At 36.4% G+C, this 107563-nt stretch overlaps 3 protein-coding genes across 10 annotated transcripts; 1 reads left to right on the top strand and 2 right to left on the bottom strand.

Moving 5' to 3' along the window:
* Positions 1-10048: 10048 nt before the first annotated feature.
* On the bottom strand, positions 10049-83998 carry LOC136040692 (tRNA 2'-phosphotransferase 1-like). Of its 8 annotated transcripts, none has more exons than XM_065725023.1 (5): positions 75426-75578; positions 63792-64142; positions 54480-54708; positions 35391-35498; positions 10049-10415 (listed from the first exon to the last, which is right to left on the bottom strand). In XM_065725023.1, exons 2-5 carry the CDS (start codon positions 64044-64046, stop codon positions 10390-10392), a joined length of 618 nt encoding a protein of 205 aa, XP_065581095.1. In that variant the 5' UTR covers positions 64047-64142; positions 75426-75578; the 3' UTR covers positions 10049-10389. The 8 variants fall into 8 exon arrangements, with proteins under 8 accessions (XP_065581095.1, XP_065581098.1, XP_065581075.1 ...); XM_065725003.1 differs by lacking the exons at positions 10049-10415; positions 75426-75578 and adding exons at positions 28460-28718; positions 83720-83998; XM_065725018.1 differs by lacking the exons at positions 10049-10415; positions 75426-75578 and adding exons at positions 28460-28718; positions 75657-75676.
* Positions 68150-68809, top strand: LOC136034857 (uncharacterized). The gene has a single exon (XM_065716330.1). It carries the CDS (start codon positions 68150-68152, stop codon positions 68807-68809), a length of 660 nt encoding a protein of 219 aa, XP_065572402.1.
* Positions 83999-86504: 2506 nt separating the features above from the next.
* On the bottom strand, positions 86505-101947 carry LOC136040684 (carboxypeptidase N subunit 2-like). The gene is made up of 3 exons (XM_065724986.1): positions 101154-101947; positions 89978-90097; positions 86505-86698 (listed from the first exon to the last, which is right to left on the bottom strand). Exons 1-3 carry the CDS (start codon positions 101902-101904, stop codon positions 86559-86561), a joined length of 1011 nt encoding a protein of 336 aa, XP_065581058.1. The 5' UTR covers positions 101905-101947; the 3' UTR covers positions 86505-86558.
* Between the last annotated feature and the right edge of the window lie 5616 nt (positions 101948-107563).

Raw genomic sequence — 107563 nt, 5'->3', positions numbered from 1 at the left:
CTTGAACGGTAAGTTTCTGGGGGATGAATATTCCAAGGGAAACGTAGTACATTTTGATTTGACAGAACTACTATACGAAATTCTTTTTAATTCTATTACATTCTTACATTCAGTTTGCCAAATCTTTCATGTCAAAATGCTCCGGGGGAATTATCTGAATGCTATTTTTTGTGTGTTTTGATTTCCGAGAAATAATTTCCACGGAAGGAGGCATTTCTGATTGAAGTCTTATTCAAAAGAAAGACGGAAGAAAAAATACGCGGTCAGATCAGGGTCAAATATTGGCAAAGCCTATTGTTAGGTCAGCAGTCAAGACAATCCACTCTATTGCTGACTGTATTTAGTCTAAGGTATTGTGATTGGTGTTTTTTTAATATTTATTTGTTTTCTGGTCACTCTTAGGTTAATAATTGAGAAGTGCTTTAGGTGTCAAACAACTTTGGTCCTCACTTTTATAGATTATGAACAAGCGTTCGATTTTGTTGATAGAAAAGCTTAAGCAAAGGTCTTATCCTTGTATGATATACTAGACAAAAATATTAGGGTGATTAGTGGTATGTGTGAGAATAAAACTACTGCGGTTAAGATAGGAAATTAGGTTAGCAGGTGGATAGGAATAAGTGAAGATGAAAAGGTGACGTTGGGTAACGAAGATTGATAGGTGCAGGTGATTTTCACAGTAAAAAAAAATGGGAAGAATAGGAAGATAGGTCTGCAAACAAATTAAAACATTGGAAGGTACTGTGATGACAGCGGTCGAATATGTCTCTGAAGCATGGGCGCTCCGGAAAGCGGATGAGGATTTAATTGAAGTTTTCGAGAGAAATTGCCTACGGATTCATCTGGGTACCCGGCTGACTGACCGTATGTCAAACAGTAGCCTGTACAAAAAATATTGTGCAATCCCGCTTTCTAGGGCTATGAATGAAAGGGCTATGACCGTATGTCCGTAAGGACCGTATGTCAAACAGTAGCCTGTACAAAAAAATATGGTGCAATCCCGCTTTCTAGGGCTATGAAAGAAAGGTTGAGATACTACGGCACGTTCTGTGAATGAAGGATGATAGATTGCCAAAGACTGTTATTTTCGCCCAACTGTCTAGGGCTAAACAGAAAGCAGGTTGTCCTCGTCTAGGGTGGGAGGATACCACAAAGAAAGTTTTATACTGGTAAAAGATGGCTGGGTCTGAAGTTGAAAAATTTAGTTTTGAGGATTATTTATCAAGAGGAATTGCCCGTGATATTGGGTTACACCGGAACTTATTGAGATGATTAAGAGCAGGAATCTTCTGTATCCGTCTTTTCTAGATAGCCAAAGTGCTGATATTTTTGAAGAGTTCAAAAAAGTAAGAAATCAAGTAAATACCTTACGAAGATCTTGTGGTAATACCTATTATGAATTAAAACTTGAAGCAAAAAAAGGGGACTCAAAAGGAACATGGAAGGTTTTGAGAGAAGTGCTAGGTAGTGACAAACAGAAAATGCGCCAACTTCACTAATTGTGGATGGAAAACTCTACGAAGGCAAACACAGCATTGTGAATCACTTCGGTGCCTACTTCTCGATGGTTGGTGAAGTGGTTCAAAAGAAAGATCAGCCACTGAGTCAATAAACAAGTGAGGAAGCTTTCATTGATGATAGAGGTCTGGAACTAAAAAAGTAGACCGAAGAAATGAATATACAGGAGTTGAAAGAAATTGTAAATAGTATTAAGTCAAACTCTTTAGGTAGTGACGGTTTAAACCTTAAGAACTTCAAGCTTATTATCGTTTACCTCTTACCTTGCCTTGTTTACATGATTAATTTATCACTCAAATTGGGAGAATTCCCGCAAAAACATAAAGAGGTACGAGTAACTCCTTTACACAAAAGTGGCTAACTGGAGACCAATTTCTCTTCTGTCGGTTTTCTCGAACTGTACAAAAAGTTATGGATAAAAGGCTTTACACATATTTAAAAACACATGTTTTTTTTAGTGATAATCAGTCCGGATTCAGGAAAGGCTACTCTACTGTTCAAGCTATGCAGTATTTTCTTGATTTTCTGAACGTATAAATAGTAAATGGTAAAATGAATTTATCGGTTTTTATAGATTTTAAAAAGTGTTTTACACGGTTGATTTTGAAATTTTGATTGATAGGCTAAGTGCACTTGGAAAGTGGTTTGAATCTTATTTGACAGGGAGGTCGATACATAAATGTTTTGATGATGCCATATCTAATAAATTTTTTATTAGTTGTGGTGTTCCGCAAGTTTCTGTTTTGGTTCTTTTGTTCTATTTTGTATATGTAGATACTATGTTGTTTTTTGTTCCGGGTGCTATTAATACTTCTTTCGCTGATTACACGGTATTGTCAGCTGTTAAAAGAAATGCTTACGATCTTTTGGAGAAAATTCATCAAGCTTTAACTCGTCTTTTGATTTTTACAATAATTAGCCGTTTGTCAGCGAATGTTATAAAAACTCATTTTATGTTATTTAGTCGGAAAGGAAGTCCAGTTGATTTAAGTAGAAAAATTTGTCTTTGTAATAGGCCATTGAAACAATTAGCTGTGATGAGATACATTGGTTTCCAGCTTGATCAAAATCTGAGCTGGGAAGCACATAGTGATCAGATGGCAGCTAAAGTATCTAGAGGTTTCGTCGTGATTCGGCGTTTGAGAAATCAGTTACCTCGCTCTGCCCTTTTAACTAGTTATCATTCTATTGTCATGGCTTATATTTCTTATGGTTGTGTGATATGGACTAGTGGATTTTATACAAATTTTAAACGTGTTCAGGTTTTATAAAATAAAATTATTAGACTATTAGGAAATTATGTCGATGGTGAAAATGATGCAGTAAATTGTTTTAGGAAACTCAGGATTCTTAATTTTAGCCAACTTCATGATTATCAACTGGCTTTTTTGTATTTAAGAGTATTTATGGTCTGTTCCCTAAAACTTTTCGTCAAATGTTTAAAAGGAATTCTTCCCACCACAGTTATGAGACTAGAAATATGTGCGATTTGGTATATGAGTGTCGCAGCTCTTAGATGGCAAGTTTTAGTCCGAGGTTTGCTTCAACAGTAGTTTGGAATTCGACGAGTATAAAATTATCAGAAAATGTTAGCCAGTTTAAAAGTAGACTGAAGAAACACCTTTTGGGTAGAGATTAAGTGAATAATTTAAACGGGATAGCTTATTGTCTTGTTTTTTTGCCGAATTTTTCTCTGTCTCTCTTCTTCTGTATTTTCCTTTTTTTCTTTTCCCAATTTTTTGTCTCATTTAATTTTTTTTCAATTGAATGTTTATCAGCCACTACTAACAGGTCTTTGACTTTTTAAAGTGGCTGATGTGGTTATTCTGTGTATTATGATATGCATAATAAAAGTGTCTCTGTCTCTCTCTTTAAAGATTGCCAAGGAGTTAAAGGTGGCTTGGGGGCATAGAGGGCCAGGGTCAGTTTCTTTATGTTTGAAGTAAAGTATTGATAATAAGTTTCTTAGGGGGGCAAGGGATGCTTCGGTTTTATGATGAAATACGAGGGGCTGGAGTGGCACAGGCTGTCGGGAGTCTCCTGTGGCATGATCACCCATGGGGTACGAAGTGCCATTGACCAGGAAGTGTCGAGGGGCACAGAGTTTCACGGGTCACAAAGTGTCACAGGCAAAGAACTGCCACGGGCCATGGATGGTCATTAATTTTCCGTAATAACCTCAAAAAGCTTCATTATTTGCTGTAAGTGGTTAGTCCCACAGAAAAATTCTCACCAGGTTTTACATTCGTAATAAAATAAAAATTACGATTTAAATTTTTGTGCTACGTCATCACTGTTAAGAAATAATCACAGATTACTGTTGAAAAAAAATCAAAGTACTTTTGCAAGAAAATGGGTAAAGACTGCGCCAATTCAACAACAACAATAGACTTTAAATTTCCTTATCTATTTTATTACTTCAAGACACTTTCACCTGTTAACAACTTCTCCCGAATTCCCATACTAACATCTGCCCAGTTGCAATACAAGAGAATTTGGAATGAACTAGTAAAACACCTGCTGGAAATTGTCATTAAACCTTCTTCTTGATACTAAATCAGTAAATAAGAGAGAAATAGAGAGCAAACAAACAAACAAACACACACACAAACACACAGAGACAGACACAGATACATGCAAAAAGACAGTCAAACACACGAACACAGAGAGAAAGAGAGAGAGAGAGAGAGAGAGAGAGAGAGAGAGAGAGAGAGAGAGAGAGAGAGAGAGAGAGAGAGAGAGAGAGAGAGAGAGAGAGAGAGAGAGAGAGAGAGAGAAATACACACAAAAACACAGAGAGAGGCAAACAGATGGTTAGACACACAGGCACAGGGATAGAGAGAGAGAAAGAGAGATAGAGAGAAAGAAAATGAGAAAGAGAGAGAGACAGAAAGGGAGAAAGGGAGAGAGAGAAAGAGAGAGAGAGAGAGAGAGAGCAAGAGAGAGAGAGAGAGAGAGAGAGAGAGAGAGAGAAGCAAACGCACAGAGTCAGAAACACAAAGACAGACACAAAGACAGGCAAACAGACGGTCATACACACAGGTACAAGCACCTGGGTACCTACAGCCAACCTACAACCGCACCGAACTGCATTCAAGTTAGATTCATCTAGCTTCACTTATTATAGCCTGCCACGCTATGTGAACTTAAAGTAACCTAACTTGACTGCAGTTATTTAATAACACTGCGGTCGTAGGTTGGCTACAGGTAGCCGGGAGCTTTTGCCTCTGTGCGTGTGACCATCTGTTTGCCTTTCTCTGTGTTTGTCTTTGTTTGTTTGTGCGTATGCTACTGTCTCTCTTTTTCTTGGTTTCACTCTCTCTCTCTCTTCCCCTCTCTCTCTCTGTTTCGTGTGTCCAACCGTCTGTTTGCATGTCTCTGTGTGCTTGTCTGCGTGGTTCTGTCTCTCTATCTCTCTCTCTGTGCCTTTGTGTCGGACCGTTGTCCGTCTGTGTGTGTTTAGGTTTTCTGACTCTGTACGTTTGTATGTAATTTTGTTTCTCTTTCTCTCTCTCTGTGCCTGTGTGTCTGAGCGGTTGTTTGCTTATCTATGCCTCTGTCTTCGCATGCTTGTATGTCTGACATTGTGTACTTGAATGTGTTTTTGTCTCTTTCCCTCTGTGTCTAAGCGGATTTTTGCTTGTCTTTATGTGTTCGAATACGTTTTTTCTCTCTCTCTCTCTCTCTCTCTCTGTGGCTGTGTGTCTGAGTGGATGTTTGCTTGTCTAAGTGCGTTTGTATATCTGACTGTGTGTCTGTATGTGTTTTTTCGTCCCTCTCCCTCTCTATGGCTGTTAGTCTGAGCAGGTATTTGCTTGTCTTTGTGCAAGTCTTTGTGTATATGTGTGTCTGAGTCTTTACCTTTTATGGGTTTTGTCTCTCTCTCTCTCTCTCTCTCTCTCTCCCTGTGCCCGTGTGTCTAAGCGGCTGTATGCTATCTTTGTTTGTTTGTCTGACTCTATGTGTTTTTAGGTGTTTTTATATATCTCTCTGTATGCCTATTTGTCTGAGCGGCTGTTTTTATCACTGTGTCTGTGTATATTTTTCTGTCTCTCTCTATGCCTGTTAGTCTGACCGTCTGTTTGCCTATCTTTGCGTTTGTTTTTCTGTCAAGAAAAACACTATGACCACAACGTTCCTCTTCTATATTCGGATTTTCAGTCCATTTACACAAGCCACTCGCCTCTATAAGAAAGTCTATTACGGTCGACTTAACACCATTTCGAAGCACCAACGTAGAATCCCTGAGTTCAAAAACTGAAGGAGCATATGAGACGAGTTCAAAGCTCAGAATATTTTCAAGCTGTTTCAGTCAACTGTTAGTGCTGGAATCTATCGCACACAGGATTCCTTTCACTGTCATAAGTTTTGAAAAACTGCGCTTTGTCCAACGGCATTCGTTTTTGATCCCAGTTTTCTTGAAGCAACGTCCATTGGGGTTACTGTAACTTTTGAACATTCACAACTAAGCCCTTGGCCTGAAAAAGCTAGCTAGATGTGATGCACTTATCAGGAAAAATTTCAATATATACTCAAATGATATAGATGACATTTCAAATTAATTCTTTGCACTCCTTCAGTAATAATAAATATTTGAATAACCCTGATTTAACTAGGCAGCCTTTATTAAAACATTTTTAGGAAGAAATTGAGGACATACAATAATAAGCACTAAAATTTTGTGTACCATATAATTATTTCAGTTGGACGTCTGTATTACACACTTTTTGTTTCTGACTGTTGGACAGTTCTTTGTTGGCTCCAAATATTCGATTATCAACAAAGTGATTACATTGACGTACGTGCAATAAGATCGCATTGCTAGGTAGCGATCCCGTACAATTTCCGCTAGGTGCATAAGTGTAGCACAAAGAGGGTGTACAAGTGTGGAAAGATCTAGGTGACATTGAGGGAGTTAGAGTGCGGAGAAAATTCACAGGAATACTTAGTATTGCACCGAATACTTAGTATTGCACCGACTATAGCTTTTTCATGCTAATGTCGATTAGTTGCAGAAATCGTAAATTTTTAATGCTTGCAAGTGCAAATTAAGGCAAGGTAAATGTGAAAAGTAAATTGGAAAGGTATTACTCCCCCTCAACTCTTGAAATCCCCGACTAGTGGAATTGGATCTGAAATTGCCCTCATGGATAAATATTCTACTGAGAGAAAAGGCTCAAAAAAGCTCCCCAGAATAAAAATATACCCAATCTTTGTTTTTTCCTAATTCTGCAGATACGCCCTTTTCCCCATTGGCGTAAGAATTTTGAAAGCGCCACCATATATCCGTTTACAGCACTTGTTTCTGCCCTAGATTTCATATTCAAAACTTCTTTAGCTCGTTGAATCCTAGTAAATATTTTCTAGCGATCTTACTTTATCGTGGGTCCTTGACTAAGTGTAACATATTATCCTGGAATATTCAGCCCCTCCCCCGATATTTCTCTCCCCAACGAAGATTCTCCCTATGGAAATCCTACCCAGGCACACCCCCCCCCCCCCAAAAAAAAATGTTTGTCTACTTCCCAATAACAAATACGATACGTAAACAATGGGCGAATTTCATAACTTACAGGCCTTGCCTCACGGACTGTGGTGGGTCATTGTATACCTAAAGACATGATCCTTCTGAAACACAATCTCAGAATTTATCAGATAGTTTTGGGGAGACATGAGCGTGGGAGGGGGCCCGGTTGCCCTCAAATTTTTTGGTCACTTGCAAATGACACTAGAACTTCTAATTTCTGTTCAAAGGAGCCCCCTCCCAATATTCTAGGACCACTGGGTCAATACGATCACACCTAGAAAAAAAAAATAAATAAACACGCATCCGGGACCTTTCTTGTGGCAATATATACAAAATTCCACATTTTTGAATATAGGAGCTGGAAATCTTTTCAGAGCGGTTCTTCAATACGCTGAATCTGATGGTGTGATTTTCATTAAGATTCTATGATTCTTCGGGATGTCCCCCCCCATTTTTTCGAAAATAAGGCATAGTTTCGGAGGCTCGTAACCTTTGATGGGTAAAACTAAACTTAATGAAACTAATGTTTGAAATCAGTAAAAAAATCCAATTCTTTTGATGCATCTCCGTTTTTTTAGTTTCGGCTATTATTGAGCTTGGTTGCTCTTTGCTTACAGTTCATTTCCACGAATTGTTTGATTTGGATAAATGAGGAAAATTATAAGTTGCTTTCCTGCAACAAAATTAGTCTAAAACTTATTAGGCTGTGGGATAGGCAAAGTTACTTGTACGATATAGCCCCTACATAGCCCTTCTTCTAATATGTTTCTCTGACCCTCAATCCTAATGGAATATTCCTAAGTATGATAAAAATATAATACTTTAAAGACAAATTTCGGCTCTATATTTGCACATTAGGGGGTTGGGTGTAATGTTTAGGGTCTAATATGTTAGGTACAATTATTCTCAATATTATAGAGTAAGAATCGTTTCTAACTTCACACTGTCCAAACACCTAACAATCCCTCCCCCTAATGTACAAATATATAGCCCAAATTACATATTTTCATCTGTATAATTTCTATTTGTCTTGTCTAACGCTAAGCTGAAAGAAACTAACGAGAAAAAAAAACGGTTTTACAATGTGTCAACGAATGAACAACTTGAGCGGTAGGGGCTATATCATACAAGTATCTAGGAAAATTTTGCTGAGACAGCTTTCAAATACTTCTTCTATAAACGTTCTCGACAATCCTTAGACCTTGTGACTTGGCTCATTGCTAAGCCAGCTAGAGTTAGCACCTGAGTTCAGTTTATTTTGAATATATTTTGAAAGCTAACCAATCAGTTAGTCTGTAATTATACAGTTTAGTTAACTTAGTTTTAAAAACTATTTTCAAATTTAAATAATATTTTTGAAAAAAAATACAAAAAGATTACCTATATAACGCATAGCTATAATTCCCCCAAAAATACAAAGTACAAATGGTCATATTTTTTAAATCCAATTTAAACATCAAGGAAAAGTGAAGTAATGAACTACAAAAAGAAGAGACCAAAATAAAACAACAATCAACTAGAACAAAAACTTAAGATAAGGCCATGAAATGCCAAAAACTTTGAAATAACAGACTCGAATAGTTGTGGGCGTCAAGCCATGGCTAATGGTAGAAAAAGCCAAGGCAGATAGTCTGAATAGGGCAAATTTGGCATTAGACCCCTTATTAGGATTGTATAAAAAACGATGTTAGTTCATTTGTTAATAGAATAAGTCTATTTATTATCTGTCCATGCGTTATTCCTAGGGCAGAAGAACTAAGGTAGATAGTCACAGAAATAAGATAGTAATAGTATCTATAGTTTTCCGAGTGTTTGGTTAAATGGCACGGGTAAAGGGCGGAAGTAAGTATGCCTCTCTTATTGGACCAATGCTTGTTTGTTATCTTTTAGCAAGCCACGCCCGTCGGGAGTCTCAGGCAGGTTAACCAAGAATTTAAAATTGACTAGGACCATTAGATTGCCTGGAATGAGAGGTAAACAAGACACGCCTACCTACGGTCTTAGGCAGGTTGAACCAAGAATTTAGAATTGACACAGAACGGTTAATTTGCGTGGAATGACAGGCAAAGAAGCGTCTAAGGTCAAAATTGGGCCATTCTGCAAGGAGTGTCTGGCTAGGCGATTTATTCACTAAGACATTTGCGCTAATAAAAAGTTAATTTAGTGTTAGTTGTCTGGAATTGCAAGGGGAATCAGCGTCCAAAGCCTAGAAGGGCCTGAAAGTTGAACCTGAAAGAACCCGAAAATTCAACTTTCAGCCATTCAAATTCAAGATTCCGACCAACCAGATTCAAGTTAAAATAGTTTGAGACTTGTTCTAAGACTGATTCAAGTGTCTAAACACCACCTTACAGACACAGCAGAATATAATCAGTCCCGCCAATGAAAATACGAAAAATCTATTCTTTAAACACATCCTAGCAATACAGACTTCCAACTGGATTTTTTATTTGGCGTTTTGTCTGTGAAGCCGTAAAAACAGGTACTTAAACGGGGATTTGCTTATCTTACTATTAAGGAGAACAAGTGAATTAGTTACCTCGAAGTATGTAGCTTTATGATTTGACTAAACACATCATCAAAGCTTGAAAGAAGAATGCAATGTTGAGCTTTGTTCCTTGTTCTTTTTGACTGCACCTTAAAATTTGTGCGCAACGCCGGGGCAGGTCCTGATGACATCGTGTTTTTTTTGTCATCCTTTAAGGGCAAGTGATCCACCTGACGGAAGACTTGGTAAGTCTTCAGAAGGGTGTATTGACCCTGAATATAGAGAAATAAAGGATCGTGCATAGTTGGACTTCGTAGTTGGGTGAATTAAATTGGGAATAAAAGAATGGATCTAATTTCAAAGAAGACAAAGGCTATGCGAAGCACGGCCATCCCAAGGATGAAGAAGGAACTTTTATCATTCCTGAGATTGGCTGGCTCGTTCTGGCAGTCCATTCTGAAGTTCGCAAGATAAATCACACAACTCTTACAATTCATAAAAAAGCGAAAAAAAACTAAAAAGAACAGCTGTATTTATTTAAAAAAGATCACTATGAAAACGAAGAAAAAACAAGTTACTAGAATATAATTTCCCAGTGCTTTTCCAGGTACAATTATACAAGCTTCACAACAGGGAATGAAAAACCCCAAAGGACCTCTTGAGATATGATGATATGTAAAATTGAAAATCGAAAAATTGGACTCTATTCGCACTATAAAAACGAAAAAAAAACCACACATCATTGTAAAAAGTTCTTTTTCAGGTACAATAAATCAAGCTTCAGAACAGGAAATGAAAAACATCATAGAACTTCTTGAGGATTGATGTTTAGAATCGGAATTGGAAAAATTCGACTTTATTCACTCTGGTAAATTACTTGTCCTGGAAGAAAGAAGAGCATTACGTCCACTTTTTCTTTCAAATTATGTTAGCTGATAAACATAAACAGTAAAAAACAATTACAGCAGCTCTAAAAGTAAAATGTACCTAACATATTTTGTAAGTTAAACATACTTTGTTCACGACAGGCTTAAATATAAAATACACTGAAAATGGAAGATGCATTTGCTCCGAGGTATTTTGACGCCAAAATTTTAGAAAAATACACTAGACCCCAACAAGTATATATTTGTGCTATCTTTATAAACACCAAATGATTGTGTATCTATGTATTTATTTTTTCTCGACTCCATATTTTTTCTGGAGAATTGGCGTCCTGGTATATTCTGGCCTAAAAAACGATTTAGATGGCAGCAGTTTGAGAAAATACTTAAGAGCCTGAATCTTTGAAAAAATAGTATTTATGTGGGTGACGTCGTTTTTATATAAATCAGTATTGCAATGATGTTGTCACATTTGTCACACTTATGTGGAAAAATTAAAAATTAAAAATAAGCTGTAATAATCGGATATCTTTGAATAGTCTGCATTATGAAAAGACATCTGCAAAGATATTTACAGTGCCTGAGCAATAATTTTAATGTTTTAATTCAAACTAGAAATATATCTAAAAGTTAAAAAAATTAGTTTATTTTTTTGTAAGATAAAATCAACTCACTATGTGATTAAGCTTACAGGTTTGAACGCAACCAGTTATATAATGTCAGTAGGAAGCACCCCCCCCCCAAAAAAAAAAACAACACAATATAAATTGTAATTATTTTTCAGATGCTTTTCTACACATTGTTTCATTCGTTGTGGAAGGTTGACTGACCAAGCTGTCACCAGGCTTCCCATGGTCAGGTCACTTGGTCGAAAAGTTAAGGCTGTTAGGCAGTACGTTATCACTCCAATTTCTCTACCAACTTCTAACACCATCTCTGAAAACTAGACAACGGGAAGAGTTTACTGCTTTTTGAAATTGATGTTAGAGATTCTTGACGGTTCCTCATTTTCGGAGCCCGAGGAAACTTGGATACACTCCAAAGGTCCAATAAATGGTTTTTAGATGGGACTTTTAAACTTACCCCACTGCTGTTTTATCAGCTCTACACCATAATAGTAACACGGTTCTTAATAGTAACATCGTTCCTTGCCTTTTCGACCTTCTTCCCAATAAATCTTAGGCCATATATACCCGATTCCTGGAACAAATCAAAGCCATAAAGCCTATCCTTCCAGGTACATTTGATCTCCACGAACAGAGTAGTTTTGTGTAGGTGAAATTACTCCTGATAATGTGAATATTGATTCAGCATGTGAATATTTCTCCTCTGTGGGATTTAAAATTAGATCGAACGTTAGACCTGGACAAGACGATGGTAGTTTACCCAGTTCCACCCCAAAGAAAGTAATGTTTCTGCTTACAAAACGTGAAACGTGTCAATGATAATTAATATCCCAAAAATATGAATAATGTCAATAGAAGCAACTGTCAAGAGTTCGTGTTCAGTGAGAATGACAATAAGCACTAAAAGTATTAAGTGGGCCTTGGGGGAGGGGGGAGGTGAGAGATTTTATATTAAAAAAACCTTTGCGAGAACGTACTCAATAGCGTCTTAAAGTTTCTTAGTAGTCGGTTAAACAGTGTAGCAATATATACTTGAGACATACACAGACATGCATTCGATTTTACGCTTATGGATACGTCAAACTGAGGCTTGAAAGTTGTTTCAGTGTTACTAGACCTTAAAAAATCTTGTGACTGTGTTGGTTATGAAACATTGGTGAAAAGTGAACAAACTGCGGTACCCGCGGTAATTTATTACAGTTGTTAAGATCTTTTCTGAATTTCAGAAAAGGCTGGCTCAATTCCAGCCGGGTTTATGATTCAGTCACGCTCGAGTTTAATCTAAAGTTTGCAAAAATTGAGCAGGCTCTAAGAAGTCTGATAACTCAAAATAAGAATTTAGAGGAGAGAATTGGTCGAATAGAAAAAAGCTTGATGATTACGATCAAGAGTCCTTGCTTGATAGTCTCGTTTTTAATGGGGTCAAGCAATTACTTGGCGTAGACACTCCTACGACAATATTTCAAATTATAAATAGCAAAATGTCTGTGACTGACCTCTCGTCTTCTGATTTGATTAATGTATACCGTGTCCGCTTGAATAATCCGACTACTGAGCATGAAGAAAGTTCTACTAGGGTTGCTCCGATCGTCGTTAAATTTTCTAGCGAAGATGTAGCCCGAGAAGTGTTCAAAGCAAAAGCTAGACTTGCTTCAACTGGTGTTTTTGTATCGGAGTCTCTAAAAAAACGTCGCTGTGACATTTTGAACGTAGCGAAAGATAATTATGGTTAGCGAAATACGCGGTCAGATCAGGGTCAGATATTGACAAAGCCTATTGTTGGGTCAGCAGTCAAGAAAATTCGCTCTATTACTGACTGTATTTAGTCTCAGGTGTTATGATTGGTGTTTTTTGTTGTATTTGTTAATTTTCTGCTCACTCTTAGGTTAATAATTGAGAAGTGCCTTAGCTGTCAAACAACTTTGGTCCTCAGTTTTATAGATTATGGGCAAGCGTTCGATTCTGTTGATAGAAGAGCTTTAGCAAAGGTCTTATCCTTGTATGGCATACCAGACAAATACATTAAAGTGATTAGTACTGTGTTCTATCCTCCTTTATTTGGATCATTTTGATGGACTTTGTCTTAAGGAGCACAGGAAGGAAAATGGGAGACTACGGAATCAAACGAGGAGGAAAAACTCTCCCGGACTTAGATTATTCTGACGATTTAAGAATCCTAGATGCAAGTGTGAGCAGAATGAACGAACTTTTAGAAGTTTTGCGAGTTCAGGGTTCTAGAATAGGTTTGACAATTAATGTTAAGAAGACGAAGTCACTAAGGATAGGAATAAGTGAAGATGAAAAGGTGACGTTAGGTAACGAAAAGATTGTTAGGCTCAGGGCTTTTTTTACAGCTGAAAAAAGTTTGGAAGAATAGGAAGATAAGTCTGCAAACAAAAATTAGGCTCTTGGAAGGTACAGTGATGACAGTGGTCAAATATGGTTCTGAAGCATGGGCACTCCGGAAAGCGGATGAAGATTTACTTTATGTTTTCCAGAGAAATTGCCTACGGATTGATCTGGGTACTCGGCTGACTAACCGTATTTCAAACAGTAGTCTGTACAAAGAATATGGTGCAGTCCCGCTTTCTAGGGCTATAATGAAAGAAAGGTTGAGATGCAACGGCACGTTCTGCGGATGAAGGATGACAAATTACCAAAGATTGTCCTTTTCAGCCAACTGTCTAGGGTTATACGGAAAGCAGACTGTCATCGTCTGGGGCTTGGAGGATGCCATAAAGAAAGATTTAAAGGAACAAGAAACTTTCTGGGAGGGTGTAAAGAGGGAGGCTTTGAAAAGACTGGGGTGGAGGAGGAGCATGCGCAGCTGTGTTGGCCTCAGGCGGCTTGGTGCTGCGGTGAGTTGTTAGTTAGTAGTTTATTTTCTGTTTTTTTTTTTGTGTATTTTTTCTTTTTTGCTGGTAAGAGATGGCCGGGTCTGAAGTAGGAAAATCTAGCCGTGAGGATTGTTTATCAAGAGGAATTGCCTGTGACAATAATTCTCATAAAACCCAGTTAAAGCTAAAAAAAAGTGTTTATGTACGTGCGCCATATAAGTGTTCCTCAATTCAGGTAGACTAATGTTTGTATTTATATTCATATAATGTCCACGTGACCGCAAGCAACCTAGGTACACTCCATTTACTAGATGATCTTTCTTCCCAGTTTGATGTCGTAGGGCTATGTTAAAAGTTTTATTGTGGGTAAATCAGTCTCTTTCGCTTTATTCGTTTCCAGAGTAAAACCTACATGTCAAAAATCGTACTTCACTAGGCCGAGTTGGTATTGCACTTCTGGCGAAAGAAGGGATCAGGAGTGGTACAAGGGATGATCTTACTATATGGAGAGAAGGTAAGGTGGAAATTTTTTCGGTAGATATTAAATTTAATAACAACAACAAAATTCATTAGTATGGTGCATAACCCTCCTGGCACACACTTAGATGAGTTTATTGATGGATTCAATGAGCTCCTTAAGAAAGTTCGGAATGGTGTTAGTCATATAGCAATGAAAGATTTTAATTTTAATTTATTGGATGTATCTAATCAAAATGATGATTTCCTAAATTTATGATAGCAAATGACTAATATGCACCTGTGAATGTTCCAACGATAACCACGATTCAATCTGCAACGATTATTGACAGGTCAATTGCTTTAAATCGAAGGTTTTCCGATTTGATCATGATTACTCGGTCTGATCACCTCTCACTGTCAGCTGCTATATGTTGTAGGGTTAAACGCGTCCAGAAAAAAAAAAACAACAAAAATTTCGACTGATGAAAAAAGAAAACCTTTTGAAATTTTCAGAGGATATGAGTGTAATAGACTGGAGTGAATTGTTTGAAGAAAAAGAATGTCCTATTAGAGCCCTGTATTGCCTGATGGAAGTAATTATCCCTATTTATGAAAGAACGTGTACAGTAAAAGTTTTTAAATCAAAGAAGCTGGTTCCCCGTAGACCATGGATAACAGAGGAGACAATTGATCAAATAGAATTAAGAAATCGGCTTTATAAAACATATTTGAATTCCAAAAAGTGGTGAGTTTTTATTTTATTTACAAAGCAAAGAAATCTGGTGAATAAACTGAGGAGAAAAGCAATGTTTGATTACTATGGAAATAAGTTGGAGGGAAGTAAAGGTAGCATGAAAGAAACGTGGAAATTTTTAAATGAGCTCATGGATGATAAGGGAAAAGAGACCAAGAAAGACATTAATTTGCAACGATATAACCGTGGTGATTCAACTGAAATTGTAAATCAATTACTACTTTTTTCTCGAATATTTGCTCCGAGGTGCAATCTAGTGTTAGCAATAAATATAATGAAATGAACTGCAATATTATTAATGACGTCCGTTGTGAAACAATAAATATGGAGTTTCAGCAGTGCCATAGGGAAGAAGTGCGTTAAATTGTGCAGTTACTTAAGTTTGATCTGCAGATGTAGATGGTTTGTCCCTTCGAGCTCTTAAAGTGATTTTAGGAAATATTATTTCTTGTCTAGCTTTTATCATTAATCTTTCCCTAGAAAAGAGAAGTTTTCCAGTGCAATTTGAGGTGCCGAAAATCATTCACCTTCAAAACGGTGGTCGCAAGGCAGATATAGAAAACTGGAGATCCATACCAATCCCACCTATCTTTTCAAGATACTGGAGAAAGTGGTACATCAACGATCTATAATTTCTTTCAGATGAATAGGCTTTTGAGTCAGACACAGTTTGGGTTTTGTAAGGGTCATTCCGCGATACACGCCTTACAGCACCTGATTCAAAGTGTTAACTGCGAATTAAACTCACGTAAAGTACCTATGTTTATTTTGCTTATTTTTTCGAAAAAGATTTTCGAAAAGAGTTTGACATGATTGACTACCTAGTGTCGCTTCATCGAATGACAAGTCTTGAATAAATGGAGTTTGTCTAAAATAATTTAAGAACTATCTTTACGATAGGTCCCTTAAAGTCGTTCTAAGTGATGTGGTCTCATCATCTTTGCCTGTGAGAGTGTGGTGTACCTCAGGGTTCTGCGCTGGGCTCTTTAATTTGTCTAGTTTAAGTGGACATGATGCGCTTTTATCTGCAGGATATATGTATTACTTCTTTCGCGAATGACACTGCGCTAACGCTATTTGCAAAAACAGTCAAAGATTTAATAGCAAAAGCTAATAATGCTCTCAAAAGACTGGAGGTGTTTACGAGTTTAAGTTTGCTGAGCGTGAATGTAAAGAAGATGTTTTTACTGACATTGTGTAGAGTGGTTGACTCAATTGATGCAGGTGGTAAAGTCCTATTGTGTAAAAAGCCTGTTGTAAAAGCTAAGTCACTACGGTACCTTGGCTTCCATATTGATTCTAATCATTCGTGGAAGCATCATAGCGACATTATTTCCGCCAAAATTGCAAATGGAGTTGGCATTCTCAGAACACTGAAGCATGTTCTGCGGGCACGTTCCGTTCGCGCGATATATTTTGAAATAGTCTACCCGTATATATCATATGGATGCGTAGTTTGGAGCAACAATTTTTATGTTAATTACAAGCGTGTGCAAATTCTACAAAATAAAGCAGCAAGAATAATTGGGAAGTACGTAAAAAATAAGAAAAAAACATCTGTGCATGTTTTAAGCCTCTAAGTCTACTAAATGTTGGACAGATAAGGGACTATCAAGCGGCGATGTTTGTGTTAATTTGTGTGTATAATCTAGTCCCACGAATTTTCAATAAGTTTTACTTTTTCATAAGTTCTGTTCGTGAGCATTATTGAAGATGTGATAATTTGTTTGTGGAGGTGGAAAATAGTGTGAAATTTAGTTTTACTTCGAAGAATTTTGGCCCTTCTGTGTGGAATTTGCTTCCTGTGAGTGTTAGGTTGGCTGAGCACCTCCCACAGTTTAGAATAGATTAAAAGAGTATATCTTGGGGAATTAGTTTTTTTTTTGGGGAGGGGGGATGTGAGTGGGCTATAGGGCTGGAGGGAGGAGTGGATTGGTGAGGTGAGGGTGGATGGAGTTGTATTTGGATGATGGTTGTTACCCTGGGGGTGTTTCAGAGAGGGTGATTGTATTTTATTATTATTATTGTTTAGTCTAGGATTCTAAAGGAATAATTATGTAGTTTTTTTTTATTTTTTTATTATTAATTTAGGATACATTTAGGAATGTTTATGTAGTTAATCTCTACGCTTTAATTTAAATTTTTCCCTAGCGTAGTGATTTATATCTGTTAAAACTTATATTTTTGTTTATTATGTTAATGAAGTCAAAAAGTTAAAGTCAAGAATGGACAGACCCTGCGTGTGAAAACAGAGAAGTTTAAATCAATTCACAAATCCATTAGATATGACAATCTCAAAGGGTCGGTTTCAGGGCCTTTCTGTTTGTAATATACATTGCCTGTGAAGTTTCGACCCATTAGCTAGGGACATTTCTGTACTTAAAGCTATTCTACCGTGTTTTGAAGAAGATATAGTTCTTCAAGACAACATTCGGTATATTGATCCTTGGATTTGGTAACATAAAGACCCCGCAGAATGCGAAGGACCTTAAGAGTGGAATAGTTCATACGGTATCAGCTCGATCACAGGATAGTTAACAGGACAGTATCATCTCGATCGAGGAAATCGAAAACTTCTTTACCGTGATCTTCCAGATTCAAGAATTGGACAAAAGCCTTGGCAAGAGCTTCAGTCTTTGGCTGTAGGTCCTGAAGGATGGTCCCGTCATTAATTTTTAGGGAAGGAATTGGACGTTATTTATATGCCGGTAAGGCCTCTTTGGCAATTCTCCACTAGCTCTTAGCAGACGCATTTTGGATCTTGGTTGTGGATTTCTGTTTGTACTAAACCTGTGATCGCCGAATCATACAAACTGTGTATTTACAGGGTTTTATGAATCAAGTCTATCCTTTTCATTCTTGGAGATCAGCCATCGCTTGTGCACCTTTTGTTTTCCTCGCATAGCCTTTTTACAAAGGATGTTGAACCACGGTTTATCCTTGCTGGATACCTGGAACCGCTTCCATGAGATGCAGCTTGCAATTCAGTCAACGATGGCCGACTAGTACTTTTCTGCAGCTTTCTCGGGCCCTACTAAAGGATGGATCTCCATTATTGAGAAGCAAATGCGTTTCTTGAGCTACCCAATCTCCTCCTTGGTATTGCCAGATTTGTCACTCGTGTTTTATGGGGGGAGGAATACGAAGCTTTCTATGTGCCATAACAGCAACATGGTCACTTGTGAAGGCACGAGCGTCAACTTTAAAGGCACTTGTGATCCGGTGACTTTTGGGAAAAATGAGCTTGGGAGGGGGCCTAGGTGCCCTCCAATTTTTTGGTCAGTTAAAAAGGGCACTAGAACTTTTAATTTCCGTTAAAATAAGCCCTCTCGCGACATTCTAGGACCAATCAGTCGATACGATCACCCCTGGGAAAAAACAACAACAAAAAAACAAACAAATAAACACGCATCCGTGATCTGTCTTCTGGCAAAAAATGCGAAATTCCACATTTTTGTAGATAGGAGCTTGAAAGTTCTACAATAAGGTTCTCTGATTCTCTTAATAAGGTTCTCTGAAGCGAAATTTGCATATTAATTAATTGCAATTAATCGGAAGATTTTGGGAAAAAAGGAGCAAGGGAGGAGGTCTAGCTGCCCTCCAATCTTTTCATTGCTTAAAAAGGCAACTAGAACTTTTAATTTTTACGAACGTTTTCATTGTAAAAAAATATACGTAACTTACGTAACGAACTTCAATATCCGTATCTTTTTACTGCATATATGAGGGGGTTCACCCCTCGTCGATACCTCGCTCTTTACTTAAAGCTTAAATTTTGTCCCAATTCCTTAAGAATCTCTGAATCACAAAGGCCGTAGAATAAATAGTTGAAATTACTAAAAATACTTTAGCGTGAAGAGTGAGGTATTACGAGAAGGTAAACCCCTCATATGCGTAATAGTTTTTGTTCGTATTAAGTTTTAATGCTGCTCCTTACTTTCAGTAGAAAAAAACTTTTCATATTTATTTTTTCATTGTTTTTTCAAATAATGCTAGAAAATCCTGCGCCCCTTCATTGAAATTCTCTTCCCCCATGAGAATTTCCTCCATGGAAGTATCCTCCCACGTAGTCCCCCTCAAATATCCGCTCTAAACAAATAAATCCCCCGGAAAATGTCTATACACTTCCCAGTAACCATTACTATATGTAAACACAGGTCAAAGTTTGCAACTTACAGCCCCTCCCACGGGGACTGCCGGGGAGTAAGTCGTCCGGTGACTTTAGGGAAATAATGAGCGTGGGAGGGGGCCTAGGTACCCTCCATTTTTTGGTCACTTAAAAAGTGCACTAGAACTTTTAATTTCCGTTAGAATGAGCCCTCTCGCGACATTCTACAACTACTCAGTCGATAAATCACCCCTGGAAAAAAAGAACAAACAAAAAAAAAACAAATAAACACGCATCCGTGATCTATCTCCTGGCAAAAAATCCGAAATTTCACATTTTTGTAGATAGGCGCTTGAAACTTCTTTAATAAGGTTCTCTGATACGCTGAATCTGGTGGTGTGATTTTCGTCAAGATTGTATGACTTTTAGGGGGTGTTTCCCCCTATTTTCTAAAACGTGGCAAATTTTCTCAGAATCGTAGCTTTTGATGGGTAAGACAGTTCGTTACCACGAACTGTTTGATATCGAGATAAGATGATCCATTTGTGCCATGGTAGGTGCCAAATTCAGCCAGTTTCTCAAGCCCATACGAAAGAGAAAGATAAGACAAAGCTGACCCCTCCTTATTAGTATATTTATCTAGGAAGCCATAGGCAATGACGGACATTGAAGTCTTCATGGAGAATAACTGACAGACATAGTGTTTTTGCCCCGAGTTCATCGAGGGAGGTTTCAGGGTAGCTAGTGTTTTTGCAAGTTGATAGGGAAGGGAGGAGATTATATATAGTCCCAATAATCACAGTTTATTTGGGGGAGTCACCCTAACCAACAGGGCTTTGTCCTCTGCTCAGTTTGAGAGATTCAACATGAGTATTGTATACGGCTCTGTACATAAACGGAAACACCTCCTCCTCCATAGTTTGCACTGTCAGTGCATACTCGGTCTCACATGAGGAGCGTGTACCCCTGTATGGCAAATTCACTGCTCGGTATCCCGTAATTGAGATTGGTATCAGTAATGCGCATAAAGGATGGTCTGACAGAGTTCACCACATATATGAACTGGTAAATTTTAGTTCCGAGGCATCGTTCGTTAAAGTGGGCTACGCGAATAATTTCAAATTGATTGTCCATGTGCATGCCAGAAGTCACTGAAGAGCTATCAGTTTAGCCCAAGGCTTATTTTAATAAATTCTAACCAGATAAAGGACAAATTGTCGGGTGCTTAGCCCAATAAAGGCCGATAGATCCAAAAGCCAGTGCATTCTTTGGATGGTGAACAGATTCATAGCACCTTTTACCTATCCTCAGCATTGGAGGTGGTGCCCCGGCATAGGTTGAACCTATGACAGGTTCTGAGGAATGCATTTGCATGATACCTCTCGTCGTTCAAGTTTTGCCAGGGATGCCAATTAGGGGGTGGATTAACCTCTACAGTTTGAAAAATACCTTCCCCTTTGTATTTACTGTTTTAAAAATGAGGAAATTCTCTTGTCCCCTCCCCCGCTATATTTTAGTCAATTGGCACCATGGACACTCGGTGGGTTTTATTGATAGAGGCACATACTTCTCTATTTAAATTTACTAATTGAGCTGTTACAATTTGTTGACTAGGCAAAAAAGAAAAAACAAGAGCTAAGAGCTCATATGGCACTTGTGACGAGGCAAGAAGAGCTAAGAGCCAAGAGCTCATATGGTATGAGCTCTAACAAAATTCTAAGAACCAATAGATTGATTTAAAAGGAAAATCAGAGGCTTAACGGCGGTCAGGATTTAAAATAAGAGCTCTGAGTCACGATATCCTTCTAAATATCAAAATTCATTAAGATCCGACCACCCACTCGTAAGTTATAAATACCTAATTTTTTCTAATTCTTCCTCTCCCTTTAGGCCCCTAGATGGTCGAATCTGGGAAAACGACTTTTGAAAGTCAATTTGTGCAGCTCCCTGACACGCCTACCAATTTTCATCGTCCTAGCACGTCCAGAAGCACCAAACTCACCAAATCACTGAACCCCTCCCCCCAACTCCCCCAAAGAGAGCGATTACGGTTACGTCAATCACGTATCAAGGACATTTGCTTATTCTATCCACCAAGCTTCATCCCGACTCCTCCACTCCAAGTGTTTTCCAAGATTTCCCCCTCCAAATCCCCCCAATGTCAAAAGATCTGGTCGGGATTTGAAACAAGAGCTCTGGGACATGAATTCCTTCTAAATATCCGGGTCCCAGGTCGCCGGGTCGCTTCCTAACTATGTACATTTTTAATACCTTTTTGTTGCCCGGGGGCTTTGACCCCTTGGCGTTCATGGGAGACATATATATATATATATATATCTATCTATCTATCTATCTATATATATATATATATATATATATATATATATATATATATATATATATATATATATATATATATATATATATATATATATATATATATAAAATAAAAGAAAGATTGTTAGAAGAACCCATCTTAAAAACTGTGAAAATGATAACCCTGTGATTGTTTTTGATGTTTCACACTCTCACTTCTCTGAATAAATATCTGGATACGGTGTACTTTTTCAAGGATGATTATCAATACGGAAGCAATTTTGTGGGATTTTTTTTAGTGATAATGAGAGGGGTTTATTCATAAGCAGTAAGCATTAAAAAAAACTGAAGCTAAGTTTGTTAAGGGAAATAAGCACCTTTCTAGGTGTAAATATGTATTAACTTATTTGAGGTGGCAACAATCAGCCACCGAAAAAAAACCTTGGGAAATTCCATTTTTAATCTTCGAACCGAAAAACTATACAAATTATTTATTTTTATCAAGTGAAGAAACCAGAGTGCTCTTCACCTACTTTTCCCATAAACCCTAAAGTAATGGTCTTTTAACAGCTTACAGAACTCACTCGGATATGGATACTGAACAATGTTCCAATGCACTAGAGCAAACATGATGCATAGAAAACTTTGATTAAGTAGTAGCCACTCTGGGATTTCTAAACTAACTTGAACTCCTTGTATTAGACTCGCGAACACTTAAAATGACACTTGAGCTGGATATTATTTTGGTACTTAAGCAAGAAGTATCATGGGACCGAACTTCTCTCGGTGAAGTAAATTTGATACATAAAAACGGTGTCTGGCATATTTCCATGGTGGAAAATTCTCTTCGCAGAAATGTAATCCCGCAATACCCTGATTCACTCAAGAACAAACTTTTTATGCAGTTTTTCTAGATTTAGTTGTATTGACATTCATATAATTTTTATGGCATTTGGTATTAACCAAGTGACATATAGCAATCGCAAATTCTGTCGGTCTGTCTGTCGGTCCCGGTTTTGCTACTTTAGGCACTTCCAGGTAAGCTAGGACGATGAAATTTCGCAGATGTATTAGGGACCGGACCAGATTAAATTAGAAATAGTCTTTTTCGAGGATTTTTCGAGGATTTTTCGAGGATAGTTTTTTTCGACCATCTGGGGAGAGTGGGGGGCCCGTTAATTTGGAAAAAATAGAAAAATTGAAGTATTTTAACTTACGAACGGGTGATCGGATCTCAATGAAATTTGATATTTAGAAGGATATCGTGTTTCAAAGCTCTTGTTTTAAATCCCGAATAGATCTGGTGACATTGGGGGGAGTTGGGAGGGGAAAACCTAAAATCTTGGCAAACACGTAGAGTGGAGGGATTGGGATGAAACTTGATGGGAAAAATAAGTACAAGTCCTAGATACATGATTGACATAACCGGAACGGATCCACTCTCTTTGGGGTAATTGGGGGGGGGGGGTAATTCTGAAAAATTAGAAAAATGAGGTATTTTTAACTTACGAACGGGTGATCGGATCTCAATGAAATTTGATATTTAGAAGGATATCGTGTCTCAAAGTTCTTATTTTAAATCCCGACCGGATCTGGTGACAAAAGGGGGGGGGGGAGTTTGGGGTGGGGAAACCTAAAATCATGGAAAACGCTTAGTTTGGAGGGATCGGGATGAAACTTGGTGGGGAAAATAAGCAGAAGTCTTAGATACGTGATTTACATAATTGGAACGGATCCGCTCTATTGGAAGAGAGGGGGGGGGGGGTTAATTCTGAAACATTAGAAAAAATGACGTATTTTTAACTTACGAAGGAGTGATCGGATCTTCATGAAGCTTCATATTTAGAAGGACCTCGTAACTCAAATCTCTTATTTTAAATCTTAATCGGATCCAGCGTCATGGGGGGGGGGACCGGAAATCTCAGAAAATACTTAAAGCGGAGAGATCAGAACGAAACTGGATGAGAAGAATAAAAACCTATCTAAGATACGTGACTGATATAACCGAACTGGATCTGCTCTCTTTGGTGGAGTTGGGGGGGGGGTAATTTTGAAAATTGGGGTATTTGTAACTTACGAAAGGGTGACCAGGTCTTGATGAAATTTGATATTTAGGAGAATCTTGTGCTTTAAAGCTCTAATTTTAAATTCCGACCATATCCTGTGACATTGGGGGGAGTTGGAGGGGGAAACCGGAATTCTTGGAAAACGTGAAAATTGGTGTATTTTTATCTTACGAATAAGTGATCGGATCTTAATGAAATTTTCTATTTAGAATGAATTCAAGTCTCAGAGCTCTTGTTTCATATCCCGACCAGATCTTTTGAAATTGGGGGGATTTGGAGGGGGAAATCTTGGAAAACACTTGGAGTGGAGGAGTCGGGATGAAGCTTGGTGGATAGAATAAGCAAATGTTCGTGATACGTGATTGACGTAACCGTACTGGATTCGCTCTTTTTGGGGGAGTTGGAGGGAGGGGTTCATTGATTTGGTGAGTTTGGTGCTTCTGGACGTGCTAGGACGATGAAAATTGGTAGGCGTGTCGGGGACCTGTACCAATTGACTTGCAAACTCGTTTTCCCAGATTCGACCATCTAGGGGGCTAAAGGAAGAGGAAGAATTAGAAAAAAATAGGTATTTACAACTTACGAGTGGGTGGTCGGATCTTAATGAATTTTGATATTTAGAAGGACATTGTGACTCAGCAAATCTATCAACTAGCAAAAACACTAGCTACCCTGAAACCTCCCTCGATGAACTCGGGGCAAATACGCTATATCTGTCAGTTATCCTCCATGGAGACTTCAATGTCCATCATAGCCTATGGCTTCATAGAAAAATATACTAATAAGGAGGGATCAGCTTTGTCTTATCTTTCTCTTTCGTATGGGCTTGAACAACTGGCAGAATTTGGCACCTACCATGGCACAAATGGATCATCTTATCTCGATATCAAACAGTTCGTGGCAACGAACTGTAGTAAGGAGCGACCCGGCTCAATAGTAACCGAAACTCTAACAAATGGAATTTTGATACCAATAGTTACATCAAAATAATTGCATTTAAATGCTGATTTTAAATATTTAAGTTTCATCAAGATTTGTCTTACCCATCAAAAGCTACGAGCCTGAGAAAATTTGCCTAGTTTTAGAAAATAGGGGGAAAACCCCCTAAAAGCCATACAATCCTGACGAAAATCACAACATGAGATTCAGCGTATCAGAGAACCTTATAGTAGAAGTTTCAAGCGCCTATCTACAAAAATGTGGAATTTCGCATTTTTTGCCAGGAGATAGATCACGGATGCGTGTTTATTTATTTATTTTTTTTTTTTTATCTTTTTTCCAGGGGTGATTTATCGAATGAGTAGTTGTAGAATGTCGCGAGAGGGCTCATTCTAACGGAAATTAAAAGTTCTAGTGCCCTTTTTAAGTGACCAAAAAATGGAGGGTACCTAGGCCCCCTCCCACGCTCATTATTTCCCTAAAGTCACCGGATCAAAATTCTGAGATAGCCATTTTATTCACCATAGTTGAAAAACCTAATAACTATGTCTTAGGGGACGACTTACTCCCCGGCAGTCCCCGTGGGAGGGGCTACAAGTTACAAACTTTGACCTTTGTTTACATATAGTAATGGTTGCTGGGAAGAGATTCTTAAGGAATTGGGACAAAATTTAAGCTTTAAGTAAAGAGCGAGGTATCGACGAGGGGTGAACCCCCTCATATACGCAATAAAAACATACGGATATTGAAGTTCGTTACGTAAGTTAATTCGTAAGTTACGTATATTTTTTACCAATGAAAACGTTCGTAAAAAATTAAAAGTTCTAGTTGCCTTTTTAAGTAATGAAAAAACTGGAGGGCAACTAGACCTCCTCCCTTGCTCCTTTTTTCCCAAAATCTTCCGATTAATTGCAATTAATTAATATGCAAATTTCGCTTCAGAAAACCTTATAAAGAGAATCAGAGAACCTTATTGTAGAACTTTCAAGCTCCTATCTGCAAAAATGTGGAATTTCGCATTTTTTGCCAGAAGACAGATCACGGATGCGTGTTTATTTGTTTGTTTTTTTGTTGTTGTTTTTTCCCCAGGGGTGATCGTATCGACTAATTGGTCCTAGAATGTCGCGAGAGGGCTCATTCTAACGGAAATTAAAAGTTCTAGAGCCCTTTTTAAGTGACCAAAAAATTGGAGGGCACCTATGCCTCCTCCCAAGCTCATTTTTTCCCAAAAGTCACCGGAACAAAATTCCGAGATAGCCATTTTATTCACCATAGCCGAAAAAGTTTATTCACCATAGTCGAAAAGTTTCTTACTGTTTTAAAAATAGAGTTAAGAGAAAGAGTCAAACTTTAGCTTAAAGAGCGGGCCGTTGAGGAGGAAAAGCCCCTTTCATATACGGAGTAATTTCTGTTCGTTTTAAGTTTTAATGTTACTCCTTACTTTCACTTAAAAAAAAAAACTTGTTTGTTTTATTTAATCTTCAATACGGATCCCCTAGGTTCCTATAAAGTTGACGCCCATGCCTTCACAAATGACCATGTTGCTGTTATGGCACATAGAAATCTTCGTATTCCTCCCCCCATAAAACACGAGTGACAAATCTGGCAATACCAAGGAGGAGATTGGGTAGCTCAAGAAGCGCATTTGCTTCTCAATAATGGAGATCCATACTTTAGTAGGGCCCGAGAAAGCTGCAGAAAAGTACTAGTCGGCCATCGTTGACTGAATTGCAAACTATATCTCATGGAAGCGGGTCCAGGTATCCAGCAAGGATAAACCGTGGTTCAACATCCTTTGTAAAAAGGCTATGCGAGGAAAACAGAAGGCGCACAAGCGATGGCTGATCTCGAAGAATGAAAAGGACAGACTTGATTCATAAAACCCTGTAAATACATAGTTTGTACGATTCGGCGATCACAGGTTTAGTACAAACAGAAATCCACAACCAAGATCCAAAATGCCTCTGCTAAGAGCTAGTGGAGAATTGCCAAAGAGGCCTTACCGTCATATAAATAACGTCCAATTCCTTCCCTAAAAATTAATGACGGGACCATCCTTCAGGACCTACAGCCAAAGACTGAAGTTCTTGCCGAGGCGTTTGTAAAATTCTTGAATCTGGGATCACGGTAAAGAAGTTTTCGATTTCCTCGATCGAGATGATACTGTCCTGTGAACTATCCTGTGATCGAGCTGATACCGTATGAACTATTCCACTCTTAAGGTCCTTCGCATTCTGCAGGGTCTTTATGTTTTCCAAATCCAAGGGTCAATATACCGAATGTTGTCTTGAAGAACTATATCTTCTTCAAAACACGGTAGAATAGCTTTAAGTAAAGAAATGTCCCTAGCTAATGGGTCGAAACTTCACAGGCAATGTATATTAAAAACAGAAAGGCCCTGAAACAGACCCTTGGAGATTGTCATATCTAATGGATTTGTCAATTGATTTAAACTTCTCTGTTTTCACACACAGGGTTTGTCCATTCTTGACTTTAACTTTTTGACTTTATTAACATAATCAACAAAAATATAAGTTTTAACAGATGTACATCACTACGCTAGGGAAAAATTTAAATTAACGCGTAGAGATTAACTACATAAACATTCCTAAAGGCATCCTAAATTAATGATAAAAAAATAAAAAAAAAACCTACATAATTATTCCTTTAGTATCCTAGACTAAACAATAATAATAATAAATACAATCACCCTCTCTGAAACACCCCCAGGGTAACAACCATCATCCAAATACAACTCCATCCACCCTCACCTCACCAATCCACTCCTCCCTCCAGCCCTATAGCCCACTCACATCCCCCCTCCCAAAAAAAACTAATTCCCCAAGATATACTCTTTTAATCTATTCTAAACTGTGGGAGGTGCTCAGCCAACCTAACACTCACAGGAAGCGAATTCCATACAGAAGGGCCAAAATTCTTCAAAGTAAAACTAAATTTTACACTATTTTCCACCTCGACAAACAAATAATCACATCTTCTATAATGCTCACGAACAGAACTTTTGAAAAGGTAAAACTTATTGAAAATTTGTGGGACTAGATTATACACACAAATTAACACAAACATATTTAGTAGACTTAGAGGCTTAAAACATGCACAGATGTTTTTTCACATTTTTTACGTACTTCCCAATTATTCTTGCTGCTTTATTTTGTAGAATTTGCACACGCTTGTAATTAACATAACAATTGTTGCTCCAAACTACGCATCCATATGATATATACGGGTAGACTATTTCAAAATATATCACGCGAACGGAAGGTGCCCGCAGAACATGCTTCACTGTTCTGAGAATGCCAACTCCACGTGCAATTTTGGCGGAAATAATGTCACTATGCTGCTTCCACGAATGATTAGAATCAATATGGAAGCCAAGGTACCGTAGTGACTTAGCTTTTACAACAGGCTTTTTACACAATAGGACTTTACCACCTGCATCAATTGAGTCACCCACTCTACACAATGTCAGTAAAAACATCTTCTTTACATTCACGCTCAGCATACTTAAACTTGTAAACACCTCCAGTCTTTTGAGAGCATTATTAGCTTTTGCTATTAAATCTTTGACTGTTTTTGCAAATAGCGTTAGCGCAGTGTCATTCGCGAAAGAAGTAATACATATATCCTGCAGATAAAAGCGCATCATGTCCACTTAAACTAGACAAATTAAAGAGCCCAGCGCAGAACCCTGAGGTACACCACACTCACAGGCAAAGATGATGAGACTACATCACTTAGAACGACTTTAAGGGACCTATCGTAAAGATAGTTCTTAAATTATTTTAGACAAATTCCATTTATTCAAGACTTGTCATTCGATGAAGCGACACTAGGTAGTCAATCATGTCAAACTCTTTTCGAAAATCTTTTTCGAAAAAATTAGCAAAATAGACATAGGTACTTTACGTGAGTTTAATTCGCAGTTAACACTTTGAATCAGGTGCTGTAAGGCGTGTATCGCGGAATGACCCTTACAAAACCCAAACTGTGTCTGACTCAAAAGCCTATTCATCTGAAGGAAATTATAGAGCCGTTGATGTACCACTTTCTCCAGTATTTTGAAAAGATACGTGGGATTGGTATGGATCTCCAGTTTTCTATATCTGCCTTGCGACCACCGTTTTGAAGGTGAATGATTTTCGGCACCTCAAATTGCACTGGAAAACTTTTCTTTTCTAGGGAAAGATTAATGATAAAAGCTAGACAAGAAATAATATTTCCTAAAATCACTTTAAGAGCTCGAAGGGACAAACCATCTACACCTGCAGATCAAACTTAAGTAACTGCACAATTTAACGCACTTCCTTCCTATGCACTGCTGAAACTCCATATTTATTGTTTCACAACGGACGTCATTAATAATATTGCAGTTCATTTCTTTATATTTTTTGCTAACACTAGATTACACCTCGGAGCAAATATTTAAGAAAAAAGTAGTAATTGATTTACAATTTCAGTTGAATCACCACGGTTATATCCTTGCAAATTAATGTCTTTCTTGGTCTCTTTTCCCTTATCATCCATGAGCTCATTTAAAATATTCCACGTTTCTTTCATGCTACCTTTACTTTCCTCCAACTTATTTCCATAGTAATCAAACATTGCTTTTCTTCTCAGTTTATACACCAGATTTCTTTGCTTTGTAAATAAAATAAAAACTCACCACTTTTTGGAATCCAAATCAAACAGTTCGTGGTAACGAACTGTAGTAAGGAGCGACCCGGCTCAATAGCAACCAAAACTCTAAAAAATTGAATTTTGTTGTCAATAGCTACATCAAAAGAATCGCATTTTAATGCTGATTTTAAATATATGAGTTTCATCAAGTTTAGTCTTACCCATCAAAAGTTACGAGCCTGAGAAAATTTGCATTATTTAAGAAAATAGGGGGAAACACCCCCTAAAAGTCGTAGAATCTTAACGAAAATGACATCATCAGATTCAGCGTATCAGAGAGCCCTACTGTAGAAGTTTCAAGCTCCTATCTACAAAAATGTGGAATTTTGTATTTTTTGCCAGAAGACAAATCACGGGTGCGTGTTTATTTATTTATTTTTTTTTCCCCAGGGGTCATCGTATCGACCAAGTGGTCCTAGAATGTCGCAAGAGGGCTCATTCTAACGGAAATGAAAAGTTCTAGTGGCCTTTTTAGGTGACCAAAAAATTGGAGGGCATCTAGGCCCCCTCCCACGCTCATTTTTTCCCAAAGTCAACGGATCATAATTTTGAGACAGGCATTTTGTTCAGCATAGTCGAAAAACATAATAACTATGTCTTTGGGGATGACTTAATCCCCCACAATCCCTGGGGGAGGGGCTGCAAGTTACAAACTTTGACCAGTGTTTACATATAGTAATGGTTATTGGGAAGTGTACAGACGTTTTCAGAGGGGATTTTATTTTGTTTGGGGGTGGGGCCGAGGGGAGGGGGATATATTGGAGGATCTTTCCTTGGAGGAATCTGTCATGGGGGAAGAAAAATTCAATGAAAAGGGCGCAGGATTTTCTAGCATTACTATAAGAAAACAATGAAAAATAAACATGAAAACTTTTTTTCAAATGAAAGGAAGGAGTAGCATTGAAACTTAAAACGAACAGAGATTATTACGCATATGAGGGGCTCTAAAAATACTTTAGCATAAAGAGCGATGTATTTAGGAGGAGATAAATACATCGCTCTTTATGCTAAAGTATTTTTAGTAATTTCAACTATTTATTCTACGGCCTTTCTGATTCAGGGGTCATTCTTAAAGAATTGGGACAAAACTTACGATTTAGTGTAAAGAGCAAGGTATTAACGAGGGTACAAACCCCCTCGTATACATAACAAAAATATAAGATTATGAAAGTTTGTTACGTAAGTTAATTCTTAAGTTACGTATATTTTTTACTAATAAAACATTCGTTAAAAATTAAAAGTTCTAGTTGCCTTTTTAAGTAACCGAAAAATTAGAGGGCAACTAGACCTCCTTCTCCACCCCTTATTTCTCAAAATCGTCTGATCAAAACTGAGAGAAAGCCATTTAGCCAAAAAAAGAATTCATATACAAATTTGATTTTAATAATTTATGTGCGGAAAGCCAAAACCAAACATGCATTAATTCAAAAACGCTCAGAAATTAAATAAAAAAAAAACTTATTTGTTTAGCTGAAAGTAAGGAGCGACATTAAAACTTAAAACGAACAGAAATTACTCCGTATATGAAACGGGTTGTCCCCTCCGCAATCCCTCACTCTTTACGCTAAAGTTTGACTCTTTGCCACAATTCTACTTTTTAAAACAATTAAAAGCTTTAGCGTCAAGAGCGAGGGATTGCGGAGGGGACAACCCATTTCATACACGGAGTAATTTCTGTTCGTTTTAAGTTTTAATGTCGCTCCTTACTTTCAGCTAAAAAAATTAGTTTTTTTTATTTAATATGTTTTATAAAGCCGATTTCTTAATTTTATTCGATCAATTGTCTCCTCTGTTATCCATGGTCTACGGGGAATCAGCTTCTTTGATTTAAAAACTTTTACTGTACACGTTCTTTCATAAATAGGGATAATTACTTCCATCAGGCAATACAGGGCTCTAATAGGACATTCTTTTTCTTCAAACAATTCACTCCAGTCTATTACGCTCATATCCTCTGAAAATTTCAGAAGGTTTTCTTTTTTCATCAGCCGAAATTTTAGTTGTTTTTTTCCTGGACTCGTTTAACCCTACAACATATAGCAGCTGACAGTGGGAGGTGATCAGACCGAGTAAACATGATCAAATCGGAAAACCTTCGATTCAAAGCAATTGAACTGTCAATAATCGTTGCAGATTGAATCGTGGTTATCGTTGGAATCGAGCCAGCCTTTTCTGAAATTCAGAAAAGATCTTAACAACTGTAATAAATTACCGCGGGTACCGCAGTTTTTTCACTTTTCACCAATGTTTCATAACCAACACAGTCACAAGATTTCTTAAGGTCTAGTAACACTGAAGCAACTTTCAAGCCTCAGTTTAACGTATCCATAAGCGTAAAATCGAATGCATGTCTGTGTATGTCTCAAGTATGTATTGCTACAATGTTTAACCGACTACTAAGAAACTTTAAGACGCTATTGAGTACGTTCTCGCAAAGGTTTTTTAGTATAAAATCTTTCAACTCCCCCAAGGCCCTCTTAATACTTTTAGTGCTGATTGCCATTCTCACTGAACACGAACACTTGACAGTTGCTTCTATTGACATTATTCATATTTTTGGGATATTAATTATCATTGACACGTTTCACGTTTTGTAAGCAGAAACACTACTTTCTTTGGGGTGGAACTGTGTAAACTACCATCGTCTTGTCCAGGTCTAACGTTCGATCTAATTTTAAATCCCACAGAGGAGAAATATGCACATGCTGAGTCAATATTCACATTATCAGGAGTAATTCCACCTACACAAAACTACTATGTTCGTGGAGATCCACCTACGCTCGCCCTGGACATACTGGAAAAAATCTCTTTTCTTGCGAAAGAAAGGAAAAAATGCCAGAGATGGTTTCATCCAAAACTGTAGTGGAAACGCAGGATAGCTTCTGAACTGCTTCTAAATCCCAAGCGCCTAAACTTTCCTGTATACATTCTGTAACAGGTGAAAAAACAACCTTTCGTCCCCGCGGTAGGAAATGGGAAATCTAAGACGTTAATTGACGCAGCTTAAAAATGTACCTGGAATGATAGGCTTTATGGCTTTGATTTGTTGCAGGAATCGGCTATATATGGCCTAAGATTTATTGGGGAGAAGGCCGAAAAGGTACCCATGTTTTTAGGCTCCACAACGCCCCGCTCTTTACGCTAAAGAGCGTAAAGAGTGTAATTTCTGTTCGTTTTAACTTTTCTCTTACTCTTCCGTTCTGATTTCTTTCTGACGTTTGACTCTTTCTCTTAACTCTACTTTTTAAAACGGTAAAAAACTTTAGCGTAAAGAGCGGGGCGTTGAGGAGGAAAAGCCCCTTTCATATACGGAGTAATTTCTGTTCATTTTAAGTTTTAATGTCGCTCCTTACTTTCATTTAAAAAAAAAAATTGTTAAATTTCCGCACGTTTTTGAATTTGGCTCTCAGCACTTAAATAATTAAAACGAAATTTGCATATTAATTTTTTTGGCTAAATGGCTTTTAATCGGATGATTTTAATCAGTTTTAAGTTAGTTTTAATCGGAAGATTTTGAGAAAAAAGGAGCGAGGGAGGAGGCCTAGCTGCCCTCCAATTGTTTGATTACTTAAAAAGGTAATTATAACTTTTAATTTTTTACGAACATTTTCATAAGTAAAAAATATACGTAATTTACGAATTAACTTACGTAGCGAACTTCTGTATTCGTATGCTTTTATTGCGTATATGAGGGGGCTCACCCCTCGTCGATACCTCGCTCTTTACACTAAAGCTTAAATTTTGTTCCAATTCCCTAAAAATGACCCCTGAATCACAAAGGCCGTAGAATAAGTAGTTGTAATTACTAAAAATACTTTAGCGTAAAGAGCGAGGTATTACGAGGAGGTAAACCCCTCATATGCGTTATAATGTCTGTTTGTTTTCAGTTTCAATGCTGCTGCTCACTTTCAGTAAAAAAAACCTTTTTATATTTAGTTTTTCATTGTTTTTTTTTAAATAACGCTAGAAAATCCTGTGCCCCCTCCATTGAAAGTCTCTTCCCCCATGAGAAGTTCCTCCATGGAAAGATCCTCCCACGTAACCCCTCCCCTCAACCCCCCCCCCAAACGAAAAATCCCCCTGAAAACGTCTGTACACTTCCCAGTAACCATTACTATATGTAAACACAGGTCAAAGTTTGTAACTTGCAGCCCCTCCCACGGGGACTGCGGGGGAGTAAGTCGTCCCCAAAGACATAGTTATTAGGTTTTTCGACTACGGTGAATAAAATGACTGTCTCAGAATTTTGATCCGGTGACTTTGGGGAAAAAATGAGCGTGGGAGGGGGCCTAGGTGCCCTTCAATTTTTTGGGTCACTTAAAAAGGGCACTAGAACTTTTAATTTCTGTTAGAATGAGCCCTTTTGCGACATTCTAGGACCACTGAGTCGATACGATCACCCCTGAAAAAAAAAACAACAAATAAACACGCATCCGTGATTTGTCTTCTGGCAAAAAGGCGAAATTCCACATTCTTGTAGATAGGGGCTTGAAACTTCTAAAATAGGGTTCTCTGATACGCTGAATCCGATGGTGTGATTTTGATTAAGATCGTACGACTTTTAGTGGGTGTTTTCCCCTATTTTCTAAACTGGGGCAAATTTTCTCAGGCTCGTAACTTTTAATGGGTAGGACTAATCTTGATGAAACTTATATATTTAAAATCAGTATTAAAATGCAATTCTTTTGATGTAACTATTGGTATCAAAAGTCCATTTTTTAGAGATTCGGTTACTACTGAGCAGGGTCGTTCCTTACACTCTTTACGCTCTTTACACTCTTTACGCTCTTAAGCGTAAAGAGCGGGGCGTTGAGGAGAAAAAGCCTCTTTCATATATGGAGTAATTTCTGTTCGTTTTAAGTTTCAAAGTCGCTCCTTACTTTCATTTAAAAAAACTTGTTTTTTTTTTGCTGTTTAATAACAATAAGAAACATTCCCATTTAAACTTTGACAAAAACAAATTGCTTCTGCAACAAGAGGGGAGCTACAGATCCGCAGTACCCATGTTTTAGGCTCAATCCAAAAATATTCCCACGAAGGAAGGGAGATTAAAGATTAATTTTGATCCCCCACCCCCAACTAAAAAAACTTCTTTTATGTTCTTAGGTCACTGATTGACATACGATTGGGCAAACAGGTACCCAAAAAACAACCCGTAAACAATTCTTCTGGAAAGCATGCAACAATCACTCCTCAATCTTCCCAAGCTCTTGCGCTTCAGAACTATACTTGACCACTATTATTACTGTGGCTTACAATAGCCTATTCTTGATTGACAAACTTATTTTCCTGTTCTTCCAAACTTTTCTCAAATGAAACAACACCCGGGGTCTTGGCTAATCTACTTTGTATATCTTCACTGCATCCACTATCATTTCTAATAATCCTACCCAGGTATATGAAGCTATCCACTTGATTGATCTTCTCGTTGCCCAACATCACCTTTTCAACTTCATTTATTCCTAGTCTAAGGGACTGAGTATTCTTAATATTAACTTTCAAGTTTATTCTTGCACCCTGGAATCTCAAAACCTAAAAAAAATTCATACATTTTACTAACGTTTTCATCAAGCCTTTGCAGTGTTCCTTAGGACAGTCAATCAGAATCATCCATATTAATGCGGAGAAATGCAAACTTACTTAGCTCCTGATTCGATACGAAACCAATTATTAACTTCATTTCGTACCTTAACTGCAGTAATGTTGTTCTTCTACATAGCACTAATAATTTTAATCTGATAACCTGGTATAAAGTAAAGGGAGAGGACCTACACTAAAGCATTCCTGTCGGGTGAATCAAATGTTTGTTCATAATCAATAAAACTGAATACTAAAGGGGTTTGATGGGGGGTTATTAGTCCCTATTCTATTGAAACTTTATCTACAATGTCTTTAAGTCTAATAAATATGTCGTGCCGCACTGAATTAAGTACAATGGACCATATTCCACAACTATTAGATTCCTCCTAGTTGTACCTATCCTTTAAAATTTGTTTGCTAAAAGTCTGGCAAAAGAAGAAGAAAAAGAGAAAAATATTTTTATTAAAAGTAAGCTTAGTATGCGAGGATACCCTAGGATTGAACCAGCGTTAAAGAACAAAGTAAGAATAGCCTGAAAGTTAAAATGCAGAATAAAAAGAAAAGAAATGAATGCAAAAAAAAGTACCAACCAGCTTTTACATCCACAGCCTTTTCAAAAAACTCCGGTTTTATGTAGCCAGTTTGATCTCCGGGGCTCAAAATAACATTATTTGGTGATCTATAAAACTTGAGTCCAGCTAGAAAAAAAAAATTTTGGATAGAACAAATACCATTTATCATACATTTTATCATACTGCTACTACTTTTCATTAAATAAAAAAAACAAGCTCTTTTTTTAACTGAAAGCAAGGAGCGACATAAAAACTTAAAACACACAGAAATTATTCCGTATAAGAAAGGAGCAGTCCCCTCCTCAACACCCCGCTCTTTACGCTAAAGTATGACTCTTTCTCCCAACTTTACTTTTTAAAACAATAGTAAAACAAAAATACTTTGGCGTAAAGAGTGAGATATTGAGAAGCTGACGAACCCCCACATATACGGAATAATTTCTGTTCGTTTCATGTTTAATGTCGCTCCTAATTTTCAGTTTAAAAAAAACTTAAAAAAAAAATTTAATTTCTGAACGTTTTTGAATTATTTTAGCTTTTGATTTTGGCTCACGGTATATGAATAACTAAAAAAAATTATATTAATTTTACTTTATTTTAGCTAAATGACTTTCTCACAGTTTTGATTGGACGATCTTGAGAAAAAGAATGGGGGAGGGGGCCTAGTTGCCCTCCAACTTTTTGGTTACTTAAAAATGCCACTAACTTTTAATTTTATTTACGAAGGTTTTTGTTAGTCATAAATATACGTAACTTACAAATTAACTTACGTAACAAACTTCTATATTCATATATTTTTATTACTTAAAGTTTTTTTTGTTAATTAAAAGGCCATCAGAACTTTTAATTTTCTTTATAGAAGTTTTTATTAGTAATAAATATACGCAACTTACAAATTAACTTACGCAACGAACTTCTATATTCGTATATTTTTATTACGTATATGAGGGGGTTCACCCCCTCGTTAATACCTCACTCTTTACATTAAACTTCGAATTTTGTCCCGATGCTTTAAGAATGACCCCTGAATCACAAAGGCCATTTAATTAGAATAAACAGCTCTCTTGAAATTACTAAAAAATGCTTTAGCCTAAAGAGCGAGGTATTGAGGTGGGGCGAACCCCCTAATATACGTAATAATTTCAGTTCGTTTTAACTTTTAATGTTACTCCTTACTTTCAGCTGAAAAAAACTTGTTTTTTTTTATTTAATTTCTGAGCGTTTTTGAATTAATGCAAGTTTTGATTTTGGCTCACCGTGTATGAGTGAATAAATAAACTTTATTATCCGTAAAAGTATAAAAAACACAAAGTACGGAGTATTAGTATAAATAAACAAAAACAAATACGATAAACAGCGAAGAAAAAAAAATCAAACTAGCGAAAGACAACATGGACTAATTAACCAGCATCAATATGGAAAAAAGGGTGCAGAGGGTCATAAAAGTGAATAAAGTTGATAGTCTTTTTATATAAATCATCACTGGAAGACCGAATCCGAGAAGGCACATCTATTAAACCAAACTGAGCAATTATTTTTTTGTTTTGGTGCCATCTAGGAAGCCGGAGGAGGAATTTGCAATATCTGAAATAAGCCGCACGTAGAGTTTTGCGATCTTTCTTACGAAACAGATGAGCCACACCTGATAAAAACAAAAGCACAGGGGCGCAATAAGCGTTGTAAATTATGCACAAACCGTTGCGGTTGTAACGGCTTTTGTTTGGGGATATTTTTCCGCAAGCGACGCGTAGGTTTTTCACGGCTTGATTCACTAGGGATGAACAGGTAGTAGAAAGGGTTAAGGCGAAACACAAACCAAGCCAACTAACTAAAGAAGAACATGGTAGAACTGCAGTCCCAGCAACGAATGGAACGACCGCATAAGGGCTATTAAAACAAATAAACTCGCATTTAGACGCATTAACTGACAGTCCAATCTTAGATAGTTCATTGGTTAAAATAGAAAAATTGGAAAGCAATCCACGGCGAGTCCGGGCAACAAGAAGAACGTCGTCTTCATATGCAACAGAAGACAAACCAATATTACTGTAAAAAACAGAACTTTTAAGGGGATGCAGGCACGATGCAAACACACATCTAAATATACTAGGAGACAACACGGGACCTTGCCGAACTCCGTTATTAATATTTACCGGGTCAGATATTTGGCCATTCCAGGTAATTTGAATTTTAGACTTTGAATACCAAGAAGACAATAAACATAGTACAGAAGGATTAACACCTGAAGACGAAAGGAAAAACAGAGCCTGAGAGTGCAATATATTGTTGAAAGCCCCAGAAACGTCAACAGTAAGACATTTTAGTTTTTACGGCATCTTTCGTGAGTCGGCTTAAAACATAATGTGCATGGGAGCAACCGAAACCTTTCCGAAAACCAAACTGAAAAGGCGTAAAATCACAATTCGACTCAATTTCTGATAGTAATAAATGTTCAAGGAACTTACTTAAAACACAAGATACTGTAATGGGACAATAATTTACACATGACGTGGGGTCCTTGCGTCGCTTTTGAATTGACGTTACACGGCCACAAAGGAAACTATCAGGAACAAGCGACTATGTACAGGACACAGTTGCGGAGCAACAGTCTCCATTATGTCCTTCAGAGGACATTTTTCTAATGCGGCTTCGATTGTTATCTTGAAGCATCTTTGATATGGTTTTATTTCGAGCTCCTACTAAACTGAGTTTGCTAAAATGTTTAGCTGGTCCAGAAATAAACGAGAAAAACTTCGGAAATTATTTCTAAGAGAACGAAGCAACTTGGTATAAAGAACACTTCACTTCTTCTTGCATAACTTTCATAGCACTACTCAATAAAAATAAAATAGACATCAAAATCGAAAATTTAAGAAAATTTCAAAAAATCGGAACGAGATTGACTTTTCCGGAATTATTTCCGGGAAATCTGTAAGAGCTACGGAATTTCATGCTTCAGTTCTCGAAAACATCAATAAAAGTTCTATATGAGTTCATAATTATTTTATCTCTAAAACGTTTACTTCCGAAACTAGGGCCGTCTTAACTTGACGCCAATTCGAAGTATTATGTTTCGAGACGCACATTTCGGGAATTATTTCCGGGAAATCTGAAAGAGATACGGAAATAACGTCTTATAGTTTTCTGCTTAACTTTTGATGGTCTAAGCTAGGAAAATATAAAACAAACCAAATTCACCAAAAAATTTAAATTGCCCCGAGGGCATGACAAAACTTCCAAATAGAAAAACCCAAAGAAGGAATTTTATTTCGGAGAAACTATTGTAAGCTCCAGTTGTTAGGAGATCGAGACCTGTCGAACCGCGTTGGAAAAAAAATTCTAGCTGGTCCAGAACAGAAGTTACCTCTAGAACGTCGAAACTTCGGAAATTATTTCTTAGAGAACGAAGCAACTTGGTATATAGAACACTTCACTTCTTCTTGCATACTTTTCATAGCACTACTCGATAAAAATATAAGAAACATCAAAATCGAAAATTTGAGAAAATTCCAAAAAAAATCGGAACGAGATGGACTTTTCCGGAATTATTTCCGGGAAATCTGTAAGAGCTACGGAATTTTGTGCTCCGGTTCTCGAAGAGAAAAATGAAAGTTCTACATGAGTTCAGCATAACTGTATTTCTAACAAGTTTATTTCCGAAGCTAGGGTCGTCTTAACTTGACGCCAAACATCGAACGCAGAGTTTCTAAGAAAAAAACGGTTTATTTTTTTTTATGGAAAACTGTTAGAAATTTAGGAACTTCTCTGGAACTTTCTTACTCTGTTTCACGTTTCCCTTCCCTCTGAAAAATATCAAATTTTTAACTCTTACCACTTCGGAGCTACAGGTCGCTGATCACGGTGAAAAAAAAAAAAAACTACGAAAGCAGTAGTGTTGCTCCGCAACACAATTACTAAATGACTTTAGATTTATTAGAAGTAATAAAAGACTTTCAGAATTTATTTAAAGATACAGGCAGTCACAAAAATGCATAATACACTGGATTCTTATTCGTCTATATTCAAGTCTATAACAGGATGATGGTTAGGATGGCTTTACCCTATAGAGTACCAAAAATTCTCCCGATTTTCAAGCAATTTGAATAATACTAGCCCCCTCCTAAGAATCCTACGGTAAAAATAGTATAGCTTGTTTCAAAATATTTTCAAAATTGAACTAGCAAGCCAAAATCTTAATTTTTGTGGAGAAAAAAAAAAAAACTTGACAGATATTCATTTTATTAATCAACAAAAATGTAAATAAGAAATGGATACTATTTAGGCAAAACACACTTTTTCCAAAATTAAAGTTTTAAAAGGAAAAGTAAAGAACTACATTCAACCAAAGCAAAGCCAAAATGAAGTCATATAATAGTTCAAACCTAAAACGAAACGAAATTACTAACAATGAACACATGAAACTCAAAAAGACGAGAAATCGCAATGAATAACCAAGTTAAGCTTTAATCAAACAGAAATTACCACAAACAGCAGCAAGGGTATTGCCCCTTAGATCATGTAAAGGCTAGAATGTCATCTGTACTTGACTTAAAACAAAATACACTGTAAACATTTTCTCTTTTATAACGTTAATAAATCAAAAACTGCAGAGACTTCTAAGAATGAAAATTCCTATATATCAAACAATCAGTCTACTTTCACTAGTCATTTTCAGCAGACTTGGTTATTGCAGTGATTTTCTTTTTATTCTTTTTTTTGTTATTGATGAAATTTGACAAACAAAAAACAGACTATTAAAAATGCATATTGTACCAGTGAAATTCAAATAAAATTCAAGCTGCTTAGAGGTTTTGGGTTTTTTGTTATTGTTGAAATTTGACAAATAGAAACAGAGTATTCAAAAATGCACATTGTTCCAGTGAAATTCAAATAATATTCAAGCTGCTTAGAGGTTTTGGATTTTTTGTTATTGTCAACCGGAAATTTGACAAATAAAACAACCTACTCAGAATGTATATTATCCCTATAAAACTCAAATGATATTCAAGCCGCTTAGATGTTTTGGGATTTTTGTTATTGTTGAAATTTGACAAATAAGAACAGAATATTCGAAATGCATAGTCTATTGTTCTAATAAATTGTCAATGATATTCAAGCCACTCAAAGGTTTTGAGTGGAGAGGGGGAGAGGCAGCGTCGTTTTCATTAAAAAGGAAATGAGCTTCCGGCCTTTAGAAGGCCTAGGAAACATCAGCCCTACTCCTTTTTATGATACTTTCTGTTCATTTCAAATTCAACTTGCTTATTCGTTGATGTGTCTGTTCCTTTAGGGTCTTATTTATTCATTGACAAATTTCTATTCATTTTAAGCTTAAATTAGTCTTCTACTTTATTTCTGCTGATCTTATACCTCTTTACTTTTCTTTACAATACTTCATTTTTGATAGAAGTTATTCAATTACTCACTATTAACAGCAACAGAAAGTACTAAGAATAAACAATGAAATCTAAAACAAATAAAAAATCCAATGAACAACATAGTCATATTTAAAGCAAACAAAAATCACCCGAAAGAGGCAGTGTTGCCACTGCTTTTGAACCACACAAAAGGCTTGAGTGTTGTATGTATGTAAATGGAAGGAAACTAAATACTTACAATAGAATAAAAGTTTTGCATAGGCAATGGATTTTTCTAAACATGTGAAAGCAACGGTCTTAAAAGAAAGAAAACAATGACAGAAACAAGTGTATTTTTAAATAGTAAATTTAAATTAAATATCACAAATATTTATATGGAGGAACAATGTTTTTTTCTGAAAAACTGATTAATATTTATGGTACTTGCCCGTCGTCCAAGTGCCATATAGCGATCACAATTTCTGTCGGTCCGTCGGTCTGTCGGTCCCAGTTTTGCTATTTCGGGCCCTTCTAGATACGCTAGGACGATGACAGTTGACAGGCGTATCAGGGACAAGACAAGATTAAATTAGAAATAGTCACTTCCCCGATTCGACCATCTAGAGTGGAGTGGATGGACGGTTAATTTAGAAAAATTAGAAAAAATGAGGTATTTTTAACTTGCGGACGGGTGATCGGATCTTTATGAACTTTTGATATCCAGAAGGACCTCGTGTCTCAGAGCTTTTATTTTAAACCCCGACTGGATCCGGTGACACTGGGGGGAGTTGGATGGGGAAACCGGAAATCTTGAAAAACACTTAGAGCAGAGAGATCGGGATGAAACTTGGTGGGAAGAATCAGCACGAGTCCTAGATACCTGATTTACATAATCAGACCGGATCCGGCTTCTTTGGGGGAGTTGGGGGGATTTCCATTGCTTTGGCGACTTCGCTGCTTCTGGACGTGCTAGGACGGTGAAAATTGGTAGGCGTGTCAGGGACCTGCACAAATTGACTTGGTAACAACCGTTTTCCCGATTCGAACATCTGGGGGGGGGGGGTTAGGGAAGGGAAGTCATAAAAATTGAGGTATGTTTATCTTACGAATGGGTTATCGGATCTTAATAAAACGTGATATATAGAAAGATCCCATGTCTCAGATGCTCCACTTTCAATTCAGATCGGATATGGAGATATTAGGGGATGGAGGGGGGAAACGGAAATCTTGGAAACCGGGAATCTTGGAAAACACTTAGAGTGGAGAGATCAAGATAAAACTTGATGAGAAGAATAAACACAAGTTCTTGATACGTGATTGACATAACCAGACCGGACCGAGTCTAATTTTAGGTCCTGACCTCGTCACAAGAGCCATATGAGCTCTTGGCTCATGTTTTATGTATCAATTTTCAATGATTTGATTTCATTCAAAAACAAATAGCACTTTAGCCCTAGGGATGGTTTGGGGAAGCCACAAAACTAATCTGGTGAGTAACACTTCTGTCTCTTACAAGTTTGACTTTGTCCATTGACTAATTCGAAAAATTGCTTTGAATATTACCAACAGATATTTCTGAAACTTTGTTTAAACCAAAACTTGAAAAGAACTAATATTTGAAACGAATTTTTTTCCACAAACTCAAATCGGTGTTTCTGAAGTATGAAAGTTATTACACGTTTGGAAATGATAAAATAGTTAAACTACAACCACTATCAAACAGTTCGTGGTAACGAACTGTAGTAAGGAGCGACCCGGCTCAATAGTAAACGAAACTCTAAAAAACGGAGTTTCTGATGCTAAAAGATATATCAAAAGAATCGGATTTTTATGCTGATTTCAAATATATACGTTTCATCAAATTTAGTCTTTGTCATCACAAGTTACGAGCCTGAGAAAATTTGCCTTATTTTGGAAAATAGGGGGAAACACCCCCTAAAAGTCATAGGATCGTAACGAAAATCACACCATCGCATTCAGCGTAGACCCTGTAGAAAAAATTTCAAGGTCCAATCTACAAAAATGTGGGATTTCGTATTTTTTGCCAGAAGACAAATCACGGGTGCGTGTTTATTTGTTTGTTTTTTTCCCAGGGGTCATCGTATCGACCAAGTGGTCCTAGAGTGTTGCAAGAGGGCTCATTCTAACGGAACTGAAAAATTCTAGTGCCCTTTTTAAGTAACCGAAAAAATTGGAGGGCACCTAGGTCCCCTCCCACACTTATTTTTTTCCCCAAAGTCAACGGATCAAAATTTGAGATAGCCATTTTGTTCCGCATAGTCGAAAACCATAATAACCATGTCTTTGAGGATGACTTAACCCCCACAGTCCCTGGGGGAGGGACTGCAAGATACTAACTTTGACCAACGTTTACATACAATAATGGTTATTGGGAAGTGTAAGGACGTTTTCAGGGGGATTTTTTTGTTTGGGTGTGGGGTTCAGGGGACGGGGCTATATGGGAGGATCTTTCCTTGGAAGAATATTTCATGGGGGAAGAGAAATTCAATGAAAAGGGCGCAGGATTTTCTAGCATTACTATTAAAAAAAAAACTATGAAAATATAAACATGAAAAAGTTTTTTCAATTGAAAGTAAGGAGAAGCATTAAAACTTAAAACGAACAGAGATTATTACGCATATAAGGGGTTCTAAAAAATACTTTAGCATAAGGAGCGAGGTATTTAGAAGGAGATAAATACTTCGCTCTTTATGCTAAATTATTTTTAGTAATTTCAACTATTTATTCTACGGCCTTTCTGATTCAGGGGTCATTCTTAAAGAATTGGGACAAAACTTAAGATTTAGTGTGAAGAGCGAGATATTAACGAGGGGACAAACCCCCTCATATATATAATCATAAATACAAGAATATAAAAGTTTGTTACGTAAGTTAGTTCTTAAGTTACGTATAGTTTTTACTAATAAAAACGTTCGTTAAAAATTAAAAGTTCCAGTTGCCTTTTTAATTAACCGAAAAATTGGAGGGCAACTAGGCCTCCTTCCCCACCCCTTATTTCTCAAAATCGTCTGATCAAAACTAAGAGAAAGCCATTTAGCCAAAAAAAGCATTAATATGCAAATTTCATTTTAATAATTTATGTACGGAGAGCAAAAATCAGACATGCATTAATTCAAAAACTTTAGGAAATTAAATAAAAAAAACAAAGTTTTTTGAAATGAAAGTAAGGAGCGACATTAAAACTTAAAACGAACACAAATTACTCCGTATATGAAAGGGGCTTTTCCTCCTCGACACCCCGCTCCTTGCGCTAAAGTTTGATTCTTTCTCGCAACTCTACTTTTTAAAACAATAAAAAACTTTAGCGTAAAGAGCGGGGTGTCGAGGAGGAAAAGCCCCTTTCATATACAGAGTAATTTCTGTCCGTTTTATGTTTTAATGTCGCTCCTTACTTTCATTTCAAAAAACTTGTTTTTTTTTATTTAATATTTATTTGTGGTAATCTCTGCAGGTTTGCCTTCATTGTGATTTTTGTTCCTTCTATTGCCTACATCTATTTCGTTTATATTGATTTTTATTTATTCAAGTTTAAAAGCTTATACAAGGTGATTTATGTTTCTTTGAGGTTTTCAATTCGCTTATCGCTTTGTGTGGAAAAACTATGTTATTTAATCTAAAGTCTTTGCGTTTTTTAATTGATTTAGTATTTGTATACACTAAAGGTACAATCTTTAGCTAATACGCTTTGTAATTAAAAGCAATCGATATAAATTAATAGTAGAAACAAAGTAGAGGTGGTCATGGTAAATTTAGATGCACTAAAATTATTTGTGGTAGAAGCAGTAGCAGCTTTCAAGCTAGCAATAGTCCTGTTGGGAACACTGTCGACAGAATAAGTTGTGACGTGAGTAGCAATGTAGTTAGTACAGTTGTGGCAGGAGCAGTCAGAATAGAAGCACTAGCTAGATATGGTAGTGGTACTTGGATTGTTTTTGTTAGGATGCATTGTCTTCATGTAGGTATTTATTTTCTAGGAATCACCTCAATTTTTATGAGTCAAGACGAAGAGCCGTCAAAGGGAAAGTTTGTGCAGCCTTTCTTTAGAAAGTGAAGATAGGTACACTCGTTGTAAGAACTTCCATTTTTACCATTGTTTTTTCGAGCTGTGTGGTTTTATTTGCAATAACATCAACAACCAAGAAATAAAAGAAATTACTACCATAATAACCAAAATCACTGAACAGAACTAAAGAAATGTAGCTTGATAGTTTGATATACATTGAAATTCATTCCTTAAAATTTGAGTAACTTTGGATTTATTAACGTTATTAAATAAATAAAAAACAAGTTTTTTTTTAACTGAAAGTAAGGAGCGACATTAAAACTTAAAACGAACAGAAATTACCCCGTATATGAAAGGGTCTGTTCCCTCCACAACGGCCCGATCCTTACGCTAAAGTTCGACTCTTTCTCTCAGCTCTACTTTTTAAAACAGCAAAAGAATTTAGCGTAAAGAGCGGGTCGTTGAGGAGGGAACAGCCCCTTTCACATACGGAGTAATTTCTGTTCGTTTTAAGTTTTAACGTCGCTCCTTACTTTCAGCTGAAAAAACTTTTCATGTTTTTTTTTCAAATAATGCTAAAAAATCCTGCGCCCCTTCCATGGAAATTCTCTCCCCCCATGACAAATTCCTCCATGGAATTTGCAGCCTCTCCCACGGGGATTGTGGGGGAGAAGCCGTGCCCAAAGACTGTTATTAAGTTTTTTGACTATGCTGAATAAAATTACTATCTCAGAATTTTGATTCGGTGACTTTGGGAAAAAATGAGCGTGGGAGGGGGCCTAGGTGCCCTCCAAAGTTTTGGTCACTAAAAAGGGCACTAGAACTTTTAATTTCCGTTATAATGAGCCCTGTCGAGATATTCCAGGACCACTGGGTCGATATGATCACCCCTGGGAAAAACAACAACAAAAAAACAAACAAATAAACACGCATCCGTGATCTGTCTTGTGGCAAAAAATACAAAATTCCACATTTTTGTAGATAGGAGCTTGAAACTGCTATTGTAGGGTTCTCTGAATCTGAATACCCTGAATCTGATGGTGTTATTTTCGTTAAGATTCTATGACTTGTTAAGGCAAATTTTCTCAGGCTCGTAACTTTTGATGGGTAAGACTAAACTTGATGAAAATAATATGTTTAAAATAAACATTAAAATATTCTTTTGATGTAACTATTGGTATCAAATTCCGGTTTTTAGAGTTTCGGTTACTATTGAGCCGGGTCGCTCCTTACTACAGTTCGTTACCACGAACTGTTTGATAAAAGAGAAAAAGGTTGATAATAAATTTTGCTTTTAGTAAAGGGCAAATGACGTTCTAGCCTTTAGAAAGTATAGAGCTCGTTAGTCCTACTCCTGTTTTTGGCAATTTATGCTTATATTTAGTTTGAATTGATTATTTATTGTAGAATCTGTTCGTTTTACTCTTGAATTACTCTTTCACTTTATTTCTGCTCTTCTTGGGTTTAATTCAGCTCTTTACTTTCTTTTAAAAACATTTTTTTTTGTAGAAAAAGCTGCATTAGATTAATTTATAGTTCGCTTTGGATTGACATAGTTTTTTAATTAGTGTTGGTCGGGGTACTTGTGGTAGTAGTAGCAGTGATTGCTGAATAAGTAGTACAAATAGTGGTGATAGTTGGAATAGTAGTGGTGGTGGCAGCAGCAGCAGCAGTAATAAATAGTAGTAGTAGTAGTTAAAATATTAGTAGTAATAGCAGCCGAAGTAGTAATAGTCGCATTAGTAGTACTAGTCGTAGCAATAGTAGTGGTAGTAGTAGTAGTCGTCGCAGCAAAGGTTATCATAGTAGTAGTAGTGGCAGCAGTCGTAGTGTCCTGATAGTAGTGGTAGTAGTAGCAGTAACAATAATATTAGTCATAGTAGTACCAAGCGTAGTTGCAGATGTGGTAGTAGTCGTCAGAACTGTATCAGTAGTGGTAGTAGTTTTAGCAGTAGTAATCCTAGTAGCAGTAGCAGCCGTAGCAGTAGTTGTTGTAGTAACAGCATCCCTACTAGTTGCCGTAGCGCAGCCGTAACCATAATAATCATATTGGTAGTAGTTGTAACAGTAGTACTCTTAACAATAGCTGTTACTATATTAGTTATCGTAGTAGTAGTCGTCAAACATTGGTAATCATAAAAGCAGTAGCCGCAGAATTAGTAAGCTAATAATAATGGTATTAGTGGTAGTCTTAGTAACAATCGTCGTAGTAGTAGTCTCAATAGTCATTAGAGTAGTCCTACTAGCAGAGGTAGTATGGACGCAGTGTCTTTTGGTTGGTTCAACATCCCCCTCAACATGCCCTGAAAGGCGAGTAGTATTGGGTATATCTGTACAAGCAGAGCCCTATCCCGGCGTGCTATTGGAGTTGTTAGTCCCTCGTATCCACCTAAAACTTCTAAAGAGTCTTAGAATTTTCTTAAAACAATATATTTTCGTTGAAACCATTCAATTAATACAGCAAGAGCCAATAGAGTTATCTTAATTTCCGGTTGATAAGGAAAATTCCTGAAAATGCATGCCAGTAGTTTTTCTCGATGAAATGGGTCTTTGGATACAAGCAACCAGCAGCAAAGTACCCATCACGTGATCACTGATATAAAAGTTTGACGGTGAGTTACTTAGTATTACAGTTCCACATAGACACTTGATTAGTTTACATTGTTTCAAGTTTGAAAAAACGTTCTAGTATTTAAAAAAAAAATGAGTCATTTTAAACTATTACAGCCTGGAAGAGTTGACAGTGACGATGTGAAGACAAGAGCTCCCATTGTAGCAGTTGAAATTGGAAACGACTGTCGACTAACATTTGAGGGGGATGATATGTTTAGCAGATATGGTGTATCTCTAAATAAATTTAAGTCGGAAATTATGTTTCACAGCAAAAGTATATAAATATAATGCTTATATACAGACTACAACATGGATTGAATGCAATCACGAAGCACATTAAGGACAACGGATTGACTCACCTCATAAAAAAGAGTGAAAATGTATATTATTCTTTTATTACATTTCTGACAATAATTTTTTTTATAATGATTTGTTTTTTGGTTAGATATTTCAGTTGATCGTTTCCTCCTCTCTTTCTAGGGGGAAAATAGGTGTTGTGAGACTGAACAAAGTAGAAACTTGCGATTGTTAATTTAGTCTATTATCATCAATGGGAGTGTCAAGAACGAAAATGGATGGATTTGAGAAACAGAAAATCTTACGAAATCAACATTGGAAAATGGTTTGGACCTAAACAATTTCGGATGTTAACCGTACAAAAGAAATTATTCTCTAAAAAATGAAAAGTGATGCTCCAGCTTTGAATTATTGTATGAGGCTTTTAAGTTGTGAGGAAAATGCATTTACTCAAATTATTGAGGTTCTAATTCAAACAAGAGAAAATAATATCGTGGATTTCCTTTTCAACACTACCTAAAAACATTCAAGTTTCCATGATGATTTTTCAGTCTCTGTTTTTCGTTGAAAAATCGACAATTAAAGCTGGTCGTCATGTGAGAACTGCACTATAATTGATAACTATAACAAAAAGTGTAGATTGTGTAATCCATGTAAATTGCATAGAGGATATACTGTAAAAATTAAGGATTGTAATTCCTGTTTTGAACAGGCTTATGACTCTTACCCTAAAGGATAACTATGCTCCCATTGGCACAATGATAAGTGCGACCAATAGGAAAATACTTACTCTGACATGATTCAAAAACCCTAAATGGGATTTCAGTTTATTTCTAAGGGATTGGTATCGTCTTGGATATAATTATTTTGGGAAGAAGAACTTGGAGCGTGTTTCAATTGTAAAAACATCAAGAGAATATGGTTTCTACATCATCGTTGCGAGGACAATGGTAGTTATGATTATAAACCAGCTGATTTTTATTTGACCCCTACAGAAAGTGATTCTTCATACGAAAATACCGTGTATGACATTATTTCCGAAGCAGACAGAAATATGTGAACTTTACAATATGAATCACAAGAGTATGATTGACTTCACAGAGGAATATAATAAAAATAAAGTTACATTATATTGTGGAAAATGTGACCCTGACTTTGCAAGCCAGGGTCAGCATAAGTTGAATCCCAATGATCTGGCACCACTAATCGTTGTCGACGACGACCATCTAAATGACGAAGAAGGAGAAAAAGTCTAAAAGATGAAGACGAAAGACTTTTTTTGTACATGTATGTTTTTATTGAAAAAACAAATTTACAAACCTTATTCTTAGAGCACTGAAATCAATATTATACCCGTAGGACAGGATATTTTCTACAATGAAGTCATTCAATCGACGACTGTCTACATAAATGTTGTGAAACTCACTCTAAGCATAGTCAGGACATCGAAAAATAAAATATAGCAACGGAAGAAAACCACAGCTTTTGGTTGATAAATCTTCTACTCGCTTCCTATATTGAATAATTGATTTCCCACTTCTTTCAAGGAAGTTTTTGATGTGAGGTGTGTAGAATGCATATGGTAGACCAAGGGGGTCAAAAACTTCTATATTTTTCGCTGTTTGAAAGATGCATAGCCAATGCCCCGTCTGCATAGTCAATGGACAACTATGAGCAATGATAATGGTGTTCTTAGCACTAAGAATATGTTCAAGGAAATCCAAAAGTATGCAACAGGAATTGCATTTGGACATATATGGATCCAAGTAAAATACATCGATTACTTGAATGGTGTTCACGGTGCAACGTCTAACAGAACACTACCGCTTGGGGTAATTTCCCAATGGGATGCAAATTGATTTAGCCAGATTAATGCTACACTCTACGTCAACGGTTTGGAAAAGCTAAAATCTAAACGTACAATGGCCGTTCGGACAATACTCATATCTTGAGTGCCAAACAAGTCCAGAACAATGACACCGTGAATTTTTGCGAACATTGTACCAACTATACCATTTTCAAATAGTTATGGATCTCAATCTAGGGATTACATTGTCAATTCATAAATGGTCCTAAAGGATTTGTCAAAAGATAAAATGTCGAGAGGAATACCATTTACTTTACATACAAGAGTATAAAGTCCAAACATTTCAAATTTGCGTGGAGGACTTGTCCATAATCCTATGGCACTGGCTCGTTTTACAAAAGCCAAAGTAAGTTTTGAGGGAAATTCACCATTGATAAATGAAGAGTCGGTGTAGGTACTTGAACCGGTGGCAATATGTCGTCGATTGGCGATTGTGCGGGGAGCCAGTAGTTTGTTATTATTTACAGAGACTCTTAATTTTTCAATTGCCAAAGCAACAAAACTCATAACCTGTTTTCATAAATGAAGTATTGCCGAGGTAAGATTGACATTTGCGTCGGTGACACATCAAGTGTTTTTCTCAAGATGAGATTGGACGGAGTGAGTTCCAGCTTTATGTCAATTTTAGCATTAGAAGGCATACATTGAGATATATTAAATATTTCATCATTTAGTTTACCAACTAAATCATACTCCTAGCTCAACGCCCAAATGAGTTCACCATCAGTATTAACATCGATCTATAATCAAAGCCCATCGCCAGACCTCTCAATTAGGACTTTGGAGTTAAAAACACAAATTGTATGTAGCTTGAATAGTTTGATATATTGTTGCCACTGCTCACCAATATTCCATGCATGTTGACACATATTTGCCTTAACAAATTGAGTAGTACGCAATTTTCACAGGAAAACCCATCGGTAGCCGTGGGAGTTTGATTGTCAGACTTTTTCCTCACCACAATTTTTGAATTAATAAATGTGGACGATAAATCTATGAAGTAGCCTTCATTAGAATAAATTTGAAAATTATCTTTTCTTAGAGTGGTTGATGATGATAGAGTTGTTCATAGTAACCATGTTTTACACTGACATCTACACTTTCTGCATTACAAAGATTTAGAGATGAGGTGACTGTAGGATGAGATTCCTTTTGGGGTAAATATGTCATTTCAGTCTAGGAAAAGAAATAATTTTTTGATCTTGACAATTTTTTCTTCGTTTTTTTTTCTTCTTTGACAAGAGTGATGTCTTTCGTTTCTAACCTGGGTAGAAACCAATGAGTGATGGGGTGTTTCTCAACCTCTCTAAACCTTTTCTACTTTTTCGTGATTTCAATCGCTCACCAGGGGATTGTACGCAGGACCTAAGATTTTGTGAGGCGCTTTCTTTAAAATCCTCACCAGCCCCTTAATCGTGTATTGTAGATGATGCAAAATCTGCGGCAACCGGAGCAATATATTTTTAGCCAGGGGTAATGAGAAACAGCTCAGCAAACCAACTATTAAGACCATACCCTGATACTGACGAAAGATCTTTGTAATAGCCAATTCCGTTACCAATCGTCGTGGTCTGAAAGCAGTAACAGAGCAATCAATATCAGGCCGAACAAATGTATTTTTTGAATTAGACATCTCATTGTTGTTGAATGGGTCAAAAATGACAGGTAATCACAGCCAAACTTATTGTAATTGCTAAAGGATCCCCTAATTCACATCTTAATGTTAGCTGATGTAGTTCCAAATACGAAGTGTTTACAGGAAGATACTGAAGATGCTTTATGTTATAGGGATCAGCATGTTCATGGATTGTTTTTTGTTCAAGAAAACATAGGAGGGGTACATTACTATTGCCAACTCTTGATGTTTCAGCAAAGGACGCATAAAGAAATCTACAACTGTCCGAGGAGAAACCGGGTGGATAGTCTGCAAAAATAACACGATCCATCCCACTGACAGTTCCAACATTTTTACCAAGGATTGTATTCTGTTTAAAGCCTAGAACATCTCTCAGAGTATCGTGGAGATGGATAATTCAATTGAGCTAATGTAAATCAGACATCTAAACTAATGTTGGGGGTAGGGCTATAGTGTCACCATCTCCAAAACAGTCATTCAATAGGTTATCGATGTAGCTGTCTGCTTCATTGATACTGACAGACTCCTCATAATTGATATTACCAAGTTCAAGAAAAATTCTATGTTTTATTTATGTTTGAAACAAAAATCCAAGTTCCATGAAAAAAACACTACAAACATTATTTTTCTAATAAAAAAAATCATGCATAACATATTTATTTATTTCTTAATTTTGTACTTCTAACATATCACAGGTGATTTTTTTTTGCATTAAATTTATTTCATGTGATTTTAAGACATGAAAAGAAGAATTTAGTTAAAAAAAGTTACCCTTTTAAAAATTTAAACCCCCTCCTCCCTTCAAGGGGTATGGAGCCCTGTCATGTCCATTACGATACTGTGTCTCGTTCACTACCAGAAAAATTATTGTAATGGGGACAAAGACCCTGTCGAGTTCTAGTAATATTCATGTTAAGGCTTGGGTTCAACACTAATTCATGCACTGAATACAAAGGTTTAAGAGTAACTAGTAGGATTCTAGTTCACAATCAGAAAAAAAATTAAATAGGGATATGGAAACTCTCATACTCATAATACATATTCTGCTAATATTAATGTTAAGGCTTGGGTTAAATAATAATCCATGGACCGGATACAAAAGTTTCAAAAAAGATAAAAAACACAAAAAATTCAGTAAATACTTTTTTTAGATTTGATATTGCTCTTTACCGTCTCCTGAAGTTCAAAATATTACACGGACTGAATTCAATAGCTCAAGAATAGCTAGTACGGTGTGGTCATTGTAAAACTATAGCTGATACACATACAATTCGGTAAATAAAGGGGACTGTAAATGTCATTTGATAAACCAAAACTGTATAAAAAACAGTATCCATCCACTAAGCATACAACAAAAACATATAGATCGCAAACCTCTTGTATATTAAGAGTCCTTGTTAAGATTCCATTTATTAAACATCCTGTTTGATTAAGTTCACTTCATCTAATGAAAATAACTTTCATAGTCATTCTTTTATATCAAAATACTTGGCTGAGATAATGGGAGTAGTGGCCGCACGTATCCGTGACACTGTTTCAGAAAGAATATCTAGGGCGTACATTTCCAAGAATTTTCCTTAGCAACCAGAAATTGAGATGAAACTATGGGCCCGCTAGTACAGCTAGAATGGTGTCACCGAAAATATATTGTTTCCGAAAAAAATGTTAAATCTTGTAGAAGTTTTTAGCTAGATACGAAGGATTAGCCGCTCCAATAGTACACTGGAATAGGGCTCTACTTGCACAGATATACGCGATACAAGGGACTGGTAACTCCAATAGCACACCAGGATAGGGCTCTGCTTCTATAGATAGACCCCATACTACAAAGGCCTAAGCCATTCCTGGAATATTGGTGGTACGCTCTTTTGACACCCTGAAAGCAAATAGTGTGTTTACATTTAGTTTAATATCCCCATCAAAATATCCTGAAAGTTTCACCTTAATACCTTTAGCCTTTTTAGAAGTACACAATGAAACAGGCCCCCTTTTCCTGATAACAAAACTTATATTTAGACAAAGGGCAACTTGTAGAGCTTACCACGCATGCTCCAGGGGCTGTGGGGGGATATTCCATACGCATACTCCTGGAGGCAAAGTTATTGAACCTTTCGACTGTTTTGAACAAAATGCCTATCTCAAAATGTGGATCTGATGTCTTTGGGGGAGGGCAGATAAAAAAGGCAAGGAGAATGGTTGCCCTCCAATCACATTTGGCTCTTAAAACTGGCACTAAAACCTTAAATATCCAATTAAATGAATCCCATCTGAAGTTTCTGCGATAACAACTTCTTCCTCAAAAAGTGCCCAGGTGAAAAAAAGAAAAATAAATAAATACTACATTGAAGCCACAGCTCCCTTTACTAAGGCAGCGCCATGCTGCCTATGATACTAATTGGATAGAAAAGTAAGATAAATTAAGCTATTAAGCAATTAGGGCTCTACCATAGCTTTTATGACCCTCAAGTTATTCAGTATGGATCGTATATCCTTGCACAACTCAGATTTTAACAAGGTGTAAGAAGGCCATCTTTCTATTAAAATGTACATATGACACTTCGTTTAAATCTTTGAATAGCTGTGATTTGAACAGGGTCCAAAATATCCGCCTTTCTAGAAAACTATATATTTGACACTAGAATTTTAAATGAGCTATTTCATTTCAACCTTCAAAAAAGACACTAAACTTTTGATTTCGGGCCGAATGAGCCCTCCTCAGCTTTCTACGATCATCGTCCTATATGACGAAGCTAAGGGGGAAAAACATGAGAGGCCCAAGAGCTACTACTCTTTACTAAGTCTACACTAGGGCGTTGACCCTGAAACAGAATCGACGGGTAGCATGAAGATAATGTTAAAAGTATAATAATGAGTTAACATACATGTTCAACATAATATGGTAACCTATCGTCCATGCCTTTAAAATATCCAATTGGATCTATTTTTATTAACTGTATAACTGTATTTTATTAACTATAGTCCATGCCTTTAAAATATCCAATTGGATCTATTTTTATTAACTGTAAGACATTTTTGTTATAGACTTAGTTACCATAACTCCCTGTCTATGTAGTAGGACGATATGTTCGGATATTTATTTCAGATGATGGAGTTAATCCTTTTTTACCTGCATAGTTCTCTTGGTTATTAGGTCAAGCTTGAAAACATGGCAAAAAATACAGAAAACTATCATAATTATGAAAGCAAAGCAATAAACATTAAGGAAGAGGGTACAAGAGGAAAAACTAGAATAAAGAGACAAAAAATGCATCAAATACTGATCTTATAATCCAAACTTAATACTAAGTGATACCTTTCATTGCTTTAGCCAAGTTAACGTAGATAAATAGAGTACAATCACTCCTGGCTCCAGAGACAACGCCTTCTTTCCCAGGCTCTCCAGGAGCAAAATGGATATGCTGACGACTCATTCGATGGATACCATTTTTCCTTAAATTTGGCCACAGTTTCATATATGTACCGTGAATACATACAGGCACAGATGATGGGTCTGTAATTGGTTCTAACTCCAAATTTGGAACCTAAAATATTAATTACGGTCGTAATGGGTATTACATTGACAAACATGACTATATAACAAAACAGAAACTCAACCTATGTTGATATTAGCTTTAATTATTAAAAAAAACTTTTCCTGAAAAGGTTTTTAAAAAAGAAGCAAAGAACCATACCAACCCTTAACTGGCAGGGTGGAGTTTCTCAGACCCCAGCACTAAATGGTTTGTCCATTTCTTACTACTGGATTACTTTAAGAAGGTGATATCTCGTGTATTCTTTGGACCTGTTGAGTTTTAAGCCTCGGCAAAAGAAAATCTCGAAAACACATACAAGTGCACAGGTACAGGGGTCTGGGGTCTGACAAATCCCACCCTGCAGCGTGTCTAACTATTTCGTGGCTTAGCAGAGAAATCAACTTTAGTTTTTACGAGCTTTTTAGAGAACAATTACTTTCATTTCAACTCATTTAAGTGTCCTACTTTCGAGAGGAAAATATTTTCGTTTTTATCGGACCTTTTTAGTTGATTTTTTTGGATAATTACAATTTTGTTTAGTTTTTAGAACTGGAAAAGCTCATTTATAGCTAGAAACTGGTCTCCTATTAAAAAACAACCGGAACAACGCTACAAACAAGACGAATACTTCTTACAGAGGAGGCATTAGAGCATGTAATCTTGTTATACACTTTTCAGGTCTCAAAGGACACGTTCGGGAACAAAGAACTAAAAACCCTGAAACTAAGTTTGACTCTTTGTCAAAGTTTTACTTTTTAAACAATAAAAAACTTTAGCGTAAAGAGCGGGACGTTCAAGAGGGGACAGCCCCTATCATATACGGATTAATTTCTGTTCGTTTTAAGTTTTAAATGTCGCTCCTTACTTTCGGTTGAAAAAAACTTTTCTTTGCTTAATTTCTGAATGTTTTTGAATTAATGTATGTTTGATTTTGGCTCAGCGCACATGAAAAATTAAAACGAAATTTGCATATTATTTTTTGTTGGCTAAATGACTTTCTCATAGTTTTGATCGGATGATTTTGATAAAAAAAGAGATGGGGGACGAGGCCTAGCTGCCCTCCAATTTTCGGTTACTTAAAAATGCAACTAGGACTTTAAATTTTTTATGAACATTTTTATTAGTAATAAATATACGTAACTTACGAATTAACCTACGTAACGAACTTCTGTATTTGTATATTTCATTACGTATATGAAAGGGTTCGCCCCCGCGTCAATACCTCGCTCTTTACACTAAAGCTTGAATCTTGTCCCAATTCTTTAAGAATGACCCCTGAATCCCATAGGGCGTAGAATAAATAGTTGAAATCACTAATATTAATTTAGCGTAAAGAGCGAGGTATTGAGAAGGAGACGAACGCCCTTCTATATGTAATAATTTCTGTTCGTTTAAAATTTTTAATGCTGCTCCTTACTTCCAGTTGAAAAAACTTTTTTATGTACTTTTCATTGTTCCCTCCTCAACGCCCCGCTCTTTACGCTAAACTCTGACCCTTTCTCACACCTCTACTTTAAAAAAAAATTAGGGTAAAGAGCGGAGCGTTTAGGAGGGAACAACCACTTTTATATACGGTGTAATTTCTGCTCTTTTTAAGTTTTAATGTCGCTTCTTACTTTCAGTTGAAAAAATTTGTTTTTTTAATTAATTTTCGAAAGGTTTTGAATTAATACATGTTTTGATTTTGGCTCTCCGCACATGAATAAGTACAACGAAATTTGAATATCATTTTTTTTTTTTTTTTTTTTTTTGGCTAAATAGTTTTCTCATAGTTTTGATCAAAAGATTTTGAAAACAAGAGCTAAGAGCTCATATGGCACTTTTGACGAGGCAAGAAGAGCTAAGAGCCAATAGATCATATGATATGAGCTCCAGTAAAATTCTATGAATCAATAGATTGATTTAAAAGGAAAATAAGAGGCTTAATGCCGGTCAGGATTTAAAATAAGAAATCGAGTCACGATGTCCTTCCAAATATAAAAATTCATTAAGATCCGACCACCCACTCGTATGTTATAAATACCTAATTTTTTCTAATTTTTCCACTCCCTTTAGCCCCCCAGATGGTCGAATCTGGGAAAACGACTGTATCAAGTCAATTTGTACAGCTCCCTGACACGCCTACAGATTTTCATCGTCCTATCATGTCCAGAAGCACCAAACTCGCCAAATCACTGAACCCCTCCCCCCAACTCCCCCAAAGAGAGCGAATCCAGTACGATTCTGTCAATCACGTATCAAAGACATTTGCTTATTCTATCCATCAAGCTTCATCTCGATTCCTCCACTCCAAGTGTTTTCCAATATTTCCCCCTCCAACTCCCCCCAATGTCAAAAGATCTGGTCGGGATTTGAATAAGAGCTCTGAGACATGAATTCCTTCTAAATATCAAACGTCATTAAGATCCGATCACCTTTTCGTAAAATAAAAATACCCCAATTTTCACGTTTTCCAAGAATTCCGGTTTCCCCCTCCAACTCCCCCCAATGTCACAGGATCTGGTCGGAATTTAAAATTAGAGCTTTAAAGCGCAAGACCCTTCTAAATATCAAATTTAATTAAGATCTGGTCACCCTTTCGTAAGTTAAAAATACCTCAATTTTCAAAATTACCCCTCCCCCCAACTCCACCAAAGAGAGCAGAACCAGTCCGATTATGTCAGTCACGTGTCTTAGACAGGTTCTTATTCTTCCCATCCAGTTTCATCCTGATCTCACCGCTTTAAGTATTTTCTAAGATTTCCGGTTCCCCTCAATTCCCCCCCCCCCAATTACGCTGGATCCGATTGAGATTTAAAATAAGAGATCTGAATCACGAGGTCCTTCTAAATATCAAATAACATTGAGATTCGATCACATGTTCGTAAGTTAAAAATACCTCATTTTTTCTAATTTTTCAGAATTAACCTCCCCCCCAACTACCCCAAATAGAGCGGATCCGTTCCGGCTATGTCAATCATGTATCTAGGACTTGTGCTTATTTTTCCCACCAAGTTTCATCCCGATCCTTCCACTCTAAGTGTTTTCCAAGATTTTAGGTTTCCCCCTCCCAACCCCCCCCCCAATGTCACCAGGTCCGTTCGGGATTTAAATAACAGCTCTGAGACACGATATCCTTCCAAACATCAAATTTCATTAAGATCTGATCAACCGTTCGTAAGTTAAAAATACTTCAATTTTTCTATTTGTCCGAATTAGTGTCTTTTTTTTAGTTTGTATTTGCCATCAATCTCCCCTCATATTTTAACTTTATAAATTTAGCCTTAACAGTACTAGTACCATAGTAGTTGCGGTGGTAGTAGAAGAAATAGTAGCAGCGTTAGTGTTACATTTGTAGAAGTAGTACCAGTAGTAGCAGCAGTATTGGTGGCGGTAGTAGCATGTACATCTAGTCTTTTGGTCAGTTGAACATCCCTAAGAATGATGCCCCGGAAGTTTCACCTAAACCGTTAAGCCGTTCCAAAGATATAGCTGATATGCGCTTTTGACCTCCTTTTAACACACATATTAATACTATAAGGCTTAAGTTGTTGCAATTCAAGTAGTTTAGTAGCGGTAGTAGTATTAGTAAAAGCAGCAGTGGTAGTAGTGTTAGTAACTACATGCATCTATTACCTTTTTGTCAATTGATCTTCCCGTTTAAGCATTCTCTAAAAGTTCCAACTTAATATCCAAATCCATTCTTCAGATAAGCCCTTTTAACTATCTGCATGCACGTAGTGCGTTTTGATTTAGTTCAAATTCCCCCTCAACGTTTCCTCAGATGTTTATCTCAATATCCTCAGCTTTAGAAGTACTCGCTACATAAGAAATAGTTTTAGTGATAGCAGTGGTAGTAGTAGTAGTCGTGGTATCAATAGAAGCAGTGGATGTTATAGTAGTAGCGTGCCAATATTGCCCTTTTGGTCAAATGATATTCTTCCTGATCATTTCCTGAAAGTTACAAATTAATATACTTAGTCAATTCTGAGTTACACTGTTTTGACAGCCCACATATAGATAAAATGTTTTGATTTATTTCAACACTGCCCTCAACATCCCTTGAAAGACTCTTAATGCCCTTCGTATTTTGGGAAAGTGGAAGTCAAACATGCACATCTTGTCTCAGTAACGTATACTATATGTAAACAATGAACAAATTGCGTAACTAGAGCCCTGGCCCTGTAGCCTAGGGGGCATCCCCAAAAACATAATTACTGAACCTTTCAACCATGCTAAAAAATATATGTATCAGAGGTTTGTTTGGATGTTTGTTTTGGAAAATAATGGGCGTGGAGGGGTGCTGGTTGCTCTCAAATCACTTTTGACTCTTAAAAATGGCACTATAACTTCCAATTTCAAATCAAATGAGCCCAATCTAAAGCTTATACGAACATTCATTCCATAAGAACACTATATAGCCTATCCCCAGGGTATTACTTACAGCCCTTGCCCAAAGGCTCTGGGGGTATTGTCAAACCTGGAGGCATTTATATATATATTTTTTTGACTATTTCGAACAAAATGGCTATCTCACAATTTTGGTGAAGAGTAGTTAGGGGGGGGGGTCCAGTTGCTCTCCATCATTTTTGACTCTAAAAAGGGAACTAGGGAAAAAGGGAAAAGGAATTTCCAATTTTCAACCAAATGAGCCAGCTCTAAAGTTTATACAACCATCCTTTCCATAAAAACCTTAAATACTCCTAGGACATACATAACTTACAACCCTTGTCCCAGGCTCTGGTGGTTGTACAAACCCCAAAAGCCTTGTTAAATGATCTTTGGACTATTTTGAATAAAACGGCTATCTGAAAAATTTCTATTGGATGCATTTCGGGAAAACACAACGTGTGTGGGGGGGAGAGGGGTTAACTGCCCTCACTGATCACTTTTACTGTCAAAAATGGCATTAGAACTTCTGACAACAATCCTTTGAGCCCCCTCCGGCGTATACATGACCACCCTTTCACTAAAAACCTTATTTGCCCCCAGGGTATAACTTATAACCCTTGCCCTGAGGGCTTTGGAGAGGAGGGGTTGCTATCGTCAGAGGCATGATTTCTGGACTTTTCAACTATAATGAAAAAAATTTATATCTTAAAATTTTGATTGGGTGTGTTTGGGGAAATTATGGGCGTAGGGAGGGAGGCTGGTTGCTCCCAGATTACTTTTGACTCTTAAAAAGGGCGCTACAACTTCCAATTTCAAATCAAACCGCCCCAACTGTAGTTTACACAACCACCAATTTATTCCCTCCAATCATTTTCAGTCTTAAAACTTGCACTAGAACTTCTGATTACCAATCCATAGAGCCTCTTCCGAAGTTTATTACAGCACCCTTTCTATAAAAAAGAAACGTTATATGCCCACAGGGCATTGCTTGAACTCTTGCCCCGAGGGTTTTGGGGAGGATTGCCATCCCCAAAGAAATAAAATCCGGGCCTTTCCACTACACTGAACAAAGTGGTTATTTCAGAATTTTGATTGGATGTGTTTGGGGAAAGGATGGGCGTGAATGGGGCTATTTGCCCTCCAATCACCTTCAACTGTTAATAAAGGCAATAGCCCTCTCAATTTCCAATCAAATGAGCCCCATTCAAAGTTTCTACGGCAACTCCTTCTATATGAAGTGCCCTGGTCTAAAACAAACTCAAAGATATATAATATATTGTACCAACATTGTTCTTTACTTAGGCAGCGCTATCGCGCTGCCTATGATACCAGACAAATACATTAAAGTGAATAATGGAATGTACGAGAAAAACACTGCTGCGGTTAAGATAGGAAATGATGTTCGTATTGAATTATGAGTTATGGAGTGTTGTGTTCTATCCCCCTTTACATGGATCACTTTGAAGGACTTTTCCTTAAGGAGCACAAAAAAGGCAATGGGAGAACACAGAATCAAATGGTGAGGAAAAACTTTCTTTTACTTAGATTAAGCTGATGATTTAAACATCCAAGTGGAAAGTATGAGCAAAATGAATGAACTTGTAGAGGTTTTGCGAGTCCAGGGTGCTAGAATAGGTTTGAAAATTAATGTTAAGAAGACTAAGTCACTATGGCTAAGAATAAGTGAAGATAAAAATTTAATGTTGGGTAACGAAAAGAATGATCAGGTGGACGGCTTCCCTTACCTTTGTAGTATTATTAGTAAAGACGGTGGGAGCAGTTAAAATGTTAAAAGTTGAAAAGCCAAGGCTCATGGCTTTTTTTCACAGTTAAAAAAAAAAATGTTTAGAAGAATAAGAACGCAAGTCTACAAACCAAGATTAGAATATTGGAAGTTAAAGTGATTGCAGTGGTCAAATATGGTCCTGAAGCATGGGCGCTACGAAAAACAAATGAGGATTTGCTAGACGTTTTCCAGAGAAATTGCCTACAAATTGCTCTGGGTACCCGGCTGACTGACCATATTTTAAATAGTAAGCTGTAAAAAAAGTGTAGTTCAATCCCACTTTCTAGGGTTTATAATGAGAGAAAGGTTGAGATAGCTAGAGCACAATCTGCAGATGAACAATGACAGATTGCCAAAGATTGTCCTTTTCGACCAATCATCAAGGGCTAAACAGAAAGCAGGTCATCTGCGGTTGGTGTGGGAGGATGTCATAAAGAAAGATTTAAGAAAAATAGGAACTTCCTGAGAGGGTGTATGGAGGGAGGGTTGGAATAGGTTGGGATAGAGGAGGAGCGTGTGTTGCTGTATTGGCCTCAGGCGGCTTGGTGTTGTCTTGAGTTTTTAGTAATAGTAGTAGTAATGTCTTTTTCTACATTGGAAAGGAAACACCCATGGTTCAAGTCCCTGTTGCTTGAGGTCCAACACGAACATTACCCCTGTCAATCACTTGAAGGACTCATAACCCAACACCACAGCTGGCAACCAGATCACGTCCATTACGCTCATTGAAATACAAAGACTCTTGGGAATGACCAACACAGGCACGGTAACAAAGAACGAAAGACAAATCCACCCTCTTTCCTTGCTCGTCCATCTTCACTCGTCCATCTTCAGATTTAGAGACCATCTGAACCTGGGGTAAGTGGTGTTGATGTTCCCGGAGAAAAAAAGGAGCAGTGATTGAACATGAGAGTAGTAGACCAGAGATCAACATGATGTACAACACAACAAAAAATTGAGAACGAAACTTCTGGCTAGCAGAAATAAAGTCCTATAATAATTAAAACTCAAAACAACAAGAGTTACAATTACAGCATAAATGAAATCCAAAACAAACAGAAATTAAAACAAATGATTGTTTCAAACTATAGGTGGACTCAAACGTAAAGACTAAAGATACTAATATAGATGAATAAATACATCTGGAATCAAGTAAAAATTAAGTACAATATTCAAGTGACACTTAGAACAAACAAAACTACACAAAAATAAATTCGCTTTTTTCCTTCTCCCCTAACCGCAAAGGTTTCTGAAACATATTGTGTAATTTGCTGTAAGTTGAAAATTATATGAATTTTAATCAATTCAATTCAATCATATATATTGAAACAAAAACACATAATTACATGTACATAATCTGCCAGGAAAGCACAAAAGTGCTTGACTAGGGCAGAAACTTAACTAAAGAATAATTAAACAATCAACTACCAGAAACAACGAATCAATTGGATTTATTAAAAAAAAAAGAGAAAAAAGGGGGGTGACGAAGAGAAAGAAAAGAAAAAACTGAAAAGAGAAGAAAAAGACCGAAAAGAGGAGGACCGCACGATATTCAAATCTAAACAGTATTTCTGTAATGACCCTTCACTGCTCGCTTGACGGTAATAAGGTTATTTGAGTTCCGGATTTCCAAGGGGATTGAATTCCAGGTAGCTGGTGCAAAAAATCTAATTAAAAAAGAAGCTGTTTTTGTTGACGGTGTCTCGTGGACAATGTCACATGAATTTCGCCTTTCATAAGTATGCAAATCTTGATTTAAAATAAATTTTTAAATGACGATGGAAGGAGGTTGTTAAAATATTTAAAACAAAAAGTTGCAATCTGAAAATCCCTAGTCTTTGACACATCAAATATTTTAGTAAGTTTGAAATGGAGGTTAATGTTATCTGAATGCTGAAGAGGTGATATAATTTCAATGGCCTTATTTTGGATGATTTGGATTCTCTTATAACATGAGATGAAGTTGCTTTCCCATATAGAACATCCATAAGACAAATGGGGATGAAAAATAGAGCGATAAATCATTTTCAGGATTTTTTTAGGGAAACGGAATGTTTCTTAAAACATTGACGACAAATAAAAAACAAGTCACTACAATAAGTAAGATAACTAGAGGAATTACTGAAAACAAACTGGTAATTAAATAGATAATGCCATTAGTTCCTAAAAATCTCAGCAATTCCATTTTTCAATTCTGTAAATGTAAAAAAAAAAAAAAATCATAATATATCTTGCTTTAAGTAGAGCACAAATGATGTAATAAGCTTTTGAAATTTTATAGTTAGAAGAGAGGAAAGCGGGACAGTAGCCAAACTCCTGTGTGTAGTATTTTGTGCTTGATTCTTTTAGATAAACAAATCTTAAGCCTTTTATCACTTTGACCAAGTTGATTCAAAACCACTTTTGATCTAAAATTAATGAGTTCTGTACATTTAGGATCAGTATAAAAATCTTTTGATCCATACATAGTCATCAAACTTTTTTTTAGTTTCTGTTTCACTGACTAGGATTATTCTATATTTACAGTTCATTACCATGAGCTATTGCATTTTGCTTTAAAATGAACAACTTTTATTTTTAACTGAAAGAGCACTATGGATAAAGATACTAACTAATTACTATACAATATTCTTGTTAAACTCATATATGGTTTAATATGGTTGATGATGAAATCTAAGCAGTAAAAAATAGCTTCAACGTGTTCTTTTTTTTAGTTGCCTACTTAAAACTGAAATTGCCTACTTAGTGCTGAAGTTGTTTCTTATACGTGTGTTTTAACATGCCTTTTCCTTCAATTTTATCCCAATCTTAAAATGCACATTGTATAGTTGCTTGTCAGCTTATTTGAAATATAGCATTATAAGGACACTAGAAAGTTTTGACCAGGGATTCATCAGAAAAATAACTAGATAATAAACCCTGTATTCTGACTCACCTCAATTGTATGTCCTTGATTTGCTTTAATTTTAAATCCCACATCATCAATTTCAAACATAAACCTTTTCTTGCTATTAACACCAACAACACGTCTAACATCGTCCACAGAAAAATGCTTAAACTCATTTCTTGATAGAATATCTGATACTTTGACATATCCACGGCTATCCATAGGAATTCCTTCTTTACAAGCACCATGTCTTAAAACATAAGCTAGCTTTTTACTTAATTCTATATCCCTTGGTGATTCCATCTGTTAAGACTGGGATGTTTTTTCTTTATGTTTAGGATTAATAACTAATCTTTATTCTCGCAATACTTCAACAACATAGACAAGATGAAACTGCAACTGAAAAAAGAGGGTATAGAGATTAGGCGGTTAACCTGGAATTGATTTAGAGCACAAAAATCTGAAATATATAGCTGCCAGAAACAGAAGGGTGATTGGGTAGACAATTGTACTTTCCCCATAATAGATAAACAATACCTAGATTAGACAATATTAAAATTACCTACAGAACAATTTATATTTGAAGTACATTAAATTATTTCACCAAAAAAATCTGATTTCGATACATATACTAATTCCCTTCCCTAGCCCTGATTTTAATTCTTGGCTAACTTTAAATGTGCCATTTTTTATATATTGTATTTACAAAATCACGTACATGGAAATTGTGGAGACAACCAAAGCCTAACCTCAATCCTTCTTGCCATACAACTGTACCAGTAGAACTTCATTATTCAAGTGGGTCTCTAGTTGTACCTGTGGGGGAGGGGGGTATGGTTCTCCTTTAGATTTTGAAAACTACCTTGTTATTTCAATTTCATGGCTATTTTCTATTTTAGCTATGCACTATTTCAAACCAGCAAGTTTTTGTTAACTGGCTGTTTGTATTTGTCACCCGAGAGCTTTGTCCTTTCATAGCTATTGCTTTCCATAACCTTTAGATATTGCTTTCCTATTTCATAACTTTTCCATTAGCTTGAATTGAAATGTCCCATCCACCCTACTCTTGGAAAAGCCTTGTTTTGAAATATCGAAAACAGCTCCTTGACACTGTTTTATTGTGCCATTCTTGACCAGAAACGTGATCTCTGAGTAGAATTCAGTCACAAATTAAGTGTTGGATAGTCAGTTTATCTTTAATGCCCTTGTTGACTCACAAGCAAACTATGAGTAAAAAACGACAACAAACTTTGGATTTTTCTGCAGTAAAAATGCAGATGAAAGTGTAGAAATTTTAGTTGAAGAAACTGACAATAATTTCAATGCTCAAAGTGTGACCACAACAGCAATGCTTTAAGAACTTATAAACAATTTTGTGTATAGATGACTTGATTTACCAGCAGTCAACCCAACCAATCGTTCACCAAACCATTTTCTGGACCACACTGTGGTAGTTTTTTGTGAACAGTGAAGTCCTCCCTTCACAAGAGTGTAGACAGTCTGGTATTATAATTTCCTTTTGTTATTATTAAAACTTATTCCAACAGGCAATGCATAGAACACCCCCCAAAAAATTCCCACCAGCCCTTACCCCAAATACTACCACTACCAAACATGTTCCACAGACATCCCATCTTGGCTGGTCAAGCTCACTCTCATTGCTCAAATAATGGATCAGATTCAATGGATAAGACAATAGTGGAGGTGAAGGCGTTTGTCACTGTCCATGATGAAAATGACAAGGATTTTCAAAAGGTCCTTTCTAGAAGCTCTAAAAAAAACAAAAATCTCCACAATCAAAAATAATTCCCCTCCCTATGCACCAGCTCCTCCTTTACAAAACCTTGGAAAATACTTACAAATATCTCCTGATACCCCCTTTGAGATAAATAAGATAACTCTAATAAGGGTTGCAATTTTCAAGTTCTTAAAATCAATGTTTTCTTTAAACATTAACCATGATGAATCTTTGCTTATAGCTCTCCAAGATTCTAAATCAGCGGAGATACTACTTAACTTAAAAACTCTTCTCAACATCCACATAAAGTCTGCTCTATGGACCCCAAACCCCCTACCCAACTAAAATAGTTCTGTATAACAACCCTCCAGAAATGCCTATCCAGGAGCTAAAAGAAGGTCTCTATGACATAACTGGTAACCCAATCCTGGTTGAACATGTCACCCAACTGGGCAAACAGGCTCCTAATGGCCAAAAGTCAAGCATGTCTTCTTTATTTGCAACTAGAGAAAAAAATATCCCAGGCCAGATATTACTCTTTGGAAAAATGAAACCACACAAGCCCTACAAGCCAAAACCAATCCAGTGCCAGAAATGTCTAAAACTAGGACACACAGCAAACAAATGAAGTGAAATCTTACAAAACTGCAGTAAATGTAAGAGTTCCCATCCCAAAGGAATGCTAAATTGTAAAAATAATCAGCCAACATGTATAAACTGCAAAGGCCTCCATTATTCTCCCAATAAAACACAATGCCCTGCACATAAAGAACAAGCACTAACACTCCAAATAGCAACAGAGAAAGCTATAACTTACCCATTTATAGCTCTGGAGGCAAATGCAGCCCAATCAATCCAAACTAAACCATTTTCGAAACCATCCAATACCTACACTCACACAACACACAATCAAACAGTTTGTGGTAACAAACTGTAGTAAGGAGCAACCTGGCTCAATAGTAACCAAAACTCTAAAAAACGGAATTTTTATAACAATAGTTACATCAAAAGAATTGCATTTTGATGCTGATTTTAAATATATAAGTTTTGTTAAGTCTAGACTTACCCATCAAAAGTTACAAGCTTGAGAAAATGTGCCTTATTTTAGAAAATAGGGGGAAAACCCCTTAAAAGTCATAGAATCTTAACAAAAATTGCACCATCAGATTCAGCATATCAGAGAACCCTACAATAGAAGTTTCAAGCATCTATCTACAAAAGCGTGGAATTTTGCATTTTTTGCCACAAGACAGATCACAGATGCGTGTTTATTTGTTTGTTTTTTTGCAGGGGTGATTGTATTGACCCATTGGTCCTAGAATGTCATGTGAGGGCTCATTCTAACGGAAATTAGAAGTTCTAGTGCCCTTTTAAATGACCAAAAAATCTTTCCATGGAGAAATTTGTCATGGGGGAAGAATATTTCCATGAAGGGGGCGCAGGATTGTTAAACATTTTTTAAAGAGCAATGAAAAAATATGAAAAAGTATTTTGAATGAAAGTAAGAAGCAGAATTAAAGCTTAAATTGAACAGAAATTATTACGTATATGAGGGGTTCACCTCCTCATAATACTCTGCTCTTTACACTAAAGTAACTATTAATTTCAACTATTTATTCTATGGCCTTTGTGATCCAGGGGTCATTCTTAAGGAATTGGGACAAAATTTAGGCTTTGGTGTAAAGAGCGAGGTATTGACAGCGTGGTGAACCCTGAAGAGTTCTTCACTTAAAGTGATCAGACATTGATTTTTCTTACTGATTTTTATATTTATTTTGCAGGTGCTTGGGTCACAATATAAGCTCACTTACTTACGTGATTGATGTTTGCCTGTTTGCCGCTTACCTGCTTGATTCATAATAGAACACTCCACATGGTGTCAGAAGTCTGAGGAATACAACATGGAATTCAGAGCTTGCCCATCAATAAATTGGGATGCAACAGCCTTAAAAGTCGCCTGGTCACACTTCAAACAGCATGCAGAACTTATGTTTACAGGACCTCTAAGTGAAAAAACAAGTGCAGTGAAATGCTCATGCTTGCTGATATGGGCTGGTGAAAAGGGCAGAGACATTTTCAATACATGGACATTAACTGCCGATGAAACAAACAATGTCGAAATATATCTAAGGAAGTTTAGTGAAGATGTTGAACCACTTGCGAACCCTATATTTGCAAGATATCAGTTCCACAAACGTAACCAGAGAGACGGTGAATCCATAGAGCAGTACCTCACTGAGTTGAACATCACAGCAAAAGAATGTGCATTTGGAACGACCAGTGATGAAATGATCAGAGATCGACTAGTTTTTGGAGTTAAGCAAGACAAGATTCGGGAACGACTACTTAGTGAAGGAGCAGGACTAACTCTAGCTCATGCAGTAGCTACATGCAGAGCTGCAGAGGCGACCCAAGCACAGTTGATGATAATGTCCAACCAGGAACATTCAAAAGTGCATGTAAAACAAGAGATAGATGTGGTAACAAGGCAGGGACGAAAATGCTACAAATGTGTTGGAAGCTTCACACCTGGTCATGTATGTTCCCCAAAGGACTCAGGTGAAGGGCCAAAGTGTTACAATTGTGGTGGAGTGTTCAGCAAAAGCCATCAGTGCCCTGCCAAAGAAAAAGCTGCATAAAATGCAAGAACATGAATCACTTTGCAAAAATGTGCAGAAGCAGTCAAAGGAACATTCATAGCGTTGAAACAGAAGAAAGTAGTACAGATACATCTTCACAGTATTTCATTGAAAGCATCCAAACCAAGGAGGAAAAGAACAATGAACCAGTGGCCAAACTGTATCTAACAAAAGAAGGAATCAACATGGAATTCAAAATTGATACAGGTGCAGAAGCAAACGTCATACCAATGAAGACCCTTAACAAGATGCATACACAACCAAAACTCAGGCCAAAATCCAACATACTTACAAGCTATACTGGTGAATCCTTGAAAGTAGCTGGTACCTGCCAGCTAGAGGTTCAGTACAAGAACAGAGAGCCGCAAACACATAAGTTCTATGTGGTGGATATGGACAAGAGACCTATACTTAGTAGGCAGACCAGTGTATCGCTGAACTTAATCAGGTTCATATACAACATAGAACAGACACCAGTAACTAGTAATACGGATGAGATTCTAGCAGAATACAAAGACGTGTTCGAAGGCATTGGTAAAATGCCTGGAAAATGCAAGATACACCTGAAGCCCGGAGTGATACCATCAGTACAACCACCAAGAAAAGTACCCTTGGCAATCCAGGACAAACTGAAAAACGAACTGGAACGACTGGTATCCCTCGGGATAATCGAAACTCTATGGTCGTAGTGCAGAAGCCCAACGGCTATATCCAGATATGCCTAGATCCTGTAGAATTGAACAAATGGATACAGAGACCACATTATCCGATACCAACGTTTGACGACATTGCAAACGAATGTCTTTGTCTGGACGAAGAACTACAGCAACGCATGTCGAAATATCCGCAAATCATTGTGCGAACACCTCTCATATTTCAATACTCACTGACAGGAAGTCTAGATAATCGTCGACGCATCATAACATGGGTTGGGAGTCCAGCTACTAGTGAAAGACGAAACCGTAGCATGGGGTTCAAGATCATTGAGTGACACAGAACAAAGATACTCTCAAATTGAGAAAGAACTACTCGGCATAGTGTTTGTATGCAAACATTTTCACCAATATATATTTGGAAGAAAGGTCTCAGTCATTACAGATCACAAACCGTAGGAAAACATTTTGAGAAAACCGATCAGCAAGGCTTCACCCAGATTGCAGCGGATGATGCTAGCCATCCAGCAATACGACCTCAGGTTCACACACAGACCTGGACAAGAAATTCCTGTGGCTGATACCCTATCATATTTATACATGGAAAACACAGACCTAGAAGAAGATCTACAGGCTGAACTGCACATGCATAAGGTTATGGAACACATCCCAATCAAAGACCAAATGGTGCAAAGCATCGCAGACAGTACCAAACATGACCCAAAAATGCAAGTTCTAGCCGACACCATTAAAAAAGGATGGCCAGAGCACAAAAAACAGTGCCCAGCTGAAATTCAGGAGTACTGGAATTACAGAAACGAACTGGCAACATACCAAGGAATCCTCTTAAAGGGTGATCGAATCATAATAACGGGGTGTATGCACCAAGAAATCATTACCCGTCTTCACACAGCCCACTTAGGCATTGTCAAAACGAAACAACGTGCGCGCTCATGTGTTTTCTGGCCAAACATCACTGCCGACATCACCAAGTATATCTCTGGATGTGAAATATGTCAACAATCCAGCAATTGCTAGCCAAAGGAACCTCTCATGAATTATGAAATTCCTGAGTACCCATGGGAACATGTGGGTACCAATTTACTTTTCTGGGAAGGAAGAAATTACTTGGTAACCACTGACTACTATAGTAGATACATCAAACTTGACAAGCTAGACAGTACAAGCTCGGGAGCCATCATAACCAAGCTGAAAAGCCAATTCGCACGACATGGGATCCCACGAATACTTACCTCTGACAACGACCCCCAGTTCACAGCAGACGAATTCAAAAAATTCGCCGAACAGTGGAGAATCACACACCGCACGTCCAGCCCCAGATACCCTCAGAGCAACGGCCTCAGCAAACAAGCGGTCCAAACCATAAAAAGGCTTATGTCGAAAGCACTGACTGACAGATTAGACCCATACCTAGCTTTACTTGAGTATCAGAACACTCCCGTAGACAATTTAGCATCACCAGTGCAACTGTTGATCAGTCACCAGTTAAGATCGGTTATGCCGTCAGTAGAGCATAACTTCGTGTCAAAAATCATGCCCAAAGAGGAATAAAATGCAGCATGACAAAAGCAGCAAGACGCCAAGAAGGAGGCTTACAACAGAGTTACACGCATGATCAAACCTTTTGCACCAGGCCAGCAAGTATGGCTCAATAAAACTGGGCAGGCAAATGAAAGATGGATTAAGACCACAGTAACTGGTATATACAATGAATCAAGCAACTGCTCAGTGACTGTAAAGACAGAAGATGGAACTGTATATAGATGCAACAGGAAGTTTATATGCGCCAGACCCACTACCAACAAGTGCACCAACCTGCAAAACAACGTGATGCCGTTAACGAACATGGAGGTGCCCATGGAACCTGAACCATCACGCGAATCTCCCCAAATCACGAGCCCATCAAGCGATATTAGTCGGAGGTTTAGCCCGCCTGAAGAATCCTTTCAGACACCAAGAGCAAACTGACAACCAGACCCTAAGGAACCACAAAGCACACTTCCTGGTTCCAAAGCCGCAACTACAGCGCACCCAGTACAACCAAATCTGACGACAACAAGGTCAGGAAGGGTAATAAAGGAGCCAGCTAGATTAAACCTTTAACCATGAAACCCCTGTTGGATCAATTGAAGAAGAACAAATCCAAAAGAAGGAAGATGTAGAGTTCTCCATTTAAAGTGATCAGACATTGATTTTCCTTACTGATTTTTATATTTATTTTGTAGTTGCTTGGGTCACAATATAAGCTTACTTACTTACGTGATTGATGTTTGCCTGCTTGCCCCTTACCTGCTTGATGCATAATAGAAAACTCCACAAACCCCCTCATATATGTAATAAAAACATACAAATATAGAAGTTTGTTATGTAAGCTAATTTGTAAGTTACGTATATTTTTATTAATAAAAACGTTCGTAAAAAATTAAAAGTTCTAGTTGCTTTTTTAAATAATAAAAAAATTGGAGGGTAACTATGCCTTTTCCCCTGCTCCTTTTTTCTCAAAATTCTCTGATTGAAACTATGAGAAAGCCATTTAGCCATAAAAATAAATTAAAATGCAAAACAAAAAAAAACAAGTTTTTTTTAACTGATAGTAAGGAGCAATATTAAAACTTAAAACAAACAGAAATCACTTTGTATATAAAGGGGCTGTTCCCTCCTCAACACCCCACTCTTTACGCTAAAGTTTTTTACTGTTTTAAAAAGTAGAGTTGAGAGAAAGAGTCAAACTGTAGCGTAAAGAGTGGGGCATTGAGGAGGGAACAGCCCCTTTTATATATGGAGTGATTTCTGTTTGTTTTAAAATTTAATATTGCTCCTTACTATCAGCTAAAAAAAACTTGTTTTTTTTTTAATCTAATCTATTCAAAGAGACAAGCACCCTTACAAGACTGCTTCCTCAAAACACCCCAGCTCACATTCCTCTTGGAGAGAGTTGCCAAGGCTGAACCAACTAGCCTCCTCATCCAATGAAAAGAGGTTTGCTTGGCCACCCTTCCAAAGCAGAAATGAATTAGAACGGTTACCAAGAATTAGTCACCTAATACTTGACAAGCCAGATGAACAACTAAATAAGCTAACATCTAAGATATACCTCCTCATACTAAATGCTATTGTAGTTCAGTCTATGAGCCTAGAACAGCAACAGAAAGCAACAATCATAAATGAATTGGCAAACATCTACCTATGCAATTACATCCTTATTCAAGGAAAAAAGGATCTTGCTTTGCTCTAGCTAAACATTGACGCACAGTCATATGAAAACTAAAGCAACAAAGCAGCATATCTCAATACTTCAGTGGAATGTAAAATCACTTTCAGAAAATAAGTGAAATGAACTAATATCTTTCATAAATAATAATTCTATTGATATTGCTTGCCTTTGGGAAACCCATTTGACCAAAAACCATCAAATAAAGTCTTCAGGATATACTATCCTGAGAAAAGATTGGTCATCAGAGAGAGAAGGAGGTGGTGTAGCTTTAACAATAAATAATAATGTCAAATTTTGTGGCATTAACTTTCGAGATTCTTTAAATGATGTTGATACAATTGGAATTAATGTTTGGCTGAATAATACCAAAACTTACATAATAAGCTTTAATAACACTAATGGCCAAACTACAGATGCCATGGAGTTATAAGTAATATAAGTAATTCTAATAAGCTAAAATACATAATTCTTTGTGGAGATTTTAATGCCCACAGCCTTTTGTGGGGGGATAAGCCAGCAAATAAAGCTGTTAAGTTTATTGAAAGTTTGATCTCAAATAATAATGAATTAGCAGGTGCTACCCCCCCCCCCCCAAACCTAAATACATATTTTAACCCCAAAAGTGGTAAATTTTCTATACATGACCCACAAAATGTGTTAATAAATATTTTGAAAAAAAAAATTATACAAAGAAAATTGATAACCTCTGCACAGACTACTTTGTCATAGTTTCTTCATTAAATGAGGATGCTAAAATTCAACCACATATCCCCAAATATATTAACATTAAAACAAACTGGACTACATTCAAAAATAAGCTTAATGAAGAAATTATAAGTTTCACCCAGAGATCATATATTTCCATTGTAACAGCTGGTAGACATGCTGAAGTTTTGGCATCTATTCTAACAAATACAGCTATTCATACAATCCCCAAGACAACACCCAGGAAAATAATCCCTAAACTCACCCCTAAAGCATGGTGGTCAAATGAGTGCTAAAATAAATGGAGAACAAAAAAGACAGCTAGGAGAACATATCTAAAAAAAAACCTCTCCGTTACATATTTAAATGAACATCAAGCTGAGGCTAGTCTCAAGAGGGCTATAATTAATGGAATAATTTTGCAAATAGTCTTTCCAGAGAAACACATGGGCCAATCATGCATAAACTCAAGAGCAACATCTATGGGGAAAAAACATCACCCAACCCCCTCAAGTATGAGCTATTATATAATACTTCCCATTATGATAATGAAATGGCAAACTTATTTGCAACCCTTTTCTCCAATAAGCTAACATCAAATAATAATAGCATTACCACCCCAATCTCCATAAATCCCATATACCAGCCTCAGAGTATATGACCTGCCCATTCACAATTAATGAACTGAATAATGCAATACAACACATTAGGGCTAAGGCTACTTGTAGCTACAATAACATTCACCCTCCCTTCTTATAAACAAGAACTCCTAAATTGCAATAATCATGCATGGGCTATGTCCACATTCCCCAATGTTTGTTCCTCCTACCAATCTTAAAGAAAAAGAAACCCAAATGCAACTATGAGTCTTACAGAGCTATAATGATTACTCATGTGCTGGGAAAAGTAATGGAGAAAATGATTTACCATTGACCCTTTCATTTGTTGAGATGAATAATATACAAACTGGTTTCAGGGAACACCACTCCTTAACAGATGCTTTTATCTTGTTAACAAATGCTATAAATGAATCTCTATTTAAAAATAATGTCCTAGTTGCTGTATTCCTAGACTTTGAAAGGGCATATGACAATGTGAACCACAAGATCCTTTTAGCTTAACTTACAAGTCTTGGATTATCTCCAAAGCTAGCAGGCTATCCTTAATAGATCTTTCATAGAAAATCAAAGTTCTATTGTTTGCACAGGCTCAGCCTCCTCACCCAAAACTACAATAACCAAAGGTATTCCACAAGATGCCATCCTGAGTTGCCTCCACTTCACCCTATTTTTCTAGGACATGAGCTTCCCACACAGCAATTTGCAATACACTGATGATCTGGTGTTATGGGCAACAGGCAATACCTTTGAGATGGCACATTAAAAGCTGCAAAATTCACTTTTCCAATTCAAAAAATGTCCTCAAAAATCTGGTTTACCCATTGCACCCATGAAGTCAAAAATCATCTATTTACACCATAAGCAAAAAAATGTTCAGGCAAATCTAATTGTAAATAGCAAAATCATTCCAGAGGATAACCCAAATAAATTACCTAGGTCTTACACTTGACCAAAAACTTAATTTCCACATTCACATCATGAAAACAATAAAAGTTGCTAGATAAAAATAAGAATAATAAAAAGAGTACTATCCACACCTTGGGGTTGTAATGAGAAAACTTTACTCCAATTTTATAAATCACATAGCCTATAAAACACCATATTGATTATGGGCCCATTGTTTATGGTGCTTGTGCAAAACCCTGACACAAAAATTTAAATTACACAAAAAGATATAATCTGTCATATATTTGGTCTTAGAAAACCAGCAAGTACTAAGTTTCTGTATACTGAGAGTGGCTTATCCACAATAGGCCTAAATGAAAGACAAAGATTAAGCGGAATGGTTTTGCCATGGTGAATTACCCTGGTTCATACTGCTTGTAATGATTGGAGATAGCTGAGTTTGGGTCCTATTCATTTATGATGGAGCAGTAATGTACACAGGTCACTCATCTTGATGAAAGCCATAAATAAGCAGGTTAGAATTAGTGAACATCTTTCTATCAGGTGGTTCTGACCCCATCCCTTCACTTTATAATAGAAACAATAGTAAAATTCTAGTTACTTGACTTCTTGCTATCTTGGAAAGGGTTTAGGTTAGGAAAATGAAACTTTCAGGGATGGATCTACAGGCTAAAGTATGTCTCAGGAAGGTATTTTAAAGTACCCAACTCTGTCCTTCTCCCTCTAGAGGAACCTGAAATTTGTCTACATGACAGGTCTATACCTATTGAAATTTCGACAAAACAACATTTTACCTTAATTTTCAGTTACTAGTTGCTTTTTCTCTGCCTTTATTTCTGAAAATGCAATTCCTGTTATTTGAGTAGAATTTTGAGCCATATCAATGGTTTTTTTTCAAAATTTAGGAAATGTATTTGTGTATCTTTAAAGCCTTATAAAATGGAATTGAGCAAAGTTATGAAGCTGAAAACAATTTAGTTGTACTTCAATTAAGCAGAAGATCTATTCTGCAAGGTTTCACTTTTATAACACACATATTTTTAAAGGTCAGGGCCCTCTAGAGGGGGAAAGAGTGGAGGTAGTTACTTCAAAATACTTCCCAGGGACATACTTTAGTCTGTAGATTCATCCCTGAAAGTTTTATTTTCCTAACCTAAACCCTTTCTGAGATAGGAACTCTGCTTACCGTGTCTCTATAATTTGAAAATACTGCTATTACCACAGTTTCCATTGATGAAAAAAATCACTAGATTCTTGAAAAAAAATCACTAAATCAGCACGTAAATCCCTAGATTATTAACAAGCAATCACAAGGATTATAAACCGCTTTATCATTGTAATTAATGATTTTTTTTTCTTTAACATGTTCTACACAAGTGTACCGGTAGATATTTCGCTGTTCATATAATTGACTTACAAATAAAGTGAACATACTACTCGATGCCTTTTACATGTTCTTTCCAAATATAATAATCATTTTTGCCGTAAATAACGGATGTAGGGTAAAGTTCTCTGATACAAATGAGAGGTAAGTTTAAACTTTACCCCTACCCCTAATGTGCAAATATATACCCTGAATTGATATATATCTGGTGGTAAAATTCATTTGCAGCAAAAGTGATTATTATTTTTGGAAAGAGCATAAAAAAGGCATCAAGTGGTATGTTCACTTTATTTGTGAGTCAATTATATGAACAGCGAAATATTTACCAGTGCGCCTACAGAAAGGGGTAAACTAACCTCTGAAATGTGGAAAAATACCTTTAGATTTATGGTTTGTTTTTTCTCAAGCAAAAATTACCTTTGAAATTTTATAAATGCCTTTTTAAATCTATTTACAGAGAATAGAACAAAATCCTTGCTTCCTCCCTGTATTTTTCAGAATTGATACCCTTGGCTTATACCCCAATCACTGAAAATGGGTTATCAGAGATCTAACCGAAATATTTACTTTATCTTTTTAATTTTTGTTCCTTGTCAATCCAAAACCCTCGTTTTTTCCCAAAAAAACGTAGAAACTATTTTCTTTTTCTCAAGTTGAGCTAGTATCCTTACTAAGACCCTAGCGACACTCTTAAAAATGGCCTCTTTATATCTTGGTAGAAAAAATGTGTCCTACCCTTCACTAATTATGATAAGCATCGGTCTTAAGTCTAATGCATTCTGTCACTTGTTATTTGTCTTTATGGCTCTGAAAATGGTTTCAAAAGATCGTACATTATTTTTATTATCCTTAGCATACTTTCATCTCCGCGTGTATCTTTAGGGGCTGCGTGAGTCATGCTAAATCTAAAGGTATAGTTTTGGAACCTTTCAATTATACTAAACAAAATGGCTATGTCTAACTTTTGATCAAACAATTTTTCGGGAAAAGGGAAGTAGGAGAGGGGTAGTAGCCTTCCAATCTTTTTGATCAAATAAAAGGTCATATATTTTATTTCCGTCCAAATCAGCTCTCTCTCGATATTCCCGGACCGTTGGTTTGATTCAATCACAACTGGGAAGAAAAAAACAACAAATCAATACGCATCCGTGATTTTTCTTCTGGGGAATAAAACAAATTCAACACATTTGCAGAAAGGGGAATGAAACCCTACAGTAAGATTCTCTAATACACCGAAACTAATGGTTTGATTTTAATTAGAATTAATTGAATTTTATTGGGTGTTTCTTCCCTCTTCCAAAAATTTGGCAAATTTTCCCAGTTTCTTAGCTTTTTATGGGTAAAACTAAGCTTAATGAATTTTATATATTTGGAATCAACATCAAAAGCTGATGATATATCGATTGATATCAAAATTCTGTTTCTAGATTTTCAGTTGCATTGATCCTTGTAGATCACTTCTTACAGTTCGTCACTACAAACTGTTTGATATGTTAGCATATAAATCCTACAATGTGAACAATAAGATATTATCTGTGCGTATTAGGCGTTTCAATCACAAATAAGAAAATTTGGAGAATTATTGGAGTTTCAATTAGATACTAGAAGTAAAGATTAAAATCATTAGACAATTCCCAAATTAGATCCCCCCCCTTAATCACAACTGACTTCAATCATCAAACTACTATCAATTTGGTCATACTATAAATCCTATTGTAAAAAGCAGTGAGTCTATCTTCTTTTTCAATGATCTCTTTTTCAATTTAGAAAATTATGCTTAGTGTATACCTAACTTTTTATTTTTAATGACTCCAATTCTGTTCTATTTGCAAATGTAGAGGACGTATTCATATCCACCATTCTCCCCACTTCCAAATGTTTTAACAGAAAAAAAGATCTAATTTAGGACTGATAGGTTTGAAAAAGAAAACAAATATAATTAAAAAATTCAACCTGAGCGAATGTTGTGAAATAGGAAGCATAGAACATTTTTGCAATTTTACAATTAAATAAGTTTGCCTATTGTCTTGATGATAGCTCTCTGGGGTCTATATTTGATATTCACATATGGTAGGAAACCGAAACTTTCAAAGACGGCATATTCGTATAAATGCAAATCTGGAACTTAGTAGGAACTGCAGTGAATCACTGTTTTTCGTTTTTTTTATTAATTAGCTTGTTGTATGATTTATTCATTGGAATCATGAATCTACGCTCTGTATCGATATTAAATAAAAAAAAAAAAGTTTTTTGAAGTGAAAGTAAGGAGCGACATTAAAACTTAAAATGAACAGAAATTACTACGTATATGAAAGGGTCTTTTCCTCCTCGACACCCCGCTCTTTACGCTAAAGTTTTTTTTATTGTTTTAAAAAGTAGATTTGCGAGAAAGAATCAAACTTTAGCGCAAGGAGCGGGGTGTCGAGGAGAAAAAGCCCCTTTCTTATACGGAGTAATTTCTGTTCGTTTTAAGTTTTAACATCGCTCCTTACTTTCATTTCAAAAAACTTGTTTTTTTATTTAATTTCTGAAAGTTTTTGAATTAATGCATATCTGATTTTGGCTCTCCGTACATAAATTATTAAAATGAAATTTGCATATTAATTCTTTTTTTTGGCTAAATGGCTTTCTCTTAGTTTTGATCAGACGATTTTGAGAAATAAGGGGTGGGGAAGGAGGCCTTGTTGCCCTCCAATTTTTCGGTTACTTAAAAAGGCAACTGGAACTTTTAATTTTTAACGAACGTTTTTATTAGTAAAAAATATACGTAACTTAAGAATTAACTTACGTAACAAACTTTTATATTATTATATTTTTGATTATATATATGAGGGGGTTGGTCCCCTCGTTAATACCTCACTCTTCACACCAACTCTTGTTTTGTCCCAATTCTTTAAGAATGACCCCTGAATCAGAAAGGCCGTAGAATAAATAGTTGGAATTACTTAAAAAAAATTTAGCATAAAGAGCGAAGTATTTATCTCCTCCTAAATACCTCGCTCTTTATGCTAAAGTATTTTTAGAACCCCTCATATGCGTAATAATCTCTTTTCGTTTTAATGCTTCTCCTTACTTTCAATTGAAAAAACTTTTTCATGTTTATATTTTCATTGTTTTTTTTAATAGTAATGCTAGAAAATCCTGCGCCCTTTTCATTGAATTTCTCTTCCCCCATGAAATATTCCTCCAAGGAAAGATCCTCCTATATAGCCCCCTCCCCTGGACCCCACACCCAAACCAAAAAAATCCCCCTGATAACGTCGGTACACTTCCCAGTAACCATTACTGTATGTAAACATTGGTCAAAGTTTGTAACTTGCAGCCCCTCCCCCAGGGACTGTGGGGGGTAAGTCATCCCCAAAGACATAGTTATTATGGTTTTCGACTATGCGAAACAAAATTGCTATCTCAAATTTTGATCCATTGACTTTGGGAAAAAAATGAGCGCAGGAGGGGGCCTAGTTGCTCTCCAATTTTTTGGTCACTTAAAAAGGGAACTAGAACTTTTCATTTCCGTTAGAACGAGCCCTCTTGCAACACTCTAGGACCAACTGGTCGATACGATTACCCCTGGGAAAAAAAACAAACAAACAAACAAATAAACACGCACACGAGATTTGTCTTATGGCAAAAAGATCCTATGACTTTTATGGGGTATTACCCCTTATTTTCCAAAATAAGGCAAATTTTCTCAGGCTCGTAGCTTTTGATGACAAAGACTAAATTCGATAAAACTTATATATTTAAAATCAGCATAAAAATCCGATTCTTTTTATATATCTTTTAGCATCGAAATTCCGATTTTAGAGTTTCGTTTACTATGTAGCCAGGTCGCTCCTTAATACTACAGTTCGTTACAACGAACTGTTTGAAAAGTCACTAGAATTAGGACAAAATCGCTAGTTTAAGAACGAAAATCAATACAAATCACTAGCTAGAAGAGAATCACTAGAAATATTGATAAATCACCAGGGTGGCAATGATTCTCATCGCAACCTCACAAGGTTACCAACTGCCGATATATAAAATGAGAATAAATCAAGGCCAAAAAAGAGTGTAAGTTGTTAAAAAAAAGTCAAGTTTAAAAATTGATGCAGCGTGCAGCCACTTTCATTGTGTTACTCACTCTTACGTCGTTTACAAATAATTATCAGTTATCCTTCAATCAAAAACATGTGATAAGCATTTTCCAAAAACAAAGCTTGGTAAAGATAAAGCTATTTTACATTCAGGCCTACTTAAAATTTAGCAAGAGGAAGGAATCGCAAGGATGATTTTAAAACTTTGCCATAATTTGCCCCCCCCCCCCTACACTAGCTGAAATTTAGAATTTTAGAGTTTTTGCTTTTTTGGCGCATCATTCACATGGGGCTTAGTCGTAGTCATTGTCACGACTAAGACTGTGACTTGGCAAAAACTTGCCGTTTACAAGGGTCTCAGAGTCTCAGTCTCAAACGCAATAATAGTTAAATTTTCATCACTTCACCACCAACTAAGACTAGGTTACAACCAATGACATCTTAAACTAGTGGCAAGAAATTTTAATTATTAGAAGTATTAGGGTGGAACTTTCAGGGAATGTTTAGGGGGACGTTGAACTGAATCAAAACACACTCTATGTAGGCAGGTTGTCAAAAGAGCATATAAGCAATATTTTTGGGGCAGCTTAGAGCATTAAGTTAGAAATTTCATAGCATGTTGAGGGGGGTGTTGGGCTAACCTAAAGGGATTATTTGCACGCTATCAGTATGCTACTACTACTACTTCTACCACAGGTAAAGTTAGGTTTTTTCTCGGGGAGGTGGCAAATATAGACTTTCCTATTACCTGCTGCACCATTAATACTGTAAAACCTACATTTTTTCCATAAATATTACAGTTTAGCTTTTTTTGCCACACTCAAGTTGTGCCACCCAAGTTGCCCTCCCCCTCTAGATCCGACCCTGACTGCTACGAATACTAATACTAATGACACTTAGGGTATTCATATGAAACTTTCAGGTTGGGATGATGCTGAACAAAGTCATTACACACTTAGTCCATATAGGTTGTCAAAAGTACGTATCGGCATTGTCTCAGAAAAAGCTTAGTACCAAGTTAGTACTTTTGACTTACTTAAGTTCCTTCAAAAGCTCATAGTTTATAGAACTTTTCTTTTTTATTACGATCTCCTATAATTTCTTTCAGCTTTTCTAGTCCATTCCAATTTCTAGAAAGAGAATTCTTTAAAACTTTTCTTTTTCAATGTGACCTCATCTAGTTTTGTCCAACTTTTCTAGTCCCTTCTAACTTCCTCTAATTCCTTTGAACTTCTTTAAGTTCTTTTTGACCTCCAACTTTGTTTGGTCTCTTGGAGCATCCCTTAACCTCTTTTAGCCTTTATAGTCCCATCTAACTTTCTTTAGTGGATTTGGACCTTTTATTCGTTTCTGACTTTTTTCTTTTAGCTTCATTCAACTCTCCTTAGTCCCTTTTAACTTTGTTTTTTTACTCCAATTACTCTCCATTTATTATTTTTTGACCTTCTCAACTTTATTTTGGTCCCTTTGAGCTCTTCTTAATCCCCTCTTACTTTCTTAATTCTTTCCCAGTTCGTTAGTTCTTTTTAGGCGTATTTTAGGGCTTCTGATTTTTTTTTATCTCATTTGGCTTCTTTTAGTCCCTTCCAACCTCTATTAAGTTGTTCCTAATTTACTTTAGTCAGCCAACTTCTTTTTGCCAATTTTGCCCATACAACTTACTTCAGCCGCTTCAGACAATCTTTACCAATTTGATGTAGTCTCTTCCGACATCCTTTAGCTCTTTAATTTTTCTAGTCCCTTGTGACTTTAATCCTTTTTAACCCTCCAAACTTTGATAACTTCTGTCTTCCTTATTCCTTTGCGACTTTCTTTAGTTGTCTTCATTTCCTTTCGTCACTTCCAACTTAATTTAGTCCTTTTACAAGATTTAGCTCATTCTAACTTCCTCTAGTACCCTCTGACGTTATTAATCCTTGCAATTAGTTGCAGTCGCAGTCGTAGGTAGAAGCAGTCACAAGTCGTCACAGTCACAGCTGTAAGCAGTCGAAGTCAGAACATGTTTCAGCCAAAAATAATCTCGAGTTATCACAGTAGCAAGCAGACGTAGTCGCTGTCAAAAGCAGTCACAGTGTCAAGTAGCCTCACGCATAATCAAATTTGTCCCTTCACAAGTGCTTGCTGTCATCGTCACAAGTATTTGCATTTGCAAATAGTCGCTGTCAAAAGTAGTCACAGTTACAGTTAGTAACAGTTGAGAGTGGTCGCATTTGCAACTGAAAAATGTCGTAGTCACTTTTCGGAGTATTTGCTGTCATAAATAGCAGCAAGTAGTTTCAGTCTCAGTCAAATTTTTTTGTAATTGCCAAAGCTAATTAAAAGTTTTATTTAAAATCTAGGGATTGATGGATCTGCTGAGATACATACTAGGATTGGTTGAAGATATACCTAACCTTTTTGGTTCTATAGGACTAGCGATATTCTAACCTAATCATATCAAAACCTTCAATATAGACACATATCTGGGTTGCAGAGGTAGCTTGCAACCTGGTAAGATACGATGACATCCCGTAATAAAAAAATAGAATAACTTACAGCTCCTAAAAGTAGAGTCAGATCAAACATCGAAGCACGCTATTAGAATCGCCTTATCCGATATCCTATATTGAAGAAATTACCGTTCCTTGGCTTGAACAACAAGGGAAATATGTTGGCTTGAAAATCAAGAAATGTGACTGCCATCATAATATTCTGCATAAACGACATCTTATTTTTTTCTTGTTTTTCTTTTCTTCAGATTGCTTAGTACCGGAAAATCGTACAGAGTTATTTAATGGCTTATTTAAAGGAAATTGATGTGGTTAATAACCTTTTGTAATTTAAAAATAATTCTTAAAATAAAATTATTTTTTGCAAAAAATATATTTTGTATATCACTGTAGTAGCTTATGTTATTATAACATCAGGATATACACAAAACATCGATACAGTTCATTATAAATGGGGCATATGCTAGTATCATCGGATATAGCTGAAAGCTAAAAAAGCTAACCACTGCATATAGTAAATAGAATTGATGATTTACGGATTACTCATTAAAAATCATCTATGTAGTTATAAAAGCTGTGCCTGTCCGGGATTTGAACCTGGGACATCTTACAACAAAAGCACGGATCAACGGATCATACCCCAAGACCATCATGCTAATATTAATGACAAATTAAAAAAACGGTCATTAGAAAAACTAACCATTGGATATATTGGACTTAGTTAGGTGCCTTATTCTCTTAGGCTCGTCTCTTACTATCCCAAAGAAGGAAAATCCCGTAGGCTTTTTCCTTTTTCATATTCAAAGACGATCATTAAAAGAACTAACCATTGCATATATTGGGGAGGTACCTATGTACTATGCGAGAAACAAATCGTTGTTAGGTCAGAAATATTGGTTAGGTTAGGTTTTAAACTTTCAAAGATGTTGCTTCTTGTATGAGTACAAAGTCATGGTGTGTCAATTAACGCACTCTTTTGTTTTGGGCAGCAGCCCCTTATCCTGAAAAATATAATTGCCTGTTCTTTGGTCCAAGTCTTAATTTGAACATCAATTAAGAGACACTATATTCTATCACTATGCATTGCAAACTACCAATTATTGTCCTACAAGATCATCGCGATCCGAATTTTCAAGTGTTTCTCGTACAATACAAAAGTACCCATCTGTTTTTAGTCAGGTTTCTTTATAAGTGAGCAATAATTGTTCTAATTTAAGGTCATTTAAAATATAGAAGGGGTTGATTGATGTTTTTATCAATGATAATTCATTATAAATCCGGGTTGCAGCGGTAGCTGCCAAAATAGTGAGTCGATCATGTCCCAAACTAAGAAATAAAATAGCCCATAACATTTAAAATAGGGTCAGATCGAAACTAGGTTGCAGTGGTAGCTAGCAACCTAATAAGAGAGGATCACACCTCATAGTAAAAGATGAAACAGCATATAACTCCTAAACCTAGAATCAGATCAAACACCGAAGTACACTACTAGATCCGCCTTGTTCAAAACCCTATATAAGAAACTTACCGTCCCACGGCTTGAACAACAAGGGAAATATATTGGCTTAAAAGTCAAGAAAAGTAGCTGCAACCACGATATTCTGCATAAATGGGGTCTTTTTTCTTCTTTTTTTCTTTTCTTCCTCAGATAACTTGGCACTAGAACATCGTATAGAGTTGTTCAATGGCTCATTGTAAAGGAAACTGATGGGCTTAAAAATCTTCTGTAATTTAAAAAAAATGATTTTAAAAATAAAATCAATTTTTAAAAAACTACACTTTCTGTAACACTGTAGTAGCTTATGTTATTAACATCAGGAATTTGTCACATCTACGTACTTTTGTCATTAATAAAAAATATTTAAAATACAATCAATATTTTTACAAGGTCTGGATTGCAGCGGTAGCTAGTTTACATAAAGAATCGACAAAGTTTATTGTAAATGGTGTCAGTCAAAAGAATTTCATGTAGCAGTTATTATTAGTAGTTTCTTTTTTACACTACAGTAAAGAACGAATAGTCCAGGTTGCAGTGCTGGCTAGCAACTTAGTAAGAGACGATCACGTCCCTTAGTGAAAATTACAGTAACCCAAAACTCCTAATAATAGAGCCAGATCAAGACAAGAAGTACGCTATTAGAACCGCATTGTCTGAAACGCCTATATAGGAAACTTGCCGTCTCTTGGCTTGAACAACAAGGAAAATATTGGCTTGAAAATCAAGAAAAGTAGCTGCAGCCACGATTTTCTTCATATACAGGATCTTTTTTTCTTTCTCCTCGTATAGCTTGAGACTGGAACATCTCAGAGAGCTGTTTAATGGCTCATTTTAAAGAAAATTGATGTGATTAAAACTTTTTGTAATTAAAAAGTTAATACAATTACTTTTTTTTTTTACGAAAACCTGTATTTTTCTTGTACGAGATTGATCAGTGATGTCATAATCGTAGATTCTGTAATTTTCCACGTTGCAACAGTAGCTAGCAACCTAGTAAGAGACAATCGCGTCCCTTAGTAAAAACTATAATAAACTATAACTCCTAAAAATTGAGCCAGATCAAAACAAGAAGTACACTATTAGAACCGCCTTGTTGAAACCCCTATATAGAAAACTTAGCGTCTCTTGGCTTGAGTAGCAAGGAAATACATGAAGGATCGATTTAGCTAATTTTAAATGGGGACTATGCAATTGATTAACTAATACCCTCCATATGCCCGGGCAGTTCCCACTTAATTCTTATAAAGCTTCCTGAGACATAACAGATACATCCATGAGGAGACCATACACACATAGTGAGTTTTGGTTTAGTTCAATTTTCCACTCAATGTACCCTGACAATTTTAACTTAATATCCTTAGCCGTTTCTAACATATTGCACACGCCCCTTGGAAAAAACTTGATGTACAGAGTGTCTTTCGATTTAACATCCCCAAAAAACTACAACAATAGGCACTACAACACTAGTGGTGAAGCTGGCTGAAAAAAGCCGCGTGTATACCACATTCACCTTTGTCTACCTGAAAGCTTGTTAACACTATACTACTGACGTCTGCAACAACTGACTGTTGATAATTTTAGTAAAAGTCGAGTACCACTAGTTGATTTTGTGTTTGTTTAATGTATGCATATTGTCGATTGTGTAATATGCAATGTTTTTGAATTTAACGAAGTAGGGTCTTTGCTAAATAATAACTTTCCTTCACTAACACTTGAAGAAAAATGTGATATTGAAGACTTAAGGCAGGTACATGCCACTTTGCATAGTTCCCATCGGTTTTTCAGCATCCATTATAAAAGTATTTCCCAAAACAAGTTTCCATACATCTTGAAAACACATCAGGGCTCGTATTTTTCACAGATTTTCCGACAACGCTTTCCGCTGAAGAATATCCCAGGCACCTTTACCTCCTTGGTGTGGACTTCCTCTTTCCCCTTCCCCCTCTAATGAAAATACTGAAGCTGGAAATACGCCCCTGTTTATTAAAGTATTAAAGTGCAATAAAGGCAAAGAATATTCTTCTGGGACGTAAACTTAATCTATCGTTGATTTCTTGCTCTTGCTGTTCATTTAAAAAGTGTCCAACAAGTATATATGTTGTGCATGAAGTTACGGAAACAAATCTATGTTTTCCGTTACTTACTAAATGCTAAGCACAAATGTACTTATAAAACCAATAGGTACACCTTCCAAGGCCACTGTTGTATTTATTAATACTGATACCCTTAGAAAAGCTGTTCTGCATATGAAAAGCGTGTCCTAAGCTATGTGAAGCTCATTTATGATACTTTACCCAGTCCCATTTTTATGGATCCCGAATTCGAGAAATAGCTTGCTAATTGGGTAATATCATGCTATCTTGACATGCTCATTAATTCGATTTTTTACGTTTTTATATTTCATAAGTACCAAAATAAGCAAACAGCAGCCCCAGTTTTAGACCATAAGGACTCGACCTGGGTACCAAAGAACCAGTTTAGCAGAAGCAGGGTTGCAGAGTATGGTTTTGCTACCAAATACTCTTTCCCTATTCATATATACGGAAAATTAAACCTGTACAGTTTGTTTCAAATATATGAAGTGTTTGCTCGGGCCATCATATTGGTCTAAAAACCGGTACTCACTCATAAATTTTGACTGACACACCCGGCTTTAGCAGTCGCGACTAGAGTAGCGAATTTAGAAAGAAAAAAATGGTTCTGACACCAGCTGAAGAGCTACATTATTGTAATAAATTTAAAATAATTTAAAACCACTTTTAAAATAGTTTTGGGCATTAGTGGAAGCCCTAAACAATACAAAGGAGCTCTTAAATTTTTGCTGTAGATTTTTAATTAAAAACAAATGTGCATAAACAGCTATAAAAGTTCAATTACAACCGTGAAAGTTACTGGAATCCAGATTCTCAAGAGCAATACCATTTGTACAGACTCCATTGTATACACTAAGAAGCAAATCCTGTCTATGTATTAACCACTCCATAGCACAGTCGCATTCCAAAGGATTACCTGTAAATAAGTAAAATAAAATAAATTGAATTAACTCGTTTCAATCTAAACTATTTTCTTCTTTGTTAAACTTTTTTTTGATATATTTCATGACCTTATTTAAGAATTACTATTGCTAATATTGCTGAGATCATTGTTATTCTCAAAATAGACAGTAATTGCTTCATTTGCAATATCCGCTGGCTTGGCCTTATCAAAAACAAATATACTTTTCTAAAAACTAGAGTTATGTTTGACAGGTTCTTTGTTGATTTGAGCAAGACTTGTAATGCAAAGTTTTATACATTTTATTCTGGTAAAATATACCTTTACCCTTTTACCCAGTTGGAACGTCAATTCCTGAAGAACGTCAGAGGGATCTCTTTCAAGAAACATTGTAGTGAAAGCCATTGTGTGTTACAATATAAAACTGCTTAAGTTTCTTTGGGTCTAATTCTACGAAAAGTCAACAGCTAATTTACGTACAGGGAGACGTCATCTGTAAAAAAATAAGGAAGAAAGGGCTATGTCGGCTATAGACTTGGACGCTGCTCTCTGTTTCGTGATGGAGTGCTTCAAAGAGCCTGCAATACTTATCTGGCAAGCCGATGGACTTCAAGATCTTCCACAGGGCATCCCGGTGGATTGAATCGAAAGCAGCTTGTAAGTTGACAAAGGCAATGAATGCTTTCTGTCGAAACTCTCTGATTTTCTCGGCTACTTGACAGACTGTGAATATTTTCTCTATGCTTGATCGTTCTGACATAAAACCAGCTTCGTCTGGCCGTCAGATTCTGCAGATAATGGTTCGGCAACTATCCAAAAGCACCTTTGAGAAGATTTTGCCAGATACTGAGAGAATGGCTATTTCCTGGAAATTGGCAGTGTCAGTTCGCCTGCCTTTCCTGTTCCATAAGGGGATGATGATTCCTCTTCGCCATGCTTTTGGAATGACCTCTGTTTCCCTTACAACAGAAAAGAGAGTCTGCAGAAGAATGAGCAAGGTCTTATTTTTATTCAGCCTATTCATCGCGGTTCTTATTTCTGAGGTGTTAAATATATCACTGGGAAGATCATCGACTTCAATGGCTGGGCTTGAAGACTGACGGAGTGTTTTGTCGGCTACTACAGGGGGAGTAGTTTTGTTCTGGCAAGAGGAAAAACGTTCCTTCCAGCGATCAGGGCACGAGCTTTCATCCGAAAGAAGAGTCCCGTCTTTTGAAACGACGGGTCCCACTGCAGTAGCCTTGCTTTCAGTGAGATCTCAAAGATGCTTGAACGGACTGCCTATGTCTTTCTTCCTTGCCACTTTTTTATTTCGTCAGTTTTGTTTTGGACAAACTTCTCTCGATCTCAGTAGGTGAGCTTGTTGCGGATGCCATTTCACTTCCTGTAGGACGCCATGTCATCATGAAGTCTAGCCTTCCACCTCAGTTCTATTACATGTCAAGTTTCTACTGAAATCCGAGCTTTTTTGGGCGCCTTTTCTTGCCTAGGACCCTGTTGGAAGATTCTATCCCAACTTTAGAATCGTTTGAGTCCAAAAACTAAAGAAATGTTTGATCTGATTCAAACATTGACAACTCTGATGAAACTCTTTTTGATCTGATTCACCGACAGGCTCGATTTTAGCGAGGATTTTCCCCGCTTTTCACACGATTGGAGACTGAAATAGAGTTTAACGTACGTAAACAAGAAAGGAACAAACAAATAAAGAGAGAAAAATCAAATCAAAGAGACAAAATTAAAAAATCAAAAATGGTGATAAATCGAGGATTTTATCAGCCAGTAGCAAAATATGAAGATGAAAATCAAGCAAATATTACGACAATGTCCTCCGCCAAGTCGTCCTCAGTCTTAAAAAAAAAATGATATAAGAAAGAGGGAAAAAATAACAACAAAATCTAACCTTGTTATGTGAACTGTACGAGAAGAGAAAGGTGTCTCTTCTCTGTGGAGGTCCTTGTCAAAATATGCTTGATTTGTATCTTCACATTTTGCTACTGGCTGACAAAATTCTCTTTATTTCGCCTATTTGATTTTTCTCTCTTCATTTACTATTTCCATTCTTGTTTTCATACGTCATGCACAGCCAGTATGGTCTCAGAAGGTATTTGAAACAGGGCTTCTACCCATAGCAATAATATCGCATTACATACTATATACAACCAACCAAAAATTAACAATTCATTTTAATTTGCCGCAACATACCCTTACAATGCCCTTTATATTTTTTTTGGCTGCGGAAAGATTTGTTTTAAAATCACAGTCAAGGTACTTTTTGGCCAAAATATTGAACTACGATTACCAAATTAGGCGTACGGTACCTTTTTGTGGGTCAGTCAAAAAAACAAATAACACCTGAAGAGTATTGTATCAGATTAACGACGCTTCTTGACTACTCAGGTCCCTACAGTGCATTACTGCAGAATGATTCAATCTCTGGATCCCGTATTACCAAGCTAAGGTCAAACCCACTGCACCACCACAGGACACACTTGAAGGAGAGAAACTTTCGCAATTCAAAAATTTCATATTTTACTTGTCCATATTGTGAAAATTGCTTAAACTGAGCTCAAAGATTGATTTTCAAAGTCTTGGTCGAGACCATGAAAGGAAAATTTAGAGGGATATTCGCAACGACCGTGTTTTAACAACAAGATTTCCAGTAGCAAACATCAATAGATATTGAACCCTATTTACAGTGTCGTCAAGGATAAAGAAATCTCAAATAGGAAATCGAATAGGCAAATACTGCTTAAAAATCCACAAAAAAAAAGAAACTTTAATTTTAATCCATAAATGTTTCCTTTTTGGCAGTTTTTTCTAGTAAAAGTTTTTTAAATAAGCAGTTTAATTTTGTTTTAAGTCATCCTAAGACTTACTGATTCTGTTCTACTAAAAGTTAAACGTTCAATTAAATTAAAGCAAAAACAACCAAGAAAAGTAGGCGCGTTATACCTTGTTGAACTTGTAACTTGTATTTATTTTTTCTTGGAACTTGCCATTGTATTTTAGTTTTTTTTTTCATTTTGGTACATTTCAGAAAAACCGTCGAGACATATGCAGATAGCAAATTTAAAATTCAAAGGCTTATCAATGAATCACATTTGAAGGGTGCCTGGATGCAATTTAGAGCGAACATAAACTTCGTAAAATTTAAGCAATTATACTCAAAAAAGCTATTCCCATCTACTTCAGTCTACCAAAGACTGTAGTTGCGGCACAAATAGTCAAATTAGGCAATTATTTTCATCAGGTGAAATGGCAGTGGAGATAAAAAAAAATCTCGAGATAGACCTTTGACATCAAAGTAACCTGAGCCATCAGTCATAATTTCTAGCTGTGAGGCGAATACGGATTCAGATAAAAGCTTCAAAGAATTGTGGCTCAAATTTACGACAGTATTTGGCCAAACATCTGAAAAGAAATGGAGAAAAATTAATAAGCTAATGGCTTATCCATAGCAACAAATTTGTGATAAATATTATCTGGAAAAATAGTGTCGAATATAACTATCTGCATTTAACTAATAGATTGCATACAATATTTTTCAGAGAATGGTTTTTTAAGGAATTACAATTGACAATGCAAATCATCTTAAGATGAATAAAATTCTAACAGATGAGTTTTGTGGTTCCTCTCTAAATCATCTTGAGAAGCTAGCGAGCAAGTTTTCATTTACGGGGGAAGTAAGGAAGTATAAGAACTATGGAATGGGCTAACCTAATAAAAAAATTTAAGTTATAGTTTCTTTCTCAGGACTAAAAAGGATTGTATAGTAATCAGGACCCCAGCCAATGAATACCCCCTAGTTTCACTCCCCACGGTAATGAATCATGATTTTGATCTTTCCAATTACTCAAAATGATCGAAAAGTCCACGCAATGTGGCTTCAATTGGAAAAGGCCCAAGCAGCTTCAGGAGCAATAGCTCCATATTATGCGAAGTGACTGATTCTTTGCAGATATATCCTAGTAGTAAGGTAGGCAGGTCATACCTTGTTCAAACCAAGACCACGCTATGATTCTCAAACTAGGTGTAAAAACTAGCTATGTCTAAGGAAATTCCATACTTGCCGCAAAATTGGCTTAAGTTCTATCTTGGTACATAAATTAGCTACGTAGTGGGTCCAAAAAAGACCAGTTTAGTGCGTTCTTAATGAAAAACCAAAGTAATTCGTTTATTACTCGATTCTCAGTCAGAATACAATAACACGACTCCCCAAGGAATTGACTAACTCGGTGAAAAGTCGTAGCTTAGTGCAACAACAACCTAACTCCTGACTGTGTAGGTAGTATCCCTTCAATTTGTCTGAACAGAGCCATATCCTGGTATACTATTGGAGTCAAAAACCCCTCCTATAGGGCATTTGGATCCAAGCAGAGCCCTATACCAATGTACTATTGGAGTCGGTAGTCCCTGGTATCCTGCTAAAAACTTCTAAAGAGAGTCTTAGCATTTTCTGAAAACAATATATTCTTTGTGAAACTCTTCCATTGGTAGAACAAGGATCTTATACATATGATGTTATCTCAATTTCTGATTGATAAGGAACATTCTTAAAAATCCCTGCCAGCTGTTTCTTCTCGATGAAATGAGTTTTTGGATACAAGCAGCCAGGTGTCTAGTACCCATAACGTGATCATTGATATAAAAGTTTTAATGATGAGTTACTTCATATCACTGTTCTACATACACACTTATTAGTTTATATTGTTTCATGTTGGAAAAAGGCTCTAATATTTTTAAAATGAGTCGTGTTACACCATTGAAAGTTGAGGGAGTTAACACTGGAAAGAAAAGGATTAAATTGGAAAGAATGGTCGACAAATATTTGAGTGGGGTGAGATGGTTGGTAGATATGCTATGTCTTTAAGTAAATTTAAGTTGGAAGAACAATTATGTTTTTCACCAAAAGTAAATATAATGCATATATCAAGACTACAAAATGGATTGATTGCAATCCTGAAGCACATTTAGGACAATGGATTTACTCACCTCATGAAAAAAGAATGAAAATGTATTTTCTTCCATTATCCCATTTCTGACAATAAAAAATGTTTTATAATGATCTGTTTTTTGGTTTGATATTTGAGTTAATCGCTTATTCCTCTCTCTCTCACTCACTCTCTCTCTCTCTTTCTTTATAGAACCTTCTAGTGTTGAAAGTGTGCGCAAAGTAGATACTTGTGATGGTTAGTTTAGTCTATAATAGGCAATGGAAGCGTCAAGAACAAAAATGGATGGATTTGAGAAACACAAAATCTTACGGAATCTTGTAACATTGGAGAAGCGTTTGAATCTAAACGACCAGTTTCACATGTTAGCCATGCACAAAAAAATTTTCTCTTAAAAATTGCTTGACACTGTCATGGAAAATAATTCTTCAGCTTTGAATTATTTCATGAGGCTTTTACATTGTGTACCGAATGTATTTACTCAATTTATTGACGTACTAATTGTAACATATGATATTTTGGATTTGCTTTTTGAGACATTCAAGTCTTAAAAGTCCTAAAAAAGTTCATGTTTCAGTAATGATTTTTTAGTCTCTGTTTTTTTTTTCATGAGAACAGTCGACAAATCTTAAAAAAAAACTGTCCAAAAAGATATAATAGATTTTAACGTCACTCGATTACTCCATTTTCTCACTCTCTCTTTCTAAAAGTACATTGAACATTCTTCTTCCTCGCAAGTCAATTTCTATTTGGCGGTGTGAGAGTCAACACAATAAAAAAATATTCTACACATGTCCACTATGCATATATACATTGGGCAGCTGGTCGTCCAAAAAAGATATAATAGATTTTAACGTCACTCGATTACTCCTGTTTCTCACTTTCTCTTTCTAAAAGTATAATGTACATTCTTATTCCTCGCAAGTCACTTTCTATTTGGTGGTGTGAGATTCAACACAATAAAAAAAAAATATTCTACACATGTCCACTATACATATATACATTGGGCAGCTGGTCTTCCTGTGCAAACAGGCTGAGAAATAAATTAATTAATAAAGTTTTTCTGACAAATTCAAAATTCTTGTATTACAAAACAAGGGCGATGGCCTTGCTTTGGCTTATTATGTTCTTTACAGTATTTTTATCAAGTGCTAAACAATAGCCCTTGGGTTTATCATACAATTCAATATATTCTTTGCTGTTACAGCTTTTTTTTTACCTTTTTATTCAACAGAAAAAATTTTTTATCACCCTCGGCTTAAAATTCCATCTTTAAGATCAATGAACAAGAAAATGATTCCTATTTATGACAAAACGTGGAGCACTATCATCAGGCAGACAAGACATTCTAAATGAGCTATTGCTCACCACAAGTTAGAACACAAACACATTTAGCTCAGAGCAGAGGACACTGTAAGGGGTCAGAGACTGTTTTTGTGACTAAGTCATGTCTGCTTGACTAGTAACTCATTGAAAACCCTTTTTTGTCGGATCCATACATGTCCACTATATATATATATATATACATTGGGCAGCTGGTCGTCATGTGTGAACTTCGCTAAAGTTGATGACAATAAAGAAAAGTGACTATATCTATTTAAATTGCATAAAGACTATGCTCTACAAATTAAAGATTGTAATTCCTGTTTTGACAAGGCTTGTGACTCTCACCCTTAAGGATACATATGCTCCAACTGTGACTATGATAAGTGCAATCAGGGGAAAAAACTTACCTTGGCATGATTGAAAAACCCTAAGCGCGATTTTAGTTTATTTCTAAGGGATTGGTATCGTCGTGGAATTAAATTGTTTTGGGAAAAAAAGAGAGTATGGTTTTTACGTCATCATTGTGAGTAAAATAGCATCTATGGCTATAAACCTACTTTGGTTGTTGCAGAAAGTGATTTTTCAAATGAGAATATTGTGTTAGACAATACTTAAAATAAGCAAATAGAAACAAATGAATTTTTAAATATAAATCATATTAGTATCATTGACTTCACAAACAGATATAATAAAAATGAAGTTATATTATACTATGGAAAATTTGACCCTGACTTTGTATGCCAGGATCAGTACAAGTTGAATCCCAGTGATTTGCCACATCTAATCGTTGTCGACAACCACCAAATTGACGAAGAAGAAGAAATCAAAAAGATTAAAACGAAAGACTCTTATGTATATTTATGTTTTATAAATAAACAGATTTACAAGCAATATTGAAACATTTTCCTCTTAAGGCACTAAACCCAGTATAATACAGGTAGGTCAGAATATTTTCTACTTTGAAGTCATTCAATCTACGAGTGTTTACATAAATGTTGTGAAATTCATTGTAAGTATAGTCACGATATTGAAAAATAAAATATGGTAATGCATGAAAACCACAGCTTTTGGTTAATAAATCTTGTACTTGGTTCCGATTTAGAATAATTGATTTCCCTCTTTTTTTAAGAAATATTTTATGCGAATTGTGTAGAATACTTATGGTAGACCAAGAGGATCAGAAAATTGTATATCCTTTGCTGATTGAAAGATGCATTGCCAATGCCCTGTCTGCACAGTCAATAGACTACCATTAAAAATGATAATAGTATTGTTAGAACTATGAATTTTTTGAAGGAAACTCAAGGGTATGCAATAGAATTTGTATTTGGATATTTGTGGATCCACATCGATTATTTGATTTTTATTCATATTTCCAGGTCAAATAGAACACTACTTTCGGGGATAATTTCAAAAAAGGTTTCAAATTGATTTAGTGAGGTTAATGCTATACTTTCCGTCATAGGTTTGCCAAAGGTAAAATCGAAACATATAGTGCCAATTTGGACAATACTCGCATCTTGAGTACCAAAGAAGTCCAAAACAATGTTACCGTGACTTTTTAGATTATTGTATTGGTCAAACCATTTCCAAACAGTTTTGAATCATGATCCAGGGATTGCATTGTTAAGTTATATAGGGCTGTAGAAGATTTATCAAAGGATAAATTGTAGAGAGGAATTCCATTTACTTTACATGCAAAAAATGAAAGTCCAAACTATTCAAATTCGTGTAAAGAGCTTCTCCATAATCCTATGGCACTGGCACTTTTTACAAAATCCAAAGCAAGCATTGAACAAATTTCACGATTGATAAATAAAGTGTCGGTGTAGGTACTTGAACCGGTGGCAATATGTCGTTGATTGGTGATTATGCGAGCAACAGGTAGTTTGATATTATTTCCAGAGGTTCTCAATTCTTTATCTGCCACAACAACAGAACTCATAATCTGTCGTTTTCGTAAATGAAATATTGCCGGAGTGAGATTAACGTTTGCATAGGGTGATGCATCAAAAGTTTTTCTTATGATGATATTGATGGAGGGAGTTGGAACTTTATGTCAATCTTAACATTGGGAGGCATCCATTTAGGTATATTTAATGTTTCATGATTCAGTTTACAAACTGAATGATACTCCTTGCTCACCGCCAAGTGAGTTCACCATCAGTATTGATATTCGATATGTAATCGGAGCCGACTGCCGCAGCTCTCAATTTCTTATAGGACTTAAGAGTCAGCAGTATAAATTGTATGTAGCTTGTAAAGTTGGATAGATTGTTCTTAGTGCTCACCAGTGTTCCCTTTATTCAGACACATATTTGTCGAAGCAAATTATGTAGTACGCAAATTTCATAGAATAATCAATCGGTAGCGATGAGAGTTCGATTGTTAGACTTTTTCCTCACCACAACTTTCAAATAAATAATTGTGGATGATAAATTTATTAAGTAGTCTTCATTTGAATAAATTTCAAACGCATGTTTTCAGAGAAGGTTTGTTGTGGGTAGAATTATTCATAGTAACCATGTTTTACACTGATATCTAAACTTTCTGCATTGAAAAGATTAAGAGATGAGGTGACTGTGGGATGAGATTCCTTGTGGGGTAGATGTGTCATTTCAGTATAGGAAAACCATTTTCTTTTCGATCTGACAATTTTTCTCCTCGATTTCATTTTCTTCTTTGACAAGAGTGATGTCTTTCGTTTCTGACCTGAGTAGGAACTGATGAATGTTGAGGTGTTTCTCGACCTTTTTAAACCTTTTTCGCTTTGTGGTAACTTCAATTACTTGCCAAGGGATCGAGCACTGGGCCTGAGATTTTGTGAGACACTTTCTTTAAAAATTTATCAGCGCCCTAATCACGTACTGTAGAGGATGTGAAATCCAAGGCAACCGGATCAATGCATTTTTAGCCAGAGGTAGTGCCGAGCGTAAAAGGTTAACAAACCAGTCGCCAAGACCACAGCTTGTCATTGACGAACGACCTTTGTAATAGTTCATCCTATGATCGGTTGAGCCGGTCCCAAGCCCGGTTGAGAAAGGAGGAGAGGTTGATGGGGGAGGTTAAATAAATTGGGGAGGTTAACCCGTTGGTTAAATAAATTCCCTTGAAACATCTATGAAGAAATGAACTCTCCAAGAAATATTGTACCTTCTATGGCGTACCCTGTTTCAAGCGACGCGATCTCGCTCTCTGTAATAGCGGCGAGACCGAAAAGTGTGAGAGCTATTCCCTGCGAAATAAATCTACAGAAGTATGAATTCCGAGTCTATGGCTGGAAAGTGAGATCCGTGAAGCGTGAATCAACAAGGCTGGTGATGGCTATGGAAATGAATCGTTACCAAGTAGACCTTCTTTGTCTATCAGCGACACGATTAAACGGGGTGTCTGAAGAAACCATACCAGTCCGTGACTCCTACAACTCTTACTCATTCCTCAACTCTGGTGCGCATGATGGATCTGATGACCACGGAGTCGGCTTTACGATAGGGTACCGTGCGCAAAAAGCTCTTCTTGCCTGGGATCCAGTGAACCCGAGAATAGCCAGACTACAAATTATACGAAGATTATCCAAAATTGCTATCATTACTGTCTATGCACCAACAAGAGTGGCAATGGATGCTGATAAGGACTCATTCTACTCTAATCTGGAAATTACAATACAGGAAGTGCCCTAAACGAGACTTTCCAATTTGGGTGACTGGAACTTTCGTTTTGGCCCAACAGACCCGAATGTTCGCGATATCGTTGGTCTATCCACACGCGGCCAGCGGTGCTCCAATGGTGATAGACTACTGCAGTTCGTAAGATCTCATAACTTTTTCACCACCAACATAATTGTCCAAACACAAACCCTCTCAAAGGATAACTTGGTGCTCAAATGATGGTTCCACAGCTTTCCAAATTGACCATACATTAATCTGTCAGCGTTTACGCTCCTCAGTCATCGATTTTAAAGCTTACAGAGAGGTTTACGAGGCCTCATCACACGTTGTAGCGCAGCAGCTAGAAACCCTTTTCAGTCTTATATGGGAGAAGAAGGCTTTCCCGTCTGATTGGAAGGTGTCTGTGATAGTCCTAGTATTTAAAAAGAGGGACAAACACGACAACCACAGTTACCGAGGGATATCGCTCGTGGATATGGCTACCAAAGTATTTGCGGTTATTATGCTTAAAAGGTTTGGAGAAGCAAGAGATGAACAAAAATGTGAAAATCAGTGCGGGTTTCGAAGAGGGAGAGGGTGCACTGACCAGATCTTCACTCTTCGCCTTATTCTTCAACAGTGCGAACGTTACAACCTCCACATAATTAGTATGTTCCTTATTTTGTGGTTGCGTTGGACTTAGTAGCCGGTGTAAATCTTTGGCGATCCATGGTGGAGGACGGTATGCCAGTTGAATTCGTGGAGCTGTTGAAAACCTACTACCAGCATTGCAGATCGATTGTAAGAGTGCTGGGCGAAGGAACTGAGCCCTACTAGACTACGCGGATGACGTCAATGCTTTTGCTGCCGATCCAGCAACTGCCCTAGCAATGTTAAATGAAATAGCACATTTTTCTTAGCTACTTTGGCAGTGAATGCTCTTTTTTAGATTTTTTTATTGCTCTTTACAGTCCCCTGAAGGCTCAGGTTCAAAATATTTAACGGGTTGACTTCAATAGCTGTAGAATAACTAGTAAGAAGGTGTGATTTTAGAACTATGCATAAAATTAACTAACCGAAGGGGACTGTAAATGTCATTTGATTAGCCCAAACTGCATAAGAAATAGTCCCCATCCGCTAAACATGCAACAAAAATATTTAGATCACAAACCTCTTGTATATTAGAGTCCTTGTTAAGATTCCCTTTATTAAACATCCTTTTTAACCTAACCTAACTTCAGCACTTTACCTGAAAATAACTTGGAGGTTCATTCTTTTATATCAAAAGAGATTTGCCTGAGACAATGGGGTACTGGCCACTTGTATTCGTGGCTATGTATTAGAAATAATATATGGCGTGTACTTCTAAGAATTTCCTTTATCAACTGGAAGTCATGATAACATCATATACATAGGGCTCTTATTAAGCTCATTGAAGAGTTCCACCGAGAATATATTGTTTCCGGAAAAATGTTAAATATCGAAGAAGTTTTTAGATGGATACGACGGACTAATAACTCCAAAAGCACACAGGGATAGGGCACCGCTCTGAAGCAGAGACGGGATACTACTTGGGTTCACAAACGAGTAAATACCAAGCTACGAAATTCTGAAGACACTTTGTAAAAATAAGCTAAGCTATGATTTAGTGCAAATGCGATCTAAGTCTTGATTTAGTAAATTGCTTGATCTAGTTTCAATTTAATGCAAAATCGATTTAGGTCTAAAATGCGGAATTTAGGGTACGTGATTAATTAATTTTATGTCGTAAATCTAAATGTGAAATTGAACTAAGTCTAAGCTAAGGATTGACTCAGGTTGCATCGAAAAGATGATTCTGCTGTACTTTTTTGTACCTTAGTCACTCCAAATTTTACTCTGTATGTTTCGAGAACCAGTAGGGACTGTTGCTAATCCAACAAGCGTTGGTTTGGCATTCACTCTATCTTCAATCTTTGAAGAGAAAAGCTTTGATCTACTTGTAACTTGCTAGGAAAGAACAATGAGGCAGGAATGTAAACTTTAACAATTCAATTTTTCCTTTCCACACAAAGGCATTCAGACCCAGGTGAAATTCGATAAGTACTTTGCTATAATTAAGCAGAATCCTTCCGAGGCATTTTAGATTTATTAATTTTGCAGAGATTTATTAATTTATTAATTTTAATTCTGTCTAATAAGCAGAGTTTAAAATATTCGGAGTCAGGGTTCCTCAAACGATGCAATTTTGAAGCCTGCTAGCGTACAAACGTTAAAGGTCAGCAGTCCAGCATTTCTCGGGGATCGTCTCCTGTTGTTTAGGTACCTGCCTATCGTATTTCAACGAATCTCAGGACGTTTTCAGCCCGTTTCATGGCAATCTACGCTTATGGCCGAAAACCAGAATTTGTCCAATCCTACGACAAACGTGTTGACGCAGAACCATGATAGCCTCACACCCCGACTCGAAGATGCGCTTCAGTAGCTTCTGTGGATCCCTGCAATTCACCTTCGGTATTAATTATTCCCAAAATAATGACTATTTTTGGGGCGTGGAAGTAATTGAACTTATGCATGCATGCTATTATTGGGTTACATACCGTTCAAACTGCAAAAAAGTAAAGTGTCGTTTCCACTTTGCTCAAAACGAAACATATTTCAACGGTTTTCTTGAATTACAACCGTGAAAAATTAAGTACTATCCGAAATTGAAGGATTTTTTCATGTGTCGGGATATTTAACAGATTTCGATTAGTCAGTATTTTCTTCATTTTAAATTCATTCCTTCCGTATGTATAGAAAATTTTAAGTTAATTCTCTGATGCATAATATTGATCTAGCAAACTGAACAGGTTGCTTCGGAACTGGCCAACTGAAGCTGGAAATGTTTTATTTGGGTATCTCCAGCTTCTTTCTTTGTTGAGTTTATAAGTTACGTATATTTTCAAACGAAATGAATTCAGGAGAAATAATATCCTTATGATGTCGTAAAACTGATTTATTTATGTGTGCAAACAGGTTAAAGTGAACTTCATATTGCTTCTTGCTCCTTTTCACAACATTTTTATATAAAAAATTAGTTAATTTCTTGAAAAAACTTTAAAGTTATGTATTGTAATTTAATACTATGTATATGCTCATAAATAGTACGATGCCCTTTAACATAGTGAATTTTCGAATGTTATCCTTGTACTAAGAAGGGTTCTTATATCTACAGTTCCAAACGGTTCGTGGTAATGAACTGTGAGCAAGGAGTGATGCGGCTCAATAGCAGCCAAAACTGTAAGAAACAGGGTCTTGATAACAATGGATACATGAAAAGAATAGACTTTGACGCTTATTAGAAATATGTAAAATTCGTGAAGTTTGATGCTACCTATGAAAAGTTACAGACCCGAGATAATTTGCCTAATTTTGAAAAAGAGGGAAACATCCCTGAAAAATCAAATCATGAGACCAATCATATCAGAGAACCCTACTGTAGAAGTTTCAAGTTCTGTTATAAGAAAAGTGCTTGAATTTTTGCTAGAAGCAAGGTCATGTATGTGTTTTTATTTGTTTTTTTTTTTTTTTTCAGGGGTGATCATATTGAGCAAGTGATCCTAGAAGATCAAGAGAGAACTCGTTTGATCAGATATGAAAACTTCTTGTGCCCTTTTATAGTTACCAAAAAGATGGGAGGGCAGCTAGCCCCCTCACACCCCTTTTCTTAACCAGAACTTTCCAATCTAAATGTTGAGATAACCATTTTCTTCAGCATGATTGAAAGATCTAATAAATATGTCTTTGAGGAAGACTTGAACCCCTCCAACCCCCTGGGGAAGGGTTGCAAGCTATGAGATTTGTACATTGCTTGCATTGTATTACTGGCTATTTGAAAATATAAAGATGGAATTACCCAGCATCAGTTAAAAAACTATCAGAAATTAAATAAAAAAAACAAGCTTTTTAAATTGAAAGTAAAGAGTAACATTAAAACTTAAAACAAGCAGAAATTATTACATAAATAAGGGGGGTCGCCCTCTCATCAGTACCTTGTTCTTTACTCTAAAGTGTTTTTAGAATCTTTAGAATAGCTTATTTTTCCAACTGAACGGTCCTTGTGCATAAGGAGTCTTTCTTAATAATTGGGACAAAAGCCAAATTTCAGCGTAAAGAGTCAGGTATTTAATATGAGGGGACGACCAACCTCATATAAGTAATACATTTTGTTTGTTATAAGTTTTAATGTTGCTCCTTACTTTCCGTTGAAAATTTGGTTTTTCTTATTTATTACCTAATCAAGAATGCTATATAAGCCAAAAAATTTAGCAATATTGATATTTGTTATTTTATTTATTTTCTTTTAGAAAAAACTGCAGCGTTTCAGTAAAATCTCTGGAACCACATCAAACAAAATATCAATCCAGTAACCAGAAAAGAAAATAAAATCCATATTTAACGAAATTACTTGTATAAACGTTGTATTTATATTATATTTGTTTTTTGTAGTATTTTATATAGATAGTAACAAAAAGTGTTATTTCAGCAAACAAAGTACAATATAATTTGGATTCAACTCACCGAAAGTACCATATTCAATGTTTTCTATCCAATTTTCATGGAGATCAATAGTTCTTACATTGCTATATCTCGTCACAAAACTTCCTAATGATAGATTGCTCAGACGGTTGTTATTCAAATAAATGCTCATAATTTTTGGTTGATTCAAGAAAATATCAGAAGGGATTTCAACAATAAAATTGTTTTGAAAATTTAACCAGCTTAGGTCTGGCAAATATGGAAGGATTGGGAAATTGGTTAACTTATTTCCATCCAGATGTATCGTCCATAGTTTTGGAAGTGGGGGTATACCGTTAGCATTTTCCAAACTATTGTTGGACAAATATAAGTATTCTAGATGACTTATTTGAGCAAGGCTTTCGAATGGAAATGCATTTAATTTTTCATTATTGGTTATTTTTAAAGTGACTAATGTATTTGCTGATCTGACAAATGCACTGTCACTAATGCTGGTTAATGCACCATGATCAATCATAATTTCCTGGAATGAGTTTTCACCAAAAATAGATGCTTCAACGCCCCCCAAAATACAATTTGTCAGTGTGATTGAAAAATAGAAATCCGATGGTATGTTATTCATCACAACAGTCACTTCTGAAGCTGTAAGGCCTTTGCATTCCAATACAGCTCCAGCCCAGCTGTCTAAAGTACATGTGCATGGATAAAGCACATCAACTGACGGACAAAAATTAGCCTTATTTGCAGAAACAACTTTTAATAACAAGGAAAAAAATAAAAAAGATTTCAACATGACTGAATTTTATTTGTAACTGTTGTCAAATTTATGGGTTTTCTTTTGAATTTGCTTACAGATTTATTCTGTAGATAACAAAAATCTTAAGATAACACTGCAATTGTTAGCCCAGTTATCATGGATTAAGTTAAATACGCATTGTTGGATTATAAATATTGTAAACCAAATCAACAACAGGAAGAGATTAAAATATGCTTGTAAATGGATATTGCTAGTGTTTACATTAGAAAAAGAAAAGGAAAAACAACTAAAAGGAGGATGATAAATGATTATGTTAACATATTTTAAGCTTCATACAAATGGAAAGTCCTTTAAGGTCAAACATATGACGCCATCAAAATTATTACAGGAACGAGAAATTTGGAGAGAAAAAAAAGAAGAAAAGTGAGGAAAATCCACAAAGATACAAAGATATCCGGATAAGCTATTATAGAAGTGTTTAGATTCTCGAATACAAGGATATAGGATTGATTATTATTATTATCTATTGAAAACCCGTTTTCATACAAAACGAAAATGACAGAGCACACAAAAACAGTAAGAGATCACTTTATAACAATGACTGTGAGTTCATCACAAGGCTAAATAATGAATTTAATCAAACATGTCATGGTAACGAACTGTAAGTAAGGAGCAATTCGGCTCAGTCTTTATAAGAATAGATACAATAAAAGAATTAAAAATATATAAAAATGTGGAATTTTGCATTTATTGTCGGAAAAAAGATCAAGGATACACGCTTATTTTAATTTTTTCCCCAGGGGTGATCATGTCGAACCAGTGATCGTAGAAGATCGAGAGAGGGCTCATTTGATCAGATATATAAAAAAAAATCTAGTACCCTTTTTAAGTGACCAAAAACGTTGGAGGGCAGCTAGCTCCTCTCCCTCGTTCATTTTTCCCCAAAGTCACCTAATCAAAATTTCGAGACTGCAAATTTTCCAGCAGGTTTGAAAAACCTCCCAAATATGTCTTTGAGGATGTTTTAACCACCCACAGTTCCCTGGGAAGGACTGGAAGTTATGAAGTTATCAGGAGTTTACATTTAGTATTAGTTATTGAAAAGCATGCAGATATTTTCAGGTAAGATTTTACTGTTAGAGGGGGGGTACGTGGGAGGACTTTTCCAAGGAATTATTTTTCATGGGAGAAAGTAATTTTCCAGTGGAAGGAAACCAAATTTTTAAGTATCACAAAAAGACAAAAAGAAATTAAATTCAAAAGAAAAAAGTTTTGTTTTTCAGCTGAAGTAATGAGCAACATAAAGACTTCAGAAATTACGATCAAAGACTTCAGAAAAGCGATCAAAAACTATCATGGATATGAGGAGGGCCTCCCAATCATCAATACATCTCTCTTTACGATAAAGTTTTTTTTAGTACTTTCAAAGGAGCTTCTATATTCTAATTAAATGGCCTGGGTGATTGAGGAGTCATTCTTAAGGGATTGAGACACAATTTGAACTTCAGCGTAAAGAGTAAGGTATTGACGAGGGGGACCCCCCCTCATATCTGTAATAATTTCTGTTTGGTCTAAGTTTTGATTTGGCACCTTACTTTCAGTTGAAAAACTTATTTTTATCGTTAATGTAAGCAAATAAATTATTGGAGAATTATGCAAACTGCACGAATGCTTGGAATGTTTGGAACAGTTTTGAAATGTTTTAAGTTTTTGAAAAAACGTTATGAAAATTATATACCACTACCACATTTCGTGCTGTACGAGCCTGGCGAAATACTAGTTATCGTAGAGGAATCGAGTGCTAGACTCACTCGTAAAGTTAATGAACTATGTGTCAAATTTGATAATTACGTCTTGTCGAAGCGCAATCCATTAGCCTACCTTCTTTGTCTCAAACCCCCAGACAGTCATCCAAACCCTCTTTTGCCGTTATATTCAAGAATCCACCTAAAGAGCTGAATGACCCCAGGGACTGCAAAATTTTTATTGATAACTTGTGTGGTGTCTAAAAATTGGCGATAACTGAGCTTAGACCGGGAAAAGATAATTTGCGCCTCATTGTAAGTGATAAAAATTAAGCTGCTGCTGTAGCTGATGCTATCAAATCAAAGGACCAATTGCTAAGACGACAACTAAAAGTCTCAGTCTATTATGGAATCGCCCTTTTCAATTCTGATAGTTTTACTGACGGTCAGTTGCAGAACTTGAAAACTAACTGTACCAAAGTCTTCTTAATCAGCAAAACTAGTTCCTACGAGCTTCTGTTTTCTCGTCGAGAAGACTAGTCAGGAGCCTTTTCATTATCAGTGATAATCAAGTGTGAACGAACCAGCATTGGGAAGTTTCTCCCTCTTCCTCTTCAATGCTACAAGTGCCAAGCTTACGGACATATTCACCAGAACTGTAAAGCTCTTACTCGCAGTTTGCGCTGTGTGCGGATAGAAAATTCAAACAAACTGGAAACCTCTTGTCAAAATAATATGCAGTGTGCGCTATGGAACCAGGCTGACGATCCTTGTTACAGCTACACATGTCCTGTTGCACAGAAACTTATGAATCTTCCAAAATGAGCATTAATCTACGCGTTACAACATGGAATATTAAATGAGGTGTCTCAGTGAAATTACCAATAATTCAAACTATGTGTGACACAAATGAAATTCTCTGCCTACAAGAGGACCTTTTCACTGCCGACAGTCTATGTTTGTTGAACATGATTGCTTCTACCGGCGTATAAGTCGTACTGCTAGACACTCCAGGACTGGTGAGCCGAGTGGAAGTACTACTATTCTTGCTAGAAGTGCCCTTAAGCCCGAACACTTTCACAATAGTGACTATTTTACAGCAGTCAAAATTCAAAATCATTTGGTGGTCTCAGTATATTTACTCACCGATTACCGTAAAGGTACACCAGAATGTCAATTTCATAAAGCTTGCCGTCTAGTCAGTTCCCTCGTGGCTGATTGTGAAGTGCAGAACCTGGCAGTAAACCTTGCTGGTAATATGAACTATAACATTTTTGAAGACAGTAGCAGTCCTGCAAATATTCTGAGTAGCGTTTGCCCTCATCAGCCGGCGTAATTCAGTTACTAGCGCGTTAGACTTAGGATCAGAATGACAAGATTTCAATTCCATAATCCGGAATTTTCATTCCAATCGTAGTTTTCTACCTAATATATGATTATTTTTTTGCTAATTCGCTGTTTTTGTTAATTTTTTGTGAATTATGAAATGTCCACTATAAATGATTTTTGAAACAAGTTACGCCCCAGTCCCCAACTATTTGCCACTTATGGGCCGGTAAAGTGTATGAATGTTGTTCTGGAACCACTCAAAGTTGTATCTTCAAAGAAGGATTACTTATTGTTATATTTATTTATTCATATTATTTCCTTTTTTACTATTCAATAGAGAGAATAAAACTATTTGTAACCTATGTTACGAATGAATGTTTTGCAAACAGGAGGAGGGGAAGGGATACGTCAAGGACTAGTCATTTGGAATTTTGTGATTCAGTTATTAGTTTTTCTATGAATTTCTACCTTTTGAGAAAATTCGATATTTAAAAAAATCATTTTGCAATGTTAAACAGTTCATTGTAAATTCTCCCAACAGACTTATAAAACTAACTAAGCGGGCTGGGAGGGTGAGTATACGGGAAAAATTCTTGTAAAACTCCAGTCAAGGGTTTTGGACCACAACTATTACAGTGGTACCGTTTTAAACTTTCAATCTTTTCCACTTAAAAAGTGGCACTAAAAGTGCCGTTGTTAATGTTATATGGCACTTACGAATGGCAAAACTGATAAAAAGCACGTAGATGTGAGCAATATCTTTCAAAAGGGGGAATTTATATCTCTCTAAGAAGTTCTGGATGCCCACTAGCTCCAGCTTTTCCACTTGAGACATCGCAACAGAAGAGCCATTTTGAGTGAGAATTTGGCACTTGCAGTTGGTAGATTTAATAGGTAAAACGTAGAAATGAGAAATATACCTTATATTAGCTATGAGAAATCTGTCTTTGATGTTTTGGTCGCCTGCTAGCCCCAACCCTTTAGAAATAGGATAAAAAGTGCCATTTTAGTGCCATATGGTACTTGCAGATGACGGAATTTATAAAAACACGTAGATATGAGAAATAAATTTTGAGTGAGCTATTAAGCATCTACCTATGATGTTCCGGTAGCTCGCTAGGCCTGCTGAAAAAAAAAGAAAAAAGGAAAAAAAAACGGGGGACAGATCAGTGCTACCTATTCATAAAAGTGATTTCCTGGGAAAATCACCTTAAAGGAGGAGGTTTTTCCTTAAAGGAGGTGGACTGTAATTTCCCTGAAATAGGTTTTTGACCATGCTGATTCCAATGGTACACTTTTCATTTTGATTTGACGCCATTTTCTAGGAGTTTCGGACTTCTTCGAAATCACCATAATTTTCTTCTGCAATAAACCTCTACTTTTCAGATGAGCTGAAATAATAGTTACAATTCCTGAGTCAGCGCCAGATGGCAATTTTTTTCAGCAGTTAATTTTTTTTTAGACACGTGTTTTAACTTTTGGTTACTATTAGCTGTGGTTTGCTCTTTACTAGGTTGCAACTCCCGCTGTAACCATGATAATTTGACATATCTTTCAAAAAGAAACAATTAGTGTATGCTGTACGGTAACTTTTGGTTGTTTGTTGTCATTTTGCGTATTATAATGTACAAGTTGACAATTTTAATTGAAGATATAACAATGTTTTATAAAGATTTATCAAAATGTGAAGACATAGTCAAATATGGTAATTTCATATTATTTATTAAGTTGAATAATCAAACACATATACTGTAAAAGTATTTACAGCGTATGACCAATATGAAAGAGTTTAAATAATTTCAGACCGAATAATTGATTTTCATAGACATCACACCGTAAGTTGACCCTAAGCCTTAGCCACCGTACCCTTAACCGTTTAATTATAGTCGTAGTATAAGTACTCATTTACTACACAAAGAAAGTATTATCTTCACTTCTAATTTCTCCAGAAAAAAACTATACTTTAAACAACTTTTTGTTTTGAACTGTCAGACGAAAATATCGCGGGAAGGAGGCTCAAAAGCAGTCCTACTAACATAAGTTATAATTTCTGTTCGTTTTATTTTTTAATGAAGCTCTTTACTTTCAGTCGAACGAACTTTTCCTTTCCTATTTAACCATAAGAAGGCCATGGATGCCTGTTTATTTGTTTTAAAATAAGGAGTCACTTCAAATTTTGTGCATACTTTTCAAATTTTATGCATACTATAAAGTAAGAATTGTTTCTGTAGCGTGTTCCCTTCTTAATATTCGTAATTATGCCCTTTTACCCAAATAATTGCTATCTATTGGTTTTCAAAGTCATCTCCAGAATAATTAGTCCCTAGATTCACCTTATAATGCCTGGAAGTGTTGTTAAATAAAAAAATTATAGACGGGAGGGGGCATAAAATGTACCTTCCCGGTTCTAGGGGGGATGAATGGGCCGTTGGAATTTTTTCATTGCATATTAAAAAATAATTTTTCAATAAAAGTGTCTAACAAAATACTTTCTTTCCAAATCCATAGGGGCAAAGAATCGAAGGAGGGGGGGGGGGGTTCCCGTCCTCCGGTTACACATTGACACCTGGTTTTTTCTATAATCAAAAATTAATTCGTTTTGACAGCTTCTATTATTTTTG

This window comes from Artemia franciscana, chromosome 2 (genome assembly GCF_032884065.1).
Source record: "Artemia franciscana chromosome 2, ASM3288406v1, whole genome shotgun sequence".
Taxonomy (NCBI): Eukaryota; Metazoa; Arthropoda; class Branchiopoda; order Anostraca; family Artemiidae; genus Artemia; species Artemia franciscana.
Note: the sequence above shows the minus strand (reverse complement) of the source record. Positions and strands in the feature narration are given on the sequence as shown.

Coding starts and splice junctions, on each gene's coding strand:
- LOC136040692 (XM_065725003.1), bottom strand. CDS start 64,046: ATGGAATCACCAAGGGATATAGAATTAAGTAAAAAGCTAGCTTATGTT. Junction 54,709..63,791: donor ATCAAGGACATACAATTGAG/GTGAGTCAGAAT, acceptor TTAATATTTTAG/GTTCCAAATTTGGAGTTAGA. Junction 28,719..35,390: donor GGCTGTGGATGTAAAAGCTG/GTTGGTACTTTT, acceptor ATCTTTCCCTAG/AAAAGAAAAGTTTTCCAGTG.
- LOC136034857 (XM_065716330.1), top strand. CDS start 68,150: ATGTGCAGAAGCAGTCAAAGGAACATTCATAGCGTTGAAACAGAAGAA.
- LOC136040684 (XM_065724986.1), bottom strand. CDS start 101,904: ATGTTGAAATCTTTTTTATTTTTTTCCTTGTTATTAAAAGTTGTTTCT. Junction 90,098..101,153: donor CATTGAATATGGTACTTTCG/GTGAGTTGAATC, acceptor ATTTCTTTTCAG/ATGTTTGGCCAAATACTGTC. Junction 86,699..89,977: donor AGGTTACTTTGATGTCAAAG/GTCTATCTCGAG, acceptor ACTTATTTACAG/GTAATCCTTTGGAATGCGAC.